This window comes from Zingiber officinale, chromosome 8A (genome assembly GCF_018446385.1).
Source record: "Zingiber officinale cultivar Zhangliang chromosome 8A, Zo_v1.1, whole genome shotgun sequence".
Taxonomy (NCBI): Eukaryota; Viridiplantae; Streptophyta; class Magnoliopsida; order Zingiberales; family Zingiberaceae; genus Zingiber; species Zingiber officinale.
Window position 1 is genome coordinate 1,103,773 of NC_056000.1, and position 141,260 is coordinate 1,245,032.

The following is a 141,260-nucleotide window of genomic DNA, read 5'->3' on the forward strand; positions in this document are numbered from 1 at the left end:
TGATTTTGAAATCATTTATCATAACTCTTTGCTTGAAATTTCATGTGTATTTTTTTCATTTAAAATGTAAATGTTAGTGATGCCCTTATTCTAATTGTGACTAAATAACTCATTCGGCCTTAACAAGTTATTTTAAAATCAACTTGAAAGATGATTCTGAAATCAACTTTGTGTAACATTTATGTGAAGGTATATTGGAAATAAAAAGGTACCTAGGATTTGATCATAAAGTTTTGTAGATTCAATTATAGTCAGGCCTTAATGTAACATGAATTTATCAGGAATTTGTCTTTGACAAGTAATATTACAAATTTGAAACAAATGCATTAACATTTAATATAAAGTTTAGTATTATTACATATAAAATTGTATTCATCTATGTCATTTATATTTCAAATCAAACTGTTATTAAAAATATATAAAAAAGAATTTAGTCTATTTTACATAAAATATATGATAAAATCAAGTTTGGAAATTACCTATTTGCATTCCCAACTTTTTATCCAATACCTGTAGCATGTAGCTGATAATGATTGTTAAAGGCAATCAGTAAATTTTTTAATGAATCTTTAGAATCTTATTGTCCATGAAGAAAATCATCTCTTGTTTTTATAATCAGTTAAAAATGTCCATTTGCTTAACCTATAAATATGATTATTAATTAGCTTCAACTACTATAAATTCAATAAATATTAACTGCTGTAAAAAAGAATAAATATAAACTTTTTACGTACTTTGCATTTATTTAAACAGCTATAAATTCAAGAAGGCATACTATATAAGCAACCAAACAGTTACGTTTTATTTGCTTTTGCACTGAACATTTTCTTGCGAGCAAATTTTTAAATTGTATGAACCAAACACCACTACTATGTTTAATATCTCATTGTTAGAAATCTTATCTGTCAAGCAATGTATTTCATCGAACTTGTATATTTAGGTATCTTTAACGGTATTTCCTATACATTTGTTTTGGTACACAAACTAAGGGGTATACTAAAAATTCTGGGATTATTGGAAATAGTCTTTTCAATGGTTTGACGAAGGGATTTGGATTATTGTTATTTCTTGTCTCATATATTACAAAATATTGATAAATATTCTTATCAGTTTGGAATTTTGGTAACTCTCATTCCATGGGTAAATCTTCCATTGATTTTGTATACTGTGCCACTGTGGCTTTGATTAATGTTGCTTGACGATCAACCCAAACATGATTAACTTTAGCAGAGTAAACAAATATTAGTCAAGCTTTAGCTTCATGAAAAAGTGCATTAGCAAATGAAAACTCTATTATTGTGTTATTAATTGCACTTATTATAGTCAATTGTGAGTTGGTTAGCCTATGATCATAACTGTCTTTAGATTATCTGTTATTGTAGTTGAATATATAAATTAATTGGTATGAAAACTATTTGAGTGGCATTCCACTCAAATATTGTATACTCACACAGGGACAAACTCAGATTGACAAGGGTGATTATGATTTTGTAATCTTGCATATATGAGAAAACATTTATCAGATTAAGGGATATGCTTTTAATTTGAGCAATTGAGAATCTTATGATTAGTCAAAAGGATGTAATTAAGATATAAGCACAATATGACTTTGTCAGCTTAATTACAATGGATCGCCACAAGATTTATTGATCATATATCAGTCTCCATCGTCATTGTTAAATCCTTATATTAATTAGGGAATTTGAATTATATTTGCACGAGCAGTCCCACCAACGCTGCATACCGCAGCACTCAGTTCAGTTCCTACGCTGAAGTCTTCATTAAATATGTAGCAGTAGTTCTGATGCTTGCTTTTAATTTCTTCTCAGGCCTGAAATGTTTCTAGCTGGCAATTTCTTACTTTTACTTTTTTTTTTTTTTATAATTTCATTATATAGAGCATTTGATATATATGATCCAATATCTGCTCAAAATATTGGTTAAAATTAATGCAAATATATTTTGCAGGTGTGCTCGACGTGGAGAGCAGTTTCCCGGTCGGAGTTCCTTTGGCAAGTTCTTTGCCGCCGCATATGGTCCTGCCGCCGCCGCTCCCTTCCTTCCTGGCGCGAGGAATACATCCGTCTCCACCGCACAGCTGCCAATTTCCGTGCTGGCCGCTCCGCCTACTTCTCTCTCCTTTCTCCCCCCACCGACGACCTGCCCTGCTGCCGCCTCGCCCTCTCCGACCGTCACCTCGCCGCCGGCTTCCTCGACGGCTCAGTCCGCCTTTTCAACGTCCCTGCTGGGCGGCTCCTCGCCACCTTCAGAGCGGACCCCCACCGCGACCGCCTCGGCCGCTTCTCCCAAGCAATCTCCGGCATCGTACTCTTAGACGACCGCCTTGCCTTCGCCTCGCAGGATGGTGATGTCCACGTGGCGGAACTCAGCTCCCCCAGGGAGGCCCCCCGGCGGGCGCTCGTCGGGAACCTCATGGTGGACGGCACGATGGTGGACTTCACCGGGAACGCGCGGTGGTGGGTGGGTCTCTTTGCAGGCGCACCCGGTCACTCATGGCGTGTGTGGGATGCGGCCATGGAGTTGCTGATTTTCGTCGGCGGGGGCCTGATGGATTCCGCGGCTGTCGTCGGTTGGCACATGCTCACCGACATAATGAAGCCGGTGGTCGGCCGCGCGCGGATTCTGGAGCAGGGTGTCGTCGTGGGGTGCTCGACGTCCAGCATGGAGGTGCTGGACCTCGACGGTGTCACTGGAACCATTCTAAACCAGAGGGAGCTCCGGCACGGCGGCGCGCTGGTGGAATCTTTCGACGCGGGGGATGGGCGGGTGATGGTGGTGGACTCGCGAGGGGTGGCGACGGTGAAGGAGGTGCCGGCGCTTACAGAGGTGAGCCGGTTCACGACTCTCCGACGGTCGGAGAGACAGCATGGGTCGCCGAGCCTGGAAGGGTGCATGAACTGGGGCTACGCGCTGGTTTGCATCTCGCGCGGAGTACACGTGTGGGACGCTATCACCGGCGAGTACCTGTACGTCTTCCGGCAGCGGATAGGGATGGCCACTGCCATGGCCGCCAGCGACAGATACGTGGCTGCGTGGGCAAACGATACTGGATTGCACCTCTGGGATTTCGGGGCATTATGATCTGAGGGATGGATGGTGCAACAAAAGGTTACGATGGGATGGGAGAAAGATGATTAGGGTTTAGTAGTTTTCTGGTTAATTAACTAATCATTCGGTAGGCGAATTTGTTATCAATATGACGACGCTAATTCTATAATTATCTATTCATGGAGGATCTATTTAACCACTCGTTTTTCCTCCTACCATGCATTTTAATAATTTTCAACATGACTAATATTTGGTTTTACTTTTTATCTTTTTAACTCATCCACTTCGAATTGTTTTTAAATATATCATTTTATTCACATTTTTTATTTATTAAATAAAATAAAGTAAAATGTTTTTATGATTTTTTTAGAATATACTTATATATTTTTTATTTAACTTATAAGTTAATGAAAAATTATAAAGATTTGGATACATTAAATTGGTTAAAAAAAACATGATGAGTCATTTATTTTATTTTAGCCCGCTTAATTAATTTCTATTCCTTGAGCGTCCCATAGTCAATCGTGGAGAGACATAAATCAGAAACCAAATATATTATCACATGAGAGGATATTTTTGTTGACTTTATCGGAAATTAATGTTTATCCATTTTTACAAATTTATCAGTGATGACCAGCTTAACTATGTCCTACAGCTTGTGTTATTTTATGTAGACAATTATATCATGAAATAGTGATAATTAAAATGTGGCTGCTATATCAAATGGTATAAAATGAGAGGTTAGACCCTTTAAGTGGTTAATTAGATATGTAAGATTTAGATCCCAGTAATGTTGTATTATAAAGATTTTTCTCTAATGAGATGATAAATTTAGACCTCCGTGAGTGTTTTCCAATTTATATACCTAGTGGTATGTGGGAAATTTTCATAGAACAGAGCTAATTACCGTAAGGATTAGTGAGTTTGATGAGTTAGATATTTGGATTATCAACAAAATTTGATTATGCAATATTTTTGGTTAGAGGTATGACATTTACCCCAAATAATGAGGGCTCAATTCTCATGTAATGCGCATTTGTAGTGATTGAATTTTTGATGACGCATGGGTGTCACGTCAAAAGTGCTTCTTGGATTTACTTTCTATATCAAATTGTACAATATTCAATGATAATGTAAAATTGCTGTGAGCAACCTAAACACTCATGGTTTAATTTCTAGTTACAGTACAATGCAGGAATTTTTCTTCTTATGATAATCTAGGTGTCTAGCTTTTACAATCTGAGTAATCTTGGGACGAGTCTAGTCCCATTAAAAATAAAAAAAAAAGTTAAAAAAAGAAAAACGCCTCTTTCTGAATCATTAAGATGACGTCTTATATTGATTTTTATAAAAAGGATATCCCATCCTCGTGGACAATTACCTAACTACCTTCCACCATATATTAGCAATTTATTCTTATTATTATCTTTCTTTTATTTTTTTTCTCACATAAATTGGTGCATTATAGTAGCTATAAACCCATTGCAACTATGATTTTGTAGTGTAGCTGTTAAAATTAAGCTGTCATACAGTTGTAGCAGCTACAGCTTTGTAGTTACTACAATACATAATTTTTTTTAGATTAAAATTATTTGGAGCTTTGGAGAAAAAAGTAAACGCTTAAAACTTGGTCGTTACAAGTTTCACTCCGTAATCAGTTGTAGATTTTTTAACGAACTTTAATTTGATATATTGTGTCTTCTGTGCTTTAATCCAAGTCAAAAGTTATGACATTTCAAAGTTTAGGGTTTAACGTTTATGTTGTATCAGTTATGAAATTGTAGTTGTTACAATTGCACTATCACATAGTTATAGCAACTACAATTTTATAGTTACACAGTTGTAGTAGCTATGGTTTCGTAGCTATTACAATGTGAATGTTAAACCATAAACTTTGAGAGAACATATCTTTTGACTCTGGTTGAATTGCACAACATATCAAATTGAATTTCGTTCAGAGATTTACAATTGATTAAGAGGTGGAATTCGTAATTGCCAGGTTTCAAGCTAAAAAACATTAAATAATTTTCAGAATCTCTGAACAATTTTAGTTGTAATTTTTTTTTTCCATATTGTAATAGCTACTAAATCATAGTTGCTACAACTATATAGCAACTATGGTTCTATATTTACTACAACTGTGTAACATCTGAGTTATAATAGTTATGAAACTATAGTTGTTGCAACTATCTAGTAATTACGACTTTGTAGCTGCTATAATGTATTCGACAAATTCAAGCTTTAGATGGGAAATGAATAGTATTGGATGACAATTGCGTCATTTTAAAAATGGTGGGATATCTTTTTGATAAAAAAAAATTAATATTGGGTGTCCCTTTGATAATTCGATAAAAAAGGAACGTCCTTTTGACTTTTGTAAAAAAAAAAAAAAAATACAATGATAATGCAATACTAGTCCCCGGGGGATTAGTGCGATAGTAATGAACGGATGAGTTTCTCAGATAACGAGATAGGTAACAAGAGTTCGATTCTCATACAATATTTGTAGCGCTCGAATTACTCATGGTATTAAGAGCATCCACATCAGCTACCCTATTCAAAAATTTTACCCTAAATTTTGGATAAGATAGCTAAAAAATCTTTGCATCAGCTACCCTATTCATTTCCTAAATTTAGATTTGATGAATAGTGATTCTCTAAATTTAGGGAATGAAATCTCTACCCTAAAAATAAAATAATATTTCTTTTTAATTTCTCTCGTTCCACTCATTTCATAAATATAATAATAAAAAATAGAAGAAAGAGAAGAAAATAATAAAAATTTAAGGATGATGAAAATTTTTGGATAGTTGATGTAGTGTGTAGTAAAAAATGATGGTCTAAATTTAATAAAGTGAGTCATTTACCCTAAATTTTAGATATAATAATAAGAAAACTGATGTGGATGCTTTAGATGATCCATAATCGGCCTAAATCTTTTTATGGGACTCAATCATAGATACTGAATGAATGCATGATAAAAACATTTGAATATGTTTTCTATGCAAAATTATTTTTTATCATTTGTAATAATATTTTTTTTAAAAAAAATATGGCCCACATTCGTAAGTCTAACGTGGATATATAATTATGTAGATCTAACTAGGGAGATGAGATCCTCTCTCTCGAAAATATTGTATCCTCATGTTCCAGCGCCAATCGGACGAATTAAATCACATCTCAAGGATACAGTGTACATCATAAAAATATTATAATCATCCGATCGATGCTGAAATACGGGGACACAATATTTTTAAGTAAGAGGATCTCATCTCCTAACTAGGACACAGCCACTGATCAACATTTTACAAGTTAAGCTTTAAAAAACAGACAAGAAGTACACTACGACGATCATGAAGACCACCGGCCTGCAGATGGAGCATGCCATTCCCTGCCAATTACTCAACGACAATAAAGTCGGAGAAAAGTTGTGAGCCCATGTATAAAAGAAATAGCCTAGTCTACCCTATTCCTCGCTTCTCCAGACAGACAAGACAGACTCCACCGGAACTCAAGTGCGGTCAAATTATGACTTGTGATTCCATAGAAGTGAAGCGCCTATCCAAATGCTAAATCCATCGGGCCTTCTTAGACCTTGCACCTCCAAATATCCAATGGAATTCTCACGAACCGATTACAAAGGAAACTTGCGAGGGTATATATATATATATATATATATATAATCATTGCTGAATCAGTTTTTGCATGAAATGACTATGATGTCAAGGCAAAATAAGGATGCTCTCGTCCTCCGTTGCACTGCTGCAAGAGAGGTTCAACAGATCAAACAGATGAGGGAGGAGAGGCAGATCCTGCAAGTGCTTGCTGAAGCTGCACAGCGATCGACGCTACTGTCTTCAGATGGAGAACCATCTCGCATTACATTACGCTCGCAATCCATGGCATGCATGCGGCATGCCTCTACGACGTCCAATGAAACAGAAGTCGACACTTCTCTGCACCTGGCTGTAAAAATGATCCTCTAAGCTTAAGCAACTCACTTTTTTCCTCTGTTTACCTTTTTTTTTCTCTTTCTCTTTCTCTTTCTCTTTCCCTTTCTTGATATGTATTAGAAGAAGGAGCCTTGGAGTTTGGGGATGCAAGGAATTAATATAATCCTAGTCCCTAGTGATCATCGATCATGGTCACCAAGCTCCCTCTCCACTGGAATATTGACAAGAAGTAGGATTTTGTCCTGCACCAGAACTGTCTGTCTCATGGGAGTACCCATCTTCAGCCTCACCTGATCTCTCGTCACAATTGTTTGGTTTATATGATCTCATTTTTGTAATAGTTAATTGGCATAAAAAACGAAATCATAATGGCCTCCCTCCGTGATTCTTTATTGTTTGGAAAGGAGGAAAATCATGAATATTTATACTTGTTGAGAATTAATCTCAAATCTATTGATAGTAAGGACATCTTCAATCGTTAAAGTTTTGAATGAATTTTTTTTAGAATTTAAAGGTTTGAGTGAGTTTTTTTTTTTTTTGTAATTCTCTCCAGTTGCATGGCTCATGCATATTATATCAATTTCAATACAAATATACTATTCTCTTCATAATTTTTTTTATAAAAAATCTACATACAATTTTTTCATTTAATATCTTTATATACTTTTCATTTGATATTTTAATTAATTATAATCTTAAATTTAATTTATTTATAATTAAAAATTAATAAATTAATTAATTTATAATTTTTTTAATTTAATATAATTTTTCATTTTATTTAATATTTAATTATTTTATAAATTTAATTTAATTATAGTCACTTGTATATTTTTTAACTTATCTCAAATATATTTATTTTTAAAAGAAATAAATATATAATTTTAATTATTACTAATTATTTATAAACCGAAACATTATAATTAGTTCATCAAATAATATATTTTTAAATTATTTAAAAATGGTGTACATTAATTATTGACTCCACCTTCAAAAGAAAAAATAGATTTGAAAACTTAAATCTACTCTTGAATTAAAAATCTCAAATCTCACCTATACCATCATAAAAACTTTTTAATAAGATTTTTTATTTTACAAATTTTTGATAAATCTTACATTGGAGATAGAGAGAGGAACACCCTTATATGAATTAACTGCATCAGCAAATAAGAACACCCATTTTTGTAATACTTATCTCGTAAGAGAAAGAGAGAGGAATAGAGAGAGATAGAGAGGAGGATGACTGTCTCAAACACTGGGAAGAAATCATATTAAAACTTAAGTTAGTTTTTAATTAAATTCTTTCTTTCTGATTATTTACACAGCAAGAAATTGTTTAATTTTATTAAATATATGAATAATAGTAAATGGATTCTTTATTGAATGAATGATAAAGGAAGAAGATATGCAATTTAAATAATGAAAAATCCTAATATTTCGGTACAATTGCATTTAGGATTATTGAAAATCCTAATATGTATATTCTGACAGGCGCATGGATTAATTTGACAAAATGCGTAAATAGTTGGGACGCTCTCACGTCGGATGAGAAAGTTTCCAAGGACGGACAAGAGGCGGGCTCCACTCTCGAGGCGGCAGCTCGACGATCGAGAAAGCTTCGGTGCTACTGTGGGGATTTAAAGAGGGTCCACATTTGAAACGGGCGGTATATTTCATTATTATCACCCAGCAAATACCAGACTGATGACTAATTGCACCTCTTAAACTTACCCTACAATGCACCCAAGCCACGTCGAAAATTATTACAACCCAGATCGTGACATGGTCTGGAAATCTCACTTGTTTATAAGCGAGGAGATTAAAAGGCGACGGCCCTCGTCAATTCGCTCTGAACCAATATGAAATAGATAAATTATGATGACACACCAAGAAAATTGAAAGATGAGTTTAATGATATTTTTAATTCAATCGTCAAAATTATAATTATCCGATTGTTATCTATAGCTGTAGTTCTAATTGACCAATACAATAATTGGATGTTTTCAATACTTTCCTTTATGAACACCTTAAAGAAACTGTTTATATGGAGCAACATTCTGAATTCATTCACTCACAACTTTCAATACATGTGTGTCAACTTTAAAAGTTTATATATGATTTTCGACAAGCACCTCGTGCATGGTTTCATTGTATATCTACCTAGCTTCATACTCAGGGATTTTCTGACTCAAAAACAATCTCTTCCCTATTTTACAAATGTAATGAGAAATTTTTAATATTTTGTTCTGATTTATATGGATGATATATTAATAACTGGTAGTGATCAAAACGACATTACTATTTTACTACATTTACTCCGTTAAAAGTTTCATATTCAGGATCTTGGCAATGCTAATTTTTTTCTTGGCATAGAGTTTCTCTCACATTCTGAAGATTGTCTTCTTTCTCAGAGCAAATACATTACTGGGCTCCTACAACGAACTGAAATGGATGGTGCACGTCATATCTCGAGATCAATTATTGAAGATGGTTTTACTACACCTTCATCCTCCTCTTCGATGTCTGCCCCCAGATATATCGTAGTATTGTTGGTGTCCTATAATATGTCATAATTACACGACCCAATATTGCTTTTGCTATGAATCGTGCATGTCAATTTATGCATGCTCCTACTGAACATCATTGAGAAGGTGTTAAGAGAATTCTTCGATATCTCAAAGACACTATTCTAAATGGTGTTCTTTTATATCGTCAATTTTTACGAGAGTTGATTACCTACAGTTATGCAGATTGAGCTGGATCTCCCGAAGATAGATGTTCTACTAGTGGATATGCTATATTTCTTGGGCGAAATCTTATTTCCTGGCTTTCAAAGAAGCAACCTATAGTCTCTCGCTCGAGTACTGAAGCTGAATATAAAGCTATCTCAAATGCAACGTCAGAAATTATTTGGCTACAATTTCTTCTTTCAAAATTATACTTTTTCCCAACTGCTATGCCTAAAATATGGTGTGATAATATTAGAGCAACTTATCTTGCAACAAATCCTATTTTTCATGCTCGTACCAAGCATGTTGAGATTGATTTTCATTTTGATCGCGAGCGTGTGGCGACTCGACAACTTTTAATTTCTTATATCTCTACAAAAGATCAAATTGCTGATATATTTACCAAGCCATTATCTAGACACCGTTTCACCAAGTTAGCACTCAAACTCAACATTCAGGCACTCCCGTTGAGTTTGTCGGGGGTAATGATAATAATGAAAATAATCTCTAATTGATTTCAATCAATTGAGATTTATTATATTTAACACATAATCAAGATTGACATGAATCAAATAGTAAAAAAAATATTTCTAAGTTTATTTTATTACTATATTTATAATTATTATGATTATATGTCTTATTTAATCTTTTCATTATTATTTTGAACAATTTATATAAATAAATCTATTGATTTTAGTAATAAAATTATGAAAAAATTTTATATTATTTATTTCCTTACTTTTTGATTTCTAGAATAGGAAATACAGGGAATACAGATTTACGTCCCTACACTTAGCACCTCAACCATGGCATAAGCGAGGCGGATTAGATGTCTCTTCGTCGCAGATCTTAGAAGCGGATTCCTCTTTCTTCTCGTCTCCGCATCTGATAAGATTGCGTTCAGATCGGTGAGCAAACTCGCCCCTCATTCCTCTTTGTTTGATTATACTTGGTATTCCCGCCGATCGATTTTTGATTGAATAGGTTTGGTGCGATCCAATTCACGGTGAGATTTCTCTTTGTTTCTCGTGGTTTTCTCAATTTAGTGTGTCTTTTGGTTTATTTGGTTCCTTAACCATCGGATCCGCGAGTATGTTGGCGTTTGAATCATTGCTTTGCTCTGTTGAGGTCTATACGACTTGTTGGCTAGTTCTTAAAATCATTGCTTTCCTTCGTCGAATTGGCGCCAGATTCGATCTATTCCTGATGACTCGTTTCAGCTTAAAAATTTGGTTTTATGAGGAGAATTGTTGGATTTGAGTGTCGGGGATTCGGGATTGATAGGATCAGACAATGATGTCTCTTGGCGGTGGTTGATGCAGGAAAGGGAATGGAGATGGATCACAGGAAGCTCTTCGTCGGCGGAATCTCATGGCAGACCAATGAGGATGGACTTCTAGAGTACTTTAGCAAGTACGGGGAAGTTATGGAGGCGGTGATCGTGAAGGATTGCAACACGGGCCGCGCCCGTGGCTTCGGATTCATTGTGTTTGCAGACTCTGCAGTTGCTGAAAGAGTTGTAATGGAAAAACACACAATAGATGGTCGGATGGTAACTCTTTCGACTATGCCTCGCCGCATTCATTCGTTTCCACTTAGTTTTTACTGATGATTCTTGGTAGTTTGACAGGTAGAGGCGAAGAGGGCTGTTCCTAGAGACGATCAGCGGATGATTACCAAAAACAACGGTAGTGTTCCAGGATCTCCTGTCCCTGGCCGTACGAAGAAAATTTTTGTCGGAGGTCTTCCATCTACGCTAATGGAGAGTGACTTCAAGAAGTACTTTGATCAGTTTGGGATAATCACTGATGCTGTGTTGATGTACGATCATAATATTCAGAGGCCAAGGGGGTTCGGATTCATCACTTTTGACTCTGAAGATGCTGTGGACAGGGCATTAGTCAAAACCTTCCATGAGTTAAATGGCAAAATAGTGGAGGTCAAGAGGGCTGTTCCTAAGGAGCTGTCCCATGGGCCTACCATTCGCTTGCCAATCAATGGATATAATTATGGTATGAATCGTGCAAACAACTTCGTAAATGGGTACATTCAGGGATATAAGCAAAGGATGATCGATGACTATGGAATGCAAATGGATGGTAGAATAGGACCCCTGGCAAATGGCAAGAATGGATTCAGTTCAGTTGTTCCTGGATTTGGAATGGAAACCGATTATAAGCAGACCATGAACTCAAATTTTGCAGGGGATTCAATATACACTAACCATCCTAGTTATGGGCAGACTTTGAACCCCTACTATGATGGGAATTCAATTGGTCATTGTAGTTCCACTACATATGGTGGTCGTAATGAAAATAGTAGTTCAATTTTCAGCTCAATAGATGGCAATGCATGGGTAGATTTTATGCTTAACAATGCTAATAAATCTGCCACTTCAAATGCTTCGAGAGCATCTGAGAGTGGTATTGTTGGGTCTGGCAGTGGTAGCTTGAAATGGGACAGTTCGTTTTCATCTGAATTAGGAGGGACTGGTTCTGGCTATAATAGTGGGAATCCAGGCTACCAAGGCAGGGATTATATTGTCTTTGGTAGCAGAACTACTGAAAGAAAAATTTCTCCTACCTTTCCTGATGCTAATCTTACTACAAATTGGGGATACCATGGGAGTTATACCAAATTGTTTGATAATACTTCAGTTTATGGAGACCCAACGTGGCAATTATCTTTATCAGAACTTGTTAGCACTGCCCCATTCAGTTATAAGCTTGTCAAATCTGAGCCAGATACAGCAGATGAAGGTTTTGCAGATTATATGGCTTGCTATAAAATGAAGAATAAGCAACCAAATCAAGGTAAGCAGTTTATGTGCATATATTGCCTCAGATGTAAAATTAGTAGCATGCGTATTCTAAACCGTTCTAAGGAAATACAAGATATTTCTTTGGAGATCAACTGATAATTTGTTAGCTTATGAACACTTCTATAAAGGTGATACATATTAGGCTTTATGGAGCATCTTGGTTTATTGAGGCAAAATTTATTAGTCATATTTTCTTAAAGGTAATTTCTTGAATTTAAAATTTTCACATAGTATAGTTGCTTATTTTGCAGAAAAGAGATATCTTAACAAAAAGAATACCAAGAAGAGGTATTTTTTTAAAGATGTGCTTCTTAGTGATTATACAATTTGATTATTAACTTATAGTTCATATCAAACCATTTTTTAGTTTTTTGGTCTCATTCGAATTCTTGTAGACCTTTAAAATCCATCTCTAGAAAATGATAAAACTCAGCTAACCCTGGGGTTGACCGGCCCGGCGGCCCCATAGAATTTTCTCACTAGCCACTAGGGTAAATTGGGAAGTGCTCGCGGCGGGCGGCCCAGAAGCCCAGCATCCTTTGATTGCACTCCCCATTTGGTGGAAAAATTCCTACAAAATCACCAAAATATAATAAATTAAATTGAAATAAGTTTCATAAGAAAGTTGTATATTTGATATCCAATTAGAAAAATAGTTATTCTAGTTGATCGTGAACACAGTACAGAATTCCAAAGTACTTGGTGAAGGAAAGAAATAATTCCATTGTAAAGCTTCATCAATGTTAGGATCAATGTTTTAAATGTATTCTATGCCAAAGTTTTGGTCTAATTATGCCAACACTCACACACTTCAAAGCTTTCTGATAATCAAATGAGTTTGAATATTCTAATCACCTTCTACTTAACTTGTTGTCCTTCAAATATTAGCATATAATAATCATAAAGCCAATTGAATTAAAATTTTAAACCTAACAAGTTAACAATAATTTAACAAACATTCTAACTAGTGGTTATACCTTTGTAATACTAAAATGAGTAATCGTGCATCATATGAGACTATTAATTTTTTAGCATCCTATTGAGATATTACTTCTAGATTTTTTTTTTAAGACTTGTTAAAACAATGCTTGTAGGACACGGGCTATTGGAATTGAATTTTTCTATATGTCCATAAAGATATCTCAATGAATCACTAAGTTGAACTTGAACTATCATAATTGAAACTAGAACAACTATAGGTACAGGGTATGTATATATTTTGATTTTTATGATTCTCGTGTCACTCCACTTTGTTATTTTTTGTGCTTTAGTGCACCTTTTTTACTCTCCTTACTTTTAACTTTTAAGTATTTTATCTCCTCCCCATGACTGATAAATGGAATAAAAAATGTCATGGAATTGAATCTTTTTGGCTCATCCAATATAGTTCGTTGGTGCATTTGCTCTTCCCCTCTCCTTTCTTTTAGTATTTCACCTCTTCCATATGATCGGCAAATAGAATCAAAGTATAAATCATGGTTATATAATTTCCTATTTTGATCTGTACCTTTGAAATTGTATTGGCACTATGTCGTAGTGACATTTAGTAGTGCTACACAATATGGACTAATATTGGCCAATACCTGAAACTAAGGTTAGGACTGATAAATGTGTTGTTTTTAACTAATTTGTACAAGAAAATGGATATTCATGCTCCTATGAAGGTTATGATGGATGTATGAAAATATGAAATATTGCTGCAACTCTATGTTAACCTACTGTAAATCAACTAACTGTTGAAACTTTAGATAAGGTAAAGCATGAAGCATCTTTTTCTATTGATTGTACTCATGTAGTGATAACCCCTGACCAAGAACAAACCAAATAATTTTTTGAGGAAGTTCTTTTTTTCTGGTTCACTGAAGAACATAAAGCATGCACTTGTAGTCACAACAGCTTCATTTTCTATAATACCTTCCTGAACTGGATGTCCCTTCTAGACTTCTTAACTATATTAACAATTAGGTCAATATCTCATAGAACGTGCAATGCCCTTCAAATCTTGTAAAACAGTTTGTTTAATTATTGCTTTGGTCGAACCAGTGCCTGGGCAAACTAGGCAACAGAGTCGTTCCACTTGGAACGTGCTATGCAATTATTCTTCAAATTTTTTTATCAGAAATTTTTTCTTGAAATTAATTAGAAATGTATAATTATATTAAGAATCTCAGGATTACACTGATTTAACCTTGAGAAATTTAAGTTCTTTTTAATTGTCATTCTTTTCCTAATCATCTAATTTGATTGGTGTCTCATTTTTCATTTGCCTTTAAGTTCAAGTCCTACCAAAGTCTGCATGATTTTTTACTTTCTTTTTTCGATTTTTTCCGAATGACTTTTACATTACAAATCAGGCAGCATACTCTTACTCTCAATAGAAAAAAGTCTAATTAGTATCAAGGAAAATAATCTTTGCGACATTCTCTGTTGCTTCTCTGTGAATAGTTTCTCCTCAAGTATTCCCTTCCTTGCTTCTCATCTAATATATTCTAATATGTTATAATTTATTTTTGCAGAAACCTAAATCCTTGCCTGCATGTTTTCCCTGTTAGATTTGTTCTTATGAAGAATGGAGCAAACTTAGTGTGAAAATGTACAAACTTTTTTTCTCCTCTTGCATGATTAGGAATCTCAATTTCGCTGTTATTTGACATGCTAAAAAGTTTCCATACATTTTGACTACTGGAAATTGCTTTATGCAGGAATTGCTACCTAGATATAATTTTCCATCTTCCCTAGGACTAAGCATTGACTACAGCCAGCGAGTATGATACAGATTGAGAGTTGTACATGTTAGGTGCATTCTATGCATTGTAAATATACAAAGCTAACAAGAAGTCCACAGAGTAAAAGAGTCTTCGAACACAGTGGGTTTTGTGCAGTGATTGGGATTGGATATAAATTCCATGTGTAGGCTTTGTGTTGCTGCGTTTGTTTGAGGTGTAAAGTGTGTGATTGTGAGATACTTTCATATCAAAACCCCTAGATTCATGCTGGTATTAGTTCATATAGAAATTTAAAAGTATATCAGAAAGATGAAAGAAAAGGTTTGCTTTTTGTGCCACTCAGTTATTGTTCTCTCTATTACTATCATCATCATCTCGGTTACAAGTGTGTAACTTTTGGGATTTCTGTTTGAATATCAAAAGAAATAGAGTTTCCAAATATTGAGATCAACACTCAATGTCTGAAACTCTATTTATTATGCTAATAGTTCAGGCGCTTCTGGTAGCATCTTACCAGTTAAAAATAGTTCGGTTAATTCAAGGCTCGGCCTTCCCCTTAAATAGTTGCATGCATATACTGCCTATCTTATTTCTGAGTTCAAATTCTGCATTAATAATAACTGGTTATTCTTTATTTATACATGTTCAGTGACAGATCATTCTTCATAACTGTGACTTGTATTTCAACTTTCACACAAGTCGTTCAGTAACAAGAAGTTATTTTTCTTCGTGCATCTGTTTCTATTTTGTTCACTAACAGTTTTCCTTTTTCCAGAAAAAAGAACATGGAGAACATACGTTCACCCAAATACCCAATTAGTTTAATTAATACATAGTTTTAACTCATCTTGTTGGCATGTTTTACAAACCAAACAAGAACTTGATCTTATTTAAGCAACCCAGGCTTGTGCCGATATATATCACAGGAGAATTCAGACTTCATCATGCTTACCGTTCTCACTCCATATTATTCATATATATATTTACATAAACAGAATAGTTATCTGTTCAAATCTTTGATTTTGGAAATTTAACGAAGTGATTCGTTCATATGTGTGATTCAATAATTGATCCATCACTAGAAGAAAGGGCGTTTAGATGGAGCTCTGCCAATGGTTCTCATGAAATTTGCGAGCTCGAGCACCTTGGCGACCTTGGTTCCCCTCTTGGCCTCCGCCGACGCCAGCCTCTCCACCGCCTTCTGGTGCGCCTTTGCCACGTCGTTCTGCATCTTCTCCATCGCCTTCGCACGCTGCTCCTCCAACCTCCTCTGTTCCAGTTCGATCGAAATTAATTCATTATAAATTTGTCTTAGAGAATAATAAAGATTCGATCTTTTTCACTTGGAAACCGAATGAAAATTTGATTCTCTTTGTTGGAGAAGAACCGAGATTCGATCTTTGATTGACGATCGATTGTTTGATTGGATGAAAATCTTATTACCTCGAGTTTCTTCCAACAAACCGTGGCTTTCTCGACCTGCTCGCTCTCCCATCCGTTGATCTCCACCTCCTCGCGCTTGAATCGGTTGTTGATCTTCGCTACCTCCGCGATCTGCCACGCGGCGATCTTTGATTCCGCCTCCTCTTTCTTCACCACGTGGATCGGGAGCCCATCGGCGGCGGCGGCGGCGACGGCGACGGCGGAGGAGGAGGAAGACTCGCCGCCTCTGCTGCCTGCTTGGGGAAGGCGGCGGGGGGAGGGGAAAGGATTATTATCAGGTACGATGGCGAGTGGGTTGGTCTCCTCCAGCTCGTCATCCCCGATGCGGTTGAGCTGCTCAGCAGGAGCGGCGGCGGCAGCGCCGCCGCCGCCACTGATCTGCTGCTGGAAGTTGGAGCCTGCGACGACCATGGCGTCGAACTCCCTGCTTACAGTCGTGAATCCGACCTCGCTGACGCCGTCGACGCTCCCGATGGAGAGCGAGGCCAACGAGCGGACGCTGCCGCCCTCCCAGGCGTCCCGGTGGCGGGCGAGGCCGGGGTGGGAACCCGGGGTCGCTAACGGGTGGATGTCCCGGAAATCGGAGCTGTTGGGGGCGGAGGCGGCGTCTTCCGGGTCGGCGGAGGCGTTGCTGTGCCGTGGATCATTCAGCATGTCCAAGTTAACGTGATGGAAGAGATTGGGATGAGTTTAGCAGAGTGGGTGGAAGCCGGGCGTCGATTTCGATTAGATTAGTGAGAGATGTAATTGATACATCGCGTGGAATCAACTAAGTGATCTTTTGTGTCCTCATCAACTAAATAATTGCAACTTAATAATGGAATATTCAAATCTGCGTCGTCGTCGTCGGTGGGAAAAAACTCCCATCACCTCTTGTGATTTATCCCCTTGGAAACAGGCACACTGTGTTTTATGTTTTTTTTAGTTAGGGGAACGCGTGGAAGCTCCAGGAGCGCAAGTTAATTCTTGCGCAGCCGCATTTTCAATTATTGGAAACTTACATTAAGAAGATATCATGAGGCGGATGATGCACAATTAACATTCTGTTCGTTTTTTGCCCTATTAATTATTGGTACGCACACTCAAATGTTTGTTAACATGGAATATTTTGTCACCTGTAATTTATCAAAGAACATCACAAGACGCAATTTGCATCCTACTCTTTTTTGCCCTATTAATTATTGGTCCGTACACTCAAATGTTTGTTAACATAGAATATTTTGTCACTTGTAATTTATCAAAAGCGCATATAGATTTATGAATCGATCAAAAAATATATGTTGTTTTAGTATTTAAAAAAAGATGTATCTTTTCTCATGTTCTTCCTGTTCTAGCCTTATGATAAATTTATTTATTTTTTCTTTTTTCTATCATTTTTTTTCTCTCTTTCTCATTTCTCTAGCATCTCTCTTACTTTTTCTCTCTTCTCTATTATGTCTCTTTTACATGTACACATATACAAATCATTCACATTTTAAGTTAATCAATAAAATAAGAGTTTCTCTAAACTAAATCAACAAGTTTTCAAATTCTCTGAGCATTCTAAATTTTAATTAAACCAAAATATATATATTAATGCATTATGATTTTTTTTAAACAAAAATTATTTTCATTATTGGGTATTATCATTTTATCCATGTTACAAATAGAAAAATATCACATTTTTCATATTTTAGCCTAATTAAGAAATCTAATATTCTTCCGCTCCTTTGGTGGAACTATTTTAAAATTCTTTAAACATTCTAAACTACAATAAATCCAAAAGAATATATCTAATTTTGATAATAATCTAAACTTTATGTTTTTTTATTTGCTAATCACAACTATTTATCATTATTAACAATATCTCTAGTTAATTATATTTAAATGAATAAAATTCCTTAAAATAATAGATAAGACAAATTAAGATGGAACTAAAAGAACCAAAATTTAAAGGTCATATCAGACCCAATATGGGCCTGATATAAGTTCATATCAGACTCAATGTGGGCCTGATATGATTTATATCATGCCCACATTAAGATTTTTTAACCGATCCTTCCATTAATATTTTAACACCTTTCGAGAAGTTTAAATAAGCAATGGCTAGTACTGTTTGACTTCTTGAAGCCTCATGAATTCACATGACCTGAAATGGATCCAATCAGACATGTCTAAGTCCATTAGTGGATTTTGATCGAAATCTACTAATGGACCAAAACAAGTCTGATTGAACATATTTCAGGTCTTGTGAATTTTTGAGGTTGCAAGGAGTCAAATGGTGTTATCCATTATTTATTTCACCTTATTGGGAGATGTTAAAATGTTAATTAGAATAATAGGCTAAAAAATCTCAATATGATTATGATATGATTCATACTAGCCTCAATGTGGACTTGATATGATTCATATCATATTTTAATATCTTCTGAAAAGTTGAAATAAGTAGTGGATAACACTATTTGACTACTTATAGTCTTAAGAATTTATTACACCTGAAATGAGTCCAATCAAACATATCTAAATTCATCAATAAATTTTAATCGAAACTAAAATATGATTTCATATAAGGTCAACGTTAAACTAAAATATGAATAATGTAAAAAAGAACACATTTTTAGAGTTTCTCTTGTAAGAGTCAAACTAAAAAAAATTTAAAATATTACATCATTCATATTTTAACTTAATCAACAAATAAGAATTTCTCTAAACTAAATCTCCATTTTAGTATTAAGTTCTCTGTCCATTTAAAACTTTAATTAAATCCAAAAACATATATTAATGCATTATGAATTTTTTTTAAAAAACAATTTTTTATTGTATATTATCTTTTTATGCATGTTACAAAGATCAAAATATCATATTTTGTATATTTTTGCCTGATTAAGGAATCTAGTATTCTTCTTTTTTAAGACTACTTTAAGGTTTTTTAAACATTCTAAACTACAATTAAATCCAAAAGAATATATACAATTTAGGTATTTTGATAATATTCTAAATTTAATATTTTTTATTTGCTAATAAAAACTATTTATCATCATTTCCAATATATCTCATTAATTATATTTAATGAATAGGATTCTCTAAAACAATAAATAAGATAAATTAACTTGGAATCAAAAGAACCAAAACTTAAATGTCATGTTGAACCAGATATAGATCATATCATGTCCAACATGTGCTTGATATAATTTCATATTAGGCGCAACGTGAGCTTGATATAATTTATATCAAGTCCAATGTGAGCTTGATTTGATTCATATCATATTTTAATACCTTTGAGAAGTTGAAATAAGAAATAGATTGCATTGTTTGACTCCTTGCAATCTCAAGAATTCATAGGACCTTAAATGAGTCCAATCGAATATTTTTAAGTCCATCAATAGGTTTTAATCGAAATTAAAATATGATTTTATATCAGGTTCACATTAAACTAAATATGAATAATGTAAAAAGGTTACATTTTTAGAGTTTCTATTCAATAGTTAAACTAAAAAAGTTAAAATATCACATCATTCCCATTTTAGCTTAATCAACAAAACAAGAGTTTCTCTAAACTAAATCTCCTTTTTAGTTTTCAAGTTCTTCATGCATTCTAAACTTTAATTAAATCCAAAAAAAATATAAATGCATTATGATTTTTTTTTAATAAAAAATTATTTTTATTATTGTATATTATCTTTTTATCCATATTACAAAAAGCAAAATATCATATTTTTTATGTTTTAGCCTAATTAATAAATCTAGTATTCTTCTTTTTTTGGACTACTTTAAAATTCTTACATATTCTAAACTACAATTAAATCCGAAAGAATATATACAATTTAGATCTTTTTGATAATATTTAAATTTTATGTTTTTTATTTACAGAACTATTTATCATCATTGTCAATATGTTAATTATATTTAAATAAATAAGATTCCCTAAAATAATAGATAAGATAAATTAAGATGGAACTAAAAGAACCAAAACTTAAGGTCATGTTAGCCTGATATGATTTAATATCAAGTCCTATGGAATCATATTTTAGTTTCAGTCAAAACCCTATGACAGGATCAATTCTCATTTTAACTTAACGTGGACCTAATATGGAATTATATTTTAATTTTGATTAAAATCTATTGACGGACCTAGACATGTCTGATTGGACCTATTTCAAATGCTATAAATTCCTGAGACAGTAAGGAGTCAAACAGTGTTATCCATTGCTTATTTCAACTTTTCAGAAGATATTAAAATATGATATAAATCATATCAAGTTCACGTTAGGGTTGGTATGAATCATATGAGACCCACATTGAAATTTTTTGACCTATTATTCCATTAACATTTAACACCTCCCAAAAGCCGAAATAAGTAATAGATAGTATCATTTGACTCCTTGCGGCCTTAGAAATTCACAGGATCTGAAATGAGTTCAATCAAACTTGTTTTAGTCCATTAGTGAGTTTCGAATAAAATCCACTAATGGACTTAGACATGTTTGATTGGACTCATTTCAGGTCATGTGAATTTATGAGGCTTCAAGAAGTCAAACAGTACTAGCCATTGCTTATTTAAACTTATCGAAAGGTGCTAAAATATTAATGGAAGAATCGGTTAAAAATTTTTGACGTAGGCCTGATATAAATCATATCACGTTGAAACTGATATAAACTTATATCAGACCCACATTGGGCCTAATATAAACTTATATCATATTCACGTTAAATCTAAAATGAAATTATATCATACCCATATTGAATGTATATAATTTCATATCAGGCTGACCTTTAAACTTTGGTTCTTTTAATTCCAATTTAATTTATCTTATCCACTATTTTAGGGAATCATATTCACTTCACTAGATTATTTAGTTTGGCTAAAACATTAAAAAAATATATATAATATTTTTCTCTTTCACATGGGTAAAAAGATAATATACAATATTAAAAATATTTTTTAAAAAAAATTATAATACATTAATATATATTTTTGAATTTAATTAAAGTTTTAATTGCGCAAAAAATTTGAAAACTAAAAAGGAGATTTAGTTTAATTGTTGATTAAGTTAAAATACGAGTAATGTGATATTTTCATTTTCTAAACGTCATAGGTCTCATATGATTTTCATATTAAACCCACATTATACATGTATACACGTAAAAGAGAAAAACGCAGAGGAGAAGAGAGGGAAAAAAAACAGAGGTTGAATACATAAAAGAGAGAAAAGCAAAAAAAGATAAAATTAACTAAAAAAAATAAAAATCAGAATGATTAAAAAGATAGAACGAAAAAAGCATACTTTAGAAATACTCAAATAGTATTATGCGCCTTTAATCGATTCAAAACCGACATATGGTGCGCTTTTATAAATTTCTGTTTTATCACAGAACAAACCATCTTTGTCACATGACAAGACATGGGGACGGGACGGGACGGGACGGGACGGGATCCCTATCATCTCGATAGAGGACGCTCCACCGCCCGTCTGGTAAGCCGCCTGTTATGTATGCCCCACAGGCTACCACTAGAAGCCACGTCTCGCCCGCGCAGACCCGGGGCGGCGACCTCAAGTGGAATTCCCAATATTAGAATGGGTCGATTTGGAGGGGATATCTTGTACGAATAACATAATTCACAATGTTTAAGCAGGAGGTTAAACAATAACATATAATATTTTTAAAATGATTTAAGTACAAGTTCAAACAATTACCATATAACTTCGAATGCGACGTTGACAAGGTCATCACAATCGACAATATACTCCAGTTGGAAAATAGCCACCTAATCCGAAATGCAACGCAGAAAAATACAGTTAACATAAATAACACAGAGATTAATGTCAGAAAACAAGGAATTGAATCAGGTAAACACCAGATTACGATAAGATTTACATGGAATGTTTGACATAAAACTTAAAGAAATATTGACCTTATAAGACAAATTCCTCCCATTCTGAACCATTTGCAACTTTTTCATAGCAGATGACATGGTGGGACCCTATTAATAGCATTTGCAACATTTTCATAGCAGCAAATAAATGGCTTTTGAAGCTAAGCAACTATGAGCTCTGTAAGAAAAAATAGTTCACAAGTTTACAAAAGTTGTTAGTTGATTCATACATTATATTTTCACCATTCTATCACAATACACCCTTATTGATTGACATTGCAATTTAAATAGTGCCGAAAATAAAGCTTCTCCTCCGTGTACCTAAGTCGGACAAGAGGCAGCTTGTTCTTTATCTTATGGTCCGTGTAAATCAGTGAATTTCATTGGGAAATGGTTATCGAAATGCATTAATCAAATCTCGTAATTCCATGTGCTCTCGGCAATCAATTTTGGAGTTTTTTGTTGCTCTGCTAAGTTGACGATTGCACATATCTGTAAGAGGAGCAATGGTTACAAAAATAGCATTTAACTGCATATCTGAAACAAAACTAAGAAACTTACAATTGCAAACCCAGTGTTATTAAATGTGCATAGGAGACCCGTAATCGGAGGTGCCCAGTTTACAGGGAGACTAATGAAACTATAGTAGTTTATTTTGATAAAATGGATATCGAAATTGCTTCTCCATAATGATCTCAGAGCACTTATGGGTGGTAGTGGGTTAGCCATAGCTCAAGGGAAGATAAGCGCAAAGCTTAATTGTCTTTATGCAAATACTTTATACAGAAAATTGAAGCTAATTAGACAAGAAAACAACAAGATGGAAAACATAATCAACTTTAATGATGTAACCAATGAACCGGCCCTAAATAGATGAGGCATATTCATTTACTCTTTTCTATTCCACTGATTTAATGTATCCTTTTTGAATTTTTGTGCAACTTCAGAGCTCTTTTGACATGAATGCCACCTGTACCATTAACAATAGTCTACCCTTTGGTCCTAATTATACGACTAATCCTCAGTTTCTCACATCTTGTCTTTAACAGTTAGTCCTACCAATTCAGCCTAAAAGACTGGCCCACACGAGATCAGCTAATCTGGTAAGATCCCAAATAAATATCTAGCCTCTAGGGTGATCCAGTAATGGTGATCAAGGAGTGCCTTTTCAATATTATTAGTAACAATAAATTTAACTTGAAATACACTCAATGGAGCCATTACATGTTCAACTATGGGAGAAAGAATTCGGAATATTGCAAGCATTTATCTTTGATTCATAGAAACCAGAACAGCTCTAGACATGTGAAATTTCCTTTCTCCATTTTGGATGATTTCCGGAGCATGTTGAGCTTATGTTAGCCAGGCATAAGAGTCAACACAAATGGCCTACACTTTAGATTATTCATTTCCTAGCTTGGAAGTCCACAAAATTTTCTAGAATATCATATGAGTAACGGCCCAGTTCATAGATGTCTTAGATAGCCGCTCAATTAAGCACAAAGATGATAATATCCCATGACTTTCACGAATTCAACCAGAAGTTTGAAATCAAGGTAAATTTCTAGTCTTCTTTGCATTCAGCTTCAACAAGGCTATTTAGATAATAAATGTGAATTTTACAAACAACAGCAAGAAATTGTGCAACATAAGTCCGAACATTTTGAAAGTTCAAGGAAATTTCATGGTGTTAGGCATGCTAAGAGAATGACAGCTTAGAGTACAATTAAAATGCATCAGGTGAACTTTAATTAATATGATTATGCATCAAAGAGGCATGGTTGGGTCTTGAGACTGTGAACTTAGCAGAGGTACATTCCCTAACTCACTTCAACAGTCTTCATGATCTGAATCATGCTATAGATAATTCTTATTTCAGATCAAGCTGTAAGTTGAAAGGATACTTTCAAGAAAAATGATACTGTGGTTTTTTCTCCAGAAAACTTCACATTTATTTCAAGAACTTTGTCTCCTTTTATATACAAATTACATACTCCTATTTAAGGAATTGAAATCACATAATATATATTAATCAATTACAGCTATTATCAAATCATCCTAATTATACAATATCAAATCAAATCTGTAATAATCAAATCTGTGCAATAAATATGCAACAAATCTCTAATAATCTGCCTAGATTGGTTCTCCACACTCCCTCTCAATCTAGCGGTAGATGCTTTCCAACCCAAGGATCGTGTTCATCTCACTTAGATTAGGTATGAACAAGGCATTGGTCAGGATGTTCTTGATGCTTTGATGGAATGTAGTTGAGAGTGATTGACTTATCTTCAATTTTCTCGCGATGAAATGTCGATTAATCTCCACATGTTTAGTATGATCGCGATGGACAAGATTCTTGGCAATTGCGATAGTTGACTGGAGATTTGAGTAGGGTCTGATGTCTCAACTTTGAAATCGTTTAGTTGCCACTTTAGCTATATCCTCTCGTGAATACCTAAGACTAGTGCTCAAAACTCAGCTTCTAAACTACTTCTAGTGACCACAGTTTGCTTCTCGCTTCGCCATGTTAATAGGTTTCCCCAGATGAAAGAGCAATATCCTGATATAGACCTTCTATCATTTGGAGACCGTGCCCAATCAACGTCAGTATATACTTCTAAAGATCTACTACCTGATTTGCTGAACATAAGACCTTTCCCTAAATCTTTCTTTAGGTATTTCAATATACGATTCACTACCTCCATGTGATCCATAGATGGATTAATTAGAAACTGACTCACTCGACTCACTAGAAAACTTATGTCCGGACGTGTATAAGTTAGGTAGATTAGCTTACCTACTAATCGTTGGTATTGTCCCTTGTCAGCTGCTAATTCATCGGTTCAAGGAATAAGCCTAATATTGGGATCCATGGGAGTTTCAGCCGGATTGCACCCACTCATACGAGTATTCACACAACAAATCAAGTACTTATTTGTGTTGGGAAACAAATATGCCTTTGTTACTTCGTGCCATTTTCATTCCCATTAAATGCTCCAAGTTTTTGATCTTGAATTCTTTGGACATGAAAGACTTGAGTCTTCTAATTTTGTCACCTTCTTGATTGGACAAAGTCATTAAAATAGAGTATCCATTATTCTTTAAGACTTTTGTAAATCTATCAAACCATGCTCTTGGTGACTGTTTCAGCCCATACAATGCCTTTCTAAGTTTGCATATTTTCCTTTTGTATCACTTGTCTCAAAGTTGATATAATGGTCACTCCAGGTTGGTAGCAATGGACAATAGAACACGAACTATGTTGAATTTAGCCATTGGCGCAAAATCTCCTGATAATCAATTTCATATAGTTGAGTATATCCTTTCACCAATAGGCATGCTTTATACTGGTCTATGCTCCCATTTGCATCAAGTTTAAATGAGAACAAAAGCTTACACCCCACAGTTTTCTTAGCTTTGTTATCACCCACGTGCAATTCTTTTCTAGTGCATTATATTCCTCGAGAGTTACCTTCTTCAATTCAGGAATTTTAAGAGCTTCATCCACAGAGTTAGATACTGATGCTTAAAGCGGTCACAACTGCATGAAATGATGGTGATAGCTTCATGTAGGAAATGCAACTGTGAAGAGGGTGTTGAGTGCACGATCTATACCTTTTCTGTGTGCAATTGGTAGATTTAATGTAAAATCTGACGGTGGACTAGAATTTGTTGTCTCTTGTTATGATTCAGGTTCAACTTGGCTTGGGGAATTCTCTTGGTAGTGTTGATGTTTCCTTCTTTCATACGCCGAGTAGGAGAATCATAAGGGTGACTATCATGATTTGGAGATGGTGGATCACCATATTTTGAGGAAGGCTGAACAGAAGACTCAAATGATGATGAACAAACAATGTTGTCCAAAAGGGATGTCCACTCCCAATACTGCAATTCACAAGTATTGTTCTCCCCTTGAATTGTAGTATTAGAGTAGTATGGGATAGTCTCAAAGAATGTAACATCCATAGTGTTGTAAAAATTTTTGGTGACTAGTGAATAACATTTGTATCCTTTTTGGTTAGAAGAGTAACCAAGAAAGATTCATTTACGAGCCCGAGCATCAATCTTCCCTCGGTACTAAGAGTGAATATGCACAAAAGCGATACAGCCGAAGAGTTTGAGGAGAGTCGGAGATAAGGCAAGACTGGGGAAATAATTTTTGAAATGTCTGCAATGGAGTGCGGTGTTTGAAAACTCCAGAGATCAGGCAATTTATGAGTGGTATGTAGTAGTGAGGATTGCTTCTCCCCAAAAAGTGGTTGGGGCATTAGCTTGAAATAGTAGGGATTGAGCCACCTCAAGAATGTAGTGATTTTTCCGTTCAACCACACCATTTTGTTGCGGTGTGTCAACACGAGCTTTGTTGGACAATTTCATGAGATTTGAAATATGAGCCAAGATCAGAATTGAAAAACTCTTTGGCATTGTCGATCTTGAGTATTTGAATATCACTTTTGAATTGGTTTTTGACCCTAACATGGAAGTTTTGGAAGATGTGCTTGGCTTCTGATTTGTCTTTCATTAGGAATGTCTAACATAATCTAGTGTGATCATCAATCAATAGTAGGAACCACCTTGAGCATGTGAGACTTAGGGTACGAAATGGTCCCTAAATGCCACCATAGATGAGAGAAAAAGGATGTGTAGGCTTATATTGTTGGGAGAGTGAATGTTTTGAGTATGTTTTGCAATTTGACAAACATTGCACTTAAACAAACTCAGATTTTTATTAATAAAGAGTGAAGAAAATAAGTACCTTAAATATGAAAAATTGAGATGACCAAGTCGAAAGTGCCACATCATAATCACTTTCTGTATTGGATTGACTACTATCACCGGAACTCAACTGACATTTGTGACTAACTAAATGACTTGAAGATAGATAGGCATTAAAGAAGTAAAGGCCTTCACAAAACTCAACACTGTTAATCGTTTTCCCGGTGCTCAAGTCCTGAAACATCCAAGAGTTAGAAAGGAATTTAATCTCACAATTGAGATCTTTATTTAATTTACTAACATGCACAAGATTACAATCAAGGTCAAGAACAAATAGCACAGAATGTAGAGTTAGTATGCTTGAGAGATGAACAATTCCTATCCCAATTACTTTAGCACATGTCTCATATGCAATACACACTGATTGGGGTTCGTCACATAGTGAAAACGTGGAGAAAAGTGAACTATCACCTGTCATGTGCTCTAAAATGCCAGAATCCACAATCCAAGGGAAGTGGGTAGATGTGTGCATTGTTGATGGAGGAATATGTTTGCCTTCTAAATGAGTTGTTGGAGAATATCAAGTTGTTCTTAGAGAAAGGAACCAAGTTGTCACACTATGTCGTGCGTGTGACTACACCATTTCCCTTTGCTTCGCGATCCTAGGAGGGCTTCTAATCTGTCGATTTCCCATGCAACTTCCAACACATGTCCTTGGTGTGCCCTTACTTTCAAGGGTAGTCACACCATAGGTGCCCCTTCTTTTGGTCGATTGTCATTTGTTTTGTCAACGGGATTCCGGGCAGCTAGAGCACTTGCTTCAGTTGACTTGAGGGCTGAATTTTAGAGTTTGGTTGTTCCAACATTACCCGCATACAACTTTCTTTCCCTCGGACTTCTGAAAATGCCACCCGAAGACTTGGCAGTGGTTTTGTCCGGAGGATTCTGCCCCTTCCTGTATCCTGAGACTGATCAAGTCCTATCAGAAACTTAAACACTCTCTTGTCTTCACAAATCTCTTGAAATACGTGTGGTCTTCAGAACACTTCTAATTATGGGTTTCAAAGAGATCCACTTGTTGCCAATAGCAATTAAGAGTTGTAAAATAGGTAGTTACTGAATGATTACCTCGCCTAAAGTCTTGGAGAGAACTTTCAACATGAAATAATTCGGCAATGTTGTCTTAGTTGGAGAAAGTATCACGAATTGCCTCTCATATATCTTGGGCAATCGTGAACAATAGAAAATTTTCACCAATTTCTACATTCATATAGTTGATTGGCCATGACATAGCAAGTTTGTTTTTGGCCCTGCAAACTCGATACTCCAAACTAACTATTTCTAGTTCTGGACTACCCATAAGATAATCAATCTTTCCTCATCCACTGAATGAACATTATTACTGATTGTGACCAATGAAGATAATTGTAGTCATTCAATTTGTGAATGGTAATTGAAATAAGATAATTTCTGATTGAATTCGGAAGTGTGGCATCATGGGATGATTTGGAGCAGAGTTGACTATGGAAGAGTTCGCCAGCATCATGGGGTGATTTGGAGTAGAGTTGACAGTGGAAGAGTTCGCTGACATCTACTCGAAGTCCGACATGAGTGGAAGAGATGTTCTGGTCGAAAGTTGTCGCCCTCGAAGATCAGAATCCCCGATGGTTTATGAAGACTAAAACCCTAGAGCGGCCGGGCAGCAAAAGGAAATTTCGCTCTAATACCATGTGGTTTTCCTCAAAAAAAAAAAAAAAACTTCACATTTATTTCAATAATCTTGCCTCCTTTTATATACAAATTACATACTCCTATTTAAGGAATTGAAATCACATAATATCTCCTAATCAATTACAAATATTATCAAATCAAATCTTCCTAATTATACAATATCAAATCAAATATGCAACAAATCTGGATTCTGATGAACCTTTAAGTAATATCTCAGTATTTGAACACAGCTTCTAGTTCTACTCCATATAATTTGCAGAAATAGTCTAGCATTGTTGCAGGACTATGACTTGGGTTTATTGTTCTAATCATGGGGAATGTGCAGGAAAATGAAATAAAGAAATTTTTCAGATGTAACTAATAGCAAATTTTGGAAAGAAAAAATCTCACCCAACTTTAAATTTAAACAAAGCATCATAGTTATCTGGAGTTATGCACTTTGTATTTTGAGAAACAAATAACATATCCAAGAAAAAAAGCAAGTTGATAATTTGAGCCAGTGTTTAGTTGTGAGTCGATTTACAGACCGTTATTACCGTTGAGTCTATACTAGACATATCTCCTTTCACAAAACCCGGGGACGGATTTTAAGGGGCACCGTAATCATCTTTTACTACAATGGGTCTCAGGGCGACCAAACGATCAAGTAATCACCAAATCTAACTCCTAAGTCGTAACTACATAACTAGAGATATTAAATTGATTTGCTATGCAAAAAATAGTATAGGTGGAGGATTTGGAAAGGACTCCGACTCTCAGAGTATGGATTACCTTGAAGGAGCCACTGTCCTTGGGATCCCTGCACCACTCGAGGTCAAGATTATTAGTGGAGGTATGGTATGTGGCCTTGAGGGAGTCTCCCTCCTCGAACTTCCTGGTGACGGCGAAGTCCCAAGCGTTCTTAGACACATCATAGCAGGGCTCTAGCACCGTCCTGCCCAATTCCCCGTGCGCGTACACGTACTTAACCTTACAGGCGCTCGGTTCACCAAAGGTATAGCTCACGTTAACCTTGTCGGAGGGATTGAAGGCAACGGACCCGTCTAGAGTCGTCCGATTACTCCCCTGGGCGTGGATGTAGGTCAAATTCACCGTCTTGTCCATCAAACGGACGGAATTCATGAATTGGAATCGCACATCCTAAAGCGAGATAAACATAAAAGAGTCAATCGATGAATCAATTAAGGCAAGCGATGGAAGAAGAAGAAGGGAGAAGAGGCAGACGTTGGCAGGCAGGTGGTAGTCAAGTATGAAGGCGCCTGGCTTCTCGACGGAGAGTGCGAGGCCGTTGAGGGAGGGGCCACGGATGAAGGTGGCGTCGGTCATGGATGCCTTGATGCGGACATCGCCAGCATTGACTGCGAGAGTGGAGACAGCGGTGGCGCCCTTGTTAGCCTCGTACCGGCCCTTCAACGTCGCCTTCATCTTCCCTGCCCTCTCTCTCTCTCTCTCTCCCCTCAAAGTGATTGAAGGACAGATGGGATTTGGCAGGAGTGGCGGCGGCTACAGACGATGCCTTGCGTCTTCGCCGGGAGATGAAAAGATAAGCTAAAAGGGAGGGCAAGCGCTGGCGTTCGACTTTGAGAACTGAACGAACCGGAAAGTAAACGGTCCGAGTCATCACGAGCAAAATTGAACGAACCGGCAATTTACATCCCAACTAGAAATATCAAATATATTGTTTAATTTAATTCGAATGACTTGATTGGTCATACTCATCGATTAATCCTTGATTAATTTTATATAATTAAACAACAAAAAATGGCAGTACACAAGTTCCGTCTGTGACTAACGGATTGAAGAACTTAAAACTATTATCATAGTCTGGTACAAATAGAATCTGACCTGAAAATAAACAGGTTATTTCACCAACACAGCCAGATACTACAATTTGACTGTCACTCGTGACAATTTAAAAGTCAGAATCTACTTATTAAATAGTAAGACTTGTGACTCTGCAGCAGGAAGCTCTTCCGAGTCTTGAGGGGTTCTCTAGGGAGAAAGAAACCCTAATCATCACAATGATATGGTTTTTAAATGGAATTGTGAACCACCAATTCTGACATGTAAGCCAGTTTATGGAAGAAATCATATAATCTGGTATCAAGTTCAAGCAGCTACAGCTACTGCTTCTTCCAATGCAACAACTCCCGGAAGCTCTTTTCCTTCCAAAAGCTCCAAGCTAGCTCCTCCACCAGTTGATATGTGGCTCATTGCATCAGCTACTCCAACTTTCTCGACAGCAGCAACAGAGTCTCCGCCTCCGATGATTGTTGTCGCCCCTTTTCCACTGAGCTCTGCTAACTTTTTTGCAATGGCCTGCCAAGTTTCAAAGAATAAAAAATTTGCTTTCCGGTGCCATAATGAATCACACAGAAAACTCAATGAACTTACAAAGTTACAATTGAGAATCTCCATCGGTCCGACTAATATATATTAACGAGAAGAGAAAGTATCCTTACCTCAGTTCCAACAGCAAACTTGTCGAACTCAAACACTCCCATTGGACCATTCCAAATAATGGTCTTGGTTGTATCCAGTGCATCACTAAATGTTTTAACTGAATCTGGGCCAATATCCAATCCCATCCAACCATCAGGAATTCCAGATGCTGGCACGACCTGAACAAAAATTAGTTGCCCTTGATCGCCACTTTGTTTTTGGCATTGATAATATATGTACAAAAACTACAAGTCTATACAAGGATAGAGAGGACAAGATATGTGATCCACAATAGTTTTCCCAAGCAACTAGTACAAGATTAGCAAACCTTGCTGGCTGCATCGGGTGCAAATTTATCAGCCACAACAACATCAGTTGGCAACAAAAGAGAGACACCTTTGGCTTTGGCTTGTGCAATAAGAGTTTTTGCAAGCTCGAGTTTGTCATCCTCTACTAAAGAAGAACCCACTGAGAAGCCTTGTGCCTTGTAAAATGTGAATATCATTCCTCCACCCAAAAGGAGAACATCACATTTCTCTAATAGTGATTCAATCACTCCAATTTTAGATGACACCTTTGAACCACCTACGATGGCTGCAAAAGGTCTCTTGGGGCTTGAAACAGCACCTACAAGATAATCAAGTTCCTGCAAATACATGGAATGAACAATTTTAGCAAAGTGAACATAAAACAGGAAGCAAAATAAGGAACCATTTCAGGTTTACAAATAAAGAGGCATATATCTTCAATTTTTTTTGCACGGTTCAAAATGTGTCAATATTATTTTGCAAAACCTCAAATATACAGATGCATAACAACAGACCTATAAGTTGTTTTCAATGTTTATACCTACCTTTTGCAGTAGAAAACCAGCGACAGAGGGCTTTAAGAACTTGGTGACACCCTCGGTTGATGCATGTGCTCTATGTGCTGTTCCAAATGCATCATTTACATAGAGATCCGCTAGTGCTGCAAGCTTCTTTGCAAATTCAGGGTCATTTTTCTCTTCTTCTTTATAGAATCTTACATTTTCAAGAAGTAGAACACCACCTTCAGGAAGTTCATCGACCAATTTCTCAACTTCTGGACCAATGCAATCGTCAGCTTTCTCAACCTATTCATGCAAAGAAAGCATAGTTTGAAATAAGAAATGCCCACTGGTAGAACTGTGTGCTTGCAATATACCATACAAGATAGAGCAAGATCAAACCTTGATTCCGAGAAGTTCAGAAAGCCTAGGCACAATAGGGGCCAAGCTGAATTTCGGTGTGACACCCTTTGGACGTCCCTGATTATCCAAATAAATAATATATAAGTACAGTGGCAATAACTCTAAAACATATACAACTTAATTAGTAACCATATGACAAAGTGTAAACATTATCTATTATAGCATGTAACAAAGCAGAACTCACTTTTTTATAATGCAAAAGGACAATAATAACTAGAATAAATGACATTATAATAATCCTTGCAGAGGCAACTTGAAATTGCAGTTCATTGTAGTATTCTGATAATTCAATCAAACATCAAGGAAGCCAGAAAGTCATCACTTTATAGTCAGGATTCTTCCATATCCACAGAGATCAACTCAAGAATTGCTAGCAAAAAATTCTGCAAAAGCAAATATTGGAATCCGAGATGGAATTGTATAAATTGTTGTACATCTACTTTTATGACAAAGATCATATAACTTGCAAAAGGTTCGTTTTAAGATGGATTTGATGTAGAATAAAATTCCAAAATGTTTTGAAATAGTAAAAGAGAGAACTAAAGAGCATTATAATTTAGTCTTCCAGTACCATGAGATTACAGAGGTGGAAAACATCATGGCTGATGCGACATCATAAACTCCACTAAAATAACAAACTTAGGATTAGCAATTTTGTTAGAAAATGGTAGAATTATAAGAACAAGAAACTAATAAAACTCCCTTGCCAGTCCAGCATGGAATAATTGCCATTATAGTTGAATTAACAGCATATTTGGAACCAATTTCTATCGAAAAGAATCACAATGCAGTTGAAAAAGACTTCCTCACTTCTAACTCTTGTGTTTGAATTTAAATGAGAAAATCAGAATTGAAATTCCTTTTCTTAGTTCTTACGTCTGGAATTGTTGATTAAGGATATGCTTGGCATTATATTGTAAATTTTTGTAGTCTCGGAAATTCTTGAGAACTTTCAAATGTAAATGCATAGATTTCTAACAGAATTTATTCGATAACAAAGTTAAAATTTTCTTTTGCCAACAAAGACAGGAATCTGCTACAATATTAGACAGAATTCAGATACCATAAACCTTGATGGTTCCAAACAATTTGTAAAAGAAATAAACAGCAAATATCGAGTTGACAGCATGTGCATTGCAGATCCCGTTAGCTAAAAGAATAACATTTAAGAACGTCTATGATTATGCAAACGGGTATTGTCGCCATGATATCTGATAGAAACCCGAGTTGCAAAATAGTTCGACCAAGGAAAGACGCTTACCAGATGGCTGGAAAGGATGACCTTGGCCCCGTTGCTGATCAAATGCTTGATGGTCGGCACAGCCGCCCGGATCCTAGTATCATCTGTGATGTTACGGTCCTCATCTAGGGGCACATTCAGATCCGCTCGGACGAACACCTTCTTCCCCTTGAGGTCAGCCGCGGCGAGGTCACCAACGCTCTTCTTTGCCATCGACACCACTCCCCGCGTCCCTCTTCCGCTCTTCCCAGCCACTGCCTGGATCCTGTCGGCGACGTGGGCAGTGAGCAAACGATCATCCGTGGCGCAGGCGAAGCCCAGCCGTCGGAGCGAGGGTCGGAGAGAAACCGAAGCGGAGGCAGAGGCCGCGGCCACACGCCGGCGTGATGAGGAGGTCGGGAGGAGGGAGAGGGCGGCGGCGGCAGTGGAAGTCATGGGTGGCGAGCGCTGATCAAGAAATTAAAGACGGAGAGGGGAAGCGGGGAAAGGAGAGAGGGTTAAAAAAAACAAAGGAGTTGGGTCTGTGGAGGAGAGCGTGAGGGCGTGGATTTTGCTTATCGAGGAGGAGCGGTGGAGAGAGGATGATAGTGGTTCGATCAATCATATGGTGGTTGATTTGGGCGGGTGGCGGATTTTGGTGGCCGTTTACGGGAAGAGATGACCAAGGGGTGGGCTTTAAAATATTGATATACTTCTGACGTTGTTCCAATTCTACCATCTGCTTAAGAAACTTTTAATTTATTTCAATTTTGAATTTGTGGGCAATTGTGTCAAATCAAGTTGGAGACATGCCCCGCCGGGGCTTCGGTGCAATGATAAGATAGGGGACGGACTCACTAGGTAATGAGCTAGGATTTTAATCTAACTTGGGATTTTAATCTAACTTGGGACGAGAAGTTCAAATTACCTGTGATATTGGCCGTCCATCATGATCTGCTTTCCGAATTACCTGTGATATTGGTCGTCCATCATGATCTATATTTTTTTGATTTATTAAATTCTAACAACTAATGAAAATTTTCGTGAAATCAGAACGATGATCTTCAAAATTAGTCATATTATAAAAAGTATATTCCTAGATTATAAAAAAAATGGATATTTGAAAAATAAATAAATAAAATTAGAGCACGGGTGCAATGGAAAAACACTTCAATGAGAAATAGGAGCATCATGATTTGAATCTTGTCATGAAAGCATATGTCTAAAGTGGGATTATGGATGGTAAATGCTTGACACCGAGTGCATTTGCCTAAATGTCTCTTTTTTTTTTATTGTTAGGCCTGATATCTTCCCATATCAGATTCACATTAGACCTGATATGGAGAGATATCAGGCCCAACATGAGCCTGATATGAAGAGACATTGGGCCTAACAGGCTCATGTTGGGCCTCATATCAGACCCAATAATAATAATAATAAAACAGAGGATTTAAGTTTTTCAAAACCTCTGTCCACCATTAGGAATGTCGAAAATAACAATGGAGAGTATATTTGGACTCTTTACAATTTTAGAGAATCCACATGCAACGCCCGCCCCTCCACTGCTACTAAAAAAGGGACGGGGTTACTTGTACTGAAACATACATACATGTATATGCATTTGAACTCATGGCAGCGGAAGTGGGTTGTCTAAAATTTAGTTTAATCATATGCATATGGACTAAACATGATATGTGAACCATATCATCATATAACATAGTAAACATGCTTAACATACTAATCCTTCAAACATAACATGTAACTTGATTTATCATCACTACTTAAAACATGATTCATGATATCATGAGCATACCAACATGAAACAATAAAACATAAGAACATAATCTATCCATGCTTTCAAATAGTTATCAAGCATATAGTTAAACATGGTTCACATAAAAGGTCAAGACATAAATATAAGTTCTGAAACACAAAGGGATCTATTCCACCATGTCACTTCCACACACATTCTTGCCCTTCCTGCTGCTCCTCTTAATTTAGTCATTCCTTTCCTTTTTCTGCAGTACAAGGAAACATAAAACTATAAGCACATAGGCTTAGTAAGTCACTTTCCTACTCACAAAACCACGAATCATGCAAAATCCATAAAGTAGTAACATGTTCATTTGGCAAATCATAACATAACATGTGAAAACATAAGCCTAAAGTCATATCATAGCATGTGGGAGCATAAACATATAATCATAACATAGCATGTGAGAACATAAACATAAAATCATATCATATCATATGAGAGCATATCATGAAATCATATCATATCATGTGAGGGCATAATGATCATATAAATATCATAGACATATTTTCAAGAGCATCTTAAATAAGCATAAAGGAAACCATATAACATGAACTTGTAGATGTAAAATGTTCTTTTGAAAACATGTATCATGAAATGAATATATATGCAAGATGTCCTTTTGAAAACATATATCATATACATACTTAAACATAATCTCAACATGAGCAGCTTGTACCACATACATACATACATGAATGCGCGCATCCTAAGTAGATTCGAGGTAGCTAATCTTGAACCTACTAGGAACTAGGCTCGTTTCATAGACCATCGACCTAGGGGCAACTTAGGAGCACATCCCTTTTACTAGGCCCGTTTCATAGACCATCGACCTATGGGCGCTTATGGAGCTCACCCTTGGTACAAGCCATACAAAAGTAAAATATCATATCATGTTTCTTATCATATCATACATATCATGTTCTTGTCATATCATGACATATCATGTTCTTGTCATATCAGGAAGAGTGCTCTTGATCCCAACTTAAGGGAAGCATCTCTTTGTCATATCATAAAGAGTGCTCTTGATCCCAACTTAAGGGAATCATCTCTTAGGCTTTCCATCTTACATAAGTCTTTCATAAACATATCATGTTCTTAGCATATCATGAAACATAGCATGTTCTTATCATATCATGAGCATAGCATGTTCTTATCATATCACGAGCATAGCATGTTCTTATCACATCATGAAACATAGCATGTTCTTATCATATCATGAAGCATAGCATATTCTTGTCATGTAAAGCATATTATTTTCATGCATAGTTAAGGGTTTTGAACTTTCTATAAGCCCTAGTCATACTTGGCCGAAACTTGCAAAGTAATGGTCTTGGTTCTTAAGCAACTTTAAACAAGGAAAACATCATATTAGTATCACATGGTACTTATCATAACATAGGGGACCTGTAGCAACCATAAACCCTAGTTTTCTTGGTTTGGCCAAAACCAACATGTCATGGTTCTAGGTTTTTAAGCAACCTAAGCATGAAGAATTTAAACTAACATCATATAAGAGATCATACATCATAAGGAATCATGAACAAGCATAGTTGGTTCCAAAAGTTTTCTCTAACCCTTTTATCTCCTCTTGGCCGAAACCTAAAGGAGGTGGTTCTAAACTTTTTAAGCAACATATAGCATGAAACTTTTACAACATTCATAGCATAGGAAGAGAGGTTCTTAGTAAGCATAATTAGGTTTCTAACCCTAATGTTCAACCTTGGCCGAACCCTATAAGCATGTGCTCTAGGTTTCTTTTAACAACTTGAAGCATGAAACTTTTACAACATACATAGCATAGGAAATGATTCATAGTAAGCATAATTAGATTTCTAACCCTAATGTTCATCGTTGGCCGAACCCTATAAGCATGTGTTCTAGATTTCTTTTAACAACTTGAAGCATGAAACTTTTACAACATACATAGCATAGGAAAAGATTCATAGTGAGCATAATTAGGTTTCTAACCCTAATGTTCATCCTTGGTTGAACCCTATAAGCATGTGTTCTAGATTTCTTTTAACAACTTGAAGCATGAAACTTTTACAACATACATAGCATAGGAAGAGATTCATAGTGAGCATAATTAGGTTTCTAACCCTAATGTTCATCCTTGGCCGAACCCTATAAGCATGTGTTCTAGGTTTTTCTTTCACAACTTGAAGCATGAAACCCTTACAACATACATAGCATAGGAAAAGATTCATAGTGAGCATAATTAGGTTTCTAACCCTAATGTTCATCCTTGACCGAACCCTATAAGCATGTGTTCTAGATTTCTTTTAACAACTTGAAGCATGAAACTTTTAACTAATATCATACAATGGGTTACTTATCAAGAGAAATCATAAACAAGCTTAGTTGAGTTTTTAAACTTCCTCTAATGCCTTGGTTTCTTACTTGGCCGAAACTCTAAAGCATGGATCTACCCTTTTATGCAATCTAAATGATCCGGCGGTAAGAATGGGGGGCCCACCCTCTGAAGGGTCCCAGCCTAAGGACGGATGGAAGGCTGGTCAAGCGGGTAATGGTCCGAGCGGAGCTAGAAATAACCCATCCATGGGCTTGGGTTTCCGACGCCAAGGCAGGAGGATCGAAGGGCCGAGCGGGGGACCGATCGGCTGGGATCGAAGGGCCGAGTGGGTGGTCCGTTCGGCCAAGATAAGGGCGAAGGTACAGAGGTAGCCGATCGGCCTATCGCTTGTCTCGGGATATGGGATGTCAGAGAGGGCATGTCTGATGATTAGGCCGTACACAAGATTGCACGATGGAAGATCTCGCCGTCACATCAGGGAGAGGCGGATACAGTAGCAGTATGGCCTCATGGACGTCTTCCTGACAGATCCATATCTGGGCATGGCCCTTCTAACAGACCCATACCTGGGCATGGTCAAAAGCAGGTGGTTGCTTTGATTGGCGCGCCCAGGCTTCTTTGAGAGGTCTATATAAGGTCTCCATTTCTTCACCGGAGGTACACGAGTCTTCTACTTAAAAGCCACTTCTTTGCTATTTCCTCGCCTGACTTGAGCGTCGGAGGGCCGTCGCCGGGACACCCCTCCCGGCTCGGTTTTGTTGCAGGTTCGTCGGAGCACCTGAGGATCCAGTAGGGAGCGCCACGTCCCCAGCGTTCGTTGACCACTGGTTCGGACAGGATCAATTTGGCGCCGTCTGTGGGAACGCTCCTGCATCTGAACAGAGACAATGGACGAGGCTGGAAGAATACACAATGTGGCACTCTCACAAGAAGAGTTGGACGCTCTGGTCGAGATGAGAGCCGCCAAACTTGTGGAGCAAAAACAAAAAACATCAGCCGAACGGCCGGAGCAACAAGCAACATCTGCGTCTGGTCGCCGAGCGGAAGCACCTCAAGCCACCGTCGCATTCCATCGGGCCTTATTTCGCACCCCTGAAGCCGCACCAGCTCGAAGAGATAGAGGCTCTTCTTCAGACGAAATGCCAAGGCGGGATGACAGAAAAGGGAAAGCTCCCCGGGCGGACTCATCCCCCGAGCGGATCAATCGCCAATTCTCGGAGGCTATTCTACGAGACCCTCTACCCAAGCACTACGTGCCTCCGACGATCGGCGAGTACAACGGAACAACGGACCCGGATGATCATCTGGGTAAGTTTGATAACACAGCTACACTCCATCAATATACAGATGGAGTAAAGTGTCGCGTCTTCCTCACAACTCTCTCGGGATCGGCTCAACGGTGGTTTCGGAGGTTGCCGGACGGATCCATCACTAGCTTCAAGGACTTCCGAACGGCCTTCCTCCACCACTTCGCTAGCAGTCGGCGTTATCAGAAGACAAGTGTCAGCCTGTTTGCCATCAAGCAGGAGTCGAGAGAATCGCTCCGAGCCTACATCCAGCGATTCAACCAAGTGGCGATGGATATCCCAACGGCCACATCGGAGACGATGATGAATGCCTTCACGCAGGGCCTTGTGGATGGGGACTTCTTCCAGTCGCTCATCCGAAAGCCGCCCCGAGATTATGATCATATGCTACATCGGGCCAACGAATACATAAACGTGGAAGAAGCACAAGCCGCCCGGAAAAAGGAAACTCCTACCGAGCGGGCACCTATTCATGCCGAGCGGAAACAGAACGCCGCTCAGCAGCCACCTAGTGGACCGAGAGCCGAAGCAATCCGATCCCCCCACGCCAGATCGCACGTACAAGAAGTGGCTGCCGCTCGGCCCAAGCCAAAGAAGAGGTGGACCCCTATGTTCTGCTCCTTCCACCAGACGGATACGCACAACACGAAGGATTGTCGAAGTCTTCCCTTCGTGGCCAATCCCGTTCCTAGGAGAGCCGAACGACGGTCACCTCCCACCGACAGGAGACAAAGGACTCATGAAGCTGACCGGACCCACACCGAAAGGCGACATCAACAGACACTCGATCGGCACCGATCTCCGAGACAGGATAATCGCCGGGCGTCCAGAGAACGGTCACGACCGTCCGCTCGGGAAGAGGAGAATCGAAGCAATATTGCCAGAGGCGAGATCAACGTTATTGCGGGTGGGCCTACCGGAGGAGACTCCAACCGAGCCAGAAAGGCGGGCGTCCGGCAGCTACAAATTCATGCAGTTGGTTGTAGCCAAGAGCGGGCAAGTGGACCGGAAATCACTTTCGGACCCGGAGACTTAGAAGGAGTCGAAGTGCCCCACGACGACGCGCTGCTCATTAAAGCGGTAATAGCAAATTACACTATTCATCGCATATTTGTTGACACAGGGAGCTCGGTCAACATCATATTCAAGAAGGCGTTCGATCAGCTGCAAATTGATCGAGCCGAGCTGCTTCCCATGACAACCCCGCTCTACGGGTTCACGGGTAACGAAGTCCAGCCGGTCGGACAGATCCGGCTGGCTACCTCGCTGGGAGAGGAGCCGCTCAGGAGGACCAGAACAATAAATTTTGTGGTGGTCGATTCTCCCTCGTCATACAACGTCATTTTGGGCCGACCGGCGCTCGGCGAATTCCGAGCAGTCGTCTCAACCTTCCACCAGAAGATGAAGTTCCCCGTCGAGGACAAGGTGGGAGAAGTACGGGGAGATCAGTTGGCAGCTCGGCGGTGTTATATAGAGATGGTCCGAGCAGAATCCAACTCCGCTCGGAAGGCGCCTCGAATCGAGGTAAATACTATCACTGAAAAGCCACCCGCCTTAATTTATGAGGAAAAAGAGGAGGTGCAGATTCATCCGACCCGATCGGAGACTACAACTTTTATCGCCTCTGATCTGGAGGAGAAGCAAAAGGAGGAGATGATCCAATGCCTCCGACGAAATCATGATGTGTTCGTCTGGTCGACACATGAGTTGCCTGGAATCTCGCCGAGCATAGCACAGCATGAGTTGCATGTTCGACCGGACGCTCGGCCGATAAAGCAGAGAAAAAGAGATTTCAGCGCCGAACAGAACTCCATCATCCGAGCGGAAGTGGAGAAACTTCTGGAGGCCGGCCACATACGCGAGGTGCAGTTCCCGAGCTGGCTGGCTAACGTAGTATTAGTCTCCAAGCCGGGCGGCAAGTGGAGGGTTTGCATTGACTTTCGAGACTTGAACAAAGCATGCCCCAAAGATTTTTATCCCTTGCCCCGGATAGATCAACTGGTGGACTCTACGGCCGGTTGCGAATTAATCTGCATGCTTGACGCCTATCAAGGATATCATCAAGTGCCGCTCGCCCGGGAAGATCAAGAAAAAGTAAGCTTCGTAACGACCGACGGCACATATTGCTATAATGTGATGCCGTTCGGATTGAAGAACGCCGGGGCCACCTATCAACGCTTGATGAACAAGGTGTTCAAGGAGCAGATCGGGCGTAATCTGGAAGTCTATGTGGACGACATTCTTATCAAATCCGTCCGAGCGGCCGATCTCTTCAAGGACATGGAAGAAACCTTCCGAACGCTACGCAAGTATGGAGTTAAGCTAAATCCCCAGAAATGCTTGTTCGGAGCAAAAGGGGGGCGTTTCTTGGGATATATAGTGACCGAGCGGGGAATTGAAGCCAATCCCAGCAAGGTGAAAGCTCTGCAAGACATGCCGCCTCCCAGAAATACAAGGGAAGTGCAACGGTTGACCGGTCGGATAACTGCTTTGTCCAGGTTCATCTCCAAAACCGCCGACCGGAGCCTACCGTTCTTCAAGATCCTGCGCAAGACTACTAAGTTTCAGTGGGATGAAGAATGTGACCGAGCCTTCGAAGAATTGAAGACATATCTTAATTCTTTGCCTATTCTTGCCAAGCCGATCGGGGGTGAGTCACTTTATATTTATCTGTCGTCAACTGAGCATGCTGTGGGCTCAGCACTTGTAAAGGCGAGCGGCGAAGAGCAGCCGGTGTATTTTCTGAGCCACATTTTAAAAGATACTGAATCTCGCTACACTGGGCTCGAGAAGTTGGCCTTTGCTTTGGTCCTAGCTGCTCGGCGCCTTCGACCGTATTTCTTGGCTCACACCATCATTGTCCGGACGAACAGTCCACTCGGAAGAGTACTGTTGAATCCAGAAGCGTCCGGACGGCTCATCAAGTGGACGACAGAATTGAGTGAATTTGACATCCAATATCAACCCCGCTCGGCGATCAAAGCCCAATCTTTGGCTGATTTTGTGACCGAAGTGCAAAGGCCAGAACCGGAAGTTATGTGGAGAATATATGTGGATGGGTCCTCTACTCGGCTCGGAAGTGGGATCGGAATATTGCTGCTCTCACCTCAAGAAGAGAAGATGCACCTATCTGTCCGGCTGGATTATAAAGCTACCAACAACGTAGCAGAGTATGAGGCCCTCATAGCTGGATTGCAGGCGGCCCGGCATGTGGGTGCCGGTCGGGTGACCCTCTATTCGAATTCCCAGTTGGCCGCTCAACAACTTTCTGGCACCTTTGAAATCAACAGCGTTCGGCTTAAGCTCTACGCTGAGGCCTTTGAAAAACTCAAAGCCACTTTCCGAGAGGTCCTTATTCAAAAGATTCCCCGAACGGAGAACCAGGCAGCCGATGAGTTGGTCAAACTAGCAAGTTCTATAACGCCGGTCGCCATTCAGCAACCAATTGAAAAAGTACTGCTGGTGGCGCACGTCGACCGGATGGAAGGCCTCACATTTCCAAGCGACTGGAGGACACCCATCATAGAGTTCCTCCGCTCGGGAGCCACACCGGCCGATCGAGATGAAGCCCAGCTGCTCAGGAGGAGGGCCGGTCGGTTTACACTCATCGGAGATCAGCTTTACAAGAAAGCTTTCTCGCGCCCGTTGCTGAAATGTGTAAGCTCAGAGGACTCAGCTTACATCCTCCAGGAAGTACATCAAGGATCATGCGGAAGTCATCCGGGCGGGCGCTCATTGGTCAAGAAGATCCTCTTGGCCGGATACTTTTGGCCAACTTTACAAACAAACACCGCTCGGACAGTATCTACATGCCTTTCGTGCCAGAAGTATCACAACTTCTCGCACCGACCGGCAGAGGAGATGAAAGCATCAACCGTTTCATGTCCGTTCGATCAATGGGGAATGGATATCGTGGGTCCGTTCCCGATGGCGACCGGGCAGAGGAAATTTTTGCTGGTGGCGGTCGATTATTTCTCCAAGTGGGTGGAGGCCGAGCCACTAGCTAGAATCACCGAACAGATGGTCAAAAAATTCATATGGCAACACATCATCTGTAGGTTTGGTATTCCTCGCCGATTGGTTTCCGACAATGGGCGGCAATTCACAGGGAGAGTGCTGGAAGATTGGTGCAAAAGCTACGGCATTGAGCAACACTTCACATCCGTAGCTTACGCCCAAAGCAACGGTCAAGCCGAAGTAGCCAACCGGGAAATTCTCCGTGTTCTGCGCGCTCGGCTCGACTACGTGGGAGGAAGTTGGCCGGATGAAGTGCCGGGTGTTTTATGGGCCATCCGAACAACTCCTAAGGAAGGAACGGGCGTTACACCTTTTCACCTGGTATACGGCGGTGAAGCGGTCATTCCGGTTGAAGTCGGCGTCGAGTCCGTCCGGGTCCAGTGTTATGATGAAGGCAACGCCGAGCGGAGGAATATGGAGCTGGATTTGGTTGACGAAGAACGTGCCAAGGCAGCTGTTCGGCTGATGGCGTACCGTCAACGGATGAAGCAAAACTACAACCGGCGCGTCATCCCTCGATCATTCCAAGTCGGCGACCTTGTCTGGAAGAAAGTCAAGCCGGTCGGCGACGTTGGCAAGCTTGAAGCTCCGTGGGCAGGTCCCTTCAAAATCATCGAAAAGCTCCGCTCGGGCGCGTATTATTTGGAGGATGAGGACGGTCGGCAGTTAGATAGGCCATGGAGCGCGAACCACCTCCAGCCTTACCGGGCAGGATGAAAGGTGTACCACTGTAAATCATTCTGTGTACTTTTTTCAACTAATATTGGAAACGCAGAAATGAAGAATCAAGAGAACAAATATAAGGCATTGGCGAGGAACGAAGGCCCCGCGCCGTTCAGCCGGAGGTAAATGGGTCGAGCCAAGCGCTCGAAGATCGAAGACCCAGTACCTTCCGGACGGAGATAAATTATCCGAGCCAAAATGCTCGAAGCAGACCCTGAGCCGTTCGGCCAGGAGTACGTTCTCCAAGCTGGGTAAAAGGGGCATATGGATTATCCGAGCCAAGCACCCGAATAGTGAAAGCCTCCCAGCCGATCAGATTCGCAAGCGAATGACCCGTGCTGTTCGGCCGGGCATAAATATTGTTCAAGCGCGGATAGGAAGGCCAAGGTCACTCGACCTGGTAAGGAGTTAGCCTCGAAGGCCGTCTAGCCCAGACGTTAAACCGTAGAGCCGCGCCGACCGGCTATAAAAACCGAGCGGATAACCGACGAGCACCGTCGTTAAAAATCGAGAGCCGCGCCGATCGGCTATAAACATCCGGACCGACGAGCACCGTCGTTAAAAATCGAGAGCCGCGCCGATCGGCTATAAACATCGCGCCGACGAGCATCGTCGTTAAAGATCGAGAGCCGCGCCGATCGGCTATAAACATCCGGACCGACGAGCACCGTCGTTAAAAATCGAGAGCCGCGCCGATCGGCTATAAACATCCGGACCGACGAGCACCGTCGTTAAAAATCGAGAGCCGCGCCGATCGGCTATAAACATCCGGACCGACGAGCACCGTCGTTAAAAATCGAGAGCCGCACCGATCGGCTATAAACATCCGGACGAGCACCGTCGTTAAAATCGAGACCGATCGGCTATAAACATCGGGCCGAGGAGCACCGTCGTTAAAAATCGAGAGCCGCGCCGACGAGCGAAACATCGCCGAGCACCGTCGTTAAAATCGAGAGCCGCGCCGATCGGCTATAAACATCGCGCCGACGAGCATCGTCGTTAAAATCGAGCCGTACCGATCGGCTATAAACATCCGCGACGAGCACCGTCGTTAAAATCGAGAGCCGGCCGATCGGCTATAAACATCCGGACCGACGAGCACCGTCGTTAAAGATCGAGAGCCGCGCCGATCGGCTATAAACATCCGGACCGACGAGCACCGTCGTTAAAAATCGAGAGCCGCGCCGATCGGCTATAAACATCCGGGCCGACGAGCACCGTCGTTAAAAATCGAGAGCCGCGCCGATCGGCTATAAACATCGCGCCGACGAGCACCGTCGTTAAAAATCGAGAGCCGCGCCGATCGGCTATAAACATCGCGCCGACGAGCACCGTCGTTAAAAATCGAGAGCCGCGCCGATCGGCTATAAACATCCCGGCGACGAAGAGCGTCGTTAAAAAACGGGGAGCGGACCGATCGGGTATAAACATCCTGGCCGACGAGCACCGTCGTTAAAAATCGAGAGCCGCGCCGATCGGCTATAAACATCCGGACCGACGAGCACCGTCGTTAAAAATCGAGAGCCGCGCCGATCGGCTATAAACATCGCGCCGACGAGCATCGTCGTTAAAGATCGAGAGCCGCGCCGATCGGCTATAAACATCCGGACCGACAAGCACCGTCGTTAAAAATCGAGAGCCGCGCCGATCGGCTATAAACATCCGCGCCGACGAGCACCGTCGTTAAAAATCGAGAGCCGCGCCGATCGGCTATAAACATCCGGACCGACGAGCACCGTCGTTAAAAATCGAGAGCCGCGCCGATCGGCTATAAACATCCGGACCGACGAGCACCGTCGTTAAAAATCGAGAGCCGCACCGATCGGCTATAAACATCCGCGCCGACGAGCACCGTCGTTAACGATCGAGAGCCGCGCCGATCGGCTATAAACATCCGGACCGACGAGCACCGTCGTTAAAAATCGAGAGCCGCGCCGATCGGCTATAAACATCCGCGCCGACAAGCCCCGTCGTCAAACATCGAGTCGGTCCGGCGACTATAATACCCCGGGCGGATGAACGAATATCAGAATAAGAAACCACGGAAACTACGAATATTAAAACATTCAGGCCCGATCGGGGGTTGGTCCTTTGATACTAGGCGTTAGCTGAATTCACGTAAGCCAGATACGTGCAGTGCGAGTAGTCTTTCCCGCTCGAAATTTGTTTAAGGGATTAAGCCGATCGGCCGCGTGACGGAGAACGCTGGAGAGCATGACTGACTCTAAGCATAAACGTTAAGCAAACAGAAGAATATTATAGATAATGAGTACGAAGACAAAGGCAAAGGAGCAGCATTTCATTAGAAGAAAAATTATGCCGACCGGCACGTACAAAAAGTTTGCATCCGCTGAGCAGATGAAATACAGAATGCACTTGAAAGAACTCGCCTCACTCCGGATCTTCAAAATTAAAGAAGGCGTCAGGGATGTCATCAATCATGGCCGCTAGGTCGGAGGCGGGAATATGCATTCCCTCGGGAAGGTGGCCACCCTTCTTCAAATACGTCATGGTGACCTTGACCGCTTCGGCGAAAGTAGAAGAGACGTTGCCGCCGAATTTTGCGCCGAACCTCTCCGAGCGGAGGTATTCTTGGCGCACTGCTGCTAGGCGGTTCGGCTCTCCCTCCTTATATTTTTTAAGTGCCGCTCGGGAAGCGGTTAAGGTATCTTGGACAGCCTTCAAGTCCACCTCGGCCTTTGTGCGTTCTGCCGAACGGTCCTCTCGCTCGGCGTTCAGCTGGGCCTCCAGATTCTTAGACTGCTGATCTAGGGCTCGGACTTCAACTTCAGATGATCGGTGGCCTTGGAGCGCCACATGACTTCAGCTGCAGTAAAAGAAATTAAAATCAATTAGACAAAAAAGACTAAGAGAGTAAAGAATCCTTACTCATGCGGAAGGGGAGATTTGCCCGAACGGGAGACAATCCGAAAATATACAACACCCCCTTGAGAAGCAACTGGTCGATCTTGTATCGCTGACCGGATAACCAGTTAGCTGCATGAAGATAGGCTGGGTTGCTTCTGAACTTGCCGAGCTCCGGCTGAGTCGGCACAGCGGTCTGCCATTTGGTTCGAAATGCCGGCCGCTCGGGAAGTCGGATGTAGAAGAAAAATTCTTTCCAATGCTTGTTGGAGGTCGGCATATTGTCAAAAAATTTAAAGCCTATTCTACTTTGGAAAATAAAAGTCCCCAGCTCGGATTGTTTAGGGTAAAAAAAGAAGTGGAATATTTTGGGGTCGAGAGGGACACTGTGCAGCTTAAAGAGGACGACCACCCCGCTCAGCAGTCTAAAGGAATTCGGCACAAGTTGGCCGAGCGGGATGCGGAAATAATTACAAACCTCCAAAATGAATGGATGGGTAGGAAATCTGAGGCCGCCCTGGAATTGGTCTAAAAAGAAACAAACGGTGCCGATCGGCGGGTTATGGGGCCGGTCAGACGGGTCGGCTAAAACTATTTCATAGTTATCGGGAATCTCATACGTCGGAACAAGGCGCCGAGCGCCCTCCTCATCAAATCGGCTCTCCATAGTCAGGTACCAAGGGCCATGAACTCCAACAGCGGGTTCAGAGGAGCTTGCCATCTCGAAGGAGCAAAAAGACAGCGAGAAATAGAAGGAATAGGAACAAAGGAGGTAGAACAAGTTGGGAAGGCCTTGTAAGGGAAGGGAGAAGCTTACTGAGGGAAGGTAGACAGAAAGGATCACCAAAAAGCCGAAGACCACCAAGAGGCAAGAGCTGGGACGATCGGAATGATGCAGCAGCAGCGGGCACCTTCGACGGAGAATACGCGATGAAACAGAGAATGCGGCGTAAAAGGCGAAGACGAGGGCTTTATACGAATGAGGCTGGTCGGCCTCGTCCGTCGGATGCAGGTCACGGAAGATGAAGTCATCATCTAGCCGTCCGTTTCAAAATGACCAGCGTCCCATCGTACGGATCATCACCGCCACGCAAGAGGAGCCACGTGGCGCTCTGTCGCCAGGCACAATTAATGCGCCCATACCGCGCATGCTTCGACTTAATGGAGAGGATTTGCGTGATTTTCGAGAAGATCTAGACAAGCAAACATCCATGTTGAGCGACAAGACAACCGAAATGAAGAGCCGAACGGCTGAATTTGGCAGAAGGGCCGAACGACCCTAGAGATATTATAAGCGACTGGAAGGCGACGACCGCCCGCTCGGACATATAGTCCAGTCAGTCGGACTCACTGCCTCCTTCGACTAGACTTGAAGGGAAGACAAGTGATCCGGCGGTAAGAATGGGGGGCCCACCCTCTGAAGGGTCCCAGCCTAAGGACGGATGGAAGGCTGGTCAAGCGGGTAATGGTCCGAGCGGAGCTAGAAATAACCCATCCATGGGCTTGGGTTTCCGACGCCAAGGCAGGAGGATCGAAGGGCCGAGCGGGGGACCGATCGGCTGTGATCGAAGGGCCGAGTGGGTGGTCCGTTCGGCCAAGATAAGGGCGAGGGTACAGAGGTAGCCGATCGGCCTATCGCTTGTCTCGGGATATGGGATGTCAGAGAGGGCATGTCTGATAATTAGGCCGTACACAAGATTGCACGATGGAAGATCTCGCCGTCACATCAGGGAGAGGCGGATACAGTAGCAGTATGGCCTCATGGACGTCTTCCTGACAGATCCATATCTGGGCATGGCCCTTCTGACAGACCCATACCTGGGCATGGTCAAAAGCAGGTGGTTGCTTTGATTGGCGCGCCCAGGCTTCTTTGAGAGGTCTATATAAGGTCTCCATTTCTTCACCGGAGGTACACGAGTCTTCTACTTAAAAGCCACTTCTTTGCTATTTCCTCGCCTGACTTGAGCGTCGGAGGGCCGTCGCCGGGACACCCCTCCCGACTCGGTTTTGTTGCAGGTTCGTCGGAGCACCTGAGGATCCAGTAGGGAGCGCCACGTCCCCAGCGTTCGTTGACCACTGGTTCGGACAGGATCACTAAACATGACAACTTTAAGCTAACATCATGTAGTGAGTTATAAACCATAAGGGATCATAAACAAGCATAGTTTACATTTTAAACTTTCTCTAAACATCTTATCTTCTCATGGCCGAAACTTAAAAGAGTGGGGTTCTAAGTTTTAAACAACATGAAGCCATAAAAATTTTTAACAACCATAGATAACCAAGAACTAATGGATGACATGTTTCTAACTTTCCTTATCATGGCCGAACCCTACAAGGTAACTTCCTAGGTTTTTTTTTTCAAATCATTTTTAAGTGTAGGAAACATAGGAGCTACTTGTACTGCAGGTGAGGGGGATACTTACATCCTCTCGCTTGATTTACTAGGAGAAGTGACCTTACTTGTGAAGCTTTCCTAGAGAGAAATCCTTTTGGTTGAGTTTCGGCAATGGTGAGGAGAGGGAGGCTTGATTTCGGTGGAGAGAAGGAGGAGGAGGAAGAGAGAGCAAAAATGAAATTTTCTATTCTCTTTCTCCTTTTATTCCAAATGAAAGGAAGAAGGAAAAATGAACTTTTCATTCCATTTTCTTTTACTCATCATAAATGAAGGGAGAAAGCAAAACCCTCTTTTCATTGGAAGAAGAAGAAGAAAACTTGAACTTCTCCTTCTTAGTGAAGAGAGCCTTCACTTTCCTTACCTTTAACTATCTTGTCCCTTTCCTTTCTAACATCACACCTTTGTTGGGGCTATTGGTTATGACATAGAACTACTTACTAAGAGGTCCAAGGTTCAAATCTTGGTTATGCCTCTTTTTGGTTCTATTTTTCTTTTATTTTTGAAAATATTCACATAAGGCTTATTCTAATCATGCAACAATTCTCATAAAATAACTTAGGGATCCTATGGGTGTTACACCACAGGACCTTAAATGACTGCAATATGAGATTTCTATGCCGATCAATGGATTTTGATCAAAACTCACTGATGGACCTAGAGAGCTCCGATTGCATCCATTTCGATTGCATCCATTTCAGTTCTTGTATATTTTTGATGTTACAAGGAGTTCAAATATGATATCTATTATTTATTTCAACTTTTAAAAGATGTTAGAATATAATAAAAAAGAATCAACAAAATAATTCTCATACGTTGGGCCTGATATGAATCATATCAAGCCCACACATAATGATTTTTGTCAATTCATCATTATTACAATTTTACACCTCCGTAGAAGCTGAAATAAATAATGGATCATTCTCCGTTAATTTATGGGGTTGCAAAAAATTTAAATATGTTATCTATTGATTATTTCGATTTCTCCAAATGTATTATAATGTTATCAAAAAATCAACTAAATTTAAACGTTGTAGGCCTTATATGATTTATATATCAGGTCTATGTTATGCATGCACACATGGAAAAAAAAAAAAAAAAAGAGGAAAGAGAGGAGCGGAGAGGAAAAATTAGATTGGTTGCATACATAGGAGAAAATAAATAGAAGAGAAAGTGAGAAACGACAGTGAAAAGAAAAAAGTCAGATTTGTCAGAATGATAAAATAGGAAATGTACTTTAAAAAGTATGTTTTTTGATAAATACTAAATTAGCGTACGCCTTCTGATAAATTGAGATCTCTATATGCACCCTTTGGTAAATTACTGTAAAAGTTATATTCCTAGATTATGAAAAATGAAGCTGGATATCTGAAAAATAAATAAATAAAATTAGAGCACAAGTATAATGGTAAGACACTTCAATGACAAATAAGAGGATCATGATTTGAATCTTGTCCTGAAAGTATTTGTCTAAAGTGGGATTATGGACGATAATTACTTGACATCGAGTGCATGACGTAAGTACTTTCTGAGTTTATCTTAGTAATCGACGAAATTTTTTTATAGAACTGATTAGTCCATCTTAGAATTAATCAGTTCAAGAGAGTTGAATATTTGAAATAAAAAATAATTAAAAAATAATAATGAAGCGTAAGACACGTATTGATGATGGTAAGTTTCATGCGTCTTTATCTGATGATCCTGTTCGTGCAAAGCTTCTATTGCATTGGACGTGGTCAATGGAAAGACACAATGGCCCTCCCAAGATTTGCAATTTCCTAAACCTAATACTAAGTAGCTTCATTTGACCATCTTAGCTCTGAGAGATTGTAAATAATTCCCATTGCTAGCTCTTCAAGTATGTTAATTATGATACTTCTATGTTGCCTCAGCATTTGCTGGTACTTTCTCAACTAATTAAATGGGAAGAACCAAAGGGAGCCAAAGGTAGATCAATGAAGTTCGAATGATTGAAGTTTATTGTTGATGTGCGCAGTTTGCAACGTGTTTCATAGCTATCATTAACTTCCAACTGTTGGTTAGACTTCACTAATATGTCTTAAAGTATATGCTAGTTTTCTTAAGTGCAACTTGGCTTGTTATTGTAGTTCCTTTCAAAAGAGAATTAAACTGAACCTGTGACAATTCTGTTATGTTTTGACATTAAAAAAACAAGAAGCAATCCATAAGTCTCCAGAGTCCTGTCCTTTAACCATGCAGATTATCCTCTGATCAAGAAATATTTCTAGAAAAGTTCATTGGTCAATTGTAATGCTTCTCACCAGTATCATAGTTACTGGAGAACCTTACTGTTCAGTGGGCAATTTTGAATTTGTATCAAAACTAATTTTGATGAATACCACACGATAAATCCACCACTCCTGTCTCTCTGTTTAAACACTTTACTAATACATTTATTGGTTCAAATAATTTAGTCTCAGAATTTGGAAAATTCTTTGAGGACTTTGGATGAACAAAAGTCATCGAATGTTTGAGAAAATTTATTCCGGCAAGTTTTCTGTGAGCTTCTTGAATTGTGTTATCTCTAATTATTTGCGTGGTAACTTCACAATCCTGATTCTTGATTTGCTAGATTTGAATTTCCATGTTTTATATTCGAGCTAAATTACCTGGAGCTGGAAAGCACCAAAACAAAAGAAAGTGCATAAGATGAAGATTATTCAGCAGATATTCAGGGAAACAAAGCAAAAAAAAAAAGGTATACATTTACATGCCAACCAATTTGAAATTCACATTCTACTTTCTTTTTTTCAACCTTTCTTAAGCCACAAATTCACAAGATTGGTGGCATTTCGCTGCCTTGACACCAAACCTTCAAGCAAGTTACACAAGCACAAACTTAAACAGAAGAAAAGAACTACAAATTGCCACATGAGCAAGGAAAGCAATTGCTTGCTGGTTATTAAATATTCTTTTTCCCCAATGGCATGATCTGCAAGGAAGGTGGGTTGGATGATGACTCTAGGAATAATTGAGGTTGTAGTGATCAGATCACATGGCAACACATAGACATTGCTGTCAACTCACATGCCATGCTCCCTCAGCACATGCAATTATGCAATCTCCTTCCCTAGCATTCCTATCATTGGATTTGAGAAAAAGAAAGAAAGAACACCTCAATCACACTCTTGACAACCATGTTACACAAGTGGTCACAGCTCACTAGATTCCTCTATTACAAATAAGCAGAGGGTACTAATCACACTTAGCTAATCAATTTACAATGTGATAGTTAGAGTGGAAGCATGGTGGTCGCTGGCATTGGTGGTGATGCTGGTGGTGGTTGTCAGGGAGGAGCAATGAAGGTGGCGGGGGCATGAGACTAGGTGGTCGTTGGTCAGACCGGCAGCCTGCATGAAGGAATGGATCACGGTCGGACCAACGAACCGGAACCCCCGGCGTACCATGTCTTTGCTAATGGACTCTGATTTGGATGTCTTAACTGGGATTTTCCTGCATGACCTGTAGTTAGGTGAGAGGGGCTTGTGGTTGATGAACCCCCACAAATAATTGTCCAGAGATGGGAACTCTCTCCTGACCTGTCCAACCAGCCACATGTGCTGTCTGATTAGAAAATTCAAATTGAAGAGAAGCTGAACTTTAACAAATAAAAATCCTAAGGCAATAACTTTTATGAACCCAACACAGATAGAATTTACACGTGTAACAATCTGTCATAGACGTTTTTAACCAAAATCTTCTACAAAGAAACACACAATGGTGAAGGGAATTTTAGTGGCGTCTACCAAATCATGCCATGGATATCAATTATAGAAACAATCATTTGTTAAAATTGGCAGCCTAGAGTACTTAACAGAGTGATTATAACTTTTCAGAGATTTGGCTGCAAAATTGTAAGAACAAAAACAGTACAACAACAACTTTAAACCTTTTGTTATATTCACCAAGTTTCTATATAGTAAATCTTGTAAATTGGCAACACTGATTATGATACTTTTTTTCCTCATTAGTGATTTTCAGAGGGAATTAAGAGGCTTCTTTTGTGTTTGATTAGGATTGTTTTGGTAATTCCTAGACAAAACATGGATAAGTGTCATTTCAGAGAACAAGTAGTTTGGCTGATGTAGAATTTTATATTATGAAAACATGCAAAATAAAAAACAATGCAGAAGAGTACAAAATTAGCATTGCAGTTATTCGAGTACCTCAAGAATTCTCTTGCCGTTGCCGACTATTTCTCTAACCTTTCCTATATCTAACCCACAAGCTGCACAAACTGAAGCCATTTGCCTCTCAGTGAACTTGGCCACCAACTCTGCGTCGAAATCTGCAAAAGCAGCCCTGCAAAACCAGTAGGGCGTTTCAGCAAACTTGAACCGTAATTTGTTTTACAGATTCTACATTCAGAAAATTTTGTTTTCCTCACCTGAATTCCTCCCTTTTCTTCAATATAGTTGTCCAATCCAAACCAACTTGAATTCCTGCCAGTACTAGTAGTTCAAATAGCATCCTGTGAAAAACAAGCGACCAACTTTCTTTAGTTTAGTCTATGCACAAACAGAGAGATAAAGAAAGGAGAGAAGTAAGCTTACTTGTCATCATGGAGGGGCACTCCCCACTCCTCGTCATGGTATGCAACGTACACAGGATCTAAAACGCAGAGCAAGAAATTATTTACAATTTAAAAGATCTCGCGTAAGCGAAATGAAGAAAAAGTCAGTTTGTCACCAGAATTTGATGTGATGAAACTGCATCTCTTCTCCTCTTGGCTGTTGGCATCATTGGGCGTGGAAGAATCGACAGGAACCACCTTTCCGTCAAGCTTCGCCGGCGTGCGCCCGTAGTGCGCAATCCGCATCTTGCGCTGCGCTTGAGCGAGCACGGCGTGCTCCCTCTGAGCCGCGGCGATGCTACCGGGCGCCCTGTCAAAACCAAGCAAGGACATCGATTCCGGCGACACAACGAATTCGCCGGCTCCAACGGAGCTCATCGACCGCTTTATCACCGGACGCGTTAACTTGGTGAGCGGAAGCTTCGCAACCGCAAGCTTATCGCCGCTCGTACTCAACCCGTTCGACTCACTGCCTCGCGGAGGTGCAGCCTTGGGCTTCTTCGGCTTGGGGGACACCGGAGGCGAGAGCTTAGTGGGAGTCGCAGCAGCAATGTGATCCGCATCAGGCCGAGCTGCATTTTTGGTGAAGGAGGAGGGCAAAGAGAGGGACTTCAGAAAGGTCTTCTTCAGCGGCCGAGCAGCCTCCGGCGGGGCGATGCGGTTGGAGGGCGGCTGCAGGACCGGACGGCCTTCGATCTCCGCCACCTGCCTTGCGAGGGCAGACTTGATCTTGGAATTGCACATGTCGGTGGAGGGATTGTAAGGTGAAGAAAAGGAGGCTAATCGATTCAGATATCGCAGTTGGGATGGGAAGGATGGAGGAGGGAAGGTTGTTTATTTATAAGGAAGGAAGGAAGGAAGGAGCGGAGAGGAGAGGGGAGGAGGAAAAGAAAGGCGGGGACAGGTAACTAGTTAGATGGAGGAGGAAAGGAATGAAACATGGAGCGAAGGGATAAGGAAGAAGGGGGTCTGCGGTCTGCCACTGCCCAGGACAGCGCACTTTAGGTGGGAGCTGGGGATGTCTCGCACAAAATGGCTGCTTTGTAGTTTTTTTTTTTTTTTTTTTTGTAATACAGTATCCACCTTTTCGGATAAATCAAGCAGCATCAAATTACCAACATCAACATTCTTAGGCCAGTTTTTAAATTTTTGTTAAGGAAAAATTATTCAATAAATTAGTAAATTAATTCAGTTGAATTATATTTTTTTATCATTTAGTTGAAAAAAATGGTAAGTTAATTGATACACCTATTTCGGCACCACAGTGCCTTCACTTATGGGATTATAGACGCTTAAATATTAATTTAGATGCTTCACGTGGACTAACGCATTGTTAGTTTAACGTGTTAAACCGATAGAGTGCAAAGTGCCTTCACTTGTGGAATTATATACGATTAAATATTAATTTTCATGCTTCGTGTGGACTAACGCATTGTTAGCTTAATGTCTTAAACCGATAGAATGCAAATTAAAGTGCATTCACTTGTGGGATTATATACGATTAAATATTAATTTAGATGCTTCGTGCGGACTAACGCACTGTAAGTTTAATGTCTTAAACAGATAGAATGCAACTTTAAGCATCTGTTATAGCGGAATTGCTTATGGGTTCAGTGTACAATATAACTAGCAGTTAAATAGTATAACACGTATTAGTAAGCATGTGATAATAATATGTTATAAATTCTGCAATGTGGAATAACAAACATATAATTTGAAATTCTAGTTCTATGCTTGAAATTACTATTATTTTGTAGGGTTGGGGAAATAGCTGAATCGGTGGATGGGATGTTGTAATCATAGGGGACTCGGAGTCGACGGTCCTAGGCCTGCGAGCAGATGTAGGGTTAGCAGTGAAGACATTTTATTTATTCATGCCCACCAGGAACAGGAGGTGCAGCCGTGCAGGCTGGGAAAGAGGCAGTGAAAAACCCAAGATTAGCATAATAAGTACATGCTCGTGTGTCCATTGCGATGAAACTACATCCCAATATTAAACTTAAAACTGTTTTTTTTAAATAAAAAAAAGTCTTTTGACACGCCAGTTTTGCCACCACTGAAAGGTTCTAGAAATTCTCCTCCATTTCATAACAATGAACATGAATTTGGATCATCAATGTAAATGCATCTCCCTAATCAAAACTTGTGTTCTTTTTGACACATGTCATGTGGCAGTCTGCGTGTCATAATCACTATCCAAATGGCCGAGGATGATTAACAATTGACTTTCGAAGAGAATGCACAGTACGATATACTGTTAGAGCTCACATGCCATGTCTTTCGGTGGAAGTTGGCACAAGGATGGATGTGTTTGGAAGTAAACGAAGGAGCTGATGTCGATGGCAGGTACATGTTGAGTCTTTTCTAATCTTTTTGGAAGCATTGATTAGGCTATCACTGCTCCACCAACAATTTGCAGTTTGCAGCAAAGTGAGAATTGACAAATATCCATAATGCATCAAATGAAAGTGCAGACTAACAGAAATTTCTAAGAATCAGTCTGGAAATATTTAGAGAAGTTGATGATTCTCATTCTCTCTCTCACACACACATCTTTGTTACCTCTTTATTTAGAACAACAAAGTTTATTTATAAGATAAATAATAGCAAAGTACATGTTGTGAATTAGTAATTTTCCACAAGGACTAGCTTGTTCATAAGGTGCATTTCCTATACGAGTTTCATGAAACTTCTTTCCAAACACAGCCACAGATATGTCATCAGTTCAACTACAAAGGAGTCTTGGAAGACAAACAAGAGAATGCACCAATATAGCAATATGATACTGTACTTTTTTAAATTGAAACTAGATATCCAATTTACACCGATTAATCATAACTAATCTGGCCCCATGCAAATTTTCCATTTGCCATCAAAATAAATCAAGAAGCACTTGCAACAGACGGTCTATCAACCTAACATTTTTAGGTCAACGACTCATTATAAAAAATTCATTCGTTAATTCGTCAAAATTGAAACTTGATCCTTATTGCCTCGGGGGCATAGTCTGCATTTTCCAACTATATATGATAGGGGACAAATATTGAGATATTGATGGGTTCATCCACCTCTGTGTTTGGTCTCCTACTCTAATAGCAAAAAACCCAAGGGACCCTGGCTTGATAATTGTGTGCTGGGGAGAAATGTTAACATGGAAGGGACAATTAATTCTTTGTAGTACACAGTTGTCATAAATGATACTAAGCAAGGCAGAGCTGCTATGGTCTCAATAGTATCATGCAGACAATGTATTCCAATCAATGGTCTAGATTTAATGTTTCTGACCAAAGTATGCAAGTAGCTGCACAGTTGTCCCCAAAGAAATACTAGTGTTAATCTTTACATACTATTTGCCAATCTGCGAGTTATATCATATCATAGCATATGCCTTGATTGTGTTCCGCAACACAGTTTATCACTATTGGCAGAAAGAAACCAGTTTGAACAAACAGATTAAATTGAATAAATAACAGTTATATACACTTCAAGCTGGTCTGGCACAAATGTCAAACAAGGCTAAATAAGTTAGGAGCAAAAGGTGAAACCATCATCTTAACAACCTCTCCAAACCCCAGACTCTCTGGAAAGGAATAAATTACGGTAGACATTTGCCCTAGCGCAGCGCCCTTTGCATGAGGGAGGTCCGTCAGGCACCCGGTGAGACATTTTATACCCATTGGGAATTAACCCTAAGACCTATTGGAGTAACCACTCATGCAGGTATTAACTGCGCCAATACATAGGGCTAAATAACTTCATCTAGACACTAGAAAAGAATGATATCTGCATCATTAATAATATATTTGGGAAAATGTGGTACTCGAACTACTGCAAACTAAATTGGCAGTAGCTTAACTTACAATTTGTTAAGACAAACTGCTACTGCAGAGAATTATAAAAGAGGATTAACACAACTGACACAGCAATTATAATTGGCAATGCAGTGACCAAGTAAAGGGCACCGTAGCCCTGCACGGACAAATAGTTCAGGTCAGTAAAAACATAGAGCAAAAAAAGATTACTAAAACATGGGCACAACAAACAGGATAGAGATCCTGGTGAAACCACAAGTAAACCTAGCATGTATGTCGGTTTTACTTGTTCTTAAGATAATATCAAGATATCAGCAGACTCCAATCATTAACTAAGATGTCTGTTAAAGGTATTAAAGATAGTAGGTGCTAGGTGCTCCGTGTTAGTACTTCTAGGCTTATGGGTTTATCATGAACCTTACAAGTACTACATAAGTGTTTCCCATATTCTAAATGGTATCTGAACCATTGTTCTTTTAAGGTTAGATTTTTATGAAGAATATCCTGAAGGAGGAACCCACTGACTTCAACGACAACTTCCCTTCATCGAATTTCTCTTCGATCTTTGTCTAATCTAGTTAATCTGCTTCTGCTATTCTCGATTTCTCAACATGAAGTATAATACTCGATTTTGTCTTTAGATTAATGTCTATCAGTGTTTCAAATGTACTTTTTTAGGAGATTTATTTCTCTCCGTTTCTTATACATCTCAACCTTGTTCTTGGTTGCTTGCTTTCAGGTGGAGAAGATATGCTCGCTAGATACAGACGTATCCATCTCCTTAATTTCCTTTTATGATTATTCCTTCTTGAACAAAGCAGAAAGAGGGCTTCTATACCTTGACTTCACGTGTTCCCATCATATTGTTCACGACCTTTCTCTTTATATTTCCTTCTCCTATTCTTCTCTACCCATTGATCCAGTGACTTCCTTTTGCATGTTCCTAGAAACACTCAGCTCATTCTTACTTCCATCTTCATTGACTACCTAAACAGAGAAAACTCTCCTTTCTTAGGTTACTACTTCTAACAAAAGCTGAGTTGCACTATCCATCTCCGACAAAGACCAGATGAGAAAAACATCTTGTTCTCATTTCTAATTCCAACAAAAAATTAAGTTGAGATATTCGTCTTTTATCTGGACCCTCATGTGTGTTCCTTGTCTCTTTGTCTATTATGTGCTATTACATGCGGCACTTCAAGCAGAAATAATAAGAGATTTGTTTCTGATCTCTCTTCATCCTCTTTATTGACATGGTGATATGGAGTCATCGCCACCATGTTCCATCAAAAGTTTCCATAGCTTTGATTAGTTATGTTTTCATTCTAATTGTCATGGTCTTGATTAATATTTGTGAGAGCTTTTCTAATTTATTTAACAAGCCAAAATAGACAGAATCTATGCTCAAGCTTGGAGAGAGTGGTGATGGTATTATACTTATTAAGTGTAGCTAGTTTACTCCAGCATTGATGCTTCTAGATTTTTATGCCTTCGAATACTATCATATCCAATAAATACTATAAAGTGTTTTTTATCATGTCCTATAAATATTATCAGTGTTTCTTATTGGAATGAACAATACAATATCTTCTTTTGCCAAACTCTAGAATGTCAAATAGTTGAGGGCCCAAGAACAATAAAACCTCAAGGCCATATAGGCAGCTGTTTAATTTTACAAAAATATTCTATGTTCTGAAATATTGAGGAATCAACTCTACTAACAGAGGAAATAAAAAAAAATCACAGAAAATATATTCAAAAACCTAGCCATTTCATAAGTCTATTAAACTACAAAAGAAAATTCTAAAATAAGAACTAAAAAAGGCAGTTATTTGAGAAGTTTTCCTTAAAAAAGAAAGAAACAAATAGGATCACCATTCTCAAAGGCATGAGTGATTTATAGATATGAATGCGTGACGGAGAATAAAAAAAATATTTACCACAGCTGGGGGCACATCTATATCATCACCATCACCATCCTCATCTTCAGGATCTATGTCAACAGCTGAATCCCAATCTATGTTAAGTCTCTTAGCAGCCTGGGGATCAACTCCTGTATCTGTGGCCTTTGCATAAAGAGATTTTCTAGGCCTGCCCTTCTCTAGTGATTCAACCTTTATGCAAAAAGGTAATTAAAAAAACAACCAGTGTTATCTGACATATCCCATTTACATATGGATCTTTGATAAATGAATATACTTTTGCTAATAAAAACAATTAAAATACATATACATATTGCTCAAGAACATAGACCCTTATGTCAATATTAAAACCAAGATGGCTATAACATGAAAATTGGTACATGTCTAACAATCATTTAACTAACAGTTATCAATCATTAGGCAAACCACAAGTTGCCAATTAAGATGATGCGAGAGAGAAAAAAAATTCAAAACGCAACATGGGGGTTCATTCCCATCACTATGTAAATGTTTTCGATAATGTAATGCTCGTAAGGTTTTCACCTCCCATTCCCTTCACCAAAGACATGCAAAATAGGCAAAACAACAAAAATGAGAATTGACTGCAGTGAATAGGAAGTACATCAAAATTCTGTTTCTAAAATTCATGCTACTGGAGGAATTAAATTTTGGAGATCTATGTGGGGAAAAAAATGCCACAACAAAGCAGAACTACCCAGATATGAGTATAAATAAAAATTGAACAGTGTAACAAGTTCTTCCTAGGTAATGTTAAAATTTGCACCTCAAGATTGGGCCATTCAGTCATCTCCTTTGCAAGCAACTTAAGAGCCACCCGGTTTTTAGGAATTCTCCCTTCATTCACCTACAGATAATAGAATCAAAGTTAGTTTTCTAAATAAACAAAACTCACAACATACACTTCATTTTTTTTTAAATTACTAACACCCTATTAGTACAAAATGATGCAGCCAACGATAAATATATTTGTCTCCCTAGGTTAATCCCTTCTGCACACAATGGCCTATTTAAGCATTGTTTCATACTTTTATTGATTGAGTAAACTTCAGATAGTTGTACTATATGGACGTCCTGCACAACATTTTGAAAGAAGCTGACTCTCTTGGAAGAATAAGCGTCAGTGTATCCAAGCATCAAGCATGCATAACATAAACAATAGCAATCAACTATTATAAATCTAGAATTATCTTGGTGGATCACTGGGGTCAATATATATTAGTGGATGAGTGATTGAAGAAAGCCACCACTTGTTTGTACGCAGATGTATTGTCCCAATATTCAGTCTCACCTAGCAGCCAAGCAAACCACAGAGGCAAACACATTAGCTCTTGTGAGTTCAACCACAAAAGATTGAGTAATGATGCATACTGATAATTTGTGCTTAGCTATACACCTTCACAAGAGTTCTATCCCAAATTTGCAATACAAATTACAAAAGTCATACATCTAACTGAGCTGAAGCACATACATCTTCCAGAGCAGTAACCAAATCATCCCTGGTGATATCCTCTGCGTCATCTATACCAAGCAATCTCTTCCGTTCGACATCCCTAGGGTCCTCGATCATTATAGTTAACTTAACCTAGAAATGCCAAAGAAGAATAAATATAGCTAAGTTTTAGATCAAAGGGAAAAAAAGGGACTAAACTCCATGGTTTCTATTATTAAGATGATAACACAGAGTTTTCTTTTTTTGTATAAATGACAAAATTATTATGACCAATAATTGAGATAAAATATAAAACCTAAGTGGGCCAGCACAACTCTCTCCAAACATAATTTGTTAAGACATTTAACCATGCTACACTATAAAAAAAATAATCAAGGGTAACCGTTTTAGAAACTCTAGGCATCCAACAAAGCAACAAAATATAAGAATGCAAAGTAAATGTGCTTCCTCAGGTATGTGGCACTAATGTCACGCACAAATAAATTACTTGGCAGCCTAAGTAAAGAAAACTTGTGTATAAAAATTTAAGGTTCCAGGCTCAGTTCTTCTATCCATCATCCAATTGTACTACATTTGTATAAGAGCTACAAAGAATCATACCTCTCCGAAGATCATGTCTCTATTCTTCTTCAGAAGCTCCAAAACCTGTCCAAAAAATTGAGATTCATTCACAATATCAACGGAGAATGCATCCGAATCATAGGTTTGAGCAATTTTCTCAAACAAAAAGTGCTACGAGAAGCAATAAGAAGTAAACAAATGGCGAAGTAAAGATACTCTCTGGATCTCCCGGACGCATTCGAGATCCTCAGGGGATACATCGGACTGATCCTCTTCGGAGACGCGTACGTCGGTTTCTTCCTTGCCGACGGAGGCGAGAACAGGCAGCCCTCCGCGTCGGCGGTGGCCAGGGAAACGGCGAGGTAGGTGGGAGACGGAGGGACAGCGACGTGCGAGGGAAGAAGAGGGAGGCGTCCGGGAGGACAATCGGGGAACGAGGAGGGCGAGGGGTAGTTTGAGAGGAGGCGATGGGAGATAAAGAGCCATGGGCGTCGGATTGCAGCGCCGGATTGGGAGGCGAGCACGATAGTGAGTACGGTTTATCGCACTCTTAATGGGCCGAGCTTGGTCGTATTACGGATCAGCCCAGTAACTAGTTTGGATGATCTAAATGGCTAGGAAAAATTGCACATGATATGAGTGATCTAGACCATCCAAATATATACCTTAGTATATTTATTTTATTTTATCAATAATTTATTTTTAATTGATCAGAAAGTACAACGCCCATCGCGGTATAATGATTATAAGAGCCAGCCACATTTTATTATGCTGCATCAAAATGTACAACGACAAGCAACGGAAATTATTCAAGCTATTATGACGGCTTAATTCTAACCTGAGACAAAACAATCTCAGAACAGCAAACTAGTTCATGTAGTTCTCCATCTTCCTAGTCCTGCAGCCTTGCCGGAGTGGCTCTCCAAACTCAAGAAGTCCTCCTCTGTATTATCCACACCAAGCACGGCATCACCTCCGTTTCCATGGATACTCGAAGCGTCCAGAACACCCTTCACCTCGTCACCATTGCCATAAAGGTTCGTTGGAGAATGCTGATGTGCATCTATCTTCTCTCCCATCACCTCGGAGTTGAACAAAAGCTTGGCGTCGTCGGCCGTTCCTGTGAGAGCGGAAAAGAAGGAGAGGCCATTGGGCCAGCGTACGTCCGGCTCCGGCTCTTCCAGTTGAGCTCCTGAGGCGCGAGGGAGGAAGAGTAGAGTGACGTCCTTGTTGTTCGGAGATCCGCCATGGGGAGAAGGCTGGTAAATTGAGGAAGAATTCAAAGAGGCATAATGGTTCCAGTTGTAGAGCAATGGTGGATTCGGAGAGGGCGTATGCTTGAATGGAACAGAGGAAGCGGTGCTGCTGTTCCTCGAGGAGAAGAGCTGAGAGAGGAAGAAGCCGGATTGGTGCCCCAGTGATTCAAACATATGCCTCATTCTCAACACGAAATGCAGATCTTCTGCTATCTGACACGTTCCCAATCTTGAATTTTAACGTGATTATTTTTTAAGAACAAAAATCTGCCACTAAGACTTACTATCTTGCAGGAACCAAGTTGGAGGAGGCCATGGCCTGCTTGAATCACAGCTATAGTCTGCTCCGGAAATCACAAATTAAACATAAAAAACAGTTTTAAAGATTATAAAAAATGAAGAGGGAAATGTGTGTTGCCTGAATGCCAGAGGCAAATTGATCAGTCCATTCGGGAGGAAGCTGCCATTGACAAAGTATAAAACAAGGAATAAAGCTCCAGTCACAATGATTTAACGCTTGCAAATGGATGGCAAAAAAGAGTAGCGCGATTAAAGTTTAAAGGGCATCCAATTCTCATTCTTTTGCAGTACAAAGTGTAAGCTCTCTACACTTTTGTCAGCTGGCGCAGTGGTGTGCTGTCTACTAAAAGGTAAAAACAAGGAACAAAAGCACAAAATAGTGCAGGGCAGGCTACTACTTACAGAATCAAAGGAGCTCTGCCAGTAGTTGCTGATGCTTGCCTCACATTGATCCGAAGGTTCCTTGAACACCCATTTGTGGCACTTATCAGAAGCAACCTTCCCCATCAAGCTGCACAGTTCAATCAACTTCTTACGTCAAGCCTAACCAAAACAAAAGGAACAAAAAGAAAAGCCACGCAAGCTCTCATCTTTTGGAAATTCACAGACCGAAGACTGACAGGAGTAGTCAAAATCGCTATTTTAACAGAAAAAAATATATCAAGATAGCTTTTTTTTTGTTGTTCCTTGAATGGAAAAGGATTGAAGAGTTCCTAAATTAAAGGAGGGATTGGAGGGTGCTAATTAAGATTGGAGTCATGTTTCATCTATGGTTAATGGTTATCCCTCAACACCTAGCGATTACCCACCCTTCTCCGTAGTTATATAGTTGAATCGACATCTTGCTGAAGACCTTCCTCACAGTGTCCTCCTCTTCCATGCACTCTGCTGTGCTTGTCCGGCAAAATCCATCCTCCCACATCAACATCCTGCAGTTAATTCCCACGTAAATTAGCTAAAATTTTCACGAAAATTTATATCTTTACGAGGAACTTTAGAAGAAATTAGTGGTGACGACTCACAGGGTGCCATTGTCGTCTCCCACCACCTTGCAGACATTGACACCCCTGCTCCTCCTGATTACCAAGTGTAAAAATGGGAAACAATCGAATAACAACAAGAGAAACGAAAGAACAAGTTTGCGAGCGTAGTAGAGAGCGTACGGGCGAGGGCGTATAGTCCAGAAAACAGAGTAAGTCCAATCCGAGTTGAGGCAGACGTTCCTGAGAGCCTCATGAAGAGCCATCATCCCTATTGCATCCTTGCTCCTGCTGTCCCCTCCTGCCGAGCCCACCATTTCGTCTACCTATCTCTCACACTATTTCTTCTTCCTGCTAAAACAAAAAGCCTCAAGCTACTCTTGCACTTTCCAACCTCAGTAGCTCTGTTCGATTGCAAGGCTAGGCAGCACGAGAACATATAGCACAAAAGAATTTTCCTTAGGTATATGATCATATAATGTCGGGCTGCTAGCTACTTTCCTTCCAACGGCCTCTCCATCCACCACGAGTGGTCCTAACTTTTACCATTTGGTTTAACTATATTCACTGAATACAGAGCTACCGAACGTTATTTATCTGATCAAATTTGACAAAAAAGTAGCGGCGAGGACAGCAGCAGCGAATAAACTAAAGCCCGCTGCACGTGAGCACGTGCCGTGGCCGAGGACGGTGCCTCGTGAGGCATAAACAAACGAAAGTGGCTTTGTTTAAGCAGAGGCAAAGCAGATTAAGTTAAGCGTGGCACCAGTGCGTGAGATGATAGAGACAGGCATATGCGGAGAGGAGAGGAAAGAGCTTTAACTTGAAGATAGGGAGATGAATTCAAGAGCAAGTGCTTAATTTGCCCAGTTGCAACTGGCGGAGTTAAGAGCACCGATTGCGGGCCAGTGTGCCCTGCCCCTTGGACAACTTTTACCTATAAACCTTCGGGGGCATTTGGTACGTGCGTTTTTTATTTTCATTTTCTGGAAAACGCGCGTTTTCTGAAAAACGATATTTGGTTTACGTTTTCCGCGCGCATTTTTTAAAAAATTGACTATCGTTTTCTAGAAAAACAGAGAATGATAAAAAGTCGTTTTCTGTTTTCTAAAAAATGCGCATTTTTCAAAAAATGAAAATGAAAACGGTGCAAACCAAACACACCCTTCTCTTTCTCAGTTCTCACTTTGACCATCGGCCATGAGCTCCAACGGCCCCTTCGCTTTATTAATTTGTGTGTTCCCTGAGATTGAGTTGAAGATCCAGCAAAATCTACGATAACTGTTAACTATATAGTTTCAGTATGCTTATACGTCGAGAATTTTGATTAAAAGTCAGAAGTCAATGGTTAATCAGTAAGAGATCGGAATTCAGTATTGAAGTCTATTCTCGACTCTTGAGATTGCAGGATATGATTTTGCCCCACTCCTTGCACTTCTTCCGCTGGTCCCAGAATCAAAATCTATCACTACTGCGGTACTGCCATCAAACTCATAACATAAAATCATCATTAATTAACGACATGTAAATCCCAATGATATATGATCTCATCACTACGCAAGCAACAATTCTCAACATCTATTTTTATTTGAGATTAATTCCATTTCAACACTGATCCGATAATGACGAGGGATCCCATCGAGAAAAAACAGATCGATTGATAAGATAAGGTCAAATAAGATGTCCAAGTGAGTAGAGTAGATTGAGTATGGCCGAGTGGATCGAATATGACCGAAGAGACTGTATAAGTTTATGAGACAAGTCAATTGAGCATTTTCTGACCGGGTAAAGATAGCCCTCCGACCACAAAGAAAGCTAAGCAGTAGCTAATTTCACTAACCGAGCTTCAATTCCGATCATCTGGAGACAACCGAGGATAGTCAGGAAGTAAGGAAAATGACGAGCTCGTAGGTCCGGTGGACACTGCCGAGCGAGGGTAGCTCGGCCGAGCGAGGGTAGCTCGGCCGAGCGAATGCCGATCGACCGCGCATGACCCCACCAAATATCTTATCATATATTTTTGGGAGTTTGTATCTCTGACAGCAGGGCATATCTAGCAAACAAATCGTACTTTAGAAGCTTCAAGGCTGTCACATCAGAAGATTGCATGACTACTTAAGGAATTGTATCAGTGACACTTTTTCGACTAGTATTTTCCTAGGGCACATAGGAAAATGTGCATACGCTTTGAGATGCGTGCATAAACTCTACAGTGACACTATAAAAGGGGGTTCCTATCTACAGGCAGAGGCACATGAGCAACTTCATTTTCTATACACTTCATCTATAATTTCCCATCCTTTGAAATCATCGGAGACTGACTTGAGCGTCGGAGAGCTAATGCTGGAAACCCCTTCCCAGCCCTGCACTAATGCCTTTGTGTTGCAGGGTCACGTGGAGTCTTTGCCGCATCAACTTTGAAGTCACATCCCCTCCCTAGCTCAACGTCATCTCCGTTTTCGAACTGAGTCATATTTAGTGACATCTGTGGGAACATTACCTGTAGCCGAAACGTGAATATGGAGGACGTTGGATAACTCACCACGGTGATGTTGGCACCAGAAGAGTTGGACATATTGATACAAGCGTGAGCTACAAAGATGTTGGAATAGCAGGAAGCAACGGTCGGTCGCCTAGCAGACAAACTCCTGGCATTAGCGACAGAGTAGTAAGCAGAGCATAGAGGTTGAGTGGAAAATCCTATTGCTCGCAAGCCCCATAGTAAGTCGACCGGCACATTCAGAGATGCACCGAATGTATCTATCCCGTATCATCGAGTATTGTTTCGCATCCCTTTGGAGGAACAGGACAGAGCAAATAGGACTCAAGTGTTGGATCGAATTTAAGGTAGAGGGAGGGGTGAATAGCGATTTAAAAATTAATTTTAAAGAGATGCAACGGAAAAAGAAAAGACACAGAGAATCAAGAACACCAAGATTTTACTTGGTTCGGAGCCTAGGTCGACTCCTACTCTAAGGCCCGCGGTCGTTAACCGCTTTCGATGGGCAATCACTATCAATCCGTAAAATGGTTACAACTTGAAAGTACAAGTATTAAATGAAGAACAAGTATACCGACAATACAAAGGGTGAAGAAAATTAGAAGTCGGATGTCGGAGTAGCAGAGCGCAGTTGAAGACTTTGAAGCAGCGTATAGGAGCACACGATGTTCTGTTCGAATTGATTGAAGTGGCTGCACCTCAAGGCTCCCTTTTATAGCAACTGTGAGACTGATCCAGATCCTCGATCCTCACAATCAGCTTTGACCCGAAGCGGATCGGTCGACCGATCTCCGGTCCGGTCGACCAATCATATGATCTCCACCTCATCTGATCCGCTCGCTCCGCTCCGCTCTGGTCAAATCCTATCCAAGGTTCGGTCGACTGATAACAGGTTCGGTCGACCGATCAGTCTTCTCTGACCCGATCATCTCGGTCCACTCTAGTCGATGATCATCCTTGGATCAGTCGACCGATACCAAGGTCCGGTCGACCGATCCCCTGGTCGAACCCGGTCCATCCGCTGGAGCTTTGACCTGCCTAACCCTGCATAAAAATGTTAGTTTCCTGCAAAACAAAGTTAGAACAGAAAAAAGAATAGTAATTAGATTTCGTCTCACCAAGACCGGAATCTAGTCAAGATCTCGACTTAGAGTTCTGAAATGTCTCTAAGTCGGATCGGTGCCTAAGTTCCCTTCCCAGAAACGTGTCCTCACAGTCACTCAACTTCAGTGACTTACCTTCATCCACCTACCAGACGTTCGGTCAGCCCTTCGACTCGTCTGGACTTCGCGTCAGCTATCCGGTCAGTCCGTCGACCTAGCTGGACTTCATGCCAAACGTCCGGTCGGCCCATCGACCCGTTTGGACTTCGTGCCAGCTATCCGGTCGGTCCGTTGACCTAGCTGGGCTTCGTACTAGACATCCGATCAGCCCGTCGATCTGTCTGGACTTCTCCTGCACACTCAATCAAAGTGTTAGACAACACCAAAATTAACTTAATCTAATTTGTCATTTATCAAAATCTGAGTTAAACCGTTAGTGCTAACCGCACCAACAGCAAAGATCCTCTTCTGACGATGCACCCGTCTAGGACAACGGAAGGGTAAAGCGCCTAAGCTCAATGACTCCCCTAAATGGATAAATAAGCAGTTTTCTTAGGATATCCTGGATAATCAACTATCGTGGCAATACGCGCCATTGACGATCGGAGAGTACACGGGGGCAACCGACCCTGAGGACCATCTAATCAAATTCGACAACATGGCCACGCTCTATCAATACACTGACGGAGTCAAATGCTGAGTCTTCCTCACCACACTCTCCGAATTGACCCAAAGGTGGTTCAGGCGACTGCCAATCGGATCTATATGTAGCATTAAAGACTTCCTAGCGGCGTTCTTACAACACTTTGCAAGCAGTCGCCGCCATCAGAAGACAAACGTCAATCTGTTTGCGGTCAAGCAAGGGCCTAAGGAAGCATTGCAGACCTACATTAAAAGATATAACCAAGTGGCTATAGAAATCCCGTCAGCCACTCCTGAGATCCTTGTAAGTGTGAGACCATTGGCGATCGGTTAGAGGGGGTGAATAGCCCTGACAAATAAAAAGAACCTTTCTCGAATTTACAACTTCATTAATTTAACATTTACATAAATAAAATAAATGACCGAAAGAAAAGAGGCGCGAAAGGGTTACTTGGTTATAACCGGGAGGTTGTTAATCCAAGGAAGTTGGAGCTTAGTAAACAATCTCCTTCAGGCGAAGAAACCTCTTACAGCAGTTGAAGTACTCAATTACAGAGCAAAATAAAACTAGAATGAATCATAAGTGTTGTTTTGAACTTCTTGGACTAGAGCTATATTTATAGCCCTGGTCGGGATACTTAGAAGGGTTTTAGACGCCTGGAATGGGATAGAATTCTATCCCCGACGTAACGGTTAAACGTCACATCAATTTGGGGTAAAGTTTGGGTTCCGGGAGCCCGGAAGGGTTCCGGGCGCCCTGACCTGGTCCGGGCGCCAGGACCAGGAAAGTCAACATAGTTGACATTTTTGTCCGGGTCTTCCACTCCAATTCCGTTCGCCTCATTCCAGGTCTTCCACTCCGGCTTCGCTCGCTTGGATGATTTCGACCATCCGAAATAGGGTTCACCCGAACCCAACTTCCGGCCTTCTTGAGCAGCCTTCCGCTCCAACTTTTCATCCCTTGGAAATGTCACACGCCTCCTTCTCGTCCGCTCGCGTACTCTTCCGCCGCATCTCGTCCCTCAGATGCACCGAGCCCATTGGCTCTCTTCCGTGTCGTCCTTCTCGCTAGTTGTGTCTTTTGCTCGACTTCCTGTGCTCCTAAGTTTTTGCACATTTAGACACAAGGTTAAACCCAATAGGACTTAACCTACCTTGTTTGATCACATCAAAACTACTTTGCGGTTCAAACAATCTCACTCTTTTTGATATTAGTAACCCAAGTTAAGTTAGGGTAAACCAACATAAGGTAAAAGTAATAAATTTGATATTAAGTGCAAAAAGTAAAAAATTTAAGCTACCTTCCCCTAGATTTAATTTTTCCTTCTCCCCCTTTGATTACATAAAAAAAGGGATACCTCAAAAATCTAAGGCAAAAAAATTTGAGTTGATAAAGTTTTAAAAAATTTTGAGATAGATAATTTTTAAAAACTTTAAGTTTTACAAAAAATTTCTAAAAAAATGCAAGAAAAGAATGTTTAAGTAATTTTGGCAATTATTTAAAATACTATTCATCACAAGTAAATGATTTATCAGTTAGTCAATTAAATATTTTATTTCATTAATTGACTTCCAGGTTGTGGCGAAGCACTAGGCCTTCTTGGTTATTAGAATAATAACCACTTTCTAGAGAAAACTCTTAAGGAAATTAAACATTTAATCTACTCTCTGAAAGCCCTAAATTTAAATATCTAATCCAAATATGATTTTAGAACTCAATATAGGTTCCTTCCAACTAGGTTAATCAGAAATTTCTTAGGTACATATTTTCTTGACAGTTTTCTGATTTTGCCCCTATGAAATCTAAGGTGCCAATTTAAATTATTATATCTTTTAATATGTGTGCATGCACGATTTTTCAGCTCTTCTATTTCTGTTTTCAAATTTTTATTTTCTAATTTCACTTTTTCAAAATATTCTAATCGACAAGAAATAGCTAATGTTGATTTTAACTCCTTATTTTCTACTTCAAATTTATGAGATGTTTTAGTCAGAAACTTTATAAATTTAAATAGCTTATCAGGCGGTAAGGATCGTACCTGACTTACCTTGTCAATTTTATCATCTAAGACTCCCCCTGTAAAGCTGCTCTCTTTTGTGGTTGCTCCTCCTTCATTAATGATCTCGATGCTCATTGCGGAAGAGCTTGCTTCGTCCTCTTTGTCTTGATGACTTGCCATTAGTGTGATTCCAGCGTAGGCCTCGATTTATGATTCTAATGAGGTTTCGTCCCACGTTGCTTTTAGGTTATTGTGCCTTTTCTGGGTTGGTCTCCTGCCTGTGCTTGTGTTCTTATACTTGTCCTTACTTCTCAGTTTTGGGCAGTTGTCTTTTACATGTCCTTCTTCATTGCAGTGGTAGCATTTTATATTTCATTTTCGTCTCTTACCCTGGACTTGATTAAACTTATTGGATTTAAATAAAATTTTAAATCTCCTTACCATTAAAGTCGTTTCGTCATTGTCAAGTGATGTCTCAGAATCTGGTTCTTCCACTTTTGCTTTTAAAGCAACATTTTGCCTTGATTCGTTCTTTAGACCTGCATATCTTGACTCATGAATTTCAAAAGTTGAAAAACATTATTCTAAGGTGCTTACATCTAAATCCTTAGAAATGAAATACGCATCTACTAAGGTTGACTATTCTGGAGTCCTAAGAAATGCATTAAGCGCATACCTCGGTTGGATACCTTTTCTCCGAGATTCATGAGTCCGGTGATTAGCTCCTTGATTATTGAGTGGATGTGTGCGAAGGTTTCACCTTCTTGTAACCGAAGGTTGCTGATCTGATTCTGGAGCAAGTCCCGTCTTGCTAGTTTTGCCTCCGATGTTCCTTCATATAGTTCCAGGAATTTCTCCCAGAGCTCCTTGGCTAACTTGTAGGATTTGATACGATTAACTTCTTGAGGTGGTAAAACACTAAGCAGATGAAATTCTGTTTTGCCATTTGCCACGAAGTCGGCTTGCTCCTTCTTCATCCACTGATATTTTTCTTTGTCTTTCAAGACTACGAAATCATATTTCATAATTATTAATAATTCAAAATTTATTTTAAAAATACCTTCATCTTCTTTTTCCAGTTCACGAATTTTCCCTTAAACTTCGGTGGATGAATGCTTGATTCGGCCATCTCATGTGCTTCGTTCGACGATTAGTCCTCCTGAAGCAAACCCACACTGATACCACTTGTGAAACCATTGGCGGCCGCCTAGACGGGGGGTGAATAGCCCTAATAAATAAAAATAACCTTTCTTGAATTTACGATTTAATTAATCTAACACTTGCATAAATAAAATAAATGACTGAAAGAAAAGAGGCACGAAAGGATTACTTGGTTACAACCGGAGATGTTATTAATCCAAGGAAGTTGGAGTTTAGTAAACAATTTCTTTCAGGTGGAGAAGCCTCTTACAGCATTTGAAATACTCAATTATAGAACAAAACAAAACTAAAATGAATTACAAGTATTGTTTTGAACCTCTTGGACCAGGGTTATATTTATAGCCCTGATCGGGGTGCCTGGAAGGATTTCAGGTGTCTGGAATGGGATAGAATTCTATATCCGACACAACGGTTAAATGCCATGTCGATTTGAGTAAAGTTTGGGTTCCGGGCGCTCGGATGGTCTAGGCGCCCCGGACTGGTTCCGGGCGCCCCGACCTGGTCCGAGCGCCCGGACTAGGAAAGTCAACATAGTTGATTTTTTTTGTTCGGGTCTTCCGCTCCGGTTCCGCTCACCTCGGTCAGGGTCTTTCGCTCCGGCTCCGCTCACATGGTTGATTTCAGTCATTCGAAATAGGGCTCACCGAATCCAACTTTCGACATTCTCGAGCAACCTTCCACTCCGACTTTTCATCCCTCAAAAACGTTGCGCGCCTCTTTCTCGTTCGTCCGCATACTCTTCCGCAACACCTCGTCCCTCAGACCACCGAGCCCAGCAGCTCTCTCCCGTGTCGTCCTTATCGCTAGCTGCATCTTTTGCTCGACTTCCTATGCTCCTAAGTGCCTGCACACTTAGACACAAGGTTAAACCCAATAGGATCTAACCTAACTTGTTTGATCACATCAAAACTATATTGGAGTTCCAATAGTAAGTTCATTCTCACAAGAGCTTTTAAAGGGCAAATTCTTCCACTCGCTCATCCGAAGCCCCCCCCCCCCCCAAGGACTTTGATTATCTACTCAGGCGTGCTACTGAGTGCATTAATGTTGAGGAAGCCCGGGCAGGTCAGAGGAGGGAAGTGATCCCTGAGCCAACCATTGTCCCCAAGCGTCGAGCATCCCATACTCACCAGCTGCCGAAGGGACCCCAAGCCGGTGTTGCACAACCACAGCCCGAGCCCAGAACCCATGTGGTCCAGCATGTGGAAGCCGATTGAGCGAAATTAACCGAAAGACAATAATAGACGCGCCACTCTTCTGCTCTTTTTATTGGGTGGCAACACACAACACTAGAGACTGCTACAATCTAAAGCCAAAGCTCCATTGAGTGACCTCACCAAGATCACACTGTCGGTCCCCATCTCCTGACTAACACCATCACAACCGATCAGGAGGGTGACGTGAAGAGAGAAGGCCATCAACCGAAGAGCATCGATAGCCGAAGAGCATCGGCATCAGCTGAGCGGCCACGTCCATCGGCTCGGGAAGAGGAGAATCGCCATAACGCTGCTCGAGGCGATATAGGGATGATCGCAGGAGGCCCGACCAATGGCGACTCCAATCGAGCCCAGAAGTCACATGCCCAGAGCCTCGAAATCCACGCCGTCAGGTGCAGTAAAGCAGCAACAAAAGGACCAGAGATTAGTTTCGGTCCGTGAGACTTAGAGGGAGTGGAGGTCTCTCACGATGATATCCTAATCATCAAAGTGGTAATCACTGATGATCCTGTCCGAACCAGGAGTCAACGGACGCTGGGGATGTGGCGCTCCTTGCTATATCCTCGAGTGCTCCGGCGAACCTGCAACAAAACCGAGCCGGGGGGGGGGGGGGGGGTGTCCCGGCGACGGCCCTCCGACGCTCAAGTCAGGCGAAGGAATAAGAAAGTGGCTTCGAAAATGTAGACTTGCGTACCTCCGGTTGAAGAAGTGGAGGCCTTATATAGACCTCTCGAAGGAGCCTGGGCACACCAATCGAAGCAATCACCTGCTTTCGACCATACCTAGGTGTGGGCGTGTCAGAAGGGCATCCATAAGACCATACTGCTACTGTATCAACCTTTCCGTGACGTGATGGTGGAGCCTTTAATAGTGTCATCTTGCGTACAGTCTAATCATCATGCCTTTGCTGACATACCATATCCCGAGCCGAGCGAATAGGCCGCTCGGCTAACCATTGTTCCCTCGCCACGATTCCGGCCGAGCGGACACCTCCGCTCGGTCACTCTGTCCTCGGCCGAGCGGACACCTCCGCTCGGCCACTCAGCTCCGGCTCTCCTGCTTTGGCGTCAGAAACCCAAACCCTTGGCTGGGTAATCTCTGGTTCCGCTCAGATGGGACCCCATCTGTGGGTCCCCCATTCTTACCGCCGGATCACTTGCCTCCCCTTCAAGTCTAGTCGAAGGAGGCAGTGAGTCCGACTGACTGGACTGTGTGTCCGAGCGAGCGGTCGTCGTCTTATCGCTGATGCTGATATCCCTTGAGTCGTTCGGCCCTCATGCCAAATTTATCCGCTCGGCTCTTCGCTTTGTATGCCTTGACGCCCAACGTGGATGTTTGCTTGTCTAAATCCTCTTGAAAATCGCGCAAGTCTTTTTCATTAAGTCGAGGCATGCGCGGTATGGGCGCATTAATTGCGCTTGGTGACAGAGCGCCACGTGGCTTGTCTCTAGTGGTGGTGACGCTCCGTATGATGGGACGCCCTTTGTTTTGAAATGAACGGCTAGATGATGACCTCGTCTCTTGTGCCCTTCATCCGACGGACGAGGCTGAGCGGTCTCGTTTGTATAAAGCCCTCGTTCTGGCTTTCACGCCGCACTCTCTGTTTCATCGCGCGACCTTTGTCGAAGCTGCCTGCTGCTAGCTTACTCCGGCGACTCCCCGTGCTTGCTTTCCGGTGGTTTTCGAGTTCCTGGGCTCCTTTCCTTTGATCTTCCCTCAGTAAGCTTCTTCTCTTCTCTCGTCCCCTTGTTTCCGAGTATTGCTAGGCTTCCTTCTCTTCTTTAGTCATGGCGAGCACTTCTGCCCCCGCTACCGAGGTTCACGGTCCGTGGTATATGAGTATGGAGAGTAGGTTAGATGAGGAGCATGCCCGGCGCATTGTTAGGACCTACGGGATCCCGCACGACCATGAAATAGTTATAGCCGGCCCGACCGACCGGCCCCATAACCCGCCGATCGGTACTATTTGTTTTTTTTCTGGACCAATTCCAGGGCGGCCTTAGATTTCCTACTCATCCATTTATTTTGGAAGTTTGTAATTATTTCCGCATCTCGCTCGGCCAACTTGTGCCGAATTCCTTTAGGCTACTGAGTGGGGTTGTCGTCCTCTTTAGGTTGCACAGTATTCCACTTGACCCCAAAATATTCCACTACTTCTTCTACCCCAAATAATCCGAGTTGGGTACTTTTATTTTCCAAATTAGAATAGGCTTCAAATTTTTTGAGAACATGCCGACCTCCAACAAGCACTGGAGGGAGTTCTTCTTCTATATACGACTTCCCGAGCGGCCAGCATTCCGAACCAAATGGCAGACCGCTGTGCCGACCCAGCCGGAGCTCGGCAAATTCAGAAGCAATCCGGCTTACCTTCATGCGGCAAATTGCTTGTCCGGTCAGCGGTACAAAATCGACCAGTTGCTTCTCAAGGGGGTGTTGTACATTTTTGGATTATCTCCCGTTCGGGCCAATTTCCCCTACCGCATGGGTAAGGACTCTTTACTCCCTTCGCCTTTTTTGTCTAACTGATTTTAATTTCTTCCACTGCAGCTGAAGTCATGTGGCGCTCCAAGGCTACCGATCATCTGAAATTGAAGGCCGTGGAAATTGAGGCGGCTACAAAAAAAGAACTCGCCGAACGGGGTCTTATCCCCAGCCGCCCGGCAGATGCAGGAGAGGGGGGGACGCAGTCCGCCCCTGAAACAGAAGTTACCCAACCCGCTTCAACGGAGGTTGAGGCGGATCATGTTTCCTCTGCTCCAGCCAAGCTGGGAGTCCCCGAGGTCGGGGATTCACCACTGGAAATTCGGCGAAAACGTCGAAGAGACTCCAGCCTTTCACCGACCCAAGAGGGCGAACCACAGGCGCCGATCGAGATCGCTTCGCCGGATCGCACGCCGTCGCAGATCAGGACCCCCGTGGCCTCGCCCACCGCCCAGCCCTCTGGCTCTCCTCCACGGACTCGTCGTCGCTTACGACGGTTGGGCGAAACTTCAACCATAGGGGAGTCCTCGGGCCAGGCGACTGCGGCTGAGGAAGTGCCGGCCGGCCACCCGACCATCAAGACTACCCTTCGATTCCCATCGGAGGAATATTTATTGTCTGCCGATCAGCCATCAAGCCCCGTTCATGAAATAACCTTGACGGGTCCGCTCGCCAAACTTTTCGAGGACGCCCAGATTCGGGTGGCCCTCATGACGCCCAAGCAGCTCAGCGATAACCACATGCAGCAGGCCACTCAGGTAGGTTCATTTTTCTTCCTGCGCCATGCTACTGTTTGGTTCCTGATTTTATTATTTCACTTACAGCATTGGGCAGAGCAAATCGCCACTAGCCATCGGCTGGCCGAGCTGGAGGATCTCATGGAAAAACTCCAAGTCTCGGGGGGTCCCTCGGCCGAGCGGGAGAAACAAGCCCGCGAGGCCGAACAGAAGAAGGCCGCCGACCTGGCTACAGAGGTGGCTCGACTTGAAGGCTTGGTGAAGAAACGCGACGAGGACGTGAAGCGCGCCAGTAGCCGGAAGAAGCGGGCGATCGCTGATCTGGACAAGATGAAAGTCGAAGTCCGAGCCCTAGATCAGCAATCTAAGGAGCTGGAAGCCCAATTAACTGCCGAACGGGATGGACGCTCAGCTGAACGCACTAAAGCGGAGGTTGACCAGAAAGTTCTCCAAGATTCACTAATTGCCTCCCGGGCGGCGCTCAGAAAGTACAAGGAAGGGGAGCCGAGTCGTCTGGCTGCTGCACGTCAAGATTACCTCCGCTCGGAGAGGTTCAGCATGAAATTTGGCGGCAGCGTCTCTTCAACCTTTGCCGAGGCCGTTAAGGTCACTATGACCTACTTGAAGAAGGGTGGCCACCTTCCTGCGGGAATGCACATTCCCGCCTCCGATCTGGCGGCCATGATAGACGACATTCCGGATGGTTTCTTCAACTTCGAAGACCCCGAGTGAAGAGTGTTCCTCGTCTCTATCTTGTTTTTGCGTTTCTTACGTCCAGCGCAACCTTTTGTACTTGCCGTTCGACATGCTTTCCCTTTAATGCAATTATGTCTCTGCTTGCGTTTTCCTGATCATTATCCATAATATTCTTCTGTTTGCTTAACGTTTATGCTTAGAGTCAGTCATGCTCTAAGTGTTCTCCGTCACGCGGCCGATCGGCTTAACCCATTAAACAAAGTCCGAGCGGGAGGGTCTATTCGCTCTGCACGTATCTAGCCTGTGTGAAGTCAACAAACGCCAAGTATCGAAGGACCAACGCCCGAGCGGGCCCAAATGTTTTAATACTTGTGGTTTCCGCGGTTTCTTATTCTCTAATATTCGTTCGTCCGCCCGGGGTATTTACAGTCGACGGACCGACTCTCAATTTTTAACGATGGTGCTCGTCGGTTTTCCGCTCGATTTTTATAGACGCCGGCTCGTCTCTCGTCGGCGCGGATATTTATAGCCGGTCGGCGCGGCTCTCGATCTTTAACGACGGAGCTCGTCGGCATGGATATTTATAGCCGGTCGGCGCGGCTCTCGATCTTTAACGACGGTGCTCGTCGGCGCGGATATTTATAGACGGTCGGCGCGGCTCTCGATCTTTAACGACGGAGCTCGTTGGCACGGATATTTATAGCCGGTCGGCGCGGCTCTCGATCTTTAACGACGGAGCTCGTCGGCGCAGATATTTATTGCCGGTCGGCGCGGCTCTTGATCTTTAACGACGGAGCTCGTCGGCACGGATATTTATAGCCGGTCGGCGCGGCTCTCGATCTTTAACGACGGAGCTCGTCGGCGCGGATATTTATAGCCGGTCGGCGCGGCTCTCGATCTTTAACGACGGAGCTCGTCGGCGCGGATATTTATAGCCGGTCGGCACGACTCTCGATCTTTAATGACGGAGCTCGTCGGCGCGGATATTTATAGCCGGTCGGCGCGGCTCTCGATCTTTAACGACGGAGCTCGTCGGCGCGGATATTTATAGCCGGTCGGCGCGGCTCTCGATCTTTAACGACGGAGCTCGTCGGGCTTTTAAGCCCAATTCGGACAACGTTTACCTGGCCGAACGGCACAGGGTCTTCGGAATTGAGCATTTGGCTCGTACAATATGCCTCCGGCTGAGCAGCTCGGGGCCTTCGTAGTCGAGCGCTTGGTTCCGATAATTTACCTCCGGCCGAGCGGCACGGGGTCTTCGGATAACCAACTGTTCGGTTATTAACACAGAATGCCTTAGGAATAATTTGTTTCCTGCGATAAAAGGAGTACAGCTATTTTGAATTTACACAAAATAGAGCAAAAGCACACCTCTCACCCAGCTCTATATGGCTGAAGGTGATTTGCACTCCATGGCCGATCCAGCATCCGACCTTCTGCATCCTTGAGGTAATAAGCGCCCGAACGGAGCTTCTCGACCACTTCAAAGGGTCCTGCCCAGGGAGCTTCCAACTTGCCGACATCTCCGACCGGCTTGACTTTCTTCCAAACTAGGTCGCCTACTTGAAAGGCTCTGGGGATCACGCGTCGGTTGTAGTTCTGTTTCATACGTTGCCGGTACGCCATCAGCCGGACGGACGCTTTAGCTCTTTCCTCTTCGACCAAGTCTAGCTCCATGCTCCTCCGTTCGGCGTTATCTTCATCATAATTTTGTACCCGAACGGACTCCACCCCAACTTCAATCGGGATGACTGCTTCGCTTCCATATACCAAGTGAAATGGAGTGACGCCCGTTCCCTCCTTTGGTGTCGTGCGGAGAGCCCATAGGACGCCCGGCAGTCCCCAGCTGCCTCCTTCATGGTCGAGCCGAGCCCGTAAAATTCTGAGAATCTCTCGGTTGGTTACCTCGGCTTGACCATTACTCTGGGGGTATGCCACCGATGTGAAGTGCTGCTCGATGCCATAACTTTCGCACCACTTCCCGAGCAACTTCCCAGTGAATTGACGTCCGTTGTCGGAGACGAGTCGTCTTGGTATGCCAAAGCGGCAGATGATATTTTACCATATGAACTTTTTAACCATCTGCTCGGATATTTTTGCAAGTGGCTCAGCTTCTACCCATTTTGAGAAGTAGTCGACCGACACCAATAAGAACTTCCGCTGCCCGGTAGCCATGGGGAAGGGTCCCACGATGTCCATCCCCCATTGGTCGAACGGGCAGGCCACAGTTGATGCTTTCATCTCATCTGCCGGTCGGTGGGACATGCTGTGATACTTCTGACAGGATAGACAATTTGCAACGGTCCGGGCAGCATCCTTTTGAAGTGTTGGCCAAAAATACCCGGCTAGCAAAATCTTCCTGGTTAACGACCGTCCGCCTGGATGTCCACCGCACGAACCTTGGTGCACTTCTCGAAGGATGTACTCGGCATCTTCCCAGCTGACGCATTTTAGGAGCGGACGGGAGAAGGCCTTCTTGTAGAGTTGATCTCCTACGATGGTGAACCGACTAGCCCTTCTCTTCAGTAAATGAGCTCCTTCCCGGTCGGAGGGGGTAGCTCCCGAGCGCAAAAACTCCACAATAGTTGTCCTCCAGTCGCTCGGGTATGTGATGCCCTCCATCCGATCGACATGTGCTACTAAAGATACTTGCTCGATCGGCTTCTGAGAGCCGACCGGGGATAATGCGCTTGCCCGCTCGGGGGATCTTCTGAATAATCACCTCCCTAAAGTTGAGCTTAAGTTTTTCAATAGCCTCCACATAGAGCTTGAGCCTTGTACTATTTATCTCGAAAATGCCCGAGATTTGCTGAGCAGCCAACTGGGAATCTGAATAGAGGATGACCCGGACGGCTCCAACTTGCCGAGCGGCCTGCAATCCAGCAATAAGGGCTTCATATTCTGCCTCGTTGTTGGTCGCTCGGTAATCTAGCCGGACGGAGAGCTGCATCCGCTCTCCTTGTGGGGACAGCAAAACTATGCCAATTCCGCTCCCGTGTCTAGTGGACGATCCATCCACGAACACTTTCCACACAGCTTCGGGTTCCGGGTTCTGCACCTCCGTCACAAAATCGGCTAAGGCTTGTGCCTTGATAGCCGAGCGGGGTTGATATTGGATATCAAATTCGCTTAGCTCGGTTGTCCATTTGATGAGCCGTCCGGAAGCTTCTGGATTTAAAAGCACTCGTCCCAACGGGCTATTGGTCTTGACGATAATCGTGTGCGCCAGGAAATAAGGACGAAGTCTCCGAGCGGCCAGGATCAGAGCAAAGGCCAACTTCTCGAGTCCGGTGTAGCGGGTTTCAACATCTTTCAAGATATGACTAAGGAAATATACAGGTTGCTCCTCACTTCCCGACCGGACTAACGCTGATCCCACTGCCTGCTCGGTTGAGGATAAATAAATGTACAACGGTTCACCGACAGCTGGCTTGGCCAGCACAGGTAGGGAGTTTAAGTACGTCTTCAATTCTTCAAAGGCCCGATCGCAGTCTTCATTCCATTGGAACTTTGTAGCTTTGCGGAGGACTTTGAAGAACGGAAGGCTCCGGTCGGCAGTCTTGGAGATGAAGCGTGATAGCGCTGTAATCCGACCGGTCAGCCTCTGTACTTCCCTCATGTTTCTGGGCGGTGGCATGTCCTGAAGAGCCTTCACCTTGCTAGGATTAGCTTCAATACCCCGTTCGGTCACAATATAGCCCAAGAAACGTCCTCCTTTGGCGCCGAACAATCACTTATGAGGATTTAGCTTGACCCCATATTTTCTGAGTGTACGGAAGGTTTCTTCCATATCTTTGCATAAAGTGGCCGCTCGGAAGGATTTGATGAGGATGTCATCTACATAGACCTCCAGGTTGTGTCCGATTTGCTCGCGGAAGACCCTATTCATCAATCTTTGATATGTTGCTCCGGCATTCTTCAGTCCGAACGGCATCACCGTATAGCAATACGTCCCGTCCGGTGTAACGAAGCTTACTTTTTCCTGATCCTCCGGGGCGAGCGGCACTTGATGATAGCCTTGGTAGGCGTCCAGCATACATATAAGCTCGTATCCGACTGTAGAATCTACGAGCTGGTCGATTCGGGGCAGAGGGTAGAAATCCTTCGGGCAAGCTTTGTTCAGATCTCTGAAGTCGATGCACACCCTCCATTTGTTGCTCGGCTTGGAGACGAGCACCACATTTGCTAACCAGCTTGGGAATTGAACCTCCCGTATGTGGCCGGCCTCTAAGAGCCTTTCTACCTCCGCTTGAATGATAATATTCTGCTCGGCGCTGAAATCTCTTCTCCTTTGTTTCACTGGTCGAGCGTCCGGCCGGACGTGAAGCTTATGTTGGGCTATGCTAGGGGAGAAACCGGGCAGCTCATGCGTCGACCAAGCGAAGATGTCATGATTCATCTGGAGGCATTTGACCACTTATTCTTTCTGTTCTTCCTCCAGGTCGGCGGCAATAAAGGTTGTAGCCTCCGATCGGCTCGGATGGATCTGAACCTCCTCCTTTTCATCATAAATTAAAGCAGGAGGTTTCTCGGTTATGGCGTGTACCTCGATCCGTAGAGCCTTTCGCGCGGCGCTGGATTCGGCTCGGACCATTTCCACATAGCATTTTCGAGCGGCTAACTGATCTCCTCGTACTTCACCGATTTTGTCCTCGACCGGGAATTTGATCTTCTGATAGAACGTCGACACAGCAGCTCGGAATTCGCTTAACGCCGGTCACCCCAGTATCACGTTGTAGGCTGAAGGGGAGTCGACCACCACAAAGTTTGTTGTCCTCGTTCTCCGGAGCGGTTCTTCCCCTAAGGAGATAGCCAGTCTTACCTGTCCGACCGGAAGAACCTCATTGCCCGTAAACCCGTAGAGGGGGGTTGTCATGGGCAGCAGCTCGGCTTGATCGATTTGTAGTTGATCAAAGGCCTTTCTGAAGATGATGTTGACCGAGCTGCCAGTGTCAATGAAGATACGGTGGATGGTGTAGTTGGCTATCACCGCTTTGATGATAAGGGCATTCTCATGCGGCACTTCAACTCCCTCAAGATCCTTGGGCTCGAAACTGATCTCGGGTCCGCTCGCCTTTTCTTGGCTGCAACCCACCTCATGGATTTTGAGCTGCCGGGCGCTTGCCTTTCTCGCCCTATGTGAATCTCATCCGGTCGGCCCACCCGCAATAATATTGATTTCTCCCCGGGAGGTGTTGTTTCTGTTCTCCTCTTCCCGAGCGGACTGCCTAGGTCGCTCATTGGACCGAGAGCGATCTTCATGGCTTAGAGGGAAACGCTGTTCGGGAGATCTTCTATATGTTCGCCGACCGGACTCTTGATGCCGCTGCCGGCGGCCGGGTGAAGGCGATCGACGAGGGCCACCCCGTCGTACGGGATGGGTGATTGAAGGCAGGCCCCGACAGTCACGGGTGTTGTGGGAGTCAGTATTATGGAAAGATCAAAACATTGGGGTCCATACCCTCTTTTTCTTCATCTTTGACCACTCGGCCGCTACCTCTTGGACCACCGGGGACTTCGCATGATGTGCCCGAGATGCCTCAACTCTTGGTCCTCTTGGTAGCTGATGGGCAGCGGGCTGCTTCCGTTCGGCATGGGCCGGACGCTCGGCATGAGTTCCCTTCCGCCGGGCAGCCTCCGCCTCTTCCACATTTATATACTCATTCGCCCGGTGTAGCATGTGGTCGTAGTCTCTGGGCGGTTTGTGAATGAGCGCGCGGAAGAAGTCCCCTTCCGCGAGGCCTTGTGTGAAGGCGTTTACCATTATCTCCGAGGTGGCTGTGGGGTTGTCCATCGCTACTTGATTAAATCGCTGTATATACGCCCGGAGAGATTCTCTTGGTTCTTGTTTGATGGTGAACAGGCTGACGCTTGTCCTTTGATAACGTCGGCTGCTCGCAAAGTGATGAAGAAATGCCTTTCGGAACTCCTGGAAACTAGTGATAGAGTCGTCCGGCAGCCTCCGAAACCACCTATGTGCAGATTCCGATAGAGTGGTGAGAAATACCCGGCACTTTACGCCATTGGAGTACTGATGCAAGGTGGCGATGCTGTCGAACTTCCCCAAGTGGTCGTCGGGGTCGGTCGTCCCATTGTAAGCTCCGATCGGCGGTGGTGTATAGTATTTTGGCAACGGATCCCGATGTATGGCTTCAGAGAACTGTCGGTGAACCTGCTCGGGTGATGCCTTCGCTCGGGGAGCTTTGCCCTTCCTATGATCCCGAACGGGAGGCTCATCGGATGAAGATCCTTGCTCCCCGTGAGCGGGCGCGATTTCTGGGGGAGTACGGAAGAGTGCCTGAGGGAACCCTCCTGTTGAAACATATTCCGGGCGGTCTGCTTGCGCCGCCCGGCTCCTTTTGCTGCGCCACTGTCTTGACTGCCCTCGCCTCGACTATAGCGTCAAACTCTTCTTGTGAGAGTGCCACGGTATGTAGTCTTCCAGCCTCGTCCATTGTCTCTGCTCGGATGCAGGTGCGTTCCCACAGACGGTGCCAAATTGATCCTGTTCGAACCAGGAGTCAACGGACGCTGGGGATGTGGCGCTCCTTGCTGTATCCTCGAGTGCTCCGGCGAACCTGCAACAAAATCGAGCCGGAGGGGGTTCCCCGGCGACGGCCCTCCGACGCTCAAGTTAGGCGAAGGAATAAGAAAGTGGCTTCGAAAATGTAGACTTGCGTACCTCCGGTTGAAGAAGTGGAGGCCTTATATAGACCTCTCGAAGGAGCCTGGGCACACCAATCGAAGCAATCACCTGCTTTCGACCATACCTAGGTGTGGGCGTGTCAGAAGGGCATCCATAAGACCATACTGCTACTGTATCAACCTTTCCGTGACGTGATGGTGGGGCCTTTAATAGTGTCATCTTGCGTACAGTCTAATCATCATGCCTTTGCTGACATACCATATCCCGAGCCGAGCGAATAGGCCGCTCGGCTAACCACTGTTCCCTCGCCACGATTCCGGCCGAGCGGACACCTCCGCTCGGTCACTCTGTCCTCGGCCGAGCGGACACCTCCGCTCGGCCACTCGGCTCCGGCTCTCCTGCTTTGGCGTCGGAAACCCAAACCCTTGGCTGGGTAATCTCTGGTTCCGCTCAGATGGGACCCCATCTGTGGGTCCCCCATTCTTACCGCCGGATCAACTGACTATAATATTCACCGTACTTTCGTAGATACTGTTAGAACCCCAAAGTTATTTTGATGTGATCAACAAGTTAATTTAGGTCTTGTGGTATTTTAACTTTGTGTCTAAGTGTGCAGGAGCTTAGGAACAAAAGAAGTCAAACGAAAGACGCAGCTAGCGAGAAGGACGACATGGGAGAGAGCCGACGGGCTCGATGCGTTCGAGGGACAAGGTGCTGCGGAAGAGTACGCGGGCGGACGAGAAGGAAGTGCGCGGCGTTTATGAGGGACGAGAAACCGGAGCGAAAGATTGCTCGAGAAGGCCGAAATTGGTTTGGGTGAGCCTTATTTTAGTTGGCTGAAATCACCCAAGTGAGCGGAGCCGGAGCGGAAGACCCGGACCGAGGCAAGCAGCATCGGAATAGAGGGCCCGGACCAAAAGTCAACTAAGTTGACTTTAGTGGTTCGGGCGCCCGTAGCGATTCAGGACTCCCGGAACCCGATTTTGACCGGATCGAGTTCGACCGTTGCTAAAGGGATAAAACTTTATCCCCCTTCCAGGCACTTGGAATCCTCCAGGCGACCTCGACCAAGGCAATAAATACAGCCTTAGTCCAGAAGCTTTTCAACACAACAAGAATTAGCAATACAATATTTGTGAGCTTCCATTTCTAATATAGCTTCTCTTTTTTGCGCTTTCACTGTTGTAAGAGGCTTCTCCGCCTGAAGGAGATCTTTTTAGTGTGTGATTCATTCCTTGGATTAACAACCTCCCTAGTTGTAACCAAGTCAAGTCTGTGGGCCTCTTCTTTTGGTTTATTGCTTTCAATTTTATGCAAATGTTTAAGTAATAAGTTCGAGAATAATATTTTGTGTTTATTTTTTTTAGGGTTATTCAACTCCCTTCTAACCGACCCAATGGCCCCAACAGATACAGGTAACTTGGTGAATATTATCTTCAAAAAGGCATTCGATCAATTACAATTCGAGTGGAGTAAGTTGCAGCCCATGATAACTCCCTTATACTGGTTCACCGGCAACGAAGTATTGTCGATCGGCCCGGCGCGGTTAGCCATATCCCTCAGAGATGAGCCACTCAGGAGGACAAGGATGATGAATTTCATTGTGGTGAATGTCCCGTCCACCTACAACGTCATATTAGGTCGATCGACGCTAAATGAATTTTGAGCGGTCATGTCCACATTTTGCCAAAAGATCAAGTTTCCCGTCAAAAACTCAGTCAGTGAAGTAAAGGGTCATTAGCTGGTCGTTCAACGATGTTATGTCATGTTAAGACGGTCAAAGTTGAGTCAAAAGCCGCTCAAAAGTCCTAGCTGCTGGAGGTGAATGCAATTTTGGAAAATAGTCAAGCCAGTCGACGATGTAAGCAAACTGGAGGCCCCATAGGGAGAACCCTACACAGTGATTCAGATGCTCAGCTCGGGGTCTTGTTATTTACAAGATGAAATGAGGAGAAACCTAGAGCAGCCTTGGAGCTCGAACCATCTGCAGAAATGTAACCTGTGAATTATGACTAAAATTACCAAGTGTAACCTGTAGAAATGACTAAAATTATGTAACCTGTAGAAATGTTTACTCTATGAATGTAGAAAGTTCTGAATGAAAAATTACCAAGTGTCGAAAACTCTCCACCCGAGTGGGCGAGTTATAAGCGAGCATGCTCTCGTGCCTCAAGATAATTAGTCATGGGGTCTAACTGAGCATGTTAAAGACTCTTGACTTGATCGGATGAATTATAAGTGAGCGGAGCTCTTACAATTCCAGCCTCTTAAGTCATTCGGCCAAGCTATAAGCAAGCTAAGCACTCGTGCCACGTGTCGAAGACTCTCGACTCGAGCGGGCGAGTTATAAGTGAGTGGAGCTCTCATAATTCCAGACTCTAAAGTCGTTCGAACAAGTTATAAGCAAGATAAGCTCTCGTGCCACGTCTCGAAGACTCTCAACCCGAGTGGGCAAGTTATAAGCAAGCGTTGTTCTCGAGTCTGAAGATAATTAGTCACGGGGTCTAGACCGGGTGTGTCAAAGACTCACCTGATCAGGGAGAAAGGCTCAAGAATATGTTGGAGCAATCCCGATGGTCCGATGTGACCATGTGTTTTGATATTTGGGCAAAGAGTTTAAGTTTGATTTACTTTTGTTATTTGATATGTGTATGTAAGTGTCCAGGTTTGCAGGATACACATATGATTTAGCTTGATGGTTTCGGGTCCGGTGAAAGATGGAGTATCCGAGGAACTATGGACAAGGCAACAAGGACAAGAGCTAAGAGAAGCACATTTCGAGGCATACGTGAAGGATAACATTGGGACAAGCCGCAGGTTTGAATGCATCCGAGGGACAAGATCCAAAGGAAGAAGACTTGAAGGTAAGAGATCAAAACTGCAAGAAAAGGTCAAGTGAGTCGTGAGGATATGAGTACATGAGAGATTGTACTTAGGGTAAAATCCCGAGGGATTATTGTAGCAGTCAACGGAGCACTATAGCAGTCAATGGAGTACTGTAGCAGTCAACGGTACTATGGCAGTCGACTGGTACACTGTAGCAGTCGACTGATGCACTATTGCAGTCAACTGGTGTACTGTAACAATCGACTGGTAAAAAACCGTTGGCAAAATCATGGATTTTTTGGATTACCGTTGGGCTGTCACCAGTCGACTGGTGCAATGACCAGTCAACTTGTGCACTGTAACAGTCTCTGTTCATTACTATTTCTCCGAGATTTATGAGTTCGGTGATCAACTCCTTCAGTTTGACATGTAGTTGTCCAACCGTCTCTCCTTTCAACCGGAGGTTCGTCAATTGATTCCGAAGTATGTCCCATTTTGAGAGCTTGACTTCGGAGGCACCTTCGTGCAACTCTAGGAATTTTTCCCAAAGTTCTTTTGTTAAGTCGTAGCTATGATCTGATTAACTTCTTGAGGTGGAAGAACACTCAACAGATAGTATTTAGCTCTCCTATTTATCACGAAGTCATTCTGCTCCTTCTTTTTCCACAAATGTTCTTCCTTTTTTTTTCTTTATGTTGGTGTTTGGGTATTACAAAATCATATTTGATTATTACAAGAATTTTGAAATTAATTTTGAAAAATACCTGCATCCGACATTTCTTGATGGGAGACTTGTCCATGAAAAATGGGGAACTGAGTCCCAAAGGTCCGTCTGGCTTCATAGCTGACCGGTCATATGCTGAGTGCCTTGGCGTTGAGAAATGGAGAGCTACACCTATAAGTTCGACTGACTCTTGCTCCGATCGATTATATACTAAGAGTTGTATTATAAAAATGGGAAGTTGGATCCCGTATGCTCGACCGACGTTGTGACCGACCAGATTTATTTTGTATATTTTAGCATTGAGGAGTGAAGCGCTAAGTCTCTTAAGTTTGACCAACTCTAAGGTCGACTGACTATATATTGTGCATCTTAGTACTGAGAAGTGAAAATCTGAACTCCGATGAGAGTGACTTATTTAATTGCATATATTATCAGTATATCCAAAGTTTTAATATAAATCTTATATCAACATTAAAATTTTAATTATACCATTAAATCAATATATTTAAATACGTAGCATATATTAAATCTTTGATATTTTTCTTCTACACCTGTTCTGTTTCCTAATAGCGAGCGTGGATGCGGCATCATTTCCGCGGGTTGAATGGGCCGCTGAGATACGAGACCAAGATGCGAGTGCGGCTCGTTACCTTTGACACGCGCAGAAATGAAACTGAGACTAACAACGCCTACCGCCCTAATCCCTAGCCGTCCCCACCGCCGCACCTCGACTTCAACCTCTCCGTCCATCTCTGGCTCTTCCCGTCATAGGCTAATCCATCGTTCTCAGCCACTTAGCCGTCTCCAGCTATTCAGGTCTCGGTTTCATCTTCTGCCATTTCTCTGTGTTGGGATTTAGTTTGCGATATCCCGTTCCATCTGAACGAGTCATCATCAACGTCGTCGCTGATGATTAGTTAACTAATTAGGCAGCGATCTGGTTTAATTCAACTAGTCTCACCGTTCTCTTCCGCCGTCTCCTGTCTCCTCTCTCCTTGTTATTATGTACGTTTATGTCTTAGCTGCTGTGGAGAAGTTGAGACTGCAACTATATGTTGTTTAACCTTAGCCTTTTCTGCATACCGTCCTAGTTGACAATCAAGAACAAGGATCGAACATTAATCAGGACGACCCAGGGGCCAGGGCTATACATGGCAGCACGCTTGCTGCTTTTGCCGTATTTTAATTGCTCACAGCTGCCGCCGTTTGCGTATTGGTTTAAGTGAAGGGATTGGTAACGCTGTGCGGCGGCCGCATGCTGGTGCCCTTTAATGCGTTGCCTCTTCTCTTTCTTCTTTAAGAGCACCCAAGGTAACGTTTATGAGAAATTTGTAAAATTAAAAAAGCAGAATAAAATGTCCTGAATAGTTATAGAGGTCAAGTTTGAGGTTTTTAATTTAAGAATAGTAGTGAAAATATAAATCTATTTTTTTATGTCAAATTTAATACAATATGCATGAAGTCATGCAACTCATGTTATAACATCGATCATAAGAAAGCTCATTTAGAACTTTAACTATTGCAGATATTTTAATGAGCTTTTATATTGTTGATGTGGTAGATTGAGATCTTGAAAATAACTCATTTAGAGTTCTAATCATTGGAGATATCCTAAAAAAATGATTAGGATTACTAGAACAGATCTCTGGGTCCTCTGATTTTAGATTAGGGGATAGATTATTTATAATTATGATCATATTATAATCGTTATTCGATCATAATTAGTTATTCGATAATAATTAGTTGTGATTTTTTTCTGAATTCATCTTTTTCTTCGTATTATAGTTTGATTCGGAGAGGGCGATCGAAGATCACCCCGAGACTACCTCTCACTCGGCGTCCAGTAACCTGATCACTTGTCCACTGCGGGTGGTCTTCGGGTGACCTCCGGACGACCTTCGAGCGTCCTCTCCGAACCAAATTATAATCTAAAGGGGACGGTGAATATAAGAAGGGATATCAACTAATTGTGATCGGATCGCGGTCATAATTCGATTATAATTATGAGTGATCTATTCTCTGATAAAAAAAATGGACTAATAGATTTACTCTCGTAGGATTAATATGTAGGATCGAACTTATCAACTTCACGATAACAAATGGGACCTTAGAGCATCCGTATTGCCATTAACTTGTTCATGCATTAATGACAACATTTTACTTTTATGTTACAATAACAAAAAAGTAAACTGCATTATAGATGCTGTTAATGGTTCAGATATAAACTGCATTATAGATGCTGTTCGAGTAGTGAAGCGAAAAAACGGAATAAATAAGGGAAAAAGGGTTAAGAGTGCCCTATTGTGACAGTTACTTTTGCTTTTCTGTGCCCGTTGCTTCGACGGTAGGTCACGTACCTTACCTAACCTTGTAGCCATTGGAAAAACTACTGTAGCTATCAGAAGGTAATCAGGTTTTATTCGGCAATTTTAATTTGACAAGATATCCCCGCATAGCATTTCCAATTTTTTCAAATTTAATAAAAAGATGAAGAGTTAAATGAAAATGGTAGAAGATAAGATAAATTAAATGGAGTAATGGTTTTAACATACCCTCAATCTCAAAGTGGTTGGCGTTGCAAAAATCAATCAGACTAGAATATATTTTACACTATTTTTCTCAGTTTTAGAAGCAATCAAATTGTGAATAACTCTTATTTGAATCTTTGCTTTTGAAGTTGAACTAAGAAAAAAAATTAAAATGGATCCCGGGTTAAAACTCACATAGGCTAACACCTCTTTCCGCTCTTGATAAGAAGAGTAATATTTTCTACATTTATCCTCTATTTGGATGGAGTGAGGGAAGGTTTATTAACAGAAGGTGAAAGGAAGGGAAGTAAAATATTTAACTTCTTCTTATTTAGGATAGATGGAAGGTTCATTAACGTAACATGGATTACTTTATTTATGATGAAAGAAAGAAAATGAAGGTTAAATAGATAAAGTTATAAAAATATCCTTACATTTTAAATTAGACATTTTTCATAATATTAATATTTATTTTATAAATATAAATTAGATATTTTTTGATCCTGTCCGAACCAGAAGTCAACAGACGCTGGGCACGTGGCGCTCCAAGGCTCGCTGATGTAGATCTCCAACTAGTGTCGAGATGCTCCGGTTATCCTGCACAGAAGTCGAGCCGGGAAGGGGATTCCCAGCGACGACCCTCCGACGCTCAAGTCAGGTAAATCACGATGAACAAGGTGGCTCCAGAAGTCTTAGAGTACGTACCAGAATCCCCTGTCGATGAAACCTGAGGTTCTTTATATAGAGCTGTGAAAGGTTTGGGCACGCGTACCAAGGTGCATAAGTGTCCTCTGTCCTATCCTAGGTATGCGGCTGTCAGAAAGCTTACCTGTCCTTTCCTAGGTACACGGCTGTCAGAAAGTTTACCTGACCCATATCGCTACAGTCAAAGCATGCCCTCGATGGGACAGCAGAATCCCCTGTCACAAGATTTGGAGCATGACACACACGTGAAACCTACAGGTTGTCAAAGAAAGAAATCCTCTGGCCTTTTCCTTTGCTCCAAACTTGTAGTCCGAGCGGACAGATACCTAAACATCCGACCGGACATCCGCAGTGGTTTACTTGTGCTTTGTGGAGACTAACAAACAGGGGTGCTTTATGACTGCGGTCGGTCAAAAGGTCAGCTCGGTCCATGACCTTTTTAACTGAGCGTCGGAACCCCGATTTGACAGGGTACTCGATTCCATCGACCGGCCGGCAGTCCAATCGGACCGACCGTCTACGGCCGTCCGTCCGGTCGGACCACACTCTCCTCTGGGTGGGCGGCTGTTCCGGTGACTTCCCCTTGGCGTTGACTTTGCAAGAAAAGGGGGGGCCCACTCTTACTACCGGATCACTTGCCTTCCCTTCAAGTCTAGTCGAAGGAGGCGCATAGTCCGACTGACTGGACTGTGAGTCTAGCCGAACGACTCATTCATGATGGTGTTCTCCGCCCGGTCAGCCGTAGAGATGTCCTTGAATGAGTCAGCGATGGCCTTCACCGGATCTCCTCGCGTTCTGCGCCAATCTTCGCCATCAAGGTTGATCATACCTTCATTAAATGCTCCGAACGATTGACTGCCACGTGGAGCGATGCTCTCGGAATACGGAGGCGGCAGCGTGATATTTTGATGTGACCGAAGCAATTCGAAATATACGGCTAGATGTATGCTTTGATTCCCGTGACCTGGATCCGACGGTGGAGGCCGCCCGGCCCTCACCCTATAAATTCTTCATTTCCTCCTCACCTTCACACGCCTCCGTCACCTCTACTGTTGCTTTCTGCGCTCTGGAGCTCCGGCGATCTCGCTTTTGCCCTTTGACGCTATCCGGTGCCTTTCTTCGATCCCTCTTCCCCCAGTAAGGTTTTAGATCTTTCCTTTTTCCTTTCCGATATCTAATTCGCACTTCTGCTCTGGTTTTTGAAACTTCATTTCCTCGTCTTTGAAACTTCCTTTTTGATTTCTTCTGTCCCGATCATGGCCAGTTCTTCTCATCCCGAAGAACAATCCTTAGGCCCATGGTATACTACCATGCGATCTCGCTTCGAACAACGGGATTTTGATATTTTGGCTGACAATTTCGAAATCCCCGAGGATATCGAAGTTCGCCTAGCTGGTCCTGCCGCTCGGCCTCACAGACCACCGCGCGGCGGTTTCTGTGTCTTTCGCGACCAATTCATCGCCGGTCTGCGGTTCCCCGTACATCCTTTTATAGTAGACGTCTGTAACTATTTTAGCGTGCCGCTCGGCAGTTTAGTACCAAATACCTTTCGTCTGCTCTGCGGCGTTGTCGTTTTGTTTAAGATTCACAACATCCCCCTCCGACCGGAGGTCTTCTTTTACTTCTATTATCCTAAGCAAGCCGAGCCGGGCACCTTTATGTTCCAAGCTCGGCCCGGTCTGGTCTTCTTCAATAAACTACCCACTTCCAATAAACATTGGAAGGACTATTATTTCTACCTCCGCATGCCCAGTCAGCCAAACTTTCCGACTCAGTGGCAAGTCAGTCTACCTCCCCCTCCCGAACTGAAGAAATTCAAGACCCGACCGGATTATCTTCACGCCGCAAATGTACTAGCCGGTCTACGGCTTGACATCAACAAGCTTCTTCACGAGGGAGTGATGTACATTTTTGGGCTGAGTCCTATACGGACCCCACTTCCGACCGGCTTCGGTAAGAACTTTGCTTTGGCACTTGCTTTAATTGCTAACTGATTTCTTTTTCTCTTCCTGCAGCTGACATCGTCATGGACTCGGTGATGGCTGGCGTTCTAAAGAGAAAGGCAGCGGCGCTGGAGGCCGTGGCAGCCAAGGAAATGACGGCGCTGGGTATTCAGCCGGTCGGTTCTCACGAAGGAGAAAGCGGCACCCAGGCTGAATCGGCCGCTCAGGCCTCTCAACAGCAGGTGGACAGCGGAGCTACCCCCTCCAGGGAACCAACGGCCCCCGAGGAAGGGTCCGTTCGGGAGGAGGATCAGCCACTGCAAAAGAGACGCCGAGTGGAGACCCCGCTACGCTCGGCTACCTCCGCGGTCCAACCCTCTGACCGGGCCGCCTGCTAAAGGAAGGCGCCTGTGCCGAGACCATTTCGTCCGACCGGACGCCTCCATGCCACTCCGGTCGAGGCCACTCCGGTCGAGGCCACTCCGGTCGACACTCTCCCCCCCGTTCAGTCCAACGTTCGACCATCCATTCGCGATCTTCTGCACCAGCTTCTGATCCCGGTCCCTGGTCATGGCCGCACAGTACGGACTACTCTTCATCTCCCTATGAAGAGTTGCGACAACCGTGCCCGAGCATACTATTACTTTGAAAGGGCCCTCGCCGAGATGTGGGCCGACGCGTGGGATCCCTCTCCGAACTTAGCCAACACCACATGCAAGCGGCTACGGGGGTAAGTTCTTCGTTGTTTTTTGTTTTGTTTTGCCTAAAATATTTCCGCTCGGCTTCTAACAACTGCGCCTTCTCGTTTCAGAGGTGGGTGGAAGAGATAGCAGTTTCCAGCCGTCTGGCTATGGCGGACGAGGAGATAAGGCAACTGCGGGCGGCAGGTGGTCCGAGCGGCTCCCAAGGACCTTCCTACTCAGAGCTGCAAAAAGAGCTGAAGAAAGCTCAAACTCTGCTGGCTGCTGAGCAGAAGAAAATAGCTGACCAGGCCCACGCCCTACCCGAGTCCGAGCGACAGGTCAAGTCGCTTGACACAAAGATAACTCTGGCCACCACTCGGAAGAACACAGCCATCTCCGATCTGGAGAAGAAAAATGTGGAGGCCCGGGGCCTGGAGTCGAAGATAAAAGAGCTGACGGAGCAGCTCGATCGGGAGAAGGCAGGCCGCTCGGCTGATGCGGAGAAGATCGAACGTCTGAATGAGGCCCTCACAAGCTCCCAGGCAACCTTCAAAGAATACCAGGATGCCGAGCCGAGCCGAGTCGCCGCTCTCCGACAAAGCCACATCCGATCGCCCGAGTTCTCGGAGAAAATTTGCGAGCGGATGTACTCGGCTTTCGACTTGGCCATTACGGCTACTATGACCTATCTGAAGTCGAAGGGCCTTCTTCCGGAGTCCACCAATATTCCGGCCGGCGATCAGGTGGAGCTTCTGAGCAATATTCCGAGGGACCTCTACGACTACATCGAGTAATTCTTGTAATTTAGCCGCTCGGCTGATCATGAACCTTTTTGTATTTAGGCCACTCGGCCTAAGGTTTTAATTTTAATGAAATGCTTTCCTTTCGTGTATTTTATCTTCTTGCACTGTCCCCTTGCTAACACTTGTGCTGTCCGCTCATCTCCTGTCACATCACACCTTTGGAGAATCGCTGGAGTATTTTCTCCAGCTCTTCCGTTCGGCTGCACATAATTCTGTGTTGCTACCAAGAATCGTTGGTTATGAGACGATCCGAACCTCTCGATGCTCAACCTCGGAGCTCGACGGTTGGCCTGCTCGGATTATTTATAGACGCCGACTCGTCTCTCGATTTTTAACGACGGAGCTCGTCGGTTAGTCCGCCCGGACTATTTATAGACGCCGGCTCGTCTCTTGATCTTTAACGACGGTGCTCGTCGGTCTTCCGCTCGGAGGGTTTACAGACGCCGGCTCGTCTCTTGATCTTTAACGACGGTGCTCGTCGGTCTTCCGCTCGGAGGGTTTATAGACGCCGGCTCGTCTCTTGATCTTTAACGACGGTGCTCGTCGGTCTTCCGCTCGGAGGGTTTATAGACGCCGGCTCGTCTCTTGATCTTTAACGACGGTGCTCGTCGGTCTTCCGCTCGGAGGGGTTATAGGCGGCTCGTCTCTTGATCTTTAACGACGGTGCTCGTCGGTCTTCCCCTGGAGGGTTTATAGACGCCTCGTCTCTTGATCTTTAACGACGGTGCTCGTCGGTCTTCCGCCGGAGGGTTTATAGCGCTCGTCTCTTGATCTTTAACGGTGCTCGTCGGTATTTATATCGGTCGGTAGCGGCTCTCGATCTTTAACGACGGTGCTCGTCGGTCTTCCGCTCGGAGAGTTTATAGACGCCGGCTCGTCTCTTGATCTTTAACGACGGTGCTCGTCGGCGCGGATATTTATAGCCGGTCGGCGCGGCTCTCGATCTTTAACGACGGTGCTCGTCGGTCTTCCGCTCGGAGAGTTTATAGACGCCGGCTCGTCTCTTGATCTTTAACGACGGTGCTCGTCGGTCTTCCGCTCGGAGGGTTTATAGACGCCGGCTCGTCTCTTGATCTTTAACGACGGTGCTCGTCGGTCTTCCGCTCGGATTATGGCATTCTGCTCGGCGCTAAAATCTCTTTTTTTCTGCTTCACTGGCCGAGCGTCAGGTCGGACATGCAACTCATGCTGCGCTAGGCTCGGCGAAATTCCGGGCAACTCGTGTGTCGACCAAACAAAGACATCATGATTTTGCTGGAGGCATTGGATCAGCTTCTTCTTCTGTTTTTCCTCTAGATCCGAGGCGATGCAAGTGGTGGCCTCCGATCGGGTCGGATGGATCTGAACTTCCTCCTTTTCATCATAAATTAAAGCAGGAGGTTTCTCGGTTATGGCGTGTACCTCGATTCGGGGGGCCTTCCGAGCGGAAGAAGATTCTGCTCGGATCATCTCTATATAGCATCGCCGAGCTACTAGTTGATCTCCACGCACTTCTCCTACTTTGTCTTCCACAGGGAACTTTATCTTCTGGTGGAAGGTTGAAACAACCGCTCGGAATTCGCCGAGCACCGGTCGTCCCAGAATGACATTGTAGGATGATGGAGAGTCGACCACCACGAAGTTTATTGTCCTGGTCCTCCTGAGCGGCTGAGGTGGCCACCGGATCTGTCCGACCGGTGAACTTCGTTGCCCGTAAACCCGTAGAGCGGGGTAGTCATGGAAGCGGCTCGGCTCGATCAATTTGCATGATCGAACGCCTTCTTGAATATGATGTTGACCGAGCTCCTGTGTCAACGAATATGCGATGAATAGTGTAATTTGCTATTACCGCTTTAATGAGCAGCGTCGTCATGGGGCACTTCTACTCCTTCCAAGTCTCCAGGCCGAAAGTGATTTCCGGTCCACTTGCCCGCTCTTGGCTCCAGCCGACCGCTCGGACGTGCGCCTTTCGAGCTCGGTTGGAATCTCCTCCGGTCGGTCCGCCAGCAATAACGTTGATCTCGCCCGGAAGTATTGCTCCTATTTTCCTCCTCCCGGCGGACGGTCGGGACCGTTCTCTGGACGTCCGGCGACTCTCCTGTCTTGGGGATCTATGCCGATCGGGCGTCCGGTGATGTCGCCTCTCTATGCGGGTCCGGTCGGCTTCCGGGTCCTTTGCCTCCTGTCGAGGGAGGAGACCGTCGTTCGGCTCTCCGGGAACAGGATTGGACACAAAGGGAAGCTTCGCAATCCCTCGTGTTGTGCGTATCCGTTTGGTGGAATTTGCGAACATAGGGGTCCACCTCTTCTTTGTCTTGGGCCGCTCAGGTACGTGCGATCGGCGTGAGGGATCGAATTGCTTCGGCTCTTGGTCCTCTGGGTGGCTGCTGAGCGGTGTGCTGTTTCCGCTCGGCATGAACAGGTGCGCGCTCGGCTGGAGTTTCCTTTTTCCGAGCGGCTTGCGCTTCTTCCACATTTATATATTCGTTGGCCCGATGTAGCATGTGATCATAATCTTGGGGCGGCTTTCGGAGTGACCGGAAGAAGTCCCCATCCACAAGGCCTTGCGTGAAGGCATTCATCATCGTCTCCGATGTGGCCGTTGGGATATCCATCGCCACTTGGTTGAATCGCTGAATATAGCCTCGAAGCGATTCTTTCGGCTCTTGCTTGATGGCAAACAAGCTGACACTTATCTTTTGATAGCGCCGACTACTGGCGAAGTGATGGAGGAAGGCCGTTCGGAATTCCTTGAAGCTCGTGATGGATCCGTCCGGCAACCTTCGAAACCACCGTTGAGCCGATCCCGAGAGGGTGGTAAGGAAAACTCTACACTTTACTCCATCTGTGTACTGATGGAGCGTGGCTGTATTATCGAACTTACCCAGATGATCATCCGGGTCCGTTGTTCCATTGTATTCGCCGATCGTCGGAGGCACGTAGTGCTTGGGCAGAGGGTCTCGTAAAATATCTTCCGAGAATTGGCGATTGGTCCGCTCGGGAGATGAGTCTGCCCGGGGGGCTTTCCCTTTTCTGTCATCCCGCCTTGGCATTTCATCTGAAGAGGAGCCTCTATCTCTTCGAGCTGGTGCGGCTTCAGGAGTGCGAAACAAGGCCCGATGGAATGCGACGGTGGTTGGAGGTGCTTCCGCTCGGCCATGAGACGCAGATGTTGCTTGCTGCTCCGCCCGCTCGGCGGATGCTTTTTGTTTTTGCTCCATGAGTTTGACGGCCCTTATCTCGACCAGGGCGTCGAGTTCCTCTGTTGAAAGCGTCACCGTGTGTTGTCGTCCAGCCTCGTCCATTGTCTCCGATCGGATGCAGGAGCGTTCCCACAGACGGCGCCAATTTGATCCTGTCCGAACCGTGGTCAGACACGTGGCGCTCAAGGCTCGATCCAACTAGTGTCGAGATGCTCCGGTTATCCTGCACAGAAGTCGAGCCGGGAAGGGGATTCCCAGCGACGACCCTCCGACGCTCAAGTCGGGTAAATCACGATGAACAAGGTGGCTCCAAGTCTCGAGTACGTACTGTAGATCCCCTGTCGATGAAACCTGAGGTTCTTTATATAGAACTGTGAAAGGTTTGGGCACGCGTACCAAGGTGCATAAGTGTCCTCTGTCCTATCCTAGGTATGCGGATGTCAGAAAGCTTACCTGTCCTTTCCTAGGTACGCGGCTGTCAGAAAGTTTACCTGACCCATATCGCTACAGTCAAAGCATGCCCTCGATGGGACAGCAGAATCCCCTGTCACAAGATTTGGAGCATGGCACACACGTGAAACCTACAGGTTGTCAAAGAAAGAAATCCTCTGGCCTTTTCCTTTGCTCCAAACTTGTAGTCCGAGCGGACAGATACCTAAACATCCGACCGGACATCCGCAGTGATTTACTTGTGCTTTGTGGAGACTAACAAACAGGGTGCTTTATGACTGCGATCGGTCAAAAGGTCAGCTCGGCCCATGACCTTTTTAACCGAGCGTCGGAACCCCGATTTGACAGGGTGCCTCAGGTACTCGATTCCATCGGACCGACCGTCTACGGCCGTCCGTCCGGTCGGACCACACTCTCCTCTGGGTGGGCGGCTGTTCCGGTGACTTCCCCTTGGCGTTGACTTTGCAAGAAAAGGGGGGGGCCCACTCTTACTACCGGATCATTTTTAATGATAAAATTTAATTTATTTATATTATCATTTAAATTAGTTGTTTTTAATAAAAAATTAATCTATTTATACAATTCATAACAAAACAATGAATTATCATAATCAGATAATTAAATGAGAAATAATGAAAATAATAATTTTAGAAACCTTAAATAAAAAAATTTTAAAGGATAACTAATGAGAATGTTTATTCTTTAAAAATTTATTAAATTTTGATGACAAAATTAAAAAATAGTAGATATCCTTTTAAATTTTGAGAGCAAAAATAATTTCTACTTTCAATTTAGTTAGAAGACGTGTCAGATCCCCTCCTCTAATGATTTGACAGCAAGCGAGCTGTGAAGAAGACAAGGAAATTGGACTCCAGCGACATAGCAAAATTAGAAATTAGAAAATTTCTTAAACTATTAATAACAGGAATAAAATTGGAATAATTTTTTTTTTATTTTCCCTTCCCCTTCCCTACACCACAATTTAGGTTAAAACTTACCTTTCGTTTCCTTTCCTCACTCCTTCCCAAAAAAGATTCAAAATTTTCCTTCCCCTTATTTTCCCTTTCTTCCCCTTCCCTCATCTCTTCCCAAACATATCATTATAGGCTTGGTACATTTCTTATACGAACAAATATTTATATTTTGTTATTTATTCTTGCGGTGGAGGTGAGTTAGAGCTGTAGCAATATTAATTTTGACTTTAAAATGTGACTTAAGATTACGAAGAATTCAAATATCTTTCTTTAAAAGGAGACCTCAACCCGGCAATATATGTTAACCCAGCAATATATGTCATTGTACAGATAATTATAAGTGCGTGGGAATCACCAGCTGGAGCGGATGGAAGAGAATACAGCTGTTGCTCGTTGCCCTAAAGATTTTGTGCTAATTTAAGTTCCTATATATCTTATATTTTACACAAACATGATCGGTCTAATCAGTATAATAATATCAATATGTTTACAATTAAAGTCTCAATCTTTAATGTGAAGATTCGCGTTATAATTTCAAAAATTCACACTGTATTATTACTAAGTTAGAACGACAGATCCGTGAAATGAGATGGATCTTTTCAAACAAAAACATCTGACGGCGATGGCGATTGCTGACAATTTTTTAACACCAAACAGCATTAATATTTAAAGTCCAATCTTCCTCTTTATGCTAAAGCAAAGGCCAATGCGGCATAGCATTTTCCTCGTCCAGCTAATGGAATAATTGCCGTCGCACGGTTTATTTGTCCACATATAAATCCCTGACCGTGCTGCTGAAATTGGGTGATATTCCTCCTACTTGAATTTCAAGATTATTTGTTAAAAAAAAGTAAAATAGTAAATAAATATGAAATATCCCGATTGCATAATAACTGCTCCCTCGAGTGAGGTCCGCCATGCATCATGCCCCTGTCGACATAGATCGTCTGTATTATAGCATTATGCGGACGTACTCGTAGACCCTTGACGTCCGACTTCGTGCGCCACACACGCGGCGGGCAGGGGATGTGGGGTGGGGTTGGGGACCGAAAAACCCGATAGCGCTGCCATCGACGCAGCCAGTAATAAAAAAATCACAGCAAGATTGGCGGAGAGTACGCAACGGCGTGGGGGCCTGGGGGGGCTACCCCTAACAAGCCGACGAACAACCCGCATCAATTATGTTCGGAGCTTTGCAGCGTTGCATGCCCCAGCGGTAACCGCACCATAGTACGATACTCATTACTTCCGCCGCGCCAATCCCCCATTCCTGCTTATGTCGGTAAGCCATTTATTTGACTCGTCTCTCTCGCCCCGGCTTACGTGATCGAACCGCCACGGGGTCCGACCTCGGCTCCAGACATGGAGGATTTGAAATTTGTGGTGTTGGCGAATCGATTAAGGTGGTCTGAAATTTTGCACCGTCTGTCAAGTAGACAAGTTTCCGATAGAGGGCGAGCCTGCCTCATCCCGTTCCCGTGAATACGGGTCCATGGAGCTTTCTCCGCGCCAATACGCTGTGGGGCCGCCGCTGTCGGGCAGTCGCCCGCAGCCGTACGCGCGTCTGCCACTATGCGGGGCGGCGCGAGGATGGGTGGTGCGGACGCCTTTTTGGACCGGAGTCGGCGACGGCTGCGACACACGTATATACGGGACAAACGTCGCCAACACGCTTACAATAATGTGAGCAAAGTTTCCGAGCCCATCTCATCTACCCGAATTCTTCACCAAACTCCGCATGCCGGTTTTTGCTGTTTCCAGAGAGAGGGAAAGGTGGTTTTAACGCGGGGAATCGCGTTCTGCGTCGGATTAGAGCGTCGCTGGAAGCGGGGCAGCGAGAGGTGGTCCCTCAACACAGTTTAGGGCTCGAATAATGTTATTTTAATAATTAAAGAAAAGTGGAGGCGAAATGGATTGGAGTGAGAATGTGGCGCGCAGGAAAGGGACAAGGGACCTGCCGGCTAAGGCAGCCGCACCCACTCAACACGCTTGCAAATTGATAATTCAACAGGAAAAAAAAAAAGGAAATATCACCGGGGACGGGATCTGGATTCTGGAGTCTCGAGATTACACATTACAGCCTTCTTCTTTCTCGATCTGATGGCAGAGGATAAAAAGAAGATACAAAAAGATCTAAACTAATTTACAAAAAAAAAAAAATAACTCTCCTATTTACTGCTCTTGCTTCTCTGAGGCAAGGAGAGGTTGAGAGTGAAATTCGTACAAACGGAAAAAAATAATAATAAGGGAAGAAGATTAGATAATTGTTTCAGCTAAAGGGGCATCGGCATCAATTGAACTCCGGAAGAGGAAGGAGGTTAAGGTCGAAATTGTGGGGTTTCTTGTGCGGGATGGATGGATGGATGTTAGGGCGGAGATCGATGATCGAGGAGGATTCAGAGTCGCTTTGGACGGCGCTAGGCATTGCTTTTGGTAGAGCGGCGACGAACACTGGAGGGCAGATGGTAATATGGTGGCGATTCATCGTGGCCGCGGGTTTGTCTGATTTGACTATAGAATGTAAGAAAGAGGACGGGCAAACCGTTGGCATGGCCGGAGAGACGGGATAAGCGGGGAAGGAGAACCGCGCGGCGTAGCGGCCGCGTTGGCGGAGATCGAGGTCGAGAGACGACGCGAGTGGGATCGCCATAGGCGGCACAGCTGCCGCAGGAGAAACCATATTCTCGTGGCCGCCGTTTGACTCCACCGTGCTGCTCGGGCTGCCGCCGCCGGCTGAAGTTGGTCCGACGACCACGACGCTCGGGCTCAGATAAGCGTCAGGACACGGGAAGTTGGTTTTAGCCTTCGATCCGCGGAAGCGGCGGGCGGCGGCATCGTACGCCCGCGCTGCCTCCTCTGCGGTGTCAAAGGTTCCCAGCCAAACCCGGCTTTTCTTCCCGGGGTCCCGTATCTCCGCCGCGTACCGTCCCCATGGCCGCTTCCTCACTCCTCGGAAATGCATATCCTTCCGTCCACTACCATCAACGTCAATCCTTCCGCCGCCGCCAACTATCGGCATGACGACCATGGGGAAAAGGTATAGCCACGCTCCTCTTCCGTTCGAGTGGATTAAAGGAAAGGGCGCAAGGCATTTATTTATAAAATCACAGCGAGATTTGGACGGTGTGCAGGAGAACTTGAGATCGTATCGGAGGAGTCAACAACGTTGTTTGACTATACGCTGCCCACCGCTCTCAAATTCCTTAATGATTTGATCCCACGATTTTAACCCAAGTTCTCACCACTCTACTAAGCTCCAACGGGCCCTCGGGTGGCGACGTAATAAGTGTAGACATTTAATTTGGTTGAGGGTCGACGAGGGTGACGGGCGGAAGGGTTACGTGGCGCGAGGCTGGGTGCCCCAAAGAGTTGTGAAGAGGGCGGCACGGCTTTCTCTCCCGTTTCGTCGCACTGACACAGTAGTTAATGGATGAGGCCGTCCCTGTCCCTACGGCGAGCGCGTGACGCGAATAATTCAACATCAACGTGGAAACTAACGGCGTCGCCGTGGGATCCACCATCTGTCAGCATCGGCCGCTTCCGTGCCGCATAACATGGATCGCGGCGCCAGGGCCCGATCTCCCGCCTCCGGCCTCGCGCTGGCCCCTATGCAGCGTGGAGGTGCGGCTCGTTCCACTGCTCCCGCGTACAGACTGTCACGTAAGACGAAACCCCAACAAAAGGGCGACACGTGCTGGGAGCGGACGCAATTAATGGGGATTAATTGGTCGAGTTTAGGTTTGTTCGTTGTGACCGTCCGTGGAGTGGACGGTCATGATGCCGCGGTGATGTAGGCGCACGTAATTGCACTGCATCACATCTGCTCCCAGACAGCAGTAAAGAGAGATAAGTAGGAATCAGGGAAGATCTATGACACAAGGATACGGTCGCTTGACTTCGGACGGCGCATCGGTGTGGACACGGACAGCCCAGACTACGTGGGCGGGTGTGCCGACGCGATGCGTGTGAGTTGCGCCGAAGCCAGTATAACTACCCCACTCACGCAACGGACTCACTGCCTGGCCATTCAGAACTCATTCGAATAGGCTTAGGCTTCTGGGTAATGAACTAGCGCTGCACGAATGTCTCTGGTGGGGACACCACCGGCTTTGGGAAACATAAAATAAGATTACAAAATTAAACGTAGACGGATTTGAAACATTTTTAAATTGCTCCTGCTCGATGTCGTCTGAGTCACAGAACATTTATAAATTTTCATATAGAATTATTTCTACTCTACTCTCACTTTCATTTCACTTGATTGCCACGATTGTACCTTTAAAAATCTTGTTTTGTTTTTCTCGCGGTGTGATGCTAGGTGTTCTTTAGAATCCTGTGGGGGCGATTAGGGAATGGGCCTCGCTTGCTGCGTTAGACCTACTGCGTTTCCTAATGCTCCTCTTTAAAGTTATGGCGCTGCGAATTTATTGACAGGAGAACGATAACTGACGCCTTTAAAGGAAGTTATGCTTTGTTTGGCAGGTCTACACAGTTGAGAGTACCTCAGAAAACACTCCTCGGACTAAAAGGGCTGGCAATGAAAGTAAGTTTACAGTAGATTATACATTTGAAACAGAGAATGAAATGGAGAACGGAAGGTCTGAATCTGATAGTGTTGGGCTGATATAGACTATAGGTTCCAGCGCATATATGGGCACCCAGTGAGCTGCTGGCAGTTTTCTGAGGGCGCAGCCCAGTTACAAGAAAAAGGAACAGATAAGAGGAAGAAGATAAATAGATTTTTATGTTTCACATGCCAGTCAAAGTTCAGAGGAAGAAACTATGATTCATGACAAGAAAAAAATACCGTCTCTTAAGAGGTGAAGACGACTTTACTCTTGAAACCTTATTGACAATAAGATAATACAAAAAAAAAAAAAGGACTCAATTTAGATTTTTAGATTCTAAAGCACAAAAACTCGACACTTTATTGGTTTGGGTACAATTAAAATTTAAATGTGATGGTGTCACGCTTGAAAATTTTATACCTATTGTTAGATAATTTATTGGAGATTTTGAAAAATTAGTTGAATTAAAATTATATAAAATAAATTAATGACGTAAGTGGATAATCTCAGGATTCCAGTAGGGTTGATTCTACCAAACTTCCTGTGGATCGATTCGCGGAGTCAATACCGTGTATAGCATAATCGATAGTCGATCGTCGAGTTATGAAGAGAATTCATCGAGTAAGATGTCGAGATCTACGCTCAACACAGTTTCTTTGAAACATATTCGCCTCACCTCCGGCTGTGCTTTGAGGTTCTCTCGTGGTGTCTGTTTTCCGAGATACAATGACAGAATCACGCACACAACCAAGCACTGGTTATTCGTGACGAACTAAGAATCCATCTGAGTATTATCACGAGTAGTTCAGTTGAACGGATGCACAGCTTAGAGAATTTTTTGGAAGAACACATGTGTACAAAAGTTCGCTTCCTACTCTTACTTTCGCTCTCTATTTTCTGCTCAAGATTTGAGCTCCTTATATAGGGGCTCAACCTTTGACCATAATAAATGACCGATTAATAGTTATTTATTATCATTAATTATCGATAGTTTCAATTAAATGAATTAATAACCATTCATTATCATTAATTATCGAAAGTTTCAATTGAATAAATTGAAATTAATTCATCTGTAGTAGTAAAAAAATATGGCAAAATATTAGTTTATTCGCTTGGATAAATTTTACCTCAACCGATCAGACATTTGACGCGCACAAGTCATGCTCGCATGTGAGTCAACTTGGGTCAGTACAATCCGGACTTTGAATTTGCACTCACCCCTACACATCCACGCGTGAGAGAGTCTCTTCTCATGCATATGTTTACAACATCAATGCATATGCCATAATTTAAACCAACAATAAAGTCAAGAGACTTCTAATGTGAGACTAAAAACTTATGCATAATAGAATTTTTTCGTCTCCACATTTTTATTCTATTCACATTTCCAACAATCTTCCACATGAATAGAAAACAGGGTATGTGATAGCATTTAGTAGTTGAGTCTAGTATAGGGTAGGTTTTACCCTTTGAACCTTCCCTTGCAAATATTTGTTTGCATACTGCTGACAATAGACATGATATCCTTAAATTGTTATGTCGTCTATGTAAGTATTGACAAATCTTATCTAATACTCTTCCTGATACAACTCAGTTCTCATGAATGTGTTTATTTTTGACGATGAACATACCTGGTTCTATGATAAATTCTAAGAATTATGCCTCCAATTCTCTTTTAAGCGGTCACACTTCTTTCTCACATAGGTAATCTCTTAATAGTATTCCATATTATTTTACTGGATCATTGAAAGTTGTGTGCATAACCTCCATCCTTCACTGATCTATTGGATCATTCCACCCATAGTGAGCAACTTTATCGGTGTAGTTAAGTTGTCCTTTTGAACCTAGTTATTGGGATCTCCAATCTGCATAGTTTGGATTTCCTTTGCACCAATATTTCTCATCGGCATGAAGCTCATCCCACTCAATGAACTTGCAACTAACTCTCTGTTTATCCCTTTGATTATCGGATCTGTTAGGTTATCCTTTAACTTCATATAGTCAATAGTGATAACTTTCATGGAGAATAGTTGTCTAAAGGTATTATGTCTACAACATATATCTCTAGACTTACCATTATGCAAATGGCTCTATACCTGACCAATTGCCGATTGACTATCGCAATGTATGCAAATTTCTGACATAGGTTTCGGCCATCTCGAAATATCTTCTAAGAGTTATCATAGTCCTTCAACCTCTTCACCACATTTGTCAATAGTTATAAACTCAGATTTTATCATTGATCTAGTTATTATGGTTTGCTTAGAAGATTTCCACAAAATGGTTACATCTTCCAGAATGAATACATATCCACTCATAGACTTAGAATCCTTTATGTCAGATATCTAATTCGCATAGTTGTATCCTTCGATCATAATAGGATATCTCATATAGTCCCGTTCATATTCACGAGTATCCTTCAAGTACTTCAGTACTCTTGTTATCCATTTTCAGTACTCAACACCGTGATTCCTTGTATATTTACTCAATTTACTTACTGTGTATGCTAAGTTTTGTCGTGTACAATTCATAGGTACATCAGACTTCCAATCACTTGAGAGTACTTTATCTAAGAGATACTTTCTCTTCAATTTTTTGATAGATGTTAACTCATATCTATTGCCGTTCATACCAACGTAGTATCACCTTTGATGAATTTCTCAAGAATTTTATCCATGTTATGTGACTAACTAAGAACAAGTTCTTCTGTTGTTCTATGAATTTTGATTCTTATAATCACATTAGCTAGACCCATGTCTTTTATGTCAAATCTTGAGTTCAACAAATCTTTAGTGGATTTGATTATCTTATCATGCCATCTACATATAAATACAAGATGATGTAGTCATTTTCTGTGACTTTCATATATAAACATTTATTACACTCAATGATTTTGAATCCACATTTTCTTATAGGATTGTCAAATTTCTCATGATACTGCTTTGATACTTGTTTAAAGCCATATAATAACTTCACCAATCTATAAATCTTATTTTTCTATCATGGCACAAGAAACCCTTTAGGTTGCTTCATATATATTTCCTCTTCAAAATCCCCATTTAGAAAGACTATCTTTAAATCCATCTGATGTATTTCTAGGTTCTATAGAACAACAATAGCTAATAACACTTTAATAGAAGTTATTCTTAACACCGGAGAATACGTATCAAAGTAATCAAGGCTTTCTCATTGTCGATATTTTTTGTTTACTAATCCGACATTGTTCTTATTAATTATGTCATCTGACTTCATTTTCATCTTGAAAATCTACTTGCCACTTAGTGGTTACTTCCTGGAGGAAGATCCACAAGTTTGCAAGTATGATTTTGCAAAATAGATTATCTCAGATGTAATTGCCTCTTTTCAATGAGGTTTATCAGAAGAGCTTACTGGCTTTGAATAACTACGGGGCTCACTTTCCAAAATAAAAGTGATAAAATCCATTTCATAGGATTTTTCACCCGAGCTCTTTTATTCCGTCTAAGCTTAACCTCGATTGGTTCCTCATAATCTTCTTCTTCTTGTGTCTTTATGTTCGTTTTAAGGAGCTAGCATCCTTTTGAGTCTTATACGGAAACACATGTTCAAAAAATGAGACATTTCTCAATTTTATTATTGAGTTCTTGTATATATCCGATATTTGTGATTCATACACAAAATACTGTTATATGTATATCCAATAAATATGCAATCAATATTCTTTATTCTTATCTTAATCTTTTTTTAATCAGACACCAAAACTTTGGCAAGACACCCCTACATTCGTAAATATTTATAGGACAGTTGTTTTCCATTCCACAACTCATAAGAGTTCTTATCTATTTTCTTTTGATGCACCTTATTTAAAAGGTAATTAGCTATTAACACAACTTCTCTCACATAAACTCTGGCAGTCCAGAGTTTAATAGAAGAGTGTTCATCATCTTCTTTAGAGTGTGGTTTTTCTGTTTCAAATTTTGACCATGCCCGACTACGTTGGTTTTTACAGTAGCTTGAGAGAATAATTTTCTCTCCAAACTCTTGTTGTCTTATTCAATTCGAAGTCTAACCACGAGTTCTTCTACGTTCATCTCTTTCCGCTTGTGCTTGAAGTATTTCTTGAAGTGCGTCTAGCCGGTTTCTCAATGATAGAAATCCATATTCGTAAATATTTATAGGACAGTTGTTTTACATTCCACAATTCATAAGAGCTCTTATCTATTGTCTTCTGATGCATCTTATTTAAAAGGTAATTAGCTGTTAACACAACTTCTCTCACATGAACTCTGGCAATCCAAAGTTTAATAGAAGAGTGTTCATCATCTTCTTTAGAGTGTGGTTCTTCTGTTTCAAGTTTTGACCATGCTCAACTATGTTGATTTTCACAGTAGCTTGAGAGAGCAATTTTCTCTCCAAACTCTTGTTGTCTTATTCAATTCGAAGTCTCACCACGAGTTCTTCTACGTTCATCTCCTTCCACTTGTGCTTCAAGTAATTCTTGAAGTGTGTCTAGCCGGTTTTCTCAATGATAGAAACCACCTAGAAAGTTTTACTCAGAACCATCCCTTCTGAGTAGATCTTGTGAAAGATCACCTGAAGCTCTTGGACTTTGCTGATCACCATCTTGCCCGCCGCATCCTCCTTCTTATACTTCTTGATCCTGTCGGGAAGCTGAGAAGACGAACCTGCCGGGATGTGACATGGCTGGAATGTGGACCGCATCCTCATGATCCGGTGGTGAGCTGCCCGCTGCGTTGACCAAGTCGTCTGAAGTCCTCCGAGCAACTGTACCTGCAGCCAGTGACCGGGTTGCCCCGGTCTCTGGTACCTCGGTGCTCGAGGCGGATCCCACAGATGCATAAGCAACCGCGTAATAACATGATAATAAAATAAGCATGAAACGAGTGCAATGACGTACCCTGGCCCAGGGGGGCGCCCTCGGATGGATAGATGAGCTGGTCGGGATACTGACCGAGTCGTCGCAACCCTGACAAGTGGAGGGGTGTGAACCCGCTAAGAAGCCGAATATAATGGTGGCGGCACAGAATCCGATGCAGCCTGGATCCGGAAAGCTACATGTAGGTCGAGACATAATAGCTCGTAGGCCGATACGCGGCACGCAGGCCGGATAACACAAATAGCTCATAATCATTATAGAGATGCACAGAGTAAAACCCAACGGCTCAATGGCCGGAACCACCTCGGCTCGATGGCCGGAATAAACAAACCTGAGTCTGCTGAATGGCGGCTGTCCTGTGGGGGACGGGCTGCTACAAGAAGCAGCGGCGTCACTCACACTCACCGAAGGCGGCAGTGATGATGGAAGATGACGCTGGCCGCTGGGGGAAGGGCAACGGTGACTGCCGGCGACGGCTGTGGCCGCGGGAAAAGGCAGCAGTGGCTGCCGGCGGCAGCTATGGCCGCGGTGGAGCAAACTACGATGAGGGGAGTAGAAAGCAAGGCCTCTCTACTGTTGTTGGCAGCCGTCCTTCCCTTCCTCACAAACCTGCCCCCTTTTCTCTCACGGTAGCTACCGAGTGCTCAGTGAAGAAGGGAAACGGGAAACAGCGAGGCGGCGACGACGGACGATGGTCCTGGCAAACAGTGCGATATAGGGAGGAAGAAAACCTCTCCCCCGTTTTCATGCTGGCGATGACTCTCTCCCCTCTCCTAGCGGCAGCGTGGGAGTGAAAGGGAGGTAGCGAAGAGGTGGGCGGTAGCGTCGGCGGTTTAGCTGGCGAAGTACATGAGGAGCCTGCCTTTCCATGGCTGGCGGCGGAAAGAAAAAAAAAACCCCTCCTCTCCTTTCTCATGAACCGGCTCCCAAATACCCCCAAAACCCTCCACCTTAGAAATGACCCATGTGCCCCCTCTCTTCTCCCTAATCCCTTCTATGCCATCACCTGTGATCCAGATCACAAGCCTCCCCCTCAAGTCCAGTCGAAGGAGGCGTGAGTCCGACTGACTGGACAGTCTATCGTTGAGGCTGCATCACTCTTCATATCGACGTCGAATCGTTGAACTCCTCGTATAATGCCTCCCGCGCGTTCGCTATAGCAATGGTGTCGCCTGAGATAGTAACGATACCGAGCGGACCAAGCCTGTAACCGAACCAATGTCGAGTGCGCAGCCGCGAAGATTCCGACCGGATGATCGAAGTGCTGTCGATCGGATGGATAGATGCTAGACGGACGCTGTCGTGCGAGCGATCGACATGATGCCGATCGGATGAATAGATGCTAGACGGACGCTGTCGTGCGAGCGATCGAAATGATGCCGATTGGACGGCTATGAAAGTGCTGACCGCGCAGCCTCAAGAATAGTCCACGGGCGATCGTAAGGTGCCACCCAGCAATCGAGTGAACTAAATGGAATGATGCCGAGTGACTGCATCACTCTTGAGTCGATCGGAAGTGTAGCCCGTGAATCGAAGGCTCGTGGAGGCGAAAGTCACGAGCCGAACGGGCGCATAACCTATATTCTGGTTGAAACCAGTAGAGATACTCTTTGTTCGTAACCATCGGAGATAGCTCGACCCCGATCGGGGGAGATAAGAAATACGATATGCTGATAAGCTGGCTCGAGGCCAGTGATAATCGCTCGACCCCGAACGGGGGAGATAGAATGTCTGAAGCTGGTCCTAGACCAGTGGCGACCGCTCGACCCCGAACGGGGGAGATAGAATATCTGATAACTAGTCCATGCAGCGGTCTTCAAGCCGGAGTTTTATAGTCGCCGGTTCGACTCTACGGTTTAACATCTGGGCTAGACGGTATTCAAGCCGGGATTTTTATAGTCGCCGGTTCGACTCTACGGTTTAACGTCTGGGCTAGACGGTCTTCAAGCCGGGGTTTTTATAGTCGCCAGTTCGACTCTACGGTTTAACGTCTCAGCTAGACGGTCTTCAAGCCGTGGTTTTTATAGTCGCCTGTTCGACTCTACGGTTTAATGTCTGGGCTAGACGGCCCTGAGGGCTAATTCAAACCCGGTCGATCGGCTCGGGGGTCTTCACCATCGAGCCTGTGGCTCGTATATAATCCGCCCGGCCGATCGGCTCGGGGGTCTTCACCATCGAGCCTGTGGCTCGTATATAATCCGCCCGGGCGATCGGATCGGGGGTCTTCACCATCGAGCCTGTGGCTCGTATATAATCCGCCCGGCCGAACGGCTCGGGGGTCTTCACCATCGAGCCTGTGGCTCGTATATAATCCGCCCGGCCGATCGGCTCGGGGGTTTTCACCATCGAGCCTGTGGCTCGTATATAATCCGCCCGGCCGATCGGCTCGGGGGGTCTTTACCATCGAGCCTGTGGCTCGTATATAATCCGCCCGGCCGATCGGCTCAGGAGTCTTCACCATCAAGCCTGTGGCTCGTATATAATCCGCCCGGCCGATCGGCTCGGGGGTCTTCACCATCGAGCCTGTGGCTCGTATATAATCCGCCCGGCCGATCGGCTCGGGGGTCTTCACCATCGAGCCTGTGACTCGTATATAATCCGCCCGGCCGATCGGCTCGGGGGTCTTCTCCCGATGAACTAATGCAAATCATATAACTGACAGAATAAATAACGGGAAAACTAACCGGGGTCATGAGAATGGCAGAACTCTCCGGCATCGTCCATCTTCACGTTCCAGATCAGACGCGTTCCCACAGACGGCGCCAAATTGATCCTGTCGGGAAGCTGAGAAGACGAACCTGCCGGGATGTGACATGGCTGGAATGTGGACCGCATCCTCATGATCCGGTGGTGAGCTGCCCGCTGCGTTGACCAAGTCGTCTGAAGTCCTCCGAGCAACTGTACCTGCAACCAGTGACCGGGTTGCCCCGGTCTCTGGTACCTCGGTGCTCGAGGCGGATCCCACAGATGCATAAGTAACCGCGTAATAACATGATAATAAAATAAGCATGAAACGAGTGCAATGACGTACCCTGGCCCAGGGGGGTGCCCTCGGATTGATGGATGAGCTGGTCGGGATACTGACCGAGTCGTCGCAACCCTGACAAGTGGAGGGGTGTGAACCCGCTAAGAAGCCGAATATAATGGTGGCGGCACAGAATCCGATGCAGCCTGGATCCGGAAAGCTACATGTAGGTCGAGACATAATGGCTCGTAGGCCGATACGCGGCACGCAGGCCGGATAACACAAATAGCTCATAATCATTATAGAGATGCACAGAGTAAAACCCAACGGCTCAATGGCCGGAACCACCTCGGCTCGATGGCCGGAATAAACAAACCTGAGTCTGCTGAATGGCGACTGTCCTGTGGGGGACGGGCTGCTACAAGAAGCAGCGGCGTCACTCACACTCACCGAAGGCGGTAGTGATGATGGAAGATGATGCTAGCCGCTGGGGGAAGGGCAACGGTGACTGCCGGCGACGGCTGTGGCCGCGGGAAAAGGCAGCAGTGGCTGCCGGCTGCAGCTATGGCCGCAGTGGAGCAAACTGCGATGAGGGGAGTAGAAAGCAAGGCCTCTCTACTGTTGTTGGCCGCCGTCCTTCCCTTCCTCACGAACCTGCCCCCTTTTCTCTCACGGTAGCTACCGAGTGCTCAGTGAAGAAGGGAAACGGGAAACAGCGATGCGGCGACGACCGACGATGGTCCTGGCAAACAGTGCGATATAGGGAGGAAGAAAACCTCTCCCCCCGTTTTCATGCTGGCGATGACTCTCTCCCCTCTCCTGGCGCCAGCGTGGGAGTGAAAGGGAGGTAGCGAAGAGGTGGGCGGTAGCGTCGGCGATTTAGCTGGCGAAGTGCATGAGGAGCCTGCCTTTCCATGGCTGGCGGCGGAAAGAAAAAAAAACCCCCTCCTCTCCTTTCTCACGAACCGGCTCCCAAATACCCCCAAAACCCTCCACCTCAGAAATGACCCATGTGCCCCCTCTCTTCTCCCTAATCCCTTCTATGCCATCACCTGTGATCCGGATCACTTCTTATCCAAAAACTCCCACAACTCCTTAGTCGTTCTTTTTGTACTATATACAACGTACAACGAGTCGGCAAGGCAGTTGAGGATGTAATTTCGATAAAGGAACTCAGAATGAGTCCAAGCCTTTACTGTATTGATGGTATGAACATCAGCATCCTCAGCATGCTTGGGAGGGTCTTCGGTCAAGAACCAAGCCAGATTGAGTGTGGTCAAGTAGAAGAACATCTTCTACCGCTACCTCTTGAAGTTTAATCCATTAAACTTCTCTGGTCTTTCCATGTGGTTAATTGACACAATTTCAATCGGGGAGGAGGAGACCTTCATGTGTTGAGTCTGTTACACCTCAACACTTTATTATATGGTCGTCTCAATAGAACCAAGTCTGTTTGAAGATTGTTGGACAATCTGTCAAAGACTTTAGAGAGTTAGCTGAATTAAAATTATATAAAATCAATTCTAACTTATTTATCAAGATGACTTAAGCGGATAATCTCAAACTGCTAGTGAAACTGGTTCTGACAATCTTCCGGTGGTTTAAGTCACGAAGTCGATGTGATGTGTAGCAGAATCGGGAGTCAATTGTCGAGTCGGGAAGGGAATTCATCGAGTAAGATTCGGAGGCTTGCGCTCAACGTAGTTTCCTTAAACAAATTCGCCGCATCTCCGGCTGTGCTTCGAGGTTTTCTCGGATTGTCTATTTCCCAGGATACAATGGCAGAACCACATACACAACGAAGCATTGGTTGTTCATGGTGAACTGAGAATGTACCTAAGTACTATCACAAGTAGTTTAGTCGAACGGATGCACGGATGAGAGAATTTTTGTAGGAGAACACGGGTGGACAGAGGTTCACTTCCTACTCTTCCTCTCTCTCTTTATTTTCTGTTCAAGATCTGAGACCTTTGATCTTAATAAATGATCAATTAATGGTCATTTATTACCATTAACTGTCGGCAATTTCAATTAGATCAATTAATGGTCATTTATTGTCATTAATTGTCGATATTTTTGAATTAATAACCATTTATTATTATTAATTGTCGATAGTTTCAATTGAATAAATTAATGATTATTTATTATCATTAATTGTCGACATTTTCAATTGAATGAATTAATGACCATTTATTGTCATTAATTGTCGACATTTTTAATTGAATGAACTAGTGACCATTTATTTTCATTAATTGTCAACAGTTTCAATTGGATTGAATTAATTGAAATTAATTCATCTATTTCACATGAACAGTAAAAAATGTGATAAAACATTGGTTTATTTGTTTGGGTAAATTTTACCTCAACAAGTTCGACATTTAATGTGTGCAGGTCGTACTCGCACATAAGTCAACTTGGTTCAGTGCAATTAGGGTTCTGGATTTGTACCCACTCCTATGCACCCATGCGTGAAAAAGTCTCTCCCCATGCATATATTTACAACATCAATGCATGTGTCATAATTTTAATCAACAATAAAGCCCAGAGACTTTAAATGTGAGACTAAAAAATTATATACAATAGAGTCTTTTCATCTTCACATATTTATTTCATTCAACTTCCAACACCTATATGAGAGATAATCTTCTTGCTTAGACAATATGTTGGAGCAATCTGGGTACTCTAAGTTTTAATGTTTGGGCAAGAGTTTAAGTTAAGTTTATTGTTGTATTTGATATGCATTGTGAGTGTGCAGGATACAGGTACACAAGGAAAGTCCAAGTGTGATCTTGTTAAAGGAGGAAAGTCCAAGGATGGGTCTTGGCGATATAAGTCCAAGCATGTAGTCTTGGCAACGTAAGTCCAAGTGTGACTTGGCAATAGACGAAGTACCGGAGGTGTGACCTCTTGGGAAAGGAAGACCCGACAACAATGACAAGGCCGATGGAAACTCCAGAAGGCAAGCCGTGAAAGATGGGGAGGCATCCGAGGGACGCAAGGCTGATGGAGGAGGCTAGAAGGCTAGGTTTAGGTTGGTCGGGCGAGGATGAGTACTAAGTGAATGTACTCGAAGGTGAAATCCTAGAATTAGGGTTTTACCGTAGCGTTACTGTAGCAGTCGACTGGTGTAGTCGACTAGGCAGTCGACTGGGAGTGAACAGAATGCTTCTGTTCGCTCGGTCAGTGTGGAGCAGTCCACTGGTACTTTTACCAGTCGACTGGTATCGAGCCGTTGGGATGTAACGGTCGAATTTCCACAAGAGGGTAGTTGACTGATGGTTTTGGCAGTCAACTGGTAGGCGGAATTTTCCAACCTGTGACCTATATAACCAAGCCTTGGGAGCTTGATTGAGGTTGACGAAATAGAGGTGGTTAACTCCTATTAGTAGTCTACCTGTGCCCTAGCGTTTCAAGTGTTCTTGTGAGAGTTGTGGTGAGATTTCTCCACCCACAAGGAGCTACGTGAGCTAACCGGAGTTTGTCGGGGAGTCATCCACCGACAGATCAGGATCGTCCACCTTACGGACAGCCGTGGAGGAGCCCTGATCTCCGAACCACGTTAAATGATCGTATAGATTGGTTTGCATTTGTTGCCTTGTATTTAGATTAGCTTTCTACTTGTTTGTTTGTATTTTCACTACACACTAACCATTGTAGGAAGCGACGTTTTGGGTGAGACGTTATTCACCCCTCTAGCGGACGTCAATGTCCCAACACAATATTCATTCTTGCATTTAATTTATAAATAATACCTGAAAAGGGTACACCAAGCTGTACGAAAATGAACATACAATACTTTATTAAATCAAGAAATGTAAACACAAGACTCTACTAGACTCATAACCCGATTCGGTAGAAATCGTCTCTATAACTATCAATGAGCATCTCTGAACAACCGTGCAAACTTTATTGACCAAAACTCGAAAATCACTTCAAGTCTATGAATTAGGAGTGATGCGGTGATATGGAGATGAAGACACATGGGCAAAGGGGGGCATTTTGAGGATTTCAAATTTGTGGGCTTTTTAAGGGTTTTAGGGGGTTTCTTCGAATCGGAGGTGGGCAGCTTGAGTTTTCCCCCTTTCTCTTGCCATCACCGCCAACATGAGCACACCGCCGAAGCACCGCCTTCAACACCGGCTACCTCCGCTTGGCCACCTTCTTCCTCACGGAGGTCCCCATTTCCCCGTTTCTCTCCTGTGACACACCATCCTCGCAGGGGCACACACCACCTCCCTCCTCGCGATGTCGTTGCCTTTCCTAGCCGCACTTTTGTTGGTTGCACCTCCTTCATGTGAGCATGCTCCAAGCATAGGGCTTGCCACCTTCACCTTCTGGCAAACCTCCAACGCCTCATGCCTCATGCTGACGCTGGGATGGATAGTGCTGGCAACAACATCCTCTTCGTTTTCTCTGTCGAACGTACGTCGCCACCCTCTGATACCGATTGCAGAGACAGTCAGGTTCGCAGTCAACCCTGCGCCTCTAGTGGTTGCTGCCCGCACCTCCAGCAGCCGACGCCACCCTTCGACACCGCCTCCAATGGCTGCCGCACATGCCTCCCATTGCTGACGCCGCCTCCGTCATCCCATAGTGCATGCCACTTCGCCGGCCAGTGCTACCCCACATCATCTCCCCTCTCCACGCCAATCCCTCCTCTTCTCTCTCACGCACATGCACATTGCGCCGTCCACCATGTAACGCTACCTCCATTGCCCCATGACCCACGCCGCTACTCCTTGTGGTCGCCGCTCCTTCTTCCCAGTCTCCAGCCGACCGATGACATCACCTCCCTCCCCCTCTCCCTCGGTGTGTAAGCTGTAAGAAGAAAAATAGGGAGAGAGCAAGAAATAATATGAGAGCAATAAAATCTGTTATTAATTGATATTTGTCCTAAGGACAATACAATATATAATATTCAAAAAGTACTTGGTCAATAACTAATTAATAAATTTGGTAATTTGATCCGGTCAATTTTGATAATTCTGTTTTATCTCTTTCATAAGCAACCCAAGCACCACCTCCCTCTCTTTTTTGGCATGCATAGTCATTGCTGACAACCTTCTCTTTGATGTCATCTCTAGCGGTTGACGCCGCCTTCTGCAGCCACCCCCGCCACCTCCAGCGACCACTACCCTCTAGACTGCCAACCTCCGACCATGACTCTTCTTTTTTGACACAACCACATCGGTGTAGATCCGACTATGTTCCGCCTCCGTTGTGCTCCAGCCTTTGAGTCGCCCGACCTTCGAGATGTCGTGCCTTTGCACCACAATTCTGTTTATGGCCTTTATGTTGCTATTGTATTTTGGCTTGCGTGTCGCTGTCATATTCTAGCTTGCATGCTGTGTTTCAACGTTTGTGTTGCTGTTGTATTCAAGCCTTTGTGCCACTGTCATATTTCAGCTTACGTGCTGCTGTTGTATTCCGACTCCATGTCATCCTCTGGCTTTGTACCACCCTTCGTCTCCATGGCATCACCTCTGGCTCCGTGTCGTCTTCTGGCTCTATGCCACCCTCGAACTCCGTGCCTTTGCCACCAGCTCTGTGCCACTTTCGGTCCTCTTTTGCGGGCCTGGTATACTTTACATTCAATCTTTATATATATTTTTTTATTACAATACTATTTATTTTTTATCATCGAAGATTGACCTGAGTGTCGGAGTGTCAAACCGAGGTAGCCCTCGCCTCCGATCTATTTTCTAACAATCTTACAGGTACAATAGACCGAAGACTTTTGGACACCTTCGGATCTTCTCTTTTTTTTTAGGAGGGGGGGGGGGGTCCGTAAACCTAGAAGACACCTCACCATCCCCTTCTCCCTCTGGGTCATGGTTCCTCGGTCCACATTCCAGCCACATCATTGGCAGCCCATGTACTCAGAGTCTGGAAAGGATCACGGAAGTAAAAGGAAAAGAAAAGTGAACACAAAGTATAAAGTGAAGATAAAAAAGACCAACATGAAAAATATTGTTAAAGGGGCAACAACATCATTTATCATTTTCATGTCATTCATCTTTTATTCCCTTCATAATTAATTCATCAATTCTTCTAAATTTCTAATTGTCCAACATTTCATACATTATTGTCTTATTTTATCTGATGCCTCAATATAATATATTGAAGTGATGAACGACATACAACATACTCATCAAGGATGTGTCATATAAATAAAAGTGAACAACCTACGTTCCACCTAATACGAACGTAAACTTGTATAAATGAAAATGTTAAGGTGAGCGACCTGCAATCCACCTGAGAAAAATGCATCGTATAGGAGAGTGAAGGACTTGTAATCAACTCATAACGAAATGCACTGTATATATACATCTATACATACATAGATAGGATGAACAACTCGCAATCCATCAAAAGATGATGTATCGTATATACAAGGAGTGAACGACTCGTAATCCATTCAATATGAAGTACATTATGTGTATGCATATATACAAACACAAATACAAGGTGAACAACCCGTAATCCATCTGAAAAGTGGCTCACATAAAAATTAGGATAAACAACTCGTAATCCATCTAGTGAAAAAATATCATCTCAATTTGGTCGAAGCCTATAAACACGTCGAAAATGATAGCTCGAAAGTCATGGTTTAAAGCGCCAAGCAAATGCTCAAGATTTATCTAGAGTTATCTGATAACTAACTCAGTGTTACAAATCTCGTAACCTTTACCAAATATATAACATATGTTCTTGATAAAAGGTTTTACACGTGCTTCTCAATGCAATTGAGAAGAAGATACGTAATTTCTTACAAGTATTGGCCAAGCTCTCTCACATCTTTCCAGTCACAGGAAAGTTTTACGGGGGACATTATTTATGATATGAGTTCACTTACTTTTCCTTCTCGAAATAAATCAAGTCATTCCTTATTTGTCTCATTCATAAAATTTGACCGTATAGTATGAATGTTGTTTAAAGCAAAGGATATTGATCAAATATTCCCATGGCTCCCCAATTTCATATTATCTACTACGCAAAAGAAAGGATGCTTGTATAGATCAAAAGAGAAAAATTTATGAAGTCGACATATTAAACTCAAGTCTGCAGTACTACAAAGTACAAGTCACGAAGTAAGAAATAAATTCAAATAATGAACAAGATTCATTTGTAAGAAGTGGATAATATATGAATATTGATACTGATTACTGATGTTGATATATAACTGAATTAATTAAAAAAGTAGCATTTATGCTTGAATAAAAGAGATCAAGCAACCAATCAGATTCCCTGGGAAAGCTATGTGTTAATTAGAGAAGTAAATGAACAAGTATACTACTGTTTGTTCTGTTTTCCCTTAAGCAAGCATAATAGCATTTCTTCTTCGTGGTTGGGATTTTAGGTTGTCACATGCACAAGGTTATTATAGAGAAAACAAGCAGGTAAAACTCCATAAAATTTTCAATTGCCGATTACGTTTTGAAATAATATTGATTCTGTCTTAAAGTTAAAGTTGATAAGACAGTTAGTTGGAACGTAACTATGTGGTTAATTGGATGAAAGTTTCATGTTGTCTCATGCTTTGTCAGGGAAGGAATACCTAGTGTTGGTCCTCCGATACTTAAGTCAGTATTCGATTCTAGCCAAGAATAGTAGAAGCAAACAGTAACAAGGAGCATGTAGAATAGTGAAGTATCGCATATCTCCGCTTGTAGATGGAGACTCCATTTTATAGTGTCACTGTAATATTTGAGTACACATGCCAAAACATATACACGTTTTCCAAAACCTTCCTCAGAAAAGATAAGTCGATAAATGTCTCTGACACCTTTTCTTAAGCGAACACGTAAATTTCTGTTATGTGATATATTAGAAGATTCTAAAGTACGATTTATTTACAGAACATTCTTTGTTGTCAACAGTACAAACTTTCAAAAGAGTACGATAAGACATGTATGTAGATTTCGCTATAAGCCGACCGAGGCCACTCGGTTAGGATGTCTGTAGCTTGGCCGTTCAGAGTGAAGCTACCGACCTACTTTTCACTTGGCTTTACTATTGTCAGAGAGACGCATTGTGTTTAATCGGACCTAAGGTCTGATCGATAAAGATGATGGGTCGAGTAACTTAATATTTGACTCTTAACCTCAGCTGCAAATTTTGGAGGACGGTCGCTTGAATGGTCTAGTCGGCCTTTCACATCCAACTGACTTCCAGGGCCCGTTTGGCTAATATTGTCTAATCTATAGTCTGCGGTTCCATAGTTCACCCGACCTTATGACCTTAATTGTTTGACTTTAACCTCTATCCCATCTAATTTTTACTGCTTTGATCCATTTTTTGAGCGGTCTATCTTTATCACCGTAACAAACATATCAAGAGGAAAAAAAAAAATAAGTTTGATGAAGTGTATGTTGAACCATGCATGAAAGGTAATCAAAAGAGTCCCGCAAGAACACTCCACCTGAAATTGAAGTTCTAATCACGCTTGCTATTGTGAAGCGTTGGCAGCACGTTGACAACGTGCGGCACTGTGATGGCGCGCGACGACATCGGCGACGTGCAACGTTGGCAACGACGACGATGATAGGGAGCACGTACAACAGTCGCGGCGGCGTGAGGAGGTTGAGGAGAGGAAAGGTTGGGGAAGATTTTTGCATAAAAGTTCAATAATATTTAGAATTTATAACTATGTCCCTTAAAATATTCGTTTTTTTTATAGCACACCCAAATGATGTTTTAGCACATCCAAATGATGTTAAAAAAAAAAAATTAATCAGGCTAACTAGAGCCCGGGATTATTGGTCCGGTCCCATAGAAATTTTTTATAATTGAGGTTTGAACTGTGAATATCTGGATGACAATCTGAATATCCTGTCATTGCACTATCAATCCGTGAGTTTTCTTTATTTTTTTTAAAGATTTTTTTGATAAAACCTAAATGATGTTACAAACCAATATGGATGGAGGTTATAACACCCATACATTAAAAACGTTCAATTCTTTAAATTCTATTAATGAGAGGATTTTATATAAAAAATTTTAAAAATGAAAAAAAAAATAAATTTTAGATATAAAAAATAAGCGGATTTTATATAAAAAACTGGAAAAAATAAATTTTGGATAGAAAAATAAATTTTAGATATAAAAGACTAAAGAAGAATAAATAGATATTAATTTATAAATAATTAATATTAATATTAAAATGATACGACTACGTGTTAATATAAAGAAGCTGTCAATATAATGAATACATAATACACTATTGAAAGAAGTGAGATATATTAACATTTAAACTAAACAGATGGACTGATAAAAAAATTGATAATTATAATTAGTCTCATTAATTATCATTGGATAATCAATTTGATCTTATAAAAGTTTCCTATCGGTCATTAGAATAAATTGAGAAGTGCACGCGACGATTAATCTAGAAATTTAGTATTTTCTAATTACGTCCCCTATTTGAAAGAAAATGTCTTATAAATATATCGTAATTGAGATTCGAATCGTGAATATTTAGATGATAATTTGAATATTCTATCGTAATACCATAACTATGGACACAACCAGATTGACAGGTAAGAACGTTAACATGGTAGATAACAAAAATATTCTCTTGTATATTCTAAGCGTCAAAGGATTTAAATTTCCATGATAAATAAATAACAAAAAATATAATGCTCTAAAAGTCATGACATATTTCATTTATTCGTTATAAAATTGCTTGAAGATCAGTGTGTTTGGTTTGATCAACGTACAAAAGTCGTGTGCCTATTCGTTTATCGAACGTTTGTGTTTATTTGGAATAATCTAACACTGCTTTCCTGGCTACACCCAATTTTTCCTCCAGCGTCCAAATGATGAGGTCCGCACATTGCATCAATCAGAAGGCAGGTACAAAATGTGGTCAAGCTGATAGTATTAACCTCGGCGCAGAAGGAGAAGAAGGGGGTCGATAAGTACGGGTTGGACGTCGGACCGCGAGAAGAGCAAGCGGAGCGAGCAGGAGCATCGTCCCTCTTCCTCTGCTTGAACATAAAGCGAAGCGCTCGCTTCTTCCCCACCTCATCTCCCATTCTTCCTTGCCCCTCAAGCAACTCGTCTCTTACCTTTTTCCAAAAAAGGTGAGCAACGAATGGCCCCCCACAAGCGCCCGCGCCCGCGCCCGCGCCCGCTTCCTCCTCCGCCCGACCACCCCATCGCCGCCTCTGACGAGGCCTCCCTGACTGGCCTAGACGCCCTGGCGATGCTGCAGCAGAAGAAGGATTCCGGCATCGAGGAAGCTGGCGATGACGCCCAGACGATCTCGGAGAAGGAGCTCGCGCAGGAGGCTGAGGAACGGCGGGAGGGTATGGAACTCGACGAGTCCTCTTTCTTTCTTCCTTATCTGTTTCGATCTCACCGCCGTTGCTGTTTCCCTGCAGATTTCTATGGCCGGATTGATGAGGTTAGATCGTCGGACGAGGAGTACGACGAAACGAATTCGCCAGAGTACGCTATCCATTTTCACCACGTTTCTTTATCTTTCGCGTTCGTTGCGAGCCTCTTCCTCTCGGCTGGCATCTGGTTTTTTGATGGGCTGGAGCGGCCGAGAGGGTGGCGTCGGATTTGTCATATGAGATGCCATCCTCCGTTGCCAAACCTACAGAAATGTTTTTTTTTTGTGCCTCGCGCATGCCAGCTTCGTGGGCGTTTGGTCGTTCTTTCTATTCACAATGGGCTTCTTTAATGGTTATGCATGTGTAATGGCCTATGTTTGCGATCAGAATATTGGTAGCTCTACCGGATCGATGGTTAGGTGCCATTGAAGACTTGAAGTTGCTGAGAAAATAAAACAATCGGGTTACCTTTGAGTAGTTTTCTAACTTAATTCGCTTGTCTGGTGATCGTAGTTTGTGCACGTCTCTCCTCAGCCCAGGATTGTGTATCATCACTAGTTGCCTAAGGTCTTTGGTAGAAAAATATTATATAAGCTACAAATCTATGATAGAGCCATCTTCTATCAAATAGTCTAACTATAGATTTTATTCCTGTCAACATTCTCTGGCAAGCTTCTCTGACACTTTTGTCTGTCCTTTTATATTATTTTTTTTCGTTCTTCAAGCTAAGCTAGTGGTATCTTAGGACGTTCATCATATATAATGTAGATTTGATCCTTTTACTCTTGTAGTCTTGTATACCGGCATGGGCTTTGGCGTGTCGTGAGGTCAGAAATTCAGGCTCTTATCATAGATGGGTCCATTGTTTCTTATTCTGAACAGTCTGATTAAATATTTAATACCGTTTTGTCATTCTGTAAAGTAAGTTTGTCCCAATACATATTTACACTTCAGGATCCAGGATACTAAGGTCTGTAAGACCGAATATTATTATTGTAAAAATGAAACATATAGGCTCAATTCCTGAAACATGATTGCCTTGCCTCCCATCCTCACTAGGTTTTGGAGTATTATCCTTTTTTTGGTGGGGGCAAGTGGTCAATTCCCGGTGGGCTCATGCCCTCGTGAAAAAAAAACTCCTCCCACCTTCTAACCACTTGGTGATCGGCTATAAGTTGATCCTTTGATTTACCTCCATTCACACAACCTCAGGATGAGTTGGGGCGAGCGTAATCATTTTTTTGCTACAATAGAGTATTATCCTTTTTACACACCACTACACGCCAAGCTAAATGTATACATGATTTCTTTTGCTATGCTATTGGGTTTTACTTTTTGCAGCAAATGCCAACCTGATCAGTAAATTCATTCCGAAAATGCTGCTTTATTTACGCTACTTGATGGCCATGGGTGACTCTGCCCTATATTAAGTGGTAAAACCTATGCATAAGACCTGCTAATATACTCTGCCTATTTGTCTTGTAGAATTAAAACAGAAATATGTTGTTGGCAATCTTCACTTGTCATGCGTGACTATTTTATATAGTTGCCAAAATCAAGTATACATCATTGTCGTTGTTTCAATGATGTGTATTTTTAATGTTAGTCCTCATTTTTTAAGTAGATATGTTGCACATTATCAATTGTATTCTCTTGCTTTGGTTGAACTGACATCTTTTGGAGGTTAAGTTACTGCCTAGATTCACAACTCTCTTTTTTTTGTTCTCAGATTTCTTTTTGTGAAAGTTGCTGATGTTCGGGAAATAGTGCGATGTCCTATTTGTTTAGGTACGGTAAATTCCCCCCTATGGATAATTTGTTGTGACATGATCTTTGAAAATTTTCATGTTTGTGGTAATGTAGAATAACAGACATTGTAATCACTACATTATTTATGAGGCCGTGTTAGTTAGAGATGAATGCATAATGATCAAGCCCTTTAAACACTGTGTATATCTCGAGAAGACAGACTTGGGGTTTGGGGGGACAGATAAACTAAAATAAGATTATATTGGTAGCGTGCTCGCTAAACCACACTTTAGGATTTGGAATCTTTTTTTATATAATTGGGGTTACCACAATCTAGTGTTTCTCTATTCCTTTTGTGGTGGTGCACTATTTCTCCTTTATTCTATTTTTCTTATAAGATTATTGACATTAATGCTTCTTTTATATAACTGTTTGTATTTTTATTTGTTTAATTGATTATTAATCACCAAAGTCTTGCATTATTAATTATCAATTTGGTGAAATCTATGATAAATAGCCAATTGCAGTTTAATCAATATGAAGTTGTTATCCTCTATTTTCACGAGAGAGTTGTACAGCTCATCCACAATCCTAAAATACTTATGCTCATCTAAACCTATAAACTCCTTTCTTAACTCACACTTCATAATATGAGACTGAAGTGGGGCGACAACCTTCACCATTTAGGCTTAACTTCCATCTAGATATAAAACTATGACTTAGAGCATTCATATCAGTTTCTCTATAATATCTCTAAAATTTAGGGTAAACCACCCATTTTATTAAATTTAGACAATCATTTTTCACTAGTATTACATCAGCAACCCTAATATTTCCATTATCTTTATTTTTTTATTATTTTCTTCTCTCTCTCTTCCACTTTTTTAATTATTTTTTCTCTCACCCTATGTACATCTTTTTATTACCCAATCCATTCCCTTTATTTTTCTCTCTCTCAAATTAAATGATATTTTAATATTTAGGGAATGGATTTCATTCCCTAAATTTGAAGAAGTACTATTTATGAAATCTGAATTTAGGGAATGGATAGAGTAATTGATGCAAATGTTTTTTCACGTAAAATGTAAAATTTAAGGTAAATTCTGTGTTTAGGGAAGTTAATGTGAATGCTCTTATATTCAGAATCATCCCTAATCAAGCATGTGAGGCCTAATCATGGCCACTTCATCACCTAGGCAACCCTATCAATTGCCACTTTTTGCCTTAGATGATAGAGTTAATGTAACCTATTAATTTATTAGGATGATAAACTAGTGGAAAATGTTTAAGCAAGTTAATTATAACTCACTCATTTAGCCTATGAAATTCCTTTATTAGCTCACACATGAGAAAATAAAGTGGGGGTGTCATGCCTGTCTTGGCTAAATTTTAATTTTCAATTTTATAAACTGACTCTTGGACTGCTAAGTATTTTTTTTAAAACTCTGGGTAACTTTTTTTAAACAGTCCCTCTTGTCTGTTTGTCAATAAGTATTTCTAGATGTTTTGCTGACAATTGCTTGAAAGATCATTTTGCAAAACAACAGAGCCATACTATGGAACTTTGAAAAAGAGCAATGAGAAAAGTAAAGAGATGAAACAATCATATTCTAAAATCAGTGTGGTCATAGACCTGATGAATTAACTATCAGTATCAATTATCCACAACCTATCAGAAAAAATTATGATAGTCTCGAGATAGTTCTTGCACTGAGTGAGTAGAAAAAATGTCTTGTAACTATATCATCATGATAAAGAGAAACCTATGATGGCGTATTGATTAGTGTTGGAGATAGTAGGACATGATTTTTCTACCATAGCTGTAATTAAGGATTATCTCAATCAGCATTTTTTGAACATTACTTTTTTCAATTGAATGTAGTATTCGTATATGATATTGTGCTATTGATGAGAGTGTAAATACATTAAATTTAAAGTGTGAATTACTGCACAAAATTTAAATTTTATTTTTTAAAAAATTAGGCAAAGGAAAATTTTCATAGTCAAAATGTTTGGTCAAATTATCTTGATGAAAGGGTTCAATAGTTAAGAAGCGACTATGGTTTTCCAAATCACTCTATCATCCAAGTTTGATTGACATATATTATGGGTGCTCCATTCTTTTTTTAAGACATTGAGTATCTCAAGAGCTTCGACTGAGAAGTTCAAAAGAAATTACAGAATATGATCTAGAATCTCCTAGAGAAAGAAAAAAATTGGTTTTAATTCATTGGTGCTATATGTTGGAATTCATTTTATTTATCAGTGTGATTATTTTTCAGTAATTCATTGGTTTAATTCAAATTTTTATTCAGAATTAAGTGTTGGAGTGGCAGACAAAATGCAGGTCATGCATGCATTTATGTAAAACAAAAATTGCGCGATTGCTATTTTTTTTTCTTGATGAGGACAATAATGGCTCTTTTGCATTATTTTTATGAAGCTGTTTTCAGGTACCATGCGACTGAGAAGCAAAGATGAAATTATTTTCTCTTTGCACTCTGGCTTATATTTTAGATGAGTTTGTAATTATTCTTGTGATAATATTACATTAAAGATAAGTTTCATGATAACTGTCAGGAATAATCCGCAAGACAAGGACAGTAATGGAATGCCTTCATCGCTTTTGTAGAGAGTGTATTGACAAATCAATGAGACTTGGGTATGTTGGAAGTCCTCACTTTGTGCATATGCAAGTAATCATTTTCCTTGTGCTGTTTTGAAAATCATGTATTGTTACCATCTCTGTTTATTTCCTAGCAAGCAAACTAGTCTTTGATGTATTGTTCTGCAGAAATAATGAATGTCCTGCATGCCGCACTCACTGTGCAAGTCGGCGTTCTTTAAGGGATGATCCAAAATATGATGCCCTTATAGCAGCATTATATCCGGATATTGACAAGTATGAAGAGGAGGTAAACCAGATTCGATTAAGTTGAAACTCTTTTATCTATAAGTTTTTGTCATTCTTATTGCAGCTATTTGTCTTGTGTAGTGAAATTGTTAGTCCTATTGTGTGGCTGCAGGAACTATCTTTCTTTGAAGAGGAGAGATCCCGCAACCAGAAGGTAGTTTATATAACTAAAGATACAATGAAGTTTAAATTTAGAATGCAGTGGTTTGCAGTTCTGTTTCTCTGACCCACTTTTTTATATTTATCACCTATTCAAACTAGATACAATTATATATAGCTGAAACATTTCAACGTCAATCCGAAGCTCTTGGTCGGAAAAGGTCAACAACTAGAGCTAGTACATCATTTGGAAGAAAATCACAAGGAAGTTATCTGCGTGGTAGAGGCAGAAAAAATATTGCTAGTGACGACACTGCTAATGCTGACTCTGATGAAGAAGCGGATGCAAATGGCAATTATGGAACCAAAGCTTCTTCAGCTACAGATGAGCCCTCTCCTGACTGGAGGCCAAAGAGACCCAAGGAATGGGGAACACCCCAATCTTCTCCTGCTAGGACATTAGGCAGTGTCAATGTTAGCAGTGAGGAAAATGAGGATTTTGAAATTAACAGAGAGCCAGTTAGTGCATCACCTTTGCAATCAAGAAGCAGAGAGATTCTCGCCTGGGGGAAGAATGGTACTCGTAGTCAAACCAGACATAATAGTTCTAGCAGTTCAAATGGTAGGTTGGTAAGAGGGGGCATGGGCAAATTGGCTGACTACTTGCGCAATCTAGAAGAAGTTGATGAGGAGGTAAAGAGGAAGGCTAAACTTTGTTTTATACCACTTGTGGCTCATAACAATATCTGTAAACACTCAGTGGTCTGTGATTTCTGTTTTCCAGTTTGATGTACACGTAATCATGGTTCCTTTGGATGAGAGTATGCCAAATTTGGAACAACCGTATCTTAGCTGCAGGCAAACCTTGTTAATTACACATCTTCGCCAAGTAATTAACTTTTCTATTTGGTTAAAATTACTTATTTTTTTGAATTGGAATATATTTCTTCTAATTTTATGTCTATGGATGTGTACTTGCAGTTCATTGCACTTCAGGCATCTGCACAACCTGAAGAAGTTGAAATATTTGTGAGGAAGCCTCAAGATGAGTCTTTGGCAGTCAGGTCTGGCAGCGTAGTAGACAATGCATCTACTGATTTTTCCACAGGTCTGAAGATATTGGGAGGAGGAGAATCTCTTGGGACACTCTACGCTTCTTATACTGGGGATAAAGGGGAGCTGGTGAGATTTCTCCATTGGTGTATCTCAGTAATTATTATTATTATTATTTTTTATCAATGACACGTCCTTTCTTCCCAGGTTTTGGTATACTATCTGAAAATTCAGAGGTAGAGAAAACTCAGCATTGCATAACCTGCTCTTTTGACTTAGACGATGCAAAGCAAGTAAAGTATATACCCCCAATATACTTAAGGATATCAAACCACCACTTATAGTTTATCTCAAGAGTAGGGAAATCAAGAAGCTTGTCTAGATAAGAAGGGTGGACTGAACTTGATGAAAGACAATAGTTGTCATCCCGATGTTTACTAGGCTTAAAATTTGCAGAGCTTTAGACTTGTGTCTAGATAATTAAGAAATGATCATCAATGAGGTTATTCAAACTGTTTGCCGTTGCTTAATAATGTACCTGAAGTTGCAGGATATACTTATTTTTGGCGTGACAAATCGTTTCAGACTGTGAATTACCCAAAACTAGTAGCTTGAATGTTCAAACGTTGCATGATTTTTGTCTGAGAATAATGTTTTTGTTGTTGGCCGGGAGGGGAGGAGACATGCTTACCAGAGAACTAGATAATGGCCTTTTGTTCAAAGAGCCTTCAATTTTAATGTATAATCAACACATACAGATATCAATGAAAATGTCATATCCCCTTCTAGAGTATTCTAGTGTTAGGTTCTATGGATCCTCATAGGTTGGATGTCATTATATAAATATTTCTCATGGTTTATCTCTTATAAAGAGTCTGAGACCGTCCTGAAAAGATCATTAACCTGAAAAGATCATTAAGAGGATAGTTTCACTTTTTACTCTAATAGTGTTAGATTACCTAGGAATTAGATAATTCTATTTGGTCATTATATTTTAAAACATTTTTCTGAATTTGTATTATAAGGCTAAAGTTTTTTTTTTATTGGTATCAATATTGATGACCCTGATCTTGACATGGAGTAGGATGACCAAGGGCGGAGTCACTTGAGGGCGAGGGGGTGTGACCGCTCTCCCTAAGATTTAAAAAAAAAAATCTTAGGTTTTCATGTAAATTGAATTACTTCCCTTTACAATGAGGAAGCAACGATTTGAGGGGTAAAGATTGGTGAATCGCAACAATATTTGAGAAGAATCTGAAACGAGCAACAGAGGGTATAGACGATCTCGACAGATGTTTGCAAGCAGCGGAGGAAAAGAGAGATGACGACGCGATGGATTAGGAATCCAGAATCACGAAGCTGCTTCCCGGTTGTCCACGTTCGGATTCAACCCTCGTTAGCCAACGACAGGTCCTAAGGACGCTGCTCATGCGCCACCCAGAGCGACTCCATGTGGTCGATCCGGTTATTATGCTGCATCACCACCACATTTTGATCCTTCGCCGTCTCTCCACTACAATGTTTGGAACGAACAAACCAAGGTCAATGGGTTAAGGAACCCATAAGCTCCCACTCCATTGATTGGATTAAATTTTCATCTTATTTTAAAATTTTAAAAATAGAATTTGTTGGACTAATTCAAATTACTCAACTCTTTTTTCCCCTTAGTTTTTTAAAAGAAATCATGTCAACAAGAAACAAGTTAAAGGAGATTTAAAAATTATGAACGTTATTTTAATAAGTTGATAGTTATTTAGATTGAAATGGAAATCTTAAACTTAAGAATGTTAAATATTATGACGAAATGAGGTGACAGATGATTCTTCGACTTTGAGTTATAGATAAACTTTGGGGATTGACGGATTGTTGTTTCAAATAAAACAAAGACTAAGCATGAAATTTTGATTTTAAATTAATTTTTAACTATTTAATTTCAAAATTTAAACTTTTAGTTTGTGAAGGTCGACCTACACTAATGTTTTAAAATAATTTATATTTTTTAAAATATTTTTGAATTGGATAATTTAATTTTATGGTACATCCGGGCTACGCCCCTATTACTATGAATATGCTGTAGAGTATATATGGATTTTTATATCAAAATGACATTTTGATTCACCTTAGCAAGAGCAAAGTGAATATGTATAGATTTCAAATATTTATGATTTACTTTGAATTACAGAACTATCTCTACATATGGTGACAAATATTTCAACAATTAATCCACTCATTTATTTCACACGTTAATTTGGAAAAGAAAAATGTCCAATGCATTTGTTAATAACTGCAATATTCATAATCATGGACATTTATTCTTATTTGCACAAATGATACTTTATACTCGACTTGAGTACAGAAATAATATATTTGCTTAGTATTTTTTAAAAAAGAAACTAAATAAAAATTTATTTATTTAAACATAAATTTTCTTAGTATTTTATAAATATTAATAACTCAGATTTATGAGTATTTATTTATTTATCTATTTTTACACATCAAATGAACATAATTAAATTATAATTTATTTGTAAGCATAAATTTTCTCAATTATTTGTGAATATTAATAAAATTTTATTATAATATTTAATTTTTATTTAACTATACTCATTGAATTGAATGAACATAATTAAATTATAAAGTTTTTTATAACCATTTGATTCTTTTATCACCCGAGTGTCGTGTAGGAGCCCATCTGAACACAGCAAATTCTGCCAAATTTTTGTTTTTTTTTTCTGATTAATTTTTTGCATTGGTGGTTCTATTTAGGGCATCCGTATAGAGATTTATGTTCTGCCTGATTAAAAATCTTACTTTTTTAAAAATTTCTTTTCACTATTATAAACTTCTCCATAATTTTTTTTTATGATTCACAATCAATTTACTTATTTTTATTTATACGTTTTACTCCTCTTTATTTATAATTTTATTTACAATATATATAATATTATTTAATATTTAAATATAATATTCATAATTATATTAATATTTTAAATTCTATATATTTATTTATATAAAAAATAATTTGATAAAAATAAACAAATATTTAATAAAAATATAAATAAAAAAAAAAAAAATAGTGTAGTAGACCCTTGCACCTGCAAGAGCATAAATCCTTTTTATATATATATTTTTAATATATATAAATTCGATTTAAAAATTTTAGGACCGATTTATTAAAAAACTATAAATTCATATAGTAGAGGCGGAGTTTAGAAGGTGGGGTTTATAACACGGACCCCGTACTATGAACCCGAGTACAGATGCCCTGATATCATGGATCGGCTGCGTCAGCGGTACTAATGCCGCAAAGGTCAGCAGGCAAAAGAAAAAAGTTGGTGAAGGAAAGGGACGGGGGCGATGAGCCCCGCTGTCGATGCCGCCAAGGAATATGCGGCCGGCTTCGCCGCAGGTATCGCTACCGTCATCACCGGCCATCCCTTCGACACTGTCAAGGTTGGTCCCTTCGCTGCTCCCGCTTTATGTATTCTTTTCTTAAATTCTTCTTTAGGGTTTCCCCTCCAGTTTTGCTCCTTTTTCCTCTTTCCATTGGATCTATGAGGTGCTGGGTGATTCTTACAAGGAGCCGTCTATTTGATCCTGGATGTTTGTACTATTAACAGGGAAGCGTTCAAATTGTTTGATTGGACGTGTTTATGCCCTTTTTTGCTTGATGATCTGAACTAATAGAATGATTTGAGCAACAGATGAGGCTGTTGACTAGCTAGGATGAAGGCCGTCATCATTTCTGGCCTGAGTGGAGCAATGTGTTTGCCTTTGATAAACTTTGTTCGATCTTTGCTCCAGGAATATGCGTGACTTGACAGTGTATTTTTTTATAAAGTTGTCGAAGTCATATGGATATTCTGTTTGTTTGATTTTGTTGTTTGGATATGTAAGGAAATAGTTTCCTTCAACATGTGGAGCATGGTAAAGATTGAACTGTGTAGCAAAAATATTGAAGAAGATAGGCACTCTTAACATTATCGCTGTGTTTGAAAAACTTGTAGCGTCATCTTGTGCGGTAGAAACTTGTGCAACTAAGTGCACCAAATCCCATGTGATTTAAACATGGGGAATTTTAGTTCTTTGACAGAAAGTGATACCGAACGCTCAATCATTGGGAATTAATAGGTTGTGTGAGTTCTTATATGTTTCCTGTTTCACATTAGTTTCATTCTATTAATGAAAGACCAACCATTTCCTGAAATCGATGGTAGTGGAATTTTAGCTCAGAAAAATCTATTCATGTTTTTGAGATGAGTTTGCCTTAAGTTATAGTAAAGCATCTAATTGGTGCTCTGTAATTTTCAATAATAACTGAAGAGCTTAGAGGACATTCATACATACAATGAATTACATGAGGTCTATTTATAATATATCCATTACAATAATTTTTCTGTATGTGGTTGTTCAAAATCGTGCATTGGAAAGAGGTATACTACCATTTTCATCAGAAAATGTAGATTCTTGAAGCGTCTTTTACTTTGGACAACAAAAAGGCATCTTGAGATTATTTTTGTGAGTTAGTTGCACTCTTTTGGGATCTATGCATATGAAAGAAGCTAAGAATTTTGAGAAGTACACTTTCTGCAATTTTCTAAGATTATTACTTTCCATGCAAATAAATAGTTAAACACTTAGGATTGATTAATTTTTTCAGGCGAGTTATTTTTTATCCATGTTAGTCTTCTTTGTGCCAGGGCCTCGCTTTCCTATATGCTATGGTTTAGCAAAAATGTATAGGTCCTTATTGTTTTTATGTGGCAGGTAAAGTTGCAGGCTCATAACACACAGACACAAGTCAAAGAATACAAGAATGCTCTACACTGCAGTAGTCGGATCTTGCTTACTGAAGGAGTATGCTTTCAAACTTAATTTGGTTCTTCATTTGTCTTGGAAACAAACTTCTCATAAACAGAAATCTATATGTTATATGTTAGGCTTTACTGGTGGCAATCTTGTACGGAGTAAAGAATAGATGCTTAAAACATTAACATAAAAAAATAATTCTCCCTGGCCATTGCCAGTCTATTATACCTTGATTTTGTATAGTTCTACTTGCTTGAGCTAACATAGTCTTGATTTTCTCCAAACTGATCCACAAAGTGAGATGCGTTGATCAAAACATGCATAAGATATCTTTAGAAGAAATTTAAATTTTGAGTCACAGTGTTTGGATGTCTGATAATTGGAAACATTTTCCTGATCTCTTAATCTGAATACTGAACCTTTGAGCCTCTAACATGGTACTGAAGGTACAAGTCTTGTCTAGAAGTGTCCCGGAGGCTACCTTCTAAAATATAATTATCATAATTATCAAGTGCTTCAACATTCTTTACAAGGCTCGTACATACTTCTTGGAATGTAAGTTCAATAATTACGTCAACAACCTTTCTTATTGGTTAGACTCTGTATCCAGGTGGGAAGTCCGTCTCCATCTCTAGCAACCTAATCAAAGGGTTGAATAATAATCAGAATTAACTTGTGAGGTTGATCCTTCCTGAATGGCTATTTATTCAGCTATTTTTAACCATGGAGCAATCTGAATATCTATTAGCAATAAATCAGAAATTGAATTGTTTTTTTGCCTTTATTGATTCCTTCATTTTTTCTGAATAACTATTAATAATATATTCAGGTATAATTGCTTTTTTTTGTTTAATTCTCTCAATTATTCCCGAGAATCATCTAGTTCTCAACTCGACTTCTGACATATTCTTCCTTTACCTCAATTGTCTCCAAAGTCTATTGGTGATAGCTGTAAGTCATATCAACACCCAGTTATAAATTCTTGCAGACTAAGTCAAAGCAAAACTTCTTTTTTTTTTTCAACCTGAGTTCTTAGATTCTTTGTCCTGCAGTTGCGTTGGATATCGAACATGAAATCAATAAATGAGTCGGATATTAACACCCTTAGTGACCAAATGCCAAATTTCTAGAAAGTTAGGTATTGAACACCTAGATCCATACTCGTATCCAAGTCTGGGTAACAAAGTTTTTCAAATTAGCAGATCAAGTGGAAATGCTTGTTGTCTCCATATCATGTTTGTGATCCAATTTTAGTTTTTCTTCCTAAGTTGCTCACTGATATTACAATAGTGTATTCAAAGTTTCAATTGTGTACTTAAAGTTCTATGTAGTTGCAAGGATCTCAAGTTCCTTGAGCTTTCTCTATGCTTGAATATTGCAGGTGAGAGGCCTCTATAAAGGTGCATCATCATCTTTTGTTGGAATGGCATTTGAGAGTTCCCTTCTTTTTGGCATGTATTCTCAAGTGAAGCAAAAGTTGCAGGTTTTAAACTATAACCAACAAATTCATTATCCCTGGCAACGATTTCACAAATCTTAAATTGTTATGGTGCTTTTGTAGCTTTTTCTTTCTGCTATGGACAGTGGTGATTTTGATGATTTGTTAATCGTACAGGGAGAAATTCCCAGCAAGAAGCCACAACTTCGAGTAATTATTCCTTCGGCTGCATTTAGTGGAGCAATAATTAGCTTTATACTATGTCCAACAGAACTGCTAAAAGTGTGTAGGCAGTTCATCATTTTAAACTAGGTTGTTGTTACCTTCATCATATTGCTTCCTCATTTTAAATTTTAATATGCGTTTAAGTGTTTTCCAGTGTAGAATGCAAGTTCAAGGGAATGCTGCATCGATGTTTGTTAAATACAATGGTCCTTTAGATTGTGCTATCAAAACTATTCAGAGTGAAGGGGTAAGGGTTTATTTATTTATTTCCTTTTATTAAATATCTTTGATTATTATATATTGGTGTGTTCACATGCTTGTTTTTCAGGTTAGAGGCTTATTTCGTGGAGGATTACCAACCTTTCTAAGAGAATCAATTGGCAATGCAGTGTTCTTTAGCACTTACGAGCTAAGTCGTCACTACTTGCATAGCCAATTAAACTCTGCTCCATCTGCCTTGAGCCACAACTCGAAACTTCTAATAGATACAGGGATCGGCATCGTTACTGGTGGACTTTCGGGAACTGCCGTAAGTAAAGACAAGTCTTCCATCAGTTATATCACTTGTATTAACAATTTTTTTTTTTTGTTTCTATTTCTTTTCACAGTTCTGGTTGGCTGTTCTACCATTGGATGTTGCAAAAACTGTAATTCAGACTTCACCAGATCAAAATGTTAATCGAAACCCTTTTGGAACACTTAGATTGGTATGGTATCCTTTTGCAATTCGTGTCTTCATTATGTGCATACTTGCAGAAGGTTATGGAGTTTTTCCTCTCTAGATTTACAGGAGAGTTGGCTTGAGTGGATGCTATGCTGGTCTTGGGCCCACCTTAGCGAGGTCGTTTCCGGCCAATGCTGTTGCTATAGTGACTTGGGAGCTTACGGCTAAGTTTTTAGGAATTAGAAAAGGCTGACAACGTCAGCTTAGTGAATGTTTTTCTTTGAACTGTAAACTAGCTAGTTACCCATTGGTAGATCATTGCTTCAGTTCGTCATTATTTTTTGAGGGGCTTTATGGTTTCTCACCGCGGATCTTTCAGGACTGTTGCCATCAAAGTCTGGAGCGGCGAGCAAGCCATTGCAATTCAGCTGCCTGATGTTTACAGGTTCGATCTGCTCCATTACTGTTTAGTTATTGAGAAGATTTGTGCTCGTGTAAAACAATTTTGACGACCAACATTTGTTTGCTTTATTTTATTGGAACTTCTTGAGCTTTTCTGTCAATCGAACTGATCAAGTAATATGTGGGACGGTTAAGTTGTTCTTATTTCAGATCCGAATAAATTTATGGTTTTTTATTTTATATCAGTTTTTGCCACGTACCTCAAACAAGAGAAATGACTAAGCTTGAAATTGGGAATAGATTGGCCTCTTCAATTGGTACGTTTACTGAATGCTAAAGACGAATTGTTTCACTTTGATTTTGTAGCAGTAAAATTGTAAACGAACACACTAGACGACAGAGATCGTCCTGCACCCCCATCTCGTCTCCTTGTAGACGACAGAGACTGCTCTTCAACCTTATCCCTAGCTATTAATGCTTTTATTTTTCTTCTTGGCACTGTTTCTAGTCAGAACTTTATAATTCCCAATTAATATCATTATCTAGTCTTCTCATTGATTGTTTTTATTGATGGCTTACACCCCCAATTATTCAGCCAAATGAACGAGTCCCTTTCTGTTCTAGTCCATCCTTATCCTTGTCATTCTTCCTTCGCTCACACGCTGCTTGGAATTTTCAAAGCAGCCCTGTGTCCTTTGAGATGCAACTTGCTGCCTCGATAGACCCATTTAATCTTACGTTCCAAGCAAACTTTGTTCGTGCAGTATTACAGATTCCCTGTGAATTCAGTAGGAAGAAAAAGTAGAGTTCTATTTATCAAACATGTACATACCACATAGTCGATACACGAAGCCAGCAAGCATCACATATGAACAAACTTAAAAACTCCAAACCCCCACACTCTTAAACTGCAGCCAAACACTTCAGATTACCAACAAAGTTTTGAGACGCAGTACTCTAACTCACTACACATCTCCTTCCAGTTCACGGCTTGTATTCACCTGATCTACATACGCCATATCTGGAGTAGATAAATTTCAACGGTGGCTGCTCTTCGTCTCACCGCTGTACAACCTGCGACGTGGAAAAGGCATGCAGGTTTATACGGGTTCAGATGATGGTATATATATATAAATATTTAAAATAAATACCAGTCGTAGACAGTGGGGGAGTTGGGCTGGGGCTTGTCGAAATAGTGAGCTCCGACAGTCTTGGTGGCGAGGTTGCTGCCAGGGTTGAACACGCTCCTCCACACGTTGCCATGCCGCTGAGTCGGAGAGTAGCTGGACGACGACGGCGTTACTGGAGTGGTCGGCGTGGTCGGCGTCTGTGGCAGAGATATTGAACGGTGGAACACGCCTCCGCCCTCACTGCTGCCCTCCCCTTCTGAAAGGCAAACTTTTTCTCATTAAAACCGAGCTGCTCGTTGAATGAGATACATAAATTCAAATTTTAATTGCACGAGGAGATAGATGGACATGAGTAAAGCGAGACCTTTGATGGACAAAGGCTTTGGGGAGACCTTCCTCAGCTTGCCTAGGCCTTTATCAGGCTGAGGACCGCCGAAGACGTCGTCCCACATCTTATCAAGGAGAACCATTTCTACCGGCGGAAGCTAACCCCAAACCTTGAATCACTAAGAACTAACTAATAAAAGGCTTGGTGCTCATTTATAGAATGGACGTCTACATAGGTAGTGTCACCGTTCGGTAACTTCACCTTAACACTCTAGATCCTCACAAGATTTTCTTGGCAGACAAGTCATATCAGAGTCTGTCTTATCTTAAATTTATCTTATTTTATCCTTAATCTCGATCATATACTCGCACTTAAGAGTAACAATTTAAACTCTCATTCAGCGAAAAGTCTTTTAACTCTAGTTTATTTACTGTGAACTAAGCAGCCCTTGCTAAGTTGTTTCTTTGACTTTGAATTTTGGAAAATTCAGTCAGTGATTCTTCGCCGTCGCATCTGTTCTTATCCTCCCTCCCACCTTCCTCTGTTATCTGCAAATCTTCAAGAAAAGAAAAGGTGTTTACCGTTTAGAAAAATACCATGCACTTGCAAGGCGGCAGATATTTTAGTTGCTGGTCCGTACGTAGTTTTTTAAACAGGAATGCGAGTGGTGGTGCGCTTTAAATGGAGCGGATAAGGATGGAGTCAGCTGTGGGCCCGCTGGCGAAGTGATGGCCCACCCACTGACAAGTGACAGCGACGTAAATAACGCCGTTGCAGTCTGTTAATCATTCTCTCACACAACCTGCCGTTGAAGTGGGTGATGAAACTGCCGTTAAAAAAATTTATAATGCCTTAAACACGTGAATCCATGTATATACTCATTTACATCCGGCGCACAGCAGCAGAATCCTCTAAGCTCTTTGAGACCGTTTCTACTTAAAGATTGCTTTCATCATTTATTGTTTTAAATTATTTTCATATTTATACTTTTATTTCAACCTATTAAAAACCCCCGAGTTCACTAAAAGACGACGGGATGCTTCTCAGTGGAGCTAAGAAGGCTGGTTTAAGAATCTAATTTTAATTTGGGGGAAGATAATTACTTTTTACTAGACGGTTGAATTGAGAAGGCTAGTATGATAAATCTAGTCATAGATGTTGTTTGATTTATTGATAGATAAAAAAATTTTATAAGATGACTTCGAATCTAGTATGATAATTTATCAAAAATGTACAATGGTATATCCTTTTACAATGATGTTTTTATTCTATCCTCCTGATAAATTTAACTAATTTTTTTTTCTTTTCTTTGTCATTTTTTTCCCTTTTCTTTCCTACCATACATGTAATATATCTTCTTTTTCTTGTCATCTTTTTTATCTTCTTTTTTTTTCTCAATTTGTTTCTCAAACTTGTTATAGGAGGTCATACCTATGTTGAACTTGATAACTCTTTATATCAGACCTAATGTGGACATGATATGAGGAGATATCAGGCCTAACAATAGGAAAAAAAGGAAAGAGTGATTTAGATTTTTCAAAACCTCTGGTCCACTATTAATAATGCCGAAAATAACAATGGAGAGCATATTTAGACTCCTTGTAATTTTAGAAATCTATAGGATCTAAAATCATTACAATTTGAGGTCTCTAAATCGATTAGTGGGTTTTCACTGAAACTCATTGATTGACCTAAAGACCTCATATTACAGTAATTTCAGGTCCTGTGAATCTCTAAAATTACAAGGAATCCAAATATGCTCTTCATTGTTATTTTTGGCATTCCTAATAACAGATCAGAGGTTTTGAAAAAACTAAATCTCTCTTTTTTTTCTTTTCCTTTTTCTTTTCTTTTTCCTATTGTTGGACTTGATATGAAGAGATATCAGACCCACGTTGGACCTGATATGAAGAGATATGCACAACAATAGAAAAAAAAGGAAAAAAAAGAAAGAGATATTTAGGTTTTTCAAAACCTTTGATCCATCACTAGGAATGCCGAAATAACAATAGAGAGCATATTTGAACTCCTTGCAACATTAGAAATCCACATGAACTGAAATGGGTGCAATTGGAGCTCTCTAGGTCCATTAGTTGATTTTGACTAAAACCCACTGATTGACCTAAAGACCTCAGATTGCAGTCATTTCAGGTCCTGTGAATTTCTAAAATTACAAGGAGTCCAAATATGCTCTCCATTATTATTTTCGTCATTCCTACTGGTGGGCCAGAGGTTTTGAAAAATCTATTTTATTTAGGTTTTTCAAAACCTCTGGTCCATCATTAAGAATGTCAAAAATAACAATGGAGAGCATATTTAGACTCCTCACAATTTTAGAAATCTGCAAGATCTGAAATGACTGCAATCTGAGGTCTATAAGTCGATCAGCGAGTTTTGGTCAAAAATCTATTGATGGACCTAGAGGGCTTCGATTGCACCCATTTCAGTTCCTGTGAATTTTTGATGTTGCAAGAAGCTCAAATATGCTATATATTATTTATTTCAACTCCTAAAAAATGTTAAAATATAATAAAAAAGAATTAGTAAAACAATCCCCACACGTTTTAAGTTTTTCAAAACCTCTGGTCCACCACTAGGAATGCCGAAAATAACAATAGAGAGCATATTTGGACTCCTTTCAATTTTAGAAATCCACAGGACTTGAAATGACTGCAATATGAGATCTCTAGGTCCATAAGTAGGTTTTGATCGAAATCCACCAATCGACCTAAAGACCTCAGATTATAGCCATTTTAGGTCCTGTGGATTTTTAAAATTGCAATGAGTCTAAATATGCTCTTCATTGTTATTTTCGGCATTTCTAGTGGTGGACCATATGTTTTAAAAAATTTAAATCTTTTTTTTTCTTTTTTTTTTGTTATTGGGCCTGATATGGGGAGATATCAGACCTAACAACAGAAAAAAAAGAGATTTAAGTTTTTCAAAACCTCTGGTCCACCACCAGGAATGTCAAAAATAACAATGGAGAGTATATTTGGACTCCTTGTAATTTTAGAAATTCACAGGACCTTAAATGGTTCCAATCTGAGGTCTCTAGGTCCGATTAGTGGACTTTGGTCAAAACTCATTGATTGACCTAGAAAGCTCCGATTGCACTCATTTCAGTTCTCGTGAATTTCTGGTGTTGTAAGAAGTTCAAATATGCTATCTATTATTTATTTCAACTTTTAAAAGATGTTAAAATATAATAAAAAAGAATCACCAAAACAATCCACGTTGAGCCTGATATGAATTCAACTTTAAAAGATGTAAAAATATAATAAAAAAGAATCAACAAAACAATCCCCATACGTTGGGCCTGATATGATTCATATCAGGCCCACACATGAGAATTTTTGTCAATTCATCATTATTATAATTTTATACCTCCACAGAAGCTGAAATAAATAATAGATCTCTATTAATTTTATACCTCCACAATCTCTATTGATTTATGAGATTGCAAAGAATTCAAATATGTCATCTATTGATTATTTTGACTTCTCCAAATGCATTCTAATATTATCAAAAAATCAACTAAACTCTAAACGTTGTGGGCCTGATATGATTTATATATCAGGCCTATGTTATGCATGCACTCATGGAAAAAAGAAGAGAGGAAAGAGAAGAACGGAGAGGAAAAATTAGATTGATTGCATGCATAGGAGAAAGTAAATAGAAGAGAGAGTGAGAAACGACAGTGAAAAGAAAAAAATCAGATTTGTCCGAAGGATAAAATAGGAAATACACTTAAAAATGTGTGCTCTTTGGTACATACCAAAGTAGCGTACGCCTTTTAATAAATTTAGATCACTACATGTGATTTTTGGTAAATTATCAAATCTAGTATCTTGCTCCAAGGTATAGTGCTATAGTAAGAAATGAAAATTTCAGTCGACGATTAGTCCAAATACTATAAGTTTTAATCAAAATTTATTAATGGATAAAAAAAACTTCAAATCCATTCTAAGTGATTTTTAAAATGATTCAAAGTCTAAATGTGCTAGAGAGGCATAACATCATAAATCTCTTCTTTGTACCATGATATTATATTTCATCACATGTCAATTTTTTAAAATTTAAATTTCTAAATTTATCAATAGGTTTTAATCAAAATTTATTGATATATTTAGAGAACTCTGATTAAATTCATTTCAATTCATGTAGATTTATACAGTACTTTGGAATCTAAATATATCTTTTTTTTTACTGTTTTTAAAAAATCAATACCATAGCTTAACACACCAGTATCATTTGTTGGTGCTGAAAGCACTAGCTAATAAAGTCCATGTTTTGATATTTACAAAGGTTTAAAGTTAAGGGTTGTTATGATCTAATAAAGTTATCTGAGTGTGCAAGAAAGTTCTAGTAGAGGCTAGGCAAAAAGTCCTGGTCAAGCGGATTGGACAACAAATTTCTAGTTAAGGTGATTGGACAGAAGACTTGACAAATCGATGACATCGGGCGAGAAGCCCTGCGATGCGAACACCAAGCAGAAATCTAGGCAGGTCGAGGATTGAATGTCTAGCGAGAAGTCCCGATGTCAAAGATCGAATGCTAAGCAAAAGTCCAAATAGGAGTTTAACAAAAGTTAAACTTTTCTGAGAGCAATAGGTGAGGATACGTTCCCAGTTGAGAAAATAGTAGGCGTCGATTAATATTTTTGCGAAATTCAAAGTCATAGTCAGATAGTCCCGAGACTATCTTGATCATTATGATTATTATATTATGCTTGTTTTGCTAACTTTGTGATGTAGAAAATTGAAAGTTGTAAGTTAGTTGGAAAAAGTGCTTCCAAGTGTCCAGAATGGTCCAGACACCCGAGGTCCAGGGGTTCGGAGTGGGTTAAGACGCCTGGATACGCCTGCACCTAGCCACTTGTGCAAATGAGGTGGCACGCTCCAATTGGTCGGCACACGTCACCGTATAGACACCCGGGAGTGGTCCAAGCGCCTGGATCAAGATAAACTCATTGGGACCTTGATACCTGCTAGAGGGGGTGAATAGACGGTCCACCCCTAATCGTTCGTTTACTTCCTACTCTCATTAGCGCACAACAGAAATATAAATACAAAAGCTAAATTAAAACAAGAAAGTAAACCTAACACATTGATTTAACGTGGTTCAGAGATTAGGACTCTTATTTTACGGTATGTCCATAAGGTGAGTGATCCCAGTGATCTTTCGGTGGATCAATCCCCAGCAGACTCCGGCTAGTGAACGACTCCTCGGTGGAGAAACCTCATCACATACTTGATCACGCACACTTGGATTACGAGAGCTTGGAGACTCTAATTAGGGATTAAGTACCTCTGATTTTATCGCCCAAGCCAATCATCCCAAGCGCCATTATATAGATCTTGGGGGAAAATATGCAAGCTATTTTCCCGCTACTAGTCGACTGATAAAGTCACCAGTCGACTGGTCTCTGT

At 41.7% G+C, this 141,260-nt stretch overlaps 12 protein-coding genes across 19 annotated transcripts in view; 4 read left to right on the forward strand and 8 right to left on the reverse strand.

Moving 5' to 3' along the window:
* LOC122012310 (transcriptional regulator STERILE APETALA-like) overlaps positions 1-3,268 on the forward strand; it is a 7,767-nt gene extending 4,499 nt beyond the window's left edge. The window contains exon 2 of the mRNA XM_042568802.1: positions 1,969-3,268. Coding sequence (XP_042424736.1) covers positions 1,969-3,102 — 1,134 coding nt within the window. The 3' untranslated portion in view covers positions 3,103-3,268. The remainder of the gene's footprint in view (positions 1-1,968) is intronic.
* A 7,242-nt stretch (positions 3,269-10,510) lies between these two features.
* Positions 10,511-15,648, forward strand: LOC122011765 (heterogeneous nuclear ribonucleoprotein 1-like). Of its 4 annotated transcripts, XR_006120030.1 has the most exons (5): positions 10,511-10,656; positions 11,071-11,300; positions 11,379-12,561; positions 15,086-15,162; positions 15,272-15,640. XR_006120030.1 is itself a non-coding variant. In XM_042568141.1 (4 exons), exons 2-4 carry the CDS (start codon positions 11,079-11,081, stop codon positions 15,283-15,285), a joined length of 1,419 nt encoding a protein of 472 aa, XP_042424075.1. In that variant the 5' UTR covers positions 10,511-10,754; positions 11,071-11,078; the 3' UTR covers positions 15,286-15,641. The 4 variants fall into 4 exon arrangements, 3 of the variants coding, with proteins under 3 accessions (XP_042424075.1, XP_042424074.1, XP_042424076.1); XM_042568141.1 differs by lacking the exon at positions 15,086-15,162 and having other exon boundaries at positions 10,511-10,754; positions 15,272-15,641; XM_042568140.1 differs by lacking the exon at positions 15,086-15,162 and having other exon boundaries at positions 15,272-15,639.
* Positions 15,649-16,233: 585 nt separating this feature from the next.
* LOC122011766 (remorin 4.1-like) lies at positions 16,234-17,579 on the reverse strand. Its single transcript, XM_042568143.1, has 2 exons — positions 16,739-17,579; positions 16,234-16,565 (listed from the first exon to the last, which is right to left on the reverse strand). The coding sequence occupies exons 1-2, from the start codon at positions 17,390-17,392 to the stop codon at positions 16,374-16,376; spliced, it is 846 nt and encodes a 281-aa protein (XP_042424077.1). The 5' UTR covers positions 17,393-17,579; the 3' UTR covers positions 16,234-16,373.
* Positions 17,580-22,754: 5,175 nt separating this feature from the next.
* Positions 22,755-30,613, reverse strand: LOC122011768 (outer envelope pore protein 24B, chloroplastic-like). Of its 2 annotated transcripts, XM_042568144.1 has the most exons (4): positions 30,267-30,613; positions 29,814-30,182; positions 27,352-27,546; positions 22,755-23,084 (listed from the first exon to the last, which is right to left on the reverse strand). In XM_042568144.1, the coding sequence occupies exons 1-4, from the start codon at positions 30,465-30,467 to the stop codon at positions 23,004-23,006; spliced, it is 846 nt and encodes a 281-aa protein (XP_042424078.1). In that variant the 5' UTR covers positions 30,468-30,613; the 3' UTR covers positions 22,755-23,003. The 2 variants fall into 2 exon arrangements, with proteins under 2 accessions (XP_042424078.1, XP_042424079.1); XM_042568145.1 differs by lacking the exon at positions 27,352-27,546 and having other exon boundaries at positions 30,267-30,605.
* A 225-nt stretch (positions 30,614-30,838) lies between these two features.
* Positions 30,839-34,521, reverse strand: LOC122011769 (phosphoglycerate kinase, chloroplastic-like). Its single transcript, XM_042568146.1, has 6 exons — positions 33,977-34,521; positions 32,695-32,772; positions 32,338-32,598; positions 31,813-32,130; positions 31,505-31,663; positions 30,839-31,361 (listed from the first exon to the last, which is right to left on the reverse strand). The coding sequence occupies exons 1-6, from the start codon at positions 34,388-34,390 to the stop codon at positions 31,152-31,154; spliced, it is 1,440 nt and encodes a 479-aa protein (XP_042424080.1). The 5' UTR covers positions 34,391-34,521; the 3' UTR covers positions 30,839-31,151.
* Positions 34,522-52,497: 17,976 nt separating this feature from the next.
* Positions 52,498-54,969, reverse strand: LOC122011772 (probable GMP synthase [glutamine-hydrolyzing]). The gene is made up of 5 exons (XM_042568149.1): positions 54,082-54,969; positions 53,946-54,003; positions 53,780-53,863; positions 53,559-53,694; positions 52,498-52,931 (listed from the first exon to the last, which is right to left on the reverse strand). Exons 1-5 carry the CDS (start codon positions 54,707-54,709, stop codon positions 52,611-52,613), a joined length of 1,227 nt encoding a protein of 408 aa, XP_042424083.1. The 5' UTR covers positions 54,710-54,969; the 3' UTR covers positions 52,498-52,610.
* A 2,435-nt stretch (positions 54,970-57,404) lies between these two features.
* Positions 57,405-62,254, reverse strand: LOC122011774 (protein CHLOROPLAST ENHANCING STRESS TOLERANCE, chloroplastic-like). 2 transcript variants are annotated; one of them, XM_042568151.1, is made up of 7 exons: positions 61,948-62,254; positions 61,771-61,815; positions 61,189-61,302; positions 60,484-60,564; positions 59,718-59,891; positions 57,826-57,934; positions 57,405-57,731 (listed from the first exon to the last, which is right to left on the reverse strand). In XM_042568151.1, the coding sequence occupies exons 1-6, from the start codon at positions 62,215-62,217 to the stop codon at positions 57,845-57,847; spliced, it is 774 nt and encodes a 257-aa protein (XP_042424085.1). In that variant the 5' UTR covers positions 62,218-62,254; the 3' UTR covers positions 57,405-57,731; positions 57,826-57,844. The 2 variants fall into 2 exon arrangements, with proteins under 2 accessions (XP_042424085.1, XP_042424086.1); XM_042568152.1 differs by lacking the exon at positions 57,405-57,731 and having other exon boundaries at positions 57,733-57,934; positions 61,165-61,302; positions 61,952-62,112.
* A 214-nt stretch (positions 62,255-62,468) lies between these two features.
* LOC122011773 (protein RICE SALT SENSITIVE 3-like) lies at positions 62,469-64,827 on the reverse strand. The gene is made up of 7 exons (XM_042568150.1): positions 64,451-64,827; positions 64,310-64,363; positions 64,097-64,216; positions 63,690-63,798; positions 63,406-63,447; positions 63,272-63,328; positions 62,469-63,200 (listed from the first exon to the last, which is right to left on the reverse strand). The coding sequence occupies exons 1-7, from the start codon at positions 64,582-64,584 to the stop codon at positions 62,604-62,606; spliced, it is 1,113 nt and encodes a 370-aa protein (XP_042424084.1). The 5' UTR covers positions 64,585-64,827; the 3' UTR covers positions 62,469-62,603.
* Positions 64,828-100,286: 35,459 nt separating this feature from the next.
* Positions 100,287-101,358, reverse strand: LOC122011776 (ethylene-responsive transcription factor 4-like). Its single transcript, XM_042568153.1, has one exon. The coding sequence runs from the start codon at positions 101,294-101,296 to the stop codon at positions 100,559-100,561; it is 738 nt and encodes a 245-aa protein (XP_042424087.1). The 5' UTR covers positions 101,297-101,358; the 3' UTR covers positions 100,287-100,558.
* Positions 101,359-120,576: 19,218 nt separating this feature from the next.
* LOC122011778 (putative E3 ubiquitin-protein ligase RING1a) lies at positions 120,577-127,416 on the forward strand. The gene is made up of 10 exons (XM_042568155.1): positions 120,577-120,987; positions 121,063-121,129; positions 122,747-122,805; positions 125,347-125,428; positions 125,561-125,681; positions 125,793-125,834; positions 125,942-126,472; positions 126,564-126,668; positions 126,761-126,961; positions 127,040-127,416. Exons 1-10 carry the CDS (start codon positions 120,774-120,776, stop codon positions 127,070-127,072), a joined length of 1,455 nt encoding a protein of 484 aa, XP_042424089.1. The 5' UTR covers positions 120,577-120,773; the 3' UTR covers positions 127,073-127,416.
* A 2,648-nt stretch (positions 127,417-130,064) lies between these two features.
* Positions 130,065-134,531, forward strand: LOC122011779 (mitochondrial arginine transporter BAC1-like). Of its 2 annotated transcripts, none has more exons than XM_042568158.1 (8): positions 130,065-130,285; positions 131,600-131,689; positions 133,023-133,124; positions 133,257-133,361; positions 133,459-133,551; positions 133,633-133,833; positions 133,913-134,011; positions 134,095-134,531. In XM_042568158.1, exons 1-8 carry the CDS (start codon positions 130,190-130,192, stop codon positions 134,194-134,196), a joined length of 888 nt encoding a protein of 295 aa, XP_042424092.1. In that variant the 5' UTR covers positions 130,065-130,189; the 3' UTR covers positions 134,197-134,531. The 2 variants fall into 2 exon arrangements, with proteins under 2 accessions (XP_042424092.1, XP_042424091.1); XM_042568157.1 differs by having other exon boundaries at positions 130,066-130,285; positions 134,087-134,531.
* A 623-nt stretch (positions 134,532-135,154) lies between these two features.
* Positions 135,155-136,037, reverse strand: LOC122011780 (auxin-repressed 12.5 kDa protein-like). Of its 2 annotated transcripts, none has more exons than XM_042568160.1 (3): positions 135,865-136,037; positions 135,522-135,753; positions 135,155-135,444 (listed from the first exon to the last, which is right to left on the reverse strand). In XM_042568160.1, the coding sequence occupies exons 1-3, from the start codon at positions 135,968-135,970 to the stop codon at positions 135,408-135,410; spliced, it is 375 nt and encodes a 124-aa protein (XP_042424094.1). In that variant the 5' UTR covers positions 135,971-136,037; the 3' UTR covers positions 135,155-135,407. The 2 variants fall into 2 exon arrangements, with proteins under 2 accessions (XP_042424094.1, XP_042424093.1); XM_042568159.1 differs by having other exon boundaries at positions 135,522-135,756; positions 135,865-136,032.
* Between the last annotated feature and the right edge of the window lie 5,223 nt (positions 136,038-141,260).

Coding starts and splice junctions, on each gene's coding strand:
- LOC122011765 (XM_042568141.1), top strand. CDS start 11,079: ATGGAGATGGATCACAGGAAGCTCTTCGTCGGCGGAATCTCATGGCAG. Junction 11,301..11,378: donor ACACAATAGATGGTCGGATG/GTAACTCTTTCG, acceptor GTAGTTTGACAG/GTAGAGGCGAAGAGGGCTGT.
- LOC122011766 (XM_042568143.1), bottom strand. CDS start 17,392: ATGCTGAATGATCCACGGCACAGCAACGCCTCCGCCGACCCGGAAGAC. Junction 16,566..16,738: donor TTTGTTGGAAGAAACTCGAG/GTAATAAGATTT, acceptor GAACTGGAACAG/AGGAGGTTGGAGGAGCAGCG.
- LOC122011776 (XM_042568153.1), bottom strand. CDS start 101,296: ATGGTCGTCATGCCGATAGTTGGCGGCGGCGGAAGGATTGACGTTGAT.
- LOC122011780 (XM_042568159.1), bottom strand. CDS start 135,970: ATGGTTCTCCTTGATAAGATGTGGGACGACGTCTTCGGCGGTCCTCAG. Junction 135,757..135,864: donor AAAGCCTTTGTCCATCAAAG/GTCTCGCTTTAC, acceptor TTTGCCTTTCAG/AAGGGGAGGGCAGCAGTGAG. Junction 135,445..135,521: donor TCCCCCACTGTCTACGACTG/GTATTTATTTTA, acceptor TCCACGTCGCAG/GTTGTACAGCGGTGAGACGA.
- LOC122011774 (XM_042568151.1), bottom strand. CDS start 62,217: ATGGCTCTTTATCTCCCATCGCCTCCTCTCAAACTACCCCTCGCCCTC. Junction 61,303..61,770: donor GAGACATGATCTTCGGAGAG/GTATGATTCTTT, acceptor TGGCATTTCTAG/GTTAAGTTAACTATAATGAT. Junction 57,935..59,717: donor TAGATGTGCCCCCAGCTGTG/GTAAATATTTTT, acceptor TTGTCCGTGCAG/GGCTACGGTGCCCTTTACTT.
- LOC122011778 (XM_042568155.1), top strand. CDS start 120,774: ATGGCCCCCCACAAGCGCCCGCGCCCGCGCCCGCGCCCGCTTCCTCCT. Junction 121,130..122,746: donor GACGAAACGAATTCGCCAGA/GTACGCTATCCA, acceptor TTTTGTTCTCAG/ATTTCTTTTTGTGAAAGTTG. Junction 122,806..125,346: donor GCGATGTCCTATTTGTTTAG/GTACGGTAAATT, acceptor GATAACTGTCAG/GAATAATCCGCAAGACAAGG.
- LOC122011768 (XM_042568144.1), bottom strand. CDS start 30,467: ATGAAGGCGACGTTGAAGGGCCGGTACGAGGCTAACAAGGGCGCCACC. Junction 30,183..30,266: donor ACTACCACCTGCCTGCCAAC/GTCTGCCTCTTC, acceptor ATCTCGCTTTAG/GATGTGCGATTCCAATTCAT. Junction 27,547..29,813: donor AGGACAGTGGCTCCTTCAAG/GTAATCCATACT, acceptor TGGATGTTTCAG/GACTTGAGCACCGGGAAAAC.
- LOC122011773 (XM_042568150.1), bottom strand. CDS start 64,584: ATGGTGGGCTCGGCAGGAGGGGACAGCAGGAGCAAGGATGCAATAGGG. Junction 64,364..64,450: donor TGGACTATACGCCCTCGCCC/GTACGCTCTCTA, acceptor CTTGGTAATCAG/GAGGAGCAGGGGTGTCAATG. Junction 63,799..64,096: donor CTATATAACTACGGAGAAGG/GTGGGTAATCGC, acceptor TGAACTGTGCAG/CTTGATGGGGAAGGTTGCTT.
- LOC122011769 (XM_042568146.1), bottom strand. CDS start 34,390: ATGACTTCCACTGCCGCCGCCGCCCTCTCCCTCCTCCCGACCTCCTCA. Junction 32,773..33,976: donor TCATCCTTTCCAGCCATCTG/GTAAGCGTCTTT, acceptor TTGGATAATCAG/GGACGTCCAAAGGGTGTCAC. Junction 31,664..31,812: donor CACCCGATGCAGCCAGCAAG/GTTTGCTAATCT, acceptor ATTTTTGTTCAG/GTCGTGCCAGCATCTGGAAT.
- LOC122011779 (XM_042568157.1), top strand. CDS start 130,190: ATGAGCCCCGCTGTCGATGCCGCCAAGGAATATGCGGCCGGCTTCGCC. Junction 130,286..131,599: donor ATCCCTTCGACACTGTCAAG/GTTGGTCCCTTC, acceptor TTTATGTGGCAG/GTAAAGTTGCAGGCTCATAA. Junction 133,125..133,256: donor AAGTGAAGCAAAAGTTGCAG/GTTTTAAACTAT, acceptor TTAATCGTACAG/GGAGAAATTCCCAGCAAGAA.
- LOC122011772 (XM_042568149.1), bottom strand. CDS start 54,709: ATGTGCAATTCCAAGATCAAGTCTGCCCTCGCAAGGCAGGTGGCGGAG. Junction 53,864..53,945: donor GTGCCCCTCCATGATGACAA/GTAAGCTTACTT, acceptor TGTTTTTCACAG/GATGCTATTTGAACTACTAG. Junction 53,695..53,779: donor AAGAAAAGGGAGGAATTCAG/GTGAGGAAAACA, acceptor CTGGTTTTGCAG/GGCTGCTTTTGCAGATTTCG.